General features: G+C 47.2%; 3 protein-coding genes across 3 annotated transcripts in view; all 3 read left to right on the top strand.

The window, feature by feature from the left end:
- The window catches only part of VWA3A (von Willebrand factor A domain containing 3A), a gene marked incomplete at both ends in the record, with an annotated part of 49,320 nt that extends 7,015 nt beyond the window's left edge, over positions 1-42,305 (top strand). Inside the window, 28 exons of the mRNA XM_080913005.1 lie at positions 1,470-1,524; positions 5,711-5,809; positions 6,624-6,730; positions 10,533-10,658; positions 11,012-11,120; positions 11,306-11,371; positions 14,538-14,663; positions 15,127-15,262; positions 15,354-15,457; positions 17,518-17,598; positions 18,291-18,385; positions 19,570-19,689; positions 21,686-21,760; positions 21,966-22,110; positions 23,388-23,583; positions 25,784-25,854; positions 29,081-29,230; positions 30,729-30,798; positions 31,422-31,529; positions 32,426-32,523; positions 32,977-33,114; positions 34,425-34,533; positions 37,251-37,395; positions 37,720-37,864; positions 38,494-38,645; positions 39,951-40,074; positions 41,903-42,000; positions 42,254-42,305. Coding sequence (XP_080769131.1) covers positions 1,470-1,524; positions 5,711-5,809; positions 6,624-6,730; positions 10,533-10,658; positions 11,012-11,120; positions 11,306-11,371; positions 14,538-14,663; positions 15,127-15,262; positions 15,354-15,457; positions 17,518-17,598; positions 18,291-18,385; positions 19,570-19,689; positions 21,686-21,760; positions 21,966-22,110; positions 23,388-23,583; positions 25,784-25,854; positions 29,081-29,230; positions 30,729-30,798; positions 31,422-31,529; positions 32,426-32,523; positions 32,977-33,114; positions 34,425-34,533; positions 37,251-37,395; positions 37,720-37,864; positions 38,494-38,645; positions 39,951-40,074; positions 41,903-42,000; positions 42,254-42,305 — 3,100 coding nt within the window. The remainder of the gene's footprint in view (positions 1-1,469; positions 1,525-5,710; positions 5,810-6,623; positions 6,731-10,532; positions 10,659-11,011; positions 11,121-11,305; positions 11,372-14,537; positions 14,664-15,126; positions 15,263-15,353; positions 15,458-17,517; positions 17,599-18,290; positions 18,386-19,569; positions 19,690-21,685; positions 21,761-21,965; positions 22,111-23,387; positions 23,584-25,783; positions 25,855-29,080; positions 29,231-30,728; positions 30,799-31,421; positions 31,530-32,425; positions 32,524-32,976; positions 33,115-34,424; positions 34,534-37,250; positions 37,396-37,719; positions 37,865-38,493; positions 38,646-39,950; positions 40,075-41,902; positions 42,001-42,253) is intronic.
- A 7,770-nt stretch (positions 42,306-50,075) lies between these two features.
- Positions 50,076-68,665, top strand: SDR42E2 (short chain dehydrogenase/reductase family 42E, member 2; the record flags this gene model as incomplete). Its single annotated transcript, XM_080911131.1, has 11 exons — positions 50,076-50,867; positions 52,232-52,327; positions 53,592-53,649; positions 54,272-54,390; positions 54,934-55,009; positions 57,484-57,566; positions 59,070-59,207; positions 60,242-60,307; positions 62,935-62,998; positions 64,444-64,517; positions 68,411-68,665. The coding sequence occupies 11 exons, from the start codon at positions 50,076-50,078 to the stop codon at positions 68,663-68,665; spliced, it is 1,821 nt and encodes a 606-aa protein (XP_080767257.1).
- A 10,876-nt stretch (positions 68,666-79,541) lies between these two features.
- Positions 79,542-139,350, top strand: EEF2K (eukaryotic elongation factor 2 kinase). Its single transcript, XM_080912678.1, has 18 exons — positions 79,542-79,764; positions 96,565-96,883; positions 112,675-112,775; positions 115,661-115,721; positions 118,737-118,774; positions 119,143-119,314; positions 123,776-123,925; positions 124,580-124,712; positions 124,946-125,073; positions 125,707-125,908; positions 126,970-127,037; positions 128,253-128,330; positions 128,633-128,695; positions 130,504-130,638; positions 130,772-130,960; positions 133,687-133,811; positions 135,663-135,841; positions 139,128-139,350. The coding sequence occupies exons 2-18, from the start codon at positions 96,641-96,643 to the stop codon at positions 139,235-139,237; spliced, it is 2,175 nt and encodes a 724-aa protein (XP_080768804.1). The 5' UTR covers positions 79,542-79,764; positions 96,565-96,640; the 3' UTR covers positions 139,238-139,350.
- The last annotated feature ends 3,418 nt before the right edge of the window (positions 139,351-142,768 follow it).

Below are 142,768 nucleotides of genomic sequence, written 5' to 3'. Positions count from 1 at the left end.
CAAACTCCCACCTCCACCATGAATCTATCTGATGCTCTCGCCTCATGAATTTCTATTCACCAACCTCTGGCTTCCACACTCTTCTCCCATGGCTGCTCTCAGTGAGGCAACTCGGTAAAGATTCAAGTGACTGAGAATGTCCCGTGAGCACCTGTCACCTTCTGGTGCCCATCCCATCACAGGAGTGTTTGCTTTGCTCCAGTGGTCAATACATTTTTCTTGACTGCTTTTAGAAACTTTTCAGTCATCAGTCCAAGAATAGCTGCTGTGGTCCCCAGGCAACTAGGGATCAGCGAGAACAAGGGAGTCCCCCCACCTTCCTCATAAGAACACTACCTGCACCCCAGCAGCACATGCAGAGTCATCAGCATTCTGTCTTGCTTCACAGAAGAACTGCAGCCAAGCCCCAGTTCCCACACAGCTCCTGCCTCGTGGCCTGGTGTCCTGGCAAACACATACCTTAGCTCAGTCTTTGTTACATTTGCCTTATATTCTCCATAAGGCCTTAAAACTTAAAAGCTCAACCGACCAGGTAGCTCCTGCCTCTAATTCCAGAATAGGGAAGCTGAGGCAAAAAGATGAGAGTCTGGGGCTGGGCTGGTAAGATGGCCCCGTGAGTAAAGGCTGACACACAGGCTTGAGGACCTGGGTTGAATTTCTGAACTCCAGAAGGTGGTGAAAAACTGGCTCCTCCTCCTAACACATTTGTACCTGAACACATGCATACACATACATTCGAATACATGCATGGACATATGTGCACACACATGCACACACACACTTTCTTCCACCTCCTCCTTTTCTCCTCCACCCTCCCCATAACACATATAAACACATAAAATAATGATTTTTATAAGTTAAAAAAAAACAATAAAAGAGAGTCTGAGACCATCCTCAATTACAAAGTGAGATCCTCCCTCAGAAGATGTAGAAAAGGCCACACCTTTAAAACCCAGCAACAGGAGGTACAGGAAGGGAGAACCCTGTGACTTTGAGATCAGCCTGATTTACATGGAAAGTTATAGGCCAGTTAGAGCTATCCAGTGAAACTCTGTCTTAAAAAAATAAAAACAAGAAACAAAAGTAAAAGAGAAAGTTTTAAATTAAAATTTTAGATAACTGAAACTCGTAAAATCCCACCACCTTTCTGTGTGGAAGTGACAGTACTCGGTGACAAGCCTTCCCTCTGTGTAATGACATCAGTGATGAGCCTTCCTCTGTGTAATGACATCAGTGATGAGCCTTCCTCTGTGTAATGACATCAGTGATGAGCCTTCCTCTATGTAATGACATCAGTGATGAGCCTTCCTCTGTGTAATGACATCAGTGATGAGCCTTCCTCTGTGTGATGACATCAGTGATGAGCCTTCCTCTGTGTGATGACATCAGTGATGAGCCTTCCTCTGTGTGTGGCAGCACTCAGTAATGACGATGTATGATGGTGACCAGTCTTTCTGGTGTCCCAACAGCACTATTGAACTCTATCAGAAGAGGATGCAGTGGCTCACGGAGAACAGCAAGAAGGTAATGGCCACGTGTGTCTTTTCCCACCTTCATCTTGGCTGCTTGACTCAAGCCCTTTCCGAAGCAGATGATGGTATACCAACTCAAGATGGCATCCACTAAAACACAAACTTTTTATTTTTTTTAAACATATTTATTTATTTTATGTGTGAGTACACTGTAGCTGTCTTCAGACACATCAGAAGAGGGCACTGGATCCCATTACAGATGGTTGTGAGCCACCATGTGGTTGCTGGGAATTGAACTCATGACCTCTGGAAGAACAGTCAGTGCTCTTAACCTCTGAGCTACCTCTCCGACCCAAACACAAACTTCTTAACCCACAAACATGAAGCCCACAGACATAGTTGTGCTCTTGTCCCAGCCAGGCATGGCGGTGCAAACTTGCAATCCTAACACTTGGGTCCCACATGAAGAACAAACTCCATACTCGTTACAAATGTGTAGGGGGCCTAGGTCCAGCCCTTGCATACTCCCTGGTTGGTGGCCCAGTCTCTGTGAACAAATGCTACAATTTTGATGATTTTGATGGTGTATTTTTAAACTTTAATGGTAGTACTTGTATATGTGTACACACACACACACACACACACAGTAGATACCCTGAAAGAACAGTGTGTATTGGCTTTTCTGGAGCAGAGGTTATAAGTAATTATGAGCTGTTCTACCTGATGTGGGTGCTGGGAGTTTAACACCAGTCCCCTGTAAAAGCAGAAAGCACCCTTAGCCACTGAGCCATTCCCTCTTCTTATGCTTTATTTTTCACAGATTTATTTTCTTTATATGGATGTTTTGTCTGTAAGCATATCTGTGTACCATATATGTGCCTGGTATCAACAGAGACCAGAAAAGGGCACCAGTTTCCCTGAAGTAGGGATTACAGACAGTTCTATAAGCCACCATGTGGGTACTAGAAATGAAACCCAGGTCCTCTAGAAGAGCAGCCGGAGCTCTTAACTGCAGAGCCTCCACCCTTCCCAATCCATTCCCTTTATGTTTTAAAGGGAAGAGAGGAGCTCTCACTTTTCATTTCTGATACTCTGCAAAGGACAGTCAGGGGAACGACTCAGAAGAAGGGACATTGGAACAGATGACAGTGAGACAAAAAGTGGAGACTTTCTTTGTCCCAAGACCTGTGGCATGCTCCAGAAGCAACAAGCAGGGCAGTTGTCAGGATAGAAGAAGCAATATGAAAATGGGTCTGAGGCTGGACAGAAAGGCTCACATCAGCTCACATCAGGGAAGGCTTTTAAACAGCATTGATGGGTCTAACACACTTCAAAGGGCCAGCACGGCTGCTGTCTAGGTGAGCTGGGTACACAAGGAGGGAACACAAGCCAGGCCGGTGAGAACCTTGGTGACTTAGACGTAAGTACTGTTGTAGACGGGATGAAATAGGTTCAGGAATAGCTGAGCAGGCAGGATTTGTAGATGGTTTGGACAGGCTGGAGTCACGGTGCCCGGGCCAGGGTGAAAGCCATTTACTGAAATGTGAAAGGCTCAGGGAGGAACAGGTTTGGGGGGAACCAGGAAGCCTTGTCTATGATGTAAAAAGTAAGAGTCTCACCAGACATCAGATGGGTAAAGAACAGTGGTCAGTGGCACAGGTCTAGGTAGCTACAGGCATTCAGATGAGAAACATGAGTTCAGGGGTTGGGGACTTAGCTTAGTGGTGGAGTATTCGCCTTGCAAGCATGGTGTCCTGGGCTCAACCCTCAGCTTTATAATAAATAAATAAATTCCTTATGGAATGAGTGTGGAACAATGGTTTCCAACTGCTGTGTATTTAATGGTGACTTCCCTGTCACAGGGGCCATTTGGGAAGGCCCAAGGACATTCTTGGTTGTCACAGCCAGCAGATATAGAAGTACTATTGACACGCTGAAATGTTCAGTAGCTTCCCACAACAGAGAGCCGCCATCCTCAAACATCCACCATGCCAAAGCAGGAGAGCCCAGGTATATAGATCAAGCAGAGAGTGGATGGATGATAGGGCCCCTGTGCATTGCTGTGACTGAAACCTTCTACATCACAGTCCAGCATGGAAGAAAGTCAGGGCAGGAACTGGGAGGCAGGAGTTCATGCAGAGCCCATAAAGGAATGCTGCTTACTGGCTTGTCCCTCATGGATGCCCTGCCTGCTTATTTATAGCACCAAAGATCACATCCCAGGGGTGGCAGTACTCACAGTGAGCTGGACCCTTCCATATCAATCCCTTATTTTAAAAATGCTCTACAGACTTGCCTACATCCAGGTCTTTTGGAGGTATTTTTCCAGTTAAGATTTCATCACCCCGGGAGACTCTAGCTTGTGTCGAATTGACATAAAAGTCAGCCAGCACACCAACTTAAAAATCAGTGTTAGTATTTTATCACTGTGACAGAAACACTTGGGGGTGAGGAGTGGAAGATTGATTGTGGTCTAAGGGTTCAAAGGTCTCAGTCCATCATTAGCTTTTAAGCCGTGACGAGGCAGAACACCAGGGTGGAGAACATGTGAGTAAAGATCATGACAACTGAGAGGAGGGGAAAGGAGGAGAAAGAAGGGGGAAAGGGAGAGATGAAGGGGCACAGGACAAAATATAAACCCCAAGGACATACCCAGCAATCATGTTCCTTCAAATAAGTCTCCTGCAAAACTTCCCACCACCTCCCAACAATAACCCGACATTATAGGAGTGCTCAACTAGGAGATGGGCCAGGGGCAGGACCGAAGGCCCTTTTGACCAGAGAAGATCTAGTAACTTGAGTCACAGGTTGGCTTAAAGCATGACGCTGAAGCACTAGAAACAGAATTGGTAGATTCTGCACTGGAAGGTTTTGTTTTTATCACATAGCCATTGTACGAAATGATGGGTTTCACTCTGGTATTTTCATTCATATGTGTATCATTTAACTTTCCTGAGACCCCATGACCCTTATCACCCTTCCCCTCCCACTGGTTCCTTTCTTTAGGAACATATGCATGGTATATACTCATGTGCATGTATGTGTACAGATACAGGCACCCAGGCAAATATGCAAGAAGGCCAGTGGCTGACATAAGAATCTTTATCACGCTCCACCTTGGTTTCTGAGACAAGGTCTCACTGACCCTGGAGCTCACCATTTAGACTAGACTGGCTGTCCAGTGAGCCCCCAGCATCCACCTGCCTCTGGGGTTACAAGACATGTACCTTCTTACTCAGCCTCTGTGTGACCTGGGCTACGAACCCAGGCAGGTCCTCATGTTTGTGCAGTAAGCACCCCAACCCCAGGAAGTGGTTAGTTGTTCATTTGTCTGTTTTCTAGTTCTGCTCCATTTTATGAGTAAAACTGGAGGAGAAATCACTTGCTAAAGAAGTTCAGGAAAGGAATGTTGCAGGAATGACAAAAAATATCAAAGCTCCATCTTTGTCAGAACAATGACCTTAGCGGGGAATGAGGAATCCTGCCCCTGAAGTATTATGAGTTCCTGTAAATAAGAGTTCCAGTTCCCTTGGGCTGGGGAGATGGCTCAGAGGTTAAGAGCACTGACTGCTCTTTCAGAGGTCCTAAGTTCAAATCCCAGCAACCACATGGTGGCTCACAACCATCTGTAATGAGGTCTGATGCCTTCTTCTGGTGTGTCTGAATAATATGTACTTATATATAATAAATAAATCTTTTTTAAAAAAAGGAGTTTCAGTTCTGACCGATGCTCTCACTGCGGGATAAACACACACGTGGAATCTGTCAGCACTGATGTGGTGATGCCAATCCCTGTTAGAAGCTTAACTAGGAACTCATAGAAGTACCACAGTTGCTGGTGACCTTCACGTATCTTTCACAGAGAAGACAAAGCATATATAGGGACAGAAAGGGATCAGCATTATATTCATTATATTACATATGTGTCATTTATTATCTATTAATTATCAATTACATTAATGATATCATTAGACAGCGACCAAAGCATGCTTTTCTGTAACATTTCTGTAACTGTGTGTTAATGTATGAAGCTGGTTACTAGCTTTAGGAGGAACCACCACCCAGAGCAGACAGTGCTAGGAGGCAGGTAGGGCAAGGCCTCAGGGTCTTGCTTTCCTCTAGTAGAACAGGGCTCCCACCTTGCCTCTTTCTGTTGCAATGAGCTGGGGTTGTTCACACCTCTGCCTCAGAAATGGGGGGCTGGGCTGCTTGTTTGCACATTTTCTGTTTGGTTTTAGGCATTTGGCCTCATCAAGGGATCAAGAGTGGGCCTCCTCATAGATTCATCGCAGGCCAGCAGCGGCCCTCAGATGAAGGAATTCCAAAATGACCTCACAGTAAGTCCCAAGCTAGAGGAGTACCCCTCCAGCCTCCCACTTCTCCAGCTCCCGGCCTACAGAATAAACATTTATTTACAGCAAATGCAAAGCAGAGCCATTCACCAAGAACAGTTCTCACTCAATTAGCACCTTTCTGGGAAGGAAGATCTGTGTCAAATTCTGTAAAAGCTCACCACAGACTCATTTTCACTTGCAGTGTGAATTTCTAGTATTCTTCCCAGAGCAGAATCTCCCAGCCAGACACCCGCAACCCCTGCAAAAGCCCAGTTTTCCTCAAGACAGGATGCCGGCTGGAGTCTGTGGGGCTGACCTCAGCGTTGTACAGCACAGCCCTGGGCTCCTGGCCTTTTTCAGATGGGAAAGCTATTCTGGTTGCTTTGACATTTCCAAAACAGAAAAGTGGAGTCGACTCCCAGCTACCTTCACCCCTTCCAGGCGATGTGGCCCCTGGTACCTCCTCTGTAAAGCAAGGGGGACAATGTGGCCACCACACACAGCTGTCAGGATAAGAGGACTTTATGCAAAACTCCCTAGAGCCACCCACAGAGAGAGACCGGAGGCAATGTGGAAGACGCCTCTTCACGGAAATGCTTACTGTCTGGGATAGGCACCAACCACATTAGCAACAGCTTGTATTTTATGAAGGTCAAGGAGATTTGAGAGGCTCCATGGGGGGCAGCTGTGCCCACTGGGCACTTGTTACTGTTTAGCCCAGCTTAACTCTCAACAATGAGGGCAGCTTATACTAGAGGGTATAGCCAGGTTCTACAAGCCCTGGGTCTCTGCGCCATTCCTATTCTTTTATCCACAGAGTCTTATTGATGAACAGCTGAGCCTCAAGGAAAAGCTGTATGTCCTGTCCTTCGGTATCACCACCAACCCCCTCTGGCCGGACCCTGTGGAAGTCAGCACTTCAACGTGAGTAACTGCAGGGACTACAGTGTGTGTGTGTGTGTGTGTGTTTGAATTAGGGTCTAGTGTAGCCCAGGCTGGCCTCAAAGCTTGCTATGCAGTTGAGAATGGCCTTGATCTTCCTGGGACCACAGGTGTGCACCTGGTTTAGGAGATGCTAGGGATGAAAACCATGGCTTTACATGTGCTGGGCAAACACTGCGCATTGAGTTCTGTCTCTAACTCCTCACTGAATGTTAAGATGCAAATCCCCAAACCACAACAGATAGGAGGCCACACAGCGGGGTGGGTGTCACAACAGCAGAAACTTATTCAGGCAATAGCTGGAAAGACGGTCACCTCCACAAGCTCTTCCAAAATAAAGAACGAGACAGCTCGCTGACTTTTTATTCTATTTATTTATTTTCTATTTTTACTCTTGATGATCTGGAGTTGTAACAAGACCTTGAACCCCTGAGCAGCATCCCCAGCCCCAAACATCATATTTTATGTAGCAAGTTAGAAATGACTGCTGCTTCGCTACTGTGAGATTAATGCATGCATCTTTTAAATGAAGCAAACAATCTGAATGGATAAATAACAGTGAATGAACAGTGAATCTCCTTTATAATGCCACCTTGGCTTTAACTGCCTAGTGATATTTTATGCCTGTCTCCACAGATGGGACACACACACACACACATACACACACACATCCCATGTTCCATCTGGTTTAGGCAGAAGCAAGACGGCTGGGCCTGGTGGCGCCTCTGTCCCCAGCTGATCAAGATGCTGAGGCAGAAGGATCACATGTTTAAAGTCAGCCTGAGCTAGAGTTGCTAGCTTGGGCAACTTAGTTAGACCCTTGTCTCAAAATAGAAACTGAGAATAAATGGAGGGCAAAGGACACAGGCTTTGTTAGAGCACTGGCCAGGCTCTACCCTGCCACCGTAAGTGAGGCATGAGCAGGAGCTCATTCATGGCTCTGGTCTGCGCCCTGGCTTTCCCTCCAGTTTCACTAATGGTTCCTTTCACTTTACGCAGACTCACCTCACCAGTAGTAGCTACACACTATTCCACTGCATAGACGGCCTCTAGTAGGACAAGCTAGTGTGGGATTGGGGGGGGGGGCTGTTGGAAGGAGGTACACAGGAATGTCTGTGTTTGCCAGAAATTACAAATTTGTTTTCCATGATGACAGTGTCTTTAGTTGGTGGTGGGTATACCACGCTAGGCACTTTGTAAGTATGAACATATTTAAAATCCAAAGCAATAGAATTATAATATTTATTTTGTAAATGAGGAAATGTGGCCACAGGGACTTGGCTGGAATTTCAAAGCCCAGAGCAGAGTCAAGAAAAAAACTAACTTAACCAAGTTTAGGATAGAGGCACTTGCCAACAAGCCTGAGGGCCTGAGTTCAATTCCCCAGGGCTCATATGATCAGAAGGAAAGAACTGACTCCTGACCTCCACACACACAGCATAGCATGCTGAATCTATCTCCCACCAAATAAATAGATGCAACTTAAAAAGAAAAAAATAAACCCTAAGCTTCGATTCCCTTTGTTCAATATCATCCCTAAAGAGGACAGCCCTGACCTTAACTACAACTCTGCTTCTCTCTCCCTCCCTCTCTCCCGCCCTCCCCCTCCTTCCTTATCCTTTCCCCTTTCCTTCTTCCTCTCTCCCTCCTTCCCCCTCCCTTACTCTCTCCTCCTTCCCCCTACCCCCCTCCCTCTCTCCTCCTATCTCCCTCCCTCCCCCCCTCCCTCCCTCTCTCTCTCTCTCTCTCTCTCTCTCTCTCTCTCTCTCAGAGCAGAGCGAGTGATACCTGCTATTCACAGAGTTGTCCTGATGAAATGAGGCCCAGAAACCTGGCCTGTAACAGCTGCTCTGTGAGTGAGAGCCTTTTCACTGGTCTTTTCTCCAGCTAGAGCTGGAAGTCACTCTGAGATTATAGTCAAGGCTCCTCAGCTTCCATCATGCCTGGGTTTCCCTCCGGTCTCCCTCACGTCCCCGAGTCATTTCAAATACGGTACTAGTATTTGCTCTGTGCCACATGCCCCATTTTTTATTTTTTTATCACCTCAATTCTATTTATTATTGAGGGACAGTTAGTAAGATAACTGAGAAATCCGTATTATTTGCCATAATTAGGAAGTTGCTGTAAAAATAAACACAGCAAAAGAAAGACAGTGAGATTAATTGCACCTCGAACACATGATTGGTAGCAGAAAGTGCTTTGGCCTGACACTTGTTCTCTCTGCTCAGAAGGGAGACTCTGGCTCAGTGGTGAATTATTTGCAAGGAATGTACAAGGCTCTGGGCTGCAGCCCTGAAACTGTAGGAGCAGACAACAACGAACACAGCAAACTAGGGTTTTATTTCTGCGCTGGGGCTGAACCCAGAGCTCTACAGACTATGAGGCAAGCCCTTGCCAGGGCCGTTCCTTCTGCCAGGCTGAAAGAGGCGTGGGAAGAGCAGAACTGTTGCATGAGTTCAGCCACGTCGGCGCTTACTGAGACACGTGGACGAAGCCACAGATGTGTACCTTCCTGTTCTTAGAGCCTTTATGGAGTCCAGAGATCAACTCCATGCTTCACGCCAACATCTGGCTCCCAGAAGAGCTATGAGGAAAAGGCTCAGCTCTGGGTGCTCAAGTAGTAGAGCTGTTAAGAACTCAGGTTCCAGACCAGGGTTGGTATAAAACCCCAGTCTGACTAGCTGTCTGCGGTACATGCCGAGTTAGGCATGCTCTAACACCAAGCCTGAGTCTCCTCGTCCCTAAAATGTAAATAAACCACCTCGAGACTTAAATGAGCTAACATCTGTCTGGGCCTGAAACCTTGGTAAAAGTCCTAAAGAGTCAGTCACACGTCATGTCAGGACATTTTGGTAAAAAACAGATCTGATGTGGTCCCATAAAATTATAATGAAACTGGATGTGGTGCTGGCTTTTAATCTCAACATCTGAGAGGCAGGAGCAGGCAGATCTCTGTGAGGTTGAGGCCAGCCTGGTCTATAGAGTTCTAGGCTAACCAGGGGTGAAAAGAAGGAAGGAAGGACGGATTGGATGGGTTGGCAGATAGATAGATGGAGGTGGGGGAGTGGGGGGAGAGATGATAGATAGATGCCTAAAATAAAAAATAAGAACCAAAGACAACGGAGCTGAACATTTCCTGTCCTGTCAGAGCTGCTGTACTTGCAGCCAGATTATAGAAGCCGAACAATACAATGCTGGTACAGTGTGTGATACCTGATAATAACAGGAAATGGCCGTCTTCCTAGTTGGTATATCTACTGTAACCATGCTATTTCCCCCCTAATCCTAGGGATGTTACCCAGGACCTCATGCATGCTAGGTAACACCTCTCCTAACTAAGCTACAACCCCAGCCCCTCGCCTATGCTTCTCACTAAGGTTTTAGAGAGCTCCCTGTCCATTTATAACAAAGGCTTACTGTAGAACAGCGCGTGGTGTTACACCGCTGTCAGCCTTCATCTCCTTCATTTCCTTATTTTCCCCCATAGCTGCTTCAACCTTCTGCCATTTCATGCATCACAACACTAGAAGCAATAGGCTGTACCACAGATAGACCCCATAGCCCAGGTATATGGTAGGCTGAGCCTTCTAGGTTTGTACAAGTCACACAGTGGCAAAACCACCCACAGACATTTCTTAGCGCATGTCCTAGTCTACAGTTTGAGCATCCTGTGCAAGCACGGAGCCTCGTAGGCTATTGTCAAGTGTCAAGTCCAGGGGAGCCTTGGAGAACCGGGTCGTTAAGCTGCATGTGGCTACAGTTAGTTTGCTGTGTCTCCTTGCAGCCTCCAGGAACTCAAGCTCTGGGTAAAGACACTGCAGCCCGAGGGAAGCAGCAATCTACTACAAGCCTTGAAGAAAGTCCTTGCTCACAAGGATCTGAATTCTCTGGTGGCCATACTGAGAAGCTGGTAGGTCTCCTTTCCTACTAAGCAGGTAGCTGATGACTCAAGCAGTGTGTGAGGAAAAAAAAATTACCAAGCATGATGCTTCACACACTTGAGAGAATAATTGCATTCATAGGCCACTCATACACATTTGGGCAGGGGAGCCAGGGCTGGCTAGCACTGTTGTCCATCCGGCCCTGCATGTTACCAGGGTGACCAGGGACACAGTGTACAATCATGTACATGAACACATGCACATGTAAGTACACACACACAGAGTGACATAGATGTTCCCTGGAAATTACCATTTTGATCTGGGATGTCTACGGCACAGTTTCAGTAGGAATAGCCATGCCTTCTCTTCCGTCTGCTCCCAGTCCAGATCAGCCTTCTGAATTCCTGTCTGACTTCATCCAGCAGTCCACCCTGGGACGGAGCCTCTTCATTCATGTAACCACCTACAAATGTGATGATCATGTGCCCTCTGTGAGTGTCTGAACTGAACCCCTCCCTCCAAGCTATGGACTAGAACACACCTCTAGTAACTGCTCTCTCTTCTCCCATGGGCAAACGGGAAGTATGAGAGGGTGTGAAGGCTTAACCCAGGAAAAGCTTGTTAAAACATGGCTCTGGCCTTGTCATCATGGCTGACTCTGTCACCATTTTCCCAGGCTGTTCTAAAGAACCTCACAGATGCCCTTGGGGGTTACTACCACTGCCGCAGCCTGGAATCTGAGGTAAGTCTTCCAAAGACCGGCTGTACCCACTGCCTTCTCCAAGGCTGTTCCCTGGAGATCTGCCTTGTTTTCCCTAATCTAGCATCCTTGCCTTTCATGCTCAGTGACTTGCACAGGTAAAATCATATGACCCTCAAAGTGTGAAGAGAACAGAGATAAGCTGAAGTCATAAGCTCCATGGGTAGCTTGTCTGATGGTCACACCCTTGTGAATCTAGAGACATTTGGAAGGCGGTTCAGCTTCAGAATCCTCTGCTGCTGTCTAGGAATAAAAGATCAGCTCCAGCTTGTTTCAGTTCCTACCGGAGCCCCCAGACTTAAGCAGTGACTCCAAATTTCTTCCCTAAATAAGCCCCCACTATTGGGAGAGACTCACAGGAGGGCAGAAGCGGGGCTCTGGTCTGTGGCAACCCTCTCACTGGTGTCCCTTCCCTGTCCAGAGCTAAGCACCGCCTACACTGTGTGGTCAGAGGAGGTAAAGGTTGACATACAGCAGCTCTGTGTGGATGGTTCATACTCTTAAGACTGGTGTGCTGTTGTAGTTACAGGGAATCAAGATCTCAAGTTCTAGGCCAGGGAGACCATGTCTCAGAACAAAAGGAATGTAAGCATCACTCATCGACCATGCCTGCCAACCGCCATTCAAGGCACCCCATGAAGGAGTATTTGTCCCTCACAAGTCATCTCCCAGATCTTCCAACCTCATTAGGTGTCACAAAGTCTAGCTTTTTATGTTGAGAAATCAAGGATAGGCATCAGCCCATTTTGTTACCTCACTGTCCCAATCCTGATTGCAAATGTCACAGGCTATAGAAAAGGGCTAGAAAAAAGAAATGATTGAAAACAGTTGATTGAGAAAAATGTTATCTCAGGCATGGTGATGCACACCTTTAATCCCAGCACTCACTTGGAAGCAAAAGCAAAAGGATCTCTGTAAGTTTGAGGCCAGCCTGCTCCAGGACAGCCAGGACTATAGAGAAAGACCAAGGAGGAAAAGGAGGAGGAGGAGTGAGAGGAGGAAGAGGGAAAGAAGAAAGAAGAGAATGAGGAGGAAGGAGAGAAGGAAGAAGAAGAGGAAAGGGAAAGGGAAAGAAGAAAGAGGACCTATAAATCTCAACACTCAAGAAGCAGAGGCAAGCTCAAGGCCATCCTTGGCTACACTGAAAACTTGAGAACAGCCTAGGCTACATCAAACCTGGTCTTAAAGGGAAAAAAGAAAGATCAGCAAGATGGCTCATTGCTACTTTTCTAAGACACTTATCACCAAGCCTAATGACTTGAATTCCATCTCCCAGGACCTATACACTGGAAAGAACTGATTCCACAAGTTGTCCTCTGATCTCCATGCATAAGCTATGGTACTCTTGTATGTCTGTGAACAAACAAAAAAATTAGACAGACAGACAGACAATAGATGTAATTAAAGCAAGCACAGGAAGCCTGCACACATGAGCACCCCCTACTCACCTTCACCCACTCTCAGTCATCAGTCTGCTTCCTGTCTGGATTTACCTGTTGTGAGCATTTCACCTAAGTGGAAGCATACTCTTCTTGTACCAACTTCTCACACTTAGCATGAAACAGTAGCCTCTGCAGTTTCTCCATCCTCTTTAAGGATGGGAGACATTCTGTTGTCTGGAGGATCAATTTTGTTGATCCCTTCATCTGTTGAACCTTGGGTTTTCCACTTTTTGGCTATGGGAAACAGTACAGGACACAAGTCCCTGTGTTCAGCAATCTAGTGCAGAGCTAAAGTAGACCTGCTAGGTCCCATGGTAATTTCAGCTTTGATTTTTGTTGTCGATAATTCGGGGGAGGGTTATTTTGTTTGTTTTTGTTTTGTTGTTTGGTTGGTTGAAAATTTTGTTGTTTGTTTTTTAGACATGATCTGGAGCTAAAGTTGCAGCTCAGTGGTTAAGAGCACTGGGTGCTTTTCCAGAGGACTTGGTTTAATTCCCAGTAACTCCAGATCCAAAGGATCTAACGTCTATTCTGAACTCCAAAACCAGGCACACACATGGTACACAAACAAACATGCAGGCAAAATATACATAAAATAAAAATTTAAAAGACACAGACTCAGCTTTCTGTGGATTTTTAAAATTTTCTTTTATATATGTGAGTACACTGTAGCTGTCCTCAGACACACCAGAAGAGGGCATCAGATCCCATTATAGATGGTTGTGAGCCATCATTGAACTCAGGGCTGGGAATTGAACTCAGGACCTCTGGAAGAGCAGTCAGTGCTTTTAATCACTGAGCCATCTCTTCAGGTCTTCTCTGTGAATTTTTGAAGCATAGTATTACTATGTAGCCCAGGCTAGCCTTATTCTTAGCAATCTTCTTGCCTCTGCCTCCCAAGTGCTGAAAGTACAGGCAGTCACTAACACATGTGGAGTCTGTTTGGTTTTTTGAGAAGCCTATTGATTGTTACCAGAGCAGCTATACCATCCCACATTTTCATCAAGACTAGACAAGTGTTCTAACTACCCCAACCCCAGAAATACTCGTTAATTTAAAATTATTAGTGTGTATATGTGCACTCACATGTTGGGTGAGTCTCATATGCCAAGCATGCATGTGAAGGTCAAAAGACAACAGTCTCGAGTTAACTCTTTTCTTTCATGTTTGTATGGTTTTCAGGGATCACGTAGGTTTACCCAGCACATGCCTCTTCCCACTGAACCATCTTGCCATGTCTATTTTTAAAATTGCTATTGATGTCATTATTACCACCCAAAAGGATGTAAAATGTTCCCTTTGTGTGTTTGTGTGTGTGGGGGGGGTCTTTCTACATAAGCCCTGGATGTCCTAGAACTCACTATGTAGATCAGGCCGAGCTAGCCTTGACTTCATAGAGATCCCCTCCTGCTCCCTCCCAAAGGCTGGGATTAAAAGTGTGCACCACACCTGGCTCAAAATGTTCCTTTTTAAAGATAGAAAATCTTTCGGTTGTTTAGAATTCTGCAGCCCAATACTGTACACATGGGACGGAATGCATTGTTGATGGGCCCTGTTTGGAATATGGACCCTGGTTTATTATTACCCCAGTTTCAAATAGACGGCCTCTCAGCCTTGGGAACCGACTTGGCTGCTTGCCTTTTTTAACCTTGACAACTACGGAGATCCCCATGATCTGAGTAACTCACTGCCTTCACCATCCCCAGCTCTGTACCAGCAGGGACATGGATGAACTCCTGGCAGAAACCCACAAGGCTCAAGGCCTCCTCAGCCAGGTACAGGCCCTGTGCCATAGCAGCCCATGTGAAGAGCTGTCCTGCATGATCAAAGAAGTAGGTAGCACTCGATTATTGATGTCTGGGATTGCCTTTCTGTTGCTGACACATTAGCTACATGAATTAACCTCTTAGGGCTTCAGGATTTTTTTTTTTTTCACTTTAAAACTATACATAACAGGGGGCAGGTTAGGGCTCCTTCAGTGACTTGGGGGATTGGTCACTTAGGTTTCCAGAAGCTTTGTGATCTACGTCCATGGACAGACTTGTCATCTTGGGTCCTAGACATTGGGGAGAGGTGGACAAAGGGGAAAGGAACGGGTTTTTTTTTTTCTGTCCCCTGAAAATTTAGAAAATCCTCAGTGATGGGGGTATGGGTGCTGAGAGGGGACAGCAGAGTTGCCTTCAACCTGCCTGCTGATGCTTTAAGAAGCGCCACACGGGGGGTCCAGGTGAACGGGGAAGAACTTACCAGCTCTATAATGTGATTGTGTAATGGGAGTTTTTAAATCGCATGTAGATCTCTATGGAGATTGCCAAAGGGCCATTCAACAGTCTCTTGCCTAGACCACCAAAGCATGAAGCCCCTCTCACAATCAAGTTCCCAGACTTGGACAAGACTTCTGCAGAGTGGCTGAAGGTTAACGGTCTAAAAGGTATTTAATCCACAGAGTGGGCAGGACCTAGGTGGCTGGGACCTTCAAGGCTTTCCCAGGCAATGCCTCAAAGCTAACTTTGTTTTTTCAGCCAAGAAGTTAGGGCTTTATCAGGTTCTGGCACCCAACGCCTTCAATCCTGTGGAAGAATTTGTGCCTATTCTCCAGAAAACAGTAGCAGCTACTATCCACGAGGTAATTCAATGTCAAGTTTCTCTCCCGTTCTCTGCAGGGGCACACCCTGTGCGGCTTCCATCCTGTTGTGTCAGACAACAAAAGCCATAGGCATAGCCAAATGAGCATGAATGGGCAGGTTTGGGAGGGATTCGGGCTTCCTATCCAGGGTTCTAAAATGCTTATAAATTCTAGTGTGATGAGGCTGGAGATGCATCTCGGGATGGAGTGTGTTCAACATGCATGAGGCCCTGAGATCAGCAACTAGCACCAAAGTATAAAGAAACAAACCAAAAACATCTACCATGACTGCTGGTTTTCAGAGTTCTGAAAATGGGAGCTGAAAAGATAGCTCGTTTGTAGAATGTTTGCAAGCACGAAAACCTGAGTTTAATCTTCAGCCCCATGTTAAAAAAAAAATGCCATACATGATAGTACACACATACCTTTAATCCCAGGACAGGAAAGGTAGAGACAGGAGGCTCCCTGGGGCTCACTGGCAAATCAATCTATCCTTCTTGGTGAGCTCCAGGAGGTGAGTGGGGTTCTGAGGACAGTACCAAAGGTTATCTTTGATACCATGGTCATCTCCTCTATGAATGTTGTCCTCCACTGCATTCAAATAGGACAGACTTGCTTTCCTGTTGCCCTCACTGCTTTGTACACCTGTACAGTGGCTGCTAGAGCACATGCCTGTGTATAGAGCCCTATAAAGTATGAACCTTTAAGGGGCTCTCTTCTCTGACTCTGTGTCTTAAAGTCTAGTACAAGCAGCCAATGAATGCTCCCTAGATGGCTGAGTCATGGAAAATAAAAGCAAAGCTGGAAAGGAGGAAGAGAGTGGTGTGTATTTGGATGGATGGAAAGTTGGTGAAGATTCATTGAAAAGTTGATGGCTAGATGGATAAACATAAAAGACTGAATGATGGATGGGTGGGTGGATGTGTGGGTGGATGGATGGATGGATGGATGGATGGATGGATGGATGGATGGATGGATGGGTGGATGAATGGATGGATGGGTGGATGAATGGATGGATAGGTAGATGAATATATATTCATGCTATTGTGTAAATAGTAGAATGAACAGATAATTGGGTAGATGGGTGGGTGGGTGGATGGATGGATGGATGGATGGAAATGATGAATGAATAAGAGTGTAGGTGGGTGGATAGAAGGAAATTGGAGCAAGTGGAAGGCTGGAAGGGAAAAATGAGAAGATAGATTAATGGGAAAAATAAAGAAAATACAAAAGGATAAAAGAAAATTCAAGAAAGGATAGAAAAATGGCAAAGTAGAAGAATGGGATGGGATAACCAGAGTGATGATTAGGCAGTGATGAGAACGGTGATTAGAATGATAATCAGAATGATGATTAGAAAGATGAGAGGCTGGAAAGGAAGGAAAAGAGGGCTGTGGGAAGTGAACAACGCTGGTGATGCATAGATGACTAACCTAAATGAAGCCACAGGTAAAAGTGGATGGAGCATGACCAAACAGGAGAACACATAGGTATTGAGTATCTATAGAGCCTGTCTGCATTCCCAAATGTGTGTGTGTGTGTCTTTCTGTCTGTCTGTCTGTCTGTCTGTCTGTCTGTCTCTCTCTCTCTTTCTCTCTCTCTCTCTCTCTCTGTGTGTGTGTGTGTGTGTGTGTGTTTGAGACAGGGTCTTACTGTGTAGCCTGTCTAGTCATGAGCTTGATTTGCCTGCCTGCCTCTGCTTCCTGAGCGCTGGAATTTAAGGCATGTGTCACCACACCTAGCTGCCAGTATGTTTTATTATCTTTGATTCTTCTCCATATTCCACAACAACTGTGCCTTAGTGGCTCTGATTTTCAGAAGAGTCTCACCCTCACCCCTAGGAAGGTACCTGGCTTCAGGCATGGCTCACTCAGGAAATCCCAAAGGCTTCAGACAAGACCAAGTGGTGGTATATGTGTGGGTGGGTAAGGAAATCTAACTCCAGATGTGCTCAGGTCTGGTTTCTCTCATGCATGTGGGTTGGAGAGCCCAGTATTCACTGTATTTCCCACTCACGCCTCTGCTTACCTGTTCTCTGTTCTGCCCGCGCCTGAGTGCAGAAAGCAATGGTACAATTTGAATGGCATGATGGAACAATGAAGAATATCCATGTGGACCCACCCACCCTCTTCGAGTACCAGGTGAGTAATGGCTCCGATCCATTGGAATATGGGTAACAGGAAGGTCCTTTTGTGCTGTATAGACAAGTCATTGACCAGATTCCCTGTGTGTTCCTCCTGTGGGCACCTCCTTAGATAAGGACATGGATGCCACAAACAAGAATCTCTGGGCTCTTGGGGTGCTATCTGCCTTGTCCCACATTTGAAGGAAATACTTAGGCTCTTCCCTTCCTAGTCTTATGATGGACTTGCACCTTCCCTAACAAAATGTTTATATTGCCTGTTTGTACCATTTCCAGAAGCTGTCTGGAGTGTTTCTCCTCCTTACAGCCCCAGGCTTTCATTGGCACCCTTGGCACACTCACCCATGGCAGCCCACCCACTCATGGCAGCCCACCCACCCACTCATGGTGGCCCACCCACCCATGGCAGCCCACCCAACCACTCATGGAGGCCCACCCACTCACTCATGGCGGCCCACCCACCCACTCATGGCGGCCCACCCACTCATGGCGGCCCACCCACTCATGGCGGCCCACCCACTCACTCATGGCGGCCCACCCACTCACTCATGGCGGCCCACTCACTCATGGCGGCCCACCCACCCATGGCAGCCCACCCAACCACTCATGGAGGCCCACCCACTCACTCATGGCGGCCCACTCACTCATGTCGGCCCACCCACTCACTCATGGCGGCCCATGCTTTTACAGAAGCAGCTCGGGAAAGCTGTGCAGATATATGAGAAGCGGCTCCAGTGGCTCTCCCTGACCAGCAGAAGAATCTGGGGCACTGTCTGTCAAAGAAGGTACTGATGGTGCAAAGCACACTCTTGTTCCTTGAGGGGTCGGGTGTGTGACTCAAAGTTTATGAGGCTCATCAGCCCCATGGGCAGCCTTGAAGCCGGTATCATGCACACCAACCTTCATCGCTGCATCTCAAGACTCAGCTAGAAGCAACAGAGAGATGGATCTGGTGGGACACACCTGGTACCACAGCTCCTGGAAGGTTAGGGCAAGGGGGTTAAGAATTTGAGGCTAACCTGGGGTACATGGTTAAGACCTTGTTATACACATCACACCCCCAAAATGAGTATAGCTGAAGCTCAAAGTAAACAGAAAAGTCTGAGAAATGGAGATTGAACAGTCTAGACCACACTTAGCCGTGTGGCTGGATCCAGAGGGCCAGCCTCGTTAAGCGTCCCTCAGCTCTGCTTTCCTCTCTGTGGGCTCTGTTTCCAGATTGGGATTTCCCTGCAGGTGGCAACACAGCATGGATCCACTTTCTGCCAGCTTTGCATTTCCAGGGCTTGAGCATGTATGTGTCAGGCTGGCCAGGGAGGTGTGATATTCAGAATGCACAGGAACAATTGCTCACTCTTGAAGCATGGTGTGTGCTGGGCAGTGGTGACACACACCTGTAATCCTAACACTTGGGAGGCAGAGGCAGGTGGATATCTGAGCTTGAGGCCAGCCTGGTCTACAGAGTAAGTTCCAGAACAACAGAAAAACCCAGTCTTGATGTGGTGGGGGTAGTGGACACATAAATGGATACAGCGCTGTTTCCCAAGGAGAGATGAGGAAGCTCTTGGCGGAAGAAATGGGGAAGGCTGAGGGGGCAGGGGAGACATCCCAAAATGCCATGTTTGATGCTTATAACTGACTCTAAGGAGTCTTTTTTAAGTGTTGTTCTCTGTAGTTATACATCAGAGGGAAGACAGGCTTTTTGACTTGAAAATCACCACATGCAGTCCTTGACCCTTAAACCACCTCCACAACATGGTGCCATAGAAGAAAGACAGACAATCCCACAACACCCTTTCACGTCCGCTACAAACCTACTGCTGTCAGTCTCAAACTACAGAGCTCCTTGGCCGTCTCCGAGTCTGGCGAGTAGAAGCCCCCTGGAAAAATCTTTAAATAATAAACTGGAATGGAACAAACATTATCTGCAAGGTTCAGGTTGCCTCCTGAAGTTCGTGTTTCTCTTTAGGGTGGTTATACTGCTGGACGTCTCGGTGACCAGTTCCATGTACCTTATTCACATCCAGCACTCCCTGCGGCTGCTGCTGGAGGAGCAGCTGTCCAACAAAGACTACTTCAACATCATCGCGTGAGTCTCTGGAGTCCCCCACAGGGTTGCGGGAGAGCCTGGAAGTGGATGTCGCCACCATCACCGGGCTGGGGCTTCAGACAGACTGCAGGAGCACAGACAGTGATGTCAGGAGCATCCTAAGATACGCATCTGTTTATCTGATTCGGGTGATCTTGTTTGGGGTCTTGAATAATTGAATGGCTGCAGGTCTATCCCATTGGGGGAAAGGTGGTAAGTGGCCCCAAAACACAGGACTTGATCAGCCAGGGTAATGTAACGCAGCCCATTGCCCCAGTTGGCTTTCAAACCGGTAAACTCAGCAGAGAAAAGGGAGAGTCCCCGCTATGCCCATGTCTTACTCTTAGCCTGGCTCTAGCAAGAACTGCAAATACTTGGTATTCTGATTCTAAATTAAATTTTAATTTTAATCTATAGATAAGTAGTATTCAAAATCTGAAGCTATATACAGCTTCAGCTATAGTTTTAAAACTATATTTCAAAATTATAATAATATGTAGTTTCTAAAATACATATTCATTTAAAAATTATATATTTTATATTTCACATATTATATAGTAACTTTAAAAGTTTGTAAGTTACAAATATGATTTTAAATTGTATGTGCTATCATAGTAGCCTTTAATCCGAACACTAGGGAGGCAGATACAAGAGGATCTCTGTGAGTTCAAGGCTAACCTGGTCTATATGTTGAGTAAACAGAAGCAAGCAGGTTATAAGTCATACATGCAGAACAGCTCCATTTCTAGAAATATATTCACCTAAGCATTTTTAGAGAAAAATATAACGAAGAGTTAAAATTCTAGGGAAGGTGATAAAACAAAAATATTTTGCTTCTTTGTATATTGTTGGATTTCTAACCCAAGTGCCATCAAATGTTTGTGAGCTGATTCCTAGAGAAATGTCACCACAGGTGATGGGAGAAAAGCAAGAGAACCATCCTAGGCAGAAGCACAAAAGGATGGGTTGAAGCCAGAAGGGCAGATGGAGCAGTGGAGATGCTGGAGCAGTGGAGGTGCTGGGGCAGTGGAGGTGCTGGGGCAGTGGAGATGCTGAGGCAGTGGAGATGCTGGGGCAGTGGAGATGCTGGAGCAGTGGAGGTGCTGGGGCAGTGGAGATGCTGGAGCAGTGGAGGTGCTGGGGCAGTGGAGGTGCTGGGGCAGTGGAGATGCTGGAGCAGTGGAGATGCTGGAGCAGTGGAGATGCTGAGGCAGTGGAGGTGCTCGGGCAGTGGAGATGCTGGGGCAGTGGAGATGCTGGGGCAGTGGAGATGCTGGAGCAGTGGAGGTGTTGAGGCAGTGGAGGTGCTCGGGCAGTGGAGGTGTGGCTTCTCCAGGAAACGGGTCCATTGTGTCAAAAGGAAGAGAGAAGCTACTGGAAAGTGAAGTCACTTCCTGAAGTTCCTAAGAGTGGAGGGGTCAGTGCTGTATAGGGAGTGATCAGGAAGAGGGATACAAATGTGTCTACTAAGGAGTTTTATGTGATTCTCAGAAGAGACTGGCCACAGAGGAGGCCTAGGTTCAGTGAAAGGACAAAAAAGGATACCTTGTCATCCATAAAGAAATAAATTCTCCTCTTGGGAATCTTCAGTACTGTCTTTCAAAGAAAATGAGATCATGTGTATTTACAGAAAAGACCATAATTCCCCTGAGAGGGAAGTGCACTGTGAGAGAAACTTGGGCTCCAGGAGTCTCACAGGAACAGTGATCTGCTCCAAGGGACAGTGAAGTCCTGCAGAGAAAGGACCCTCAGAGTATTGGGAGGGCAGTGGCCAAGGCTGGCTCTGTCTCTGCTTGACAATCCTGGCACTGTCCCACAGAGTTGGCTTTAATGTGTTATGACCAGAAAATCTTGTGACCTACCCCAGATCAGCAACATTCCAACATTTTGGGGGCCTACTGTCAAAATATGAGTGCCTTCAGGCCTGTGGATCCCAGAGAAGGGAGACACAGAAAGGATGTATGTCCTAAATCCAAACTCCTTTGCTTCCTCGAAGGTTTGGAAGTACCATTGAGAGCTGGAGGCCCGAGATGGTTGCTGTGAGCCATGACAACTTACAAAGTGCCTGGAGGTGGGTGATGGAGGGCAGAGCCTTTCTCTGTAGCTGTGCTTTGCAGCTGCCCTGTGTCCTCATCTTCCCCATCCCCCTCACTGCCGCCCCGCCAACGTGCAGCCAAGGGCACACACCAGCAAACCCCTTTCTTCTCATTGTTCTTGGGACCCTAGGGCCTCAAAGGTGGTCCTCCCAACCAAGCCTTATGTCCCTGCCTCCCCAGGTGGGCCCTGGGCCTGCGGTGTCAAGGAAGCAGAAATGTCCTCGGAGCCCTCCGGAAGGCCATAGAGGTGGATTTCAAGGACAAAGCCAAACATGAGTCTCAAGGCATCTACCTCTTCACAGGGGGTGTCCCTGACCAAGATGTGGTAAGTAGTAATCATCCTAGACACCTAATGTCTTGTTTGTTGTTGAGATAGGGTCTCACTATGAAGTCCTAGTTGGCCTGGAACGGGCTTGTGTAAACCAGGCTAGGCTCAAACTTACAGAAGTAAATTCCATCTTCCTCTACCTCCCACAGGCTGGGTTTAAAAGCATGAGCCACCATGTTTATTTTCTTCTTGTCTTTTACTTTCTGTGGTGTTGAGTACGGACTTCAGGCCCTTGCTTTTGCTAGGCAAGCATTCTACTGCTGAGCCACAGCCTCAACCCAGCCTGCTTATCTGAGCTACCTCTTCTCAGATACAAGTACCTAGGGACACTGTCACAGCACAGCTCCTGCCTCACAGGTCTCAGGTGGGCCTGAGTCTTCATTATCGACAGCCCCCAGGATGTTCAATGTCCTGCATATGGACCACAGTAGGCAAGACGAGGCTTTCAGGCCCAAATCCCTGCCAGGCCCTGTTAAAACATGGGAAGAATATGTGTTCCAGGCTAATGTCTTTCTGCCTTTGCATACAGAACTGGACAGAGCACATAGTAGGGCATCAAGAAAGATAATCAAAGGGCCAGAAAGATGGCTGAGTAATTAAGAGCATCTACTACCTTTGTAGAAGACCCAAGTTCAATTCCCAGCACCCATATCACAACACTTATAACAGTTTGCAACTCCAGTGCCAAAGGATCTAACGCCCTCTTCTAGCCACAGTGGGAACTTGTACTTACCTATGTGTATACCCACCTCCCCACAACACACACACACACACACACACACACACACACACACACACTCATTTATTTATTTTTTATTTTTTTAATGATTTTCTTTTCTTTATAAGATTTATTTTTATTTTATGAAGGTGCCAGATCCCCTGGAACTGGAGTTACAGACAGTTGTGAGCTGTCACTGGGTACTGGGACTTGAACCCAAGTTCTCTGGAAGAGCAGCCAGTCCTCTTAATTACTGAGCCAACTCTCCAGCCGCCAAAAGTGTCTTTGTTTTTTTTAAAAGAAAAATGATCACCTGGGTGGTGGTGGCACACAATTTTAATACCAGCACTCAGGAGGCAGAGGCAGGCGTATCTCTAAGTTCAAGGCCAGCCTGGTCTACAGAGGGAGTTTCAGGATAACCAGGGCTTGAAAAAAACAAAAAGAAAAGGAAAGGAAAAGAAGAGAAGAGAAAGGAAAAGAGATGACCTGCTGAACTTTTAGAAGATCAGCAGTATCCAGGCCTCAGGTGAGGACTTCTGTCTTCTCTTCCCCTTAGCACGCACTCAGCGCCTATGTGGCAGAGGCCTGTGGGGGTTGCGACCTCCAGCTTAATGTCTGTCTCTTCTATGTGGGTGAGCCACAGATGGACACGACACCCCCTGCCTGCTACGCCAGCCGAACTGACACCGCTACTGCCTACAGAGAGATCACCCAGGCTGCCTCCGGTCGCTTCCACTGGTTTGGAGAGACAGGTACATGGGAGTTTCCTGGTCCTCTGTCTCTCTCTTTCCAGACAGTGTCTCAGCACTGGCATGGTTCCCCTTTGACATTAAAATCGTGTCAAGAAGCAACATGTAAAAGTCATATTTATTAAGTTAGGAGGGTTGGAGAGATGACTCAGCCGTTGAGAACACTGACTGTTCTTCTAGAGCACTCAGGTTTGATTCCCGGCACCCACAAGGTGATTCACAACAATCTGTAACTCCAGCTTCAGAGGACCCAATACTTTCTTCTGGCCTTTTCAGGGCATCTCTCACTAATGTGGTACACAATGCAGGCAAAACACACCCATACGTATAAAATAATAAAACAACTTTAAAAATTAAATTTCAGTGGGCAGAGACACAGTTTAATGGGTAAAGGGGCTTGGCACCAAGCCTGAGTTCAATCCCTAGATCACAAATGGAAGAAGAAGAAAACCTACTCCCACAAGTAGTTCTCTGACACTGACCCATATGTTACAGCATGAACATGTATATGAGCGTGTAAACACACATAAGTGACATAAATGTGGCCCAGTGCTCAAGGACACACTTAGCATTTATAGGCCCTAGAGCCCATCCCCAGCCCTCAAAAAAACAAAAACAAAACAAAAAAAAAGATGTTAAACTAATATTCTGGAATAATTACTAATGATGATGTGTGTAAATGACATTTATGTACTTAGTACCACTGACCTTTACAGTTAAAGTGACTATGAGCAGAGGGTGCAGCTCAGTGGTGGGATTAGTCCTTTGTATGTCTGGGTTCCAGTCCCCCCAAAAGTAAAATGGCAAAGTTTACACTGGGTATAATTTACTGCAATTTTTAACAGGTAAAGCCTTAAAGTCCTGCAGAAACGAAGACTGAGGTTGACCTCAGTGGTAGAGTGCTTGCCTAGCATGCATAAGGCCCTGTGATAGATCTCCACACTGATGTGTGTGTCTGCATATGTGTATGTGGGTGTGTTATATGTGTGTGTATAATAACACACACACACAAGCACACGATCTAGAACACGTAGTAAAGATCCCTTAGACTGACAGTTCCCAAAGTGTCTGGCATATTCACAAATGATTCATATGTTACATGGAGCTTTCTCGTTCTATGTGTCTGTCTGTCTCTCTGTGTGTAATAGCTACAACAATTACATGCTTATCTTATATTTTAGAAAACCACTGACCTCGTTGACCATACAAATTTTCTTCTTTAAAACTATAAGAAGTACCAGGTAGCGGTGGCACAGGTCTCCAATCCCAGCCCTTGGGAGTCAGAGGCAGACGGAGATCTGAGTTTGAGGTCAGTCTGGACTGCAGCTTGAGTTCCAGGACAGAGAGCTACAGAGAGAAACCTCGTTAAGGGGAGGGGTGGGGGAGAAGCAAATGAAATGCAAAACTATATTAAATAATCAATGACTTAGAGAATCTGCATATGCAAAGATCAGTGCAATAGCGTAGAGAGGTTGAGCCTGAGACACACTAACTCCTTCCGGCCTCTGTGACTCGCAGAGGAACTTCCAGAGGCAGGGCATGCCTGTCGTCACAGCGGGTGGCATCACTTGGGTGTGAGCTCTAGAGAACTTTCCAGATCTTTCTTTCGAGGATCTTGCTGGATGTGTTCAAATACATTCCCGGTGATGCTCACTCATAATGGCAAACACGGAACAGCTGTGAGCTGCCAGACACAGCTTAAGCATTTTACATGCGCTATAACTTGAACCTCACCATAACACCATGGTTATGAAGCAGATGATTATTTGGCCTGTTTAGCAAATGAGTAGCTGAGGCACAGCCTGAAGGACAGAAGCTGAACCCAGGCAGGACAGCATCAATGAGTAATGTCCTTGCCAAATACCAGAGTCCCACTGAAGAGTAACAGTGACAGGTTCACTGCAGATATCAGCTACCATAAATAAGTACCGTGTGAGTCTTCCCATCCCATACAGTAGCAAGAACCTTTGCGTGGAACTTCCCCTTCCCATGAGTGCTAGGACACAGTCCTGTGGCTAGGTACACTCTTGGTGACAATAGAGCACTGGATGATATAAGGTTGTGGCTGGCCAGTTCAGTCCACTGCGGTCCCATCTTGCCTCTTGGGCTTGTCACTTCCACGTGGCCTGCACACACAAAAGGTATTGACACTGGTCCAGATGCACATCCTCCCGCTAATGCTCCAGATGCGCTTTGTTTCCAGGTATCTATGAGAGTGATGATATCAACGCCATCATGTCTGAGATAGAAAAAGCCCTCAACTACTCCCAAAAGGTATGCCTCAGCTTGGGCTTAAACACGTACAGTTCTTGCCATGGCTGTTGCAACAAAATGCTGTAGGCAGAGTACTCTGAATCAGAAAGACATTTACACTTCTGTCCTCGCAGAGCCATGTTCCTTCTGGAGACTATGGATAAAACCTTCACTGTTACAGCCCTTTAGACTTGGTGACAAGCAAAACTCTGTTAGATGCTTTTTATAAATGGCACCAAAGATTTCTAAGACTACTGCCGTAGGAGAAAGAGTTCAAACACAGACCACGGAAATAGCTAGGAATTTGTACCCAGTAAGCAGCCAATGGGTGGAAAATAAAAGGAAGTTGATTGGGTGGCAAGGGTGCAGAGGCTCTTGTTAAAGGCAGACCAAGGACCTAGAACTCAAGGGGGAGCAATTCTGAATGGATATCAAGGGGAGAGTGACTTTTGCTGAACTTACTTAGCACAAGTCTTTGCTAAAACTTGGTTGAGATAGTCAAAGCGGAGGCCTTCTCAAGAAGCTGACTCTAAAGTTTGGTCCATGACCATCCATGGGTGTTCCTTAGCATGAGCATGGTCTAACCCATACCTCCATCTGTACAAAGCTGTCTGCCATCTATGTGCTGGTCTTTTCTTTCTCACAGGAACACTAGCTGTATTAAATCGAAAGGCCTACCCCTCCTCAAGTATGACCTCATCCTGACCTCCATTTCAATTTCAGCTACAAAAATGTTATTTTTAAGTAAGGTGACATTTGCAGTCACCAGGAGGTCACTCTGCAACAGATCTTAGGAAACACAAATCAGCCCATACCAGCTTTTTTCTCTGTGTCTAGATCTATTAACAACCAAGGCTTCAGATGGAACATGGGGATTGCCTGTCTTTCAGTGGATTTTGACCTATATGCTGTAGATTCTGGCCTCTGTTGAGTTCTTTTAACACATGAGTTCTTCTTAGTCACAGTCTTTGCACCTGCTGTGTTCTCTGCCTCTAGCTATTCCTTCCTAGGTCATCCATGGCTTGCTCTTGGTTACTCAAAATTCATTTTAAAAGTCTGGTAGTAGTTGCCCACAACTTTAATCCTAATACTCTGGAAGCAGAGGCAGGCAGATCTCTGAATTCGAGGCCAGCCTGGTTCTCATGGCAAGTTCCAGGTTACACAGAGAAACCCTGTCTTGAAAAGCTAAAACCAAGCTGGGGAGATGGCTCAGTATTTAAGAACACTGACTGCTCTTCCAGAGGTCCTGAGTTCAAATCTCAGTAACTACATGGTGGTTCACAACCATCTGTAATGAGATCTGATGCCCTCTTCTGGTGTGTCTGAAGACAGCTACGAGGTATTTACATAATAAATAACTAAATCTTAAAAAAAATAAAAGAAAGAAAGAAAAATCAATATCAACCAAACAACAACCAAAAGAAACAAAGAAAATAATTTTTTAAAAAATACTTTTCCAAAGGAGATTTTGAGTAGTCAAGGTGAAGTTAGAAAGATGAGAAGGAGCCGGAACAATGAGAATGAGAATCCAGGGAACGCACAGGTGAACATTTAAAGATGAGTTAAGGATTTGTACCTGTTGGAGCATACAGGGTGAGGGACAGGAAGCAACAGAAAGAAGTCCCCAAGGTCTTTTCTGGGACAACTGGTAGACAATAGTGTCGTGACAACTGAAAGAGGATGTGAGTCGGAAGTCTGTGGTGGTGCAGAGGGTGAGGCTGAGAGAAGGTGAGCTTGCCTGTGAAGATTGAAAAGGGAGGGTGTCCTGAAGGCAGATGGGAGATGGTAAGGAGTAGAGATAGAGATTTGGAGAAGTTCAACTCCAGGTTAGACAAGGAGGTTATAGGGCCTGTGGTGAAGCCAAGGCAAGGATCTGAGAAGGTCTCATCCTGCCTCACACGTTAGTCCCTATTTTATAGACTGACTCATATCCACAGAGGACCATAGCCACACAAGACAGCAGAACCATGAGTGTGTTCGTTTCCCCTATAGCTGCTGGGTCAGTGGACTGGTGGCTCCCCAAACATGCCTTAGATCATCTGGTGTCTGTAAATCTCTGGCTCTTAAATGCAAACCATCCTATTCTCATTCCCAACACACTTACAAGGTTTTAGTGAACAGTAACACCCTAACCCCACCACCTTTGGATGTGTGCTTATGTTCAAAAAGTGTTCTCTGATGTTCTGAGTGTGAACTAGTAGAACAGCTTTTGGAAGCTGAGAAACTTTCAGACAAAAAGAATCAGCATCTGCTGTAATTCTGCCAGTGTCTGTGTTGGTGCTGGAATATTATCTGCTGACTGTGTGGCTGAACATGGGTTTCACATGTTGGCTTGCCCAGGCTCCTGAAGTTGACTTAATGAGTAGTATGACCTTGAGTTCACAGAGCTATGCTTTCCCTGTCAGTCAAGCAGTATTTTGGCTTCTTCATCAGTGTAACAAATATTTGAGAAAAACCAAGTTAAGGGAAGAAGGAATTATTTTAGCTGCCAGCTTCAGAGATTTTAGCCCATAGCTGATTCCTTGGCTACTACTGACCTGAGCATCATGGTGGGATGTAGGTGAGGCTGAGCATCATGGTGAGGATGTAGGTGAGGCTGAGCATCATGGTGGAATGAAGGTGAGGCTGAGCATCATGGTGGGATGTAGGTGAGGCTGAGCATCATGGTGGAATGAAGGTGAGGCTGAGCATCATGGTGGGATGTAGGTGAGGCTGAGCATCATGGTGGGATGTAGGTGAGGCTTAGCATCATGGTGGGATGTAGGTGAGGCTGAGCATCATGGTGGTAGATGTATTTGGGACAGGAAACTTATATTGTGGCAGACAGGAAGCAGAGAGGAGAAGACAGAGAACCAGTTCCCAAGGATCTGCCTCCTCCTTCCAGCAAGGCCCCTTTTTCTATAGTTTGTAGAACCTCTTATAGTGGTACAGAGGACCATGCATAAGCTAAAGGGGAACATTCCATATGCAAACTGGGTATAAAGTGGTATCATTTTCATGTCTTGTTGGCCTGAGGGCTTGAAACTCCAAACATTACTTTTCCCAGTTTCCAGTACAATAAAGAAGTCCTTTTTTTTTTTTTTTTTTTTAAGAAGTCCTTTTTCTCTATAAGATTAACCCACAGAGCTCTTAGCCCCAAACTGTATTCTCTGGGCAGAAAGAAGTATCAAAAGGCTGTCCTGCTGCACGTGAGTATCTCTCTGCCCATAGCTGTCAGTGTGCTCTAACCACGCATTTCCCATTGCAGTGTGCCTTCCTTGTGGCCTCCCTGAAGAACCATTCAGGAAAAGAACTGCAGAGTGCAGCCCTCCCGAAAGACAAGCCAAGGACTCTGCAGCAAAGTCAGCCCAAGAAACTCTATCCTCCCAAGCCCACAGCCCCCTCGGTGGCCAGAATGGTTTGACACCCTTCCCTAATAACACACAGAGGATTTTCTTTCCAGTTTGTCTCCTTGTCTTTCCTAGATCTCAAAAGGACCGGGCCAGGCCCCAGGACTAGCACTGGGAGGGACAGAAATTCAGGAAGGGACATTCCATGGGGACCACTGAGAAGAGCCTCTTAGTTTAGAGGAGGGTATCTATGGTCCCCCACCCCCCTGTGCTTTTGGTTATACCTGTCTCAGCTTCTTTCCCTAGCCTAGTTCTAGGATCTCCATGGAAATGCACTCACCTCCTCTGTATGTGGTAGCTTAACCTGAAGGATGTGTAGGGAAAGAGTAAGGTCACTGATAGGATTTGTTCCTGGAGACCAAGCTTAGCAGGGGCAATGATGGACTCTCGGATTCAACCTAAGCCTGCTGGGGAGTATCTTCAGTCACAGCCATCAAACATGTCCTGCATAAAATACTCATCCCTTACCTAAGTGGTCAGGGGGCCTTTTACAGGGAAGACCAATACTGTGAGCAGAAGTCGGTGAAACCCACAGGCTGGTCAGCAGATTGCTGACTCAGCTGCTAGTGAACATAACACATTCCAGAATGTGGAAGTCTATCCCAGGACGTAGAGCTTACTCATGGGGCTGCATTTCCAAGGCATTTCCTGGATTCACTCAAGGAAGCCAAATAGCCTAGACTCATCTCTACCCCTCTTAACATCCCCACACTGGAAGAACCTCAGAATCTCAGGACCTTCCTTGGGGACCTTCAGTGGTTCACAAGCTGACTCAATATGAGGTGGGCTAAGCTGCAGCATGGCTTCCATTGGGTCCTCCTGACAGGCTAGGCACCCCCTGGAGTGATAACATCAAGGCCCTTTCCACCATGGGTCACAAAAGGATCCTTTTGTTGGCCTGATGCCTTGGGTGATTTTATTAAACTATTGCTACATTCTATTTGTGCCCAGTAAGGAAAAAATTCCTTACTGAGGGGCCCAAGAGGACATAGAAATACCAGGCAGAGTAGCACATGCCTTTAATCCCAGCACTTGGGAGGCAGAGGCAGGTGGATCTCTATGAGTTCAAAGCCAGACTAGTCAATACAGCAAGGTCCAGGCCAGCCAAAGCTACATAGTAAGACTCTGTCTTAAAACAAAAACAAAAATAGAGCATAGAAGTTACCCAAATGGTTGTTTGTCATAATGGAGATCCAGAAATTCTTGGCTAGTAGGAAGAGAAGCGGGAAACTAGCAAAGAATATTCTAGCAAATACCGGTGGCTCCTCCAGTGTGCTTTTGTAGTATCTACATGCATGAATGCACACATTCATATACCTTTTCACTCCCAAATCTACAGTCCCCTGTGAAATCTGCTGCAGAAGGTAGGCCCAACATGCCTGAAGTGTTAACTCCCTTAGGTCCTCCCTATAAATGTTCTTGATTGGCAGGTTGAGGTCAGGGGTGACTGGGGAACTACCTTCCCAGGCATCAGGCCTCTGATGGGCAAGATGGCCTGTTTTCTAGAAAGCTAAAGACAACCTGGATGGAGAAACAAACTCCCAGCTGAAAGCTCTGAAGTGTTACCCCCTCGATGGTGAAACAAGGGTCTCTCCAGGTAAGGTGTGGCAGTGGGCAAGTGGGGGTGGAGACACAGCTGAGGCATGAGTTAATATTGAAAGTGATCACCTACGTGATGGCGAGGTTGACTGGGTGCCCACCCACCAGCCAAGATGCTTCTCACAGAGGCTGTGGCTATCCACCCTCTACAGTCAGGTCCTTATTTGCTGATGCTACTAAGTTCAGGCCCAGACGGGTTCATCAAAAGAAGCCATAGATATTTTTTTTAATGAAAGTACTCACTCACTCTATAAACCTGGGGCTATGTGTCTTCATTTTGAAGAAAAGGATTTATAGACTGTGGTTCGTGCCAGTGAGCCCAGGAATCTTATTTGCCTGCCTGTAAGCCGGGCGGACCATGAGGAGACAGCACAAGGCTCACCAAGCACTTAACACTGTGTCCAGAAATCATCAGGACTTGATGACAAATGGTAGCCCCAGCTGTCACTGGTCCAGACAAGGCCAAGGAACCTGAGATGGAAGCGAGGAGCCTGAGATTCCCATGTCTAGGGCAGATCTTAGCTGAAATTGAGGTAGCCAAGCAGCGTAGCTTTATCAGTGGGACCTACAGAGCTGCCCATCAACCCAAATGTCTTCCAGCTGCAGCCCAACCTGGGAAAGAAAGGATGGTCGAACAGAGGACGAAGGCTAACCCTAGAGCAAAAGCAAAGTTCTTTCTGTTCTACACAGAGTCTGGGAATAGTGTGGGTAAGCTAAAGCCAAGGTGTGTCTGAACAGCGCCTGGCCCTGGGGAACCGGGTGAGGATAGTAGCCCTCTCCGGCTACCTCAGGCCTTAGCCTCTGGAACAGGTCCATCCTTAAACAACTCCGTTCTCCCAGCCAGAGAAATGACCTCGCAGTTTCTTGCCATTGGCACAGAGTGAGAAAAACCTGGGGGCTCAACTATCCTTAGGCGCACTGGTGCCTCCTGAAAGAGGCAGTTTCCTGAGCCCTCAGGACAATTAGGACAGGAATAAAGATTCCCTTCCCTAGGCCTGCCATTGGGTCCCTGTGAAGTGGTACTTATGTTACTTACTTCTTCATGTAACAAATACAAGCAAAAGCAACTAAAGAAAGGCTTTATTTGGGCTCTCAATTTGATGAGATATAGTTCATCCTGATGGGAAAGCCATCAGATGTGGCAGCAGAGACATCAGACAGCCGGCCTCACTGGGCCTGCAGTCAGGAAGCAGAGAGAAAGGAAGGTTGGCACTTCTCCCCCTTTCTTTTATGTCCTCCAGAACTTCAGCCCATGCAGTGGTGTCAGCCCATTCAGAGTGGGTCTTCCCTCCTCAAATCTCTCTGGAAGTTCCCTCAAAAATACACACAGAGGCGCATCTTCTAGGTGGTTATAAATCCATCAATTTGACAATGAAGATTAGCCATCACAGTACCAGTCTCAGCTGGACTCTGCTAAATAGAGAAAGAGGACCCTGAGCAGCCCACCCCTATCCTCAGCCCACCCCTGTCCTCAGCCCACCTCTATCCTCATAATGTACCTTCTACATCTTCAGTAAACTATGCCTAAACAATCTGCAATGAATTGACATGAGAAAGGAAAGAGGGGAGACATATTCATGGTGACACTGCTGTGTTTCTCCTAGGTTCTGTGTACAAGAAGTACACTCAAAAAAAACCTATTAGAAGGGCTAATTCTTCCATTGAGCTGCCCAAGAAGGACACTGTTTGCTCTAGTCAAGAGGTATTCCGTTGTGCATATCAGCACGAGACCCTTTTATTTCTTCTACCAAGCATATCCTCCAGGAGGGTGGGCATCCTTGGAAGAGAGGGCAGATGTGTTAAGAATGCCTGCTTACTGTGACATATGGGGTAATAATATTAAGTTCAGAAGCGAGTCTGCTTACCTCCTAACTGGCTGGCCTTGGGAAGCCACATAACTACATTCAGTCTCACTGTGTAAAATGAAAACAAGCTGAGCCCAGAGACAGAGGCAAGTGGATCTCTGTGAGTTCAAAGCCAGCCTGGTTTACATAGCAAGTTTCATGACAACCAGGGTAACATAGACCCTATCTGTCTTAAGAAGAAAAAAAGAAAAAGAAAAAGAAAAAAAGAAAGAAAAGAAAAGAAAAGGCACAAAATAAATAAAATGAAGACAAATCACTCATTTAGGCCTGACAGTATTTTTGTTCTACAGTGGACAGCCACTTGCAGGCTGAAGAGACTGAAACTGGAGCTCTCCAAATGCCTTGGTCCCAACTGTAGACATCAAAAGTCAGTCCGGGGCTCGGCACTGGCCAAACACTGCACTCTCTTCCCCAGTATAGAGATCAATGTAAGTCACAATGTGATATTCTTCATTCCCCCATTCCTTCTTTACCTTCCTTTTGTCAGCTGCTAGTGGCAGAGAAAAGATCAGGGGACACTGATTTCCATTCCTGCTGTATAAATCACTCGCTAAAGTAGGATTTCCCTTGGTTGATGGAAAATAAAGAGTCTGATAGAACAAAAAGCCAAGTCCCCAGGGTCAGAGACCACACTCTGAAGTAGAGGGTAAGGCCTAGACACAGGTGTTGAGCACTCAACCATGGCTGAAGTAGTCATTCCAAAGTATTGGTACCTGTATTTTCCATCAGTGTGATAAGAAACTATGACCAAGGCATCTTTTAGGGAAAAGGGTCTATTTTGGACTTACAGTTTCAGAGGGCTGGAGTCCATGACCTTTGTAGTGGGAAGCATGACAGCAGGCAGGCAGGCAGTAGAACAATAGCTGAGAGTTTACATCTTGATCTGCAGGCATGAGGCAGAGAGAAGTAATTAGGAATGGCATGGGCTTTTGAACCCTTAAAGTCCACTTCACTGATAGACCAACAAGGTCACACCTTCTAATCCTCAGAGCCCATGGGGTGGGGCATTCTCATTCAAACCACCAGAGTAGCTGACACCAGCCATGGCCGTTAGGAGGGCAGGAGGAAACAGTTCCCTCTCTGTGCTTTCTAGTCACGTGGTTTTCTCAGTGTTCTGAGGATGCAGTAACTTTCAGTACAAGGTAAAAATTGGCTTCTTTTCCTCTTTGCCCTTTGATACCATGTTACCAACATCAGAGGAAACTAAAAGTAGCCTGAAAATTATCCACTAAGAGAACTTGGGGTCATTTTCATATGCTGACCCCTCTCTATCAGAGATCATCTTTCTGTTTGAAACAAATGGACCTTCCAGCCTTTCATTAAGGATCTCATAGTTTTAAATGTATGGATGGTAAAAAAAAAAAAAAAAATGTATGGATGGTGTGGCTTTTACTATTCTGGTGACTCCTTTGTCCTGGCACCATTATCCCCCTCCTTCGCAGAACCATCAAATCTAGTAGTAAATTAAAAGAAAAATAGCTTTTCAATAAACAAAACTGGTCCAAGCATGATGCTCTCTACCTAAAATCCCAAGACTCAGGAGTTGGAAGAAGACAGTGAATTCAAGGCAAACTGAGCCACATAGTGAGACCCTGTTTCAAAATTAGACATGAGAACCAAGACACATATATACAGAAAAATATGTTGAGGATTGCTTATTATAATGGCATCGACTATTTTATGGGTGCTGACTATGAACCAAAACACTGATAAATTAGCCTCTGCTTGCCTTCCTCAGGGAGTGGTGAGACACGTCCAGTGGACGCTGTGGGAAATGGAGGCGTACATCACATGCATGGAGAAGGTGATGAGGTCTTATGTGCAGAGGCTGCACTGGCTGCTGTCTGGTAAGTGTGACAACAGCCCAGAGAGGTGGGAGGGGCCAGAGAGGAAGTGCTAAAGTTAATCCCAGGGACTGTCAGGCCAGTGGGCTTAGCCAACTGATTCTCCTTATACTGAATGAGCTCTGGGTCCAGAGGTCAGACAAGGTGACAGAAGAGTGGACAGAAACTAGAGAGAGCTTCTGCCTATCCTCTCATCCCTGTTCATGACTGATGACACACCAGCTCTGACCACGGCTGTTAGAATGGTAGGAAACATGGGTTAGGGGAGAAGCAAGACCTGGGCATTAATGGGGCCCACTTGAACCCCTTTGTAAAGGTAGAAACGAAAGAGGTTCCAATCCACAAGACACCTCCTCTATATTCCCCCTGGGGTACCAAGATACCTCAAAGAAAGGTACATGGAAGGGGCAGGCTGTGGAGGCTCAGAGTCACATCCAGAGGAGGGCAAACTATAATTATAGGTGTGGTGGTCCTTACCTTGCAATCCCAGAACTTGTGAGGAAGAGGCCGGAAGGCTAGGGGTCCAGGACAAGGCTTGGTTGAGCCTCAAAGCCAAGAGGTCAGGCTGACATCTTAAAGTAGACAGGAAATGAAGTAGACAGGAAACACTTCAGCTTTGTGGTCAAAGAGAGCCTATGCCCCCTCCTGGCAGGCTGTGTTGCCATGCGGGGTCCTGTGTGATATCACGAAGTCAAGTTTTCTGCAGGAAAGCCTAATGTAACTGGTCTGTGGCCATGGCTTGAAGCCATGACTGCTGCTTTGCACAGCCTCTCTCCTAAGCTCCAGGGTGATTGACAGGTCATAGGCCAGACCAGGGCAAAGGGGAACTAGAGGGGAACACCTTATCCCGTTCTCAGCTCACACCAGTCACTCAGAATAGCCGATGGCTGTGTGCCTTCATTTGTAGCAAGGAGCTCACACCTCACACACAGGTCCACACCCACACACCTGGATTTGAAACTCACCTGAGAGCCAGAGCTATAGCTTAGTGGCAGAGTGCTTGCCTAGCATGTACAAAGCCACACATTCAGTCCCTAGGACTCACACACCCAAACTCATCTGGGGGTACTTCATTCATTTATTCACTCACTCACTCACTCACTCACTCACTCATTTCTTCTTTCATTCAACCGTTCAGCGAAGAAGTGTTGAACTCCTGACAGGTGTGTATGAGAGGAAGACAAATCCCAACAGGGCCCCTGGGCTCATGGGTCATGTTGTCTAGGAGAGAGCTGTTAACCAAAGAGTCACAAACAGGTCTGATGTGACAGCCAGCAGTGATAAGTTTGGGGAAAGGAGGAATGTTATATTGTGAGGGACCATCGGCTAGCGTGGAAAAGTGTCATCTCAGTGTCCTCTCAGAGAAAGTGTCCCTGGAGTGATGTTTAAAGGTTGTTTAGGTGATTACAAGACAAAGAAGAAAAGCGGGCTGGGGCAGAGGCCTTGAGGGGAAGGGACAACTCTGAGTCCGATGAGAAGGAGACTGTATGATAAGTAGGAGCCAAGAAGAGAGCATTCAGATAGAGAGCATCCAAGTAGAGAGCATCAAAAACTTAACTTAATGAACTTACAACACGCCGTATGGCAACACAGGCTGCCAGGAGGAGCCATAAGGCTCTCTTTGAATTGCTTCCTATTTCATTTCCTGTCTACCTCAAGATGTCAGCCTGGCCTCTTTGGCCTTGATGCTTAGCCAGTAGCCCTGTAACCCTGTTGAGATTTACCTTCCCTCTCTTACACGCCTGTCAAAAGAGCACTTATGTTACCAAGAGCAATGGGAAGCCTAACAAATTTTCCATTGTTTTTACAATGATCCTCTGATCGCTTCGTGGATGATAAACTATTGGGGAATAGGGTGGGACAAGGGTTTCCTGGTCTGACCCATTTGGATAAGAGACCTGGCCAGTTAGAGGGGCATGTGGCAAGATGAGTTGGGCAGAGATTTCGGAGGTGAAAATGGCCAGGGCATGGTGACTCACGTGTTCCCACCCATTAGGTACTAAATGTTTGTTGTTGAGGTCTTTGGAAGGCTGACCAGCTGGCTGGCTAGTTTCACAGAGCATCCTTCCAGCTTCAGGTTGGCTTTCCTCTTATTATCCCTAAGACAGAATTGCTTTGGGACACCCAGGTGAATGCTGCGAGAACCTGGGCAACAAGGCCCAACAAACTTGGTCCACTTATTGTGGTAAGCACCAGGTTGATATTCCAGCTACTTCTCAGTTTTCTTCTGCTGTCCCAGTGAGCACCAGTGTTCATGACACTGGTCACACCAGATACTCAGTGAGCTTCCCCAGTGTACTTTCTGCTTAGCCTTGTATAACCAGAAGACCAAGGTTAAAGGTGCCTGACTAAAGTGTGGATTAGGGGACCAAGACAAAACCTAGGCTCTAAGCTCTGGGATTCTGGGCAAGTTGCTAGTCCTCTGGAACCCTGCTTGAGCCTTGAACAACTTTTTTTAATGGGTAACACATCCCCTATGGGTATGTCCCTCCAGTCTCCCAGCCTGGCTGCCTCTCCAGCCCCCAGAGCTGAAATCTTCATCTCTCAAACCTCATAAGGCTAGCTAGCTCCCAACACCACCAAAGGGACATCTCCCAGTGGACAATTTGTGACCAACTATCAGAGAGGCAATAAGTATTACAGGAGTTTGCATTTTGTAGCTACTATGAAGAAAACTAATGTCCCATCCCTCCCCTGCCTCTGCCACCCTCTCGGAGCAGGGAGCCGCAGGCTGTTTGGCACCATCTTGGAAAGCAATGTGTGCATTCTACTGGACACCTCAGGGTCCATGGGCCCCCATTTGCAGTGGATGAAGACAGAGCTCGTTCTACTGATTTGGGAGCAGCTGAGGAAACACTGTGACCGGTAGGAACAAGGCTGGGATATGTAGGGTCTGGAAGATCAAAAGGCGGGTCCCTAGTTTCCCAGGCTGAGCACAGTTCCAAGAAACAGAGGTTTCAGAAGCAAGAACTGCTCTTTTGAGGAGCGAACAATGTATTTTCTGCATCAGTCCACTTACATTTGCATCTAGCATTTTCAAAGTGTTGTCCTCTACCTCCTCAGTGTCTGGACACACCGTAGAGGCCTCAAGAGAACAGTTCTCACAGAGGTAACATCCACAGTTTCAGCATAAACTGGCCTGTTCTAACCAATCCTTCCTTTTCTTCTTGTCTCTTCCTTCCTCCCCAGTTTTAACCTGCTCAGCTTTGCAGAGGGCCTGCAGCCATGGCAGAACACTCTGGTGGAAAGCACAGATTCTGCGTGTCATGAGGCTATGCAGTGGGTGGCCCACCTGCAAGCCCAGGGGAGCACCTCAGTCTTAGAAGCTTTAACGGCAAGTGCTGCCGCAGAACCCTACCATGCAGCGTGACAGAGACAGTGCTACCCTATGCCAGTAGCCCATGATGCTTTAGGACTTACAGCATGTCACTTTATCTCATCTTCCTGCTAGCCCAGTGACATGGGGCTCTCTCAATTTCAGATGGAGACAGAGAGGGTTAGGGAGGTTGAGTGGCCTATCTGGGGCTAACCAGATAGGAAGTGGGCCTTTTTCCCCATCCTGATGCCCCAGCTCCCTTGGTCTATCTTAGGCTAAAAAGGCATCTCAATCTTTACTTACATTTTTTTTCAGTGTGTGTGCATGCAAGTGTGCCTGTGTGTGTGTGTGTGTGTTGTATGAACTGTATGGAGCACACATGTCATGGCACATGTGTAGAAGACAGACAAATTTTTGGAGCTGGTTCTCTCCTTACAGCCTTACATGGTTCCAGAAATCAAATTCAGGTCAGCAGGCTAGCATATTCATCTTGGGCAGCTCAGAATCTCAATTCTAATGGGCAATTTTATAGAATGCTTTCAGACACATTTTCCTTAGGGACAGAGTCTTCTCTATTAGGTAATCATTTCTGCCCTTCCCAATTAATCTCCATTCCCAGACACGAGTCCCTTTCTGTGTTCTCTTAGAAAGCCTTCAGCTTTCAGGATGTGCAAGGACTGTATCTCCTGACTGATGGGAAGCCAGATACAAGCTGCAGCCTCATACTCGACACGGTCCAAAAGTTCCAGCAGGAGAGAGGCGTGAAGGTGCATACGATCTCTCTGACCAGCACAGACAGGTGAGCAACAGCAGTAAACTGAGCTCGGTTCTCTAGTGTGGCCTTCCACTAACCCACAGCATCCCTCAGACATGGGAATCAAGAGATGTATTGTCTTATTTGTGGCCCCAATACCACAAACAGAAGCCTTTTTTTTTTAACCACAGACTGACCACACAACAAGCTGCTCTTACATCACTCTGTAGCCTTGAACTGATGTATCCCAGCTCATGAATCCTGCTAGTCTTCTGTCCTTCTGGAAACTAGAGAAGAAAACATTGACGTAGCACAGCTCTTAATACTATTTATTCTTTGGAAATTTCATCCATGTATTCATGGATAACTATGCCTACTCCCATTCCCACCTCCAACTTCCCTGAGGCCTCTACAATATCTCCCTCATGATTTCTTGGGTCTTTTTTTTTTTCTTTCTTTTTAAAAAATTGTTTTTTTTTTTTTTTTTTTTTTTTTTTTTTTTTTTTTTTTTTTTTTTGCTTTATATATATGAATAGTTCGCCTACATGTAGATACGTGTACCACATGAGTGCCTGGCCCCTTCAGAAATTAGGAGTTCAGATCCCTGGAACTGGAATCATAGACAGTTGTGAGCCACCATGGATCTCAGGACTCAACTCAGGTCCTCTACAAGAGCAACAAGAGCTCCTAACCACTGAACCATCTCTCCAGCCCCATCTCTCTCTTCTTATTAATGTAACACACTGAGTCCAGTTTCTTCCACCTGTATGTACATGGACATGAGGCTGTCTACCGGGACCTGTGCAACATACTAATGGCTACATACCCCCCAAAAAGCAACCCCCCAGACTAGCCAACTGTCAATAGTTCCTCAGCCAGGAGAAGGACTTCTGGACCCCCTCCCCCACCGTGCTGGCATTAACTGGCTTGATCTTGATAGGACAATTATTTTGTCACGTAGAAGAACACATGCCACACAAGATGCAGCCTCTTCAAAGGAGGACTAGAGCATGTCTCAGTTGCGGAGTAATGCTTAGATGCATGAGTTTAACCTCCAGTAAAAAATAAACTTTGTTAATAAAGTTGATTTTCTGGGCACATAGTTTTTCTCTCTGACTGAACTATAAACTCTGTAAGGGCCGTATTTGTGTTCCTTTAGTCCTAACACACAGCAGACACTGGTGGTGCATAGGCCGGCTGAGAGTGTACATGGAAGTGCTTAATGGTGGTCTCAGTGGTGTAAGCTGAGGCCCCGTAGCCAGGCCAGAAGGCTTAAGTTCTACTGTGGTCCTGGGGGTCTGTTTGTCCCTCCTAACCCCTGTGTATCCCTGAACCTTTGTCTCCCCCCAGAGCAGCAATTGAGTTCCTGAGGAATCTGGCTTCCCTCAGTGGGGGCCGTTACCACTGCCCTGTTAGTGACGAGGACCTCAGCGGGATTGAAGGCTTGCTCACCAGAGGCTTCATCGAGGAAAGGGTAGGTGACCAGTCATACTGTAGGTCTGCAGAAGAGGCTTCAAGACGCCTCCACAAGTGCTGGCTTCCTTCTACCTGAGATCTCTGCTTCTCGTTTGATATGTCACACTGATCAAGAAGGACATGTTTCCCAACGGCTGTCCCCTTAAGCCTGTGGTTCTCTGCCTTCCTAATGCTGCAACCCTTTAAGACAGTTTCTCGTGTTCTGGTGACCTCCAACCATAAATTTATTTCATTGCTCCCTCATAACTGTCATTTTGCTACTGTTATATATCATAACTAGCAGTATATAAATATCTGATATGCGACCCCTGTGAAAGGGTCATTTGACTCCCAAAGGGGTGGCAGCCCACAGGTTGAGAACTGCTGCTCTAAGCCAGATCCCCTTGAAGGTGAAATTGCTTTATTTGGATGGCCACTTTGGATCGGCCATACTTACATTCCCATCCTTACAGCTCAAGAAGTTGAGGTTTGTGCCCAAAGTCAGACGAAGGGTGGAGCCCAGACCCTGAGATGGGGTTCGGAACCACTGGGCTTTAGTTCCTGGGGACCCCTATCTTCAGTGTTCATTCTCTTAAACAGACATTTAGCTCATCTGTTAAGTAATGACGTCAACAGTGAGCTAATATATAACAATAGCGGAGGCGACTCAAAGGTCCCAGGGAGCCCCTCCCATTTAGCAGGAGAATATATACATATTTAACTTTTGTGTTTATTTATATTATGTATGATAATTACATTTGGTATGATAGCTCTGTTGTATGTACAACTGCATGCCAGAAGAGGGCATCAGATTCCATCATAGATGGTCCGGAACCACCGTGTGGGTGCTGGGAATTGGACTCAGAACCTCTGGAAGAGCAACCAGTGCTCTTAACCACTGAGCCAATTCTCCAGCCTTACCTACTTGTAGCTTTTTTTTTTCTTTCTTTTTTTTTTTTTTTTTGTGAGACAGTATTTCGGTATGTAGCCCAGACTATCTTTGAATTCTCAAGTCTCCAGCCACCATTTCCCCGGTACAGGGATTACAGGTGACACCATGCCTGGCTTAACGTTTGCTGCTGTTGTTCAGAAGTCCTGGAAGTTGAACCCAGAGCCTGGCTAAGCACTCTTCCATGGAACTACAATTCCAGATCCCTAGGCCTTGGTTATTTGAGAAAGGGTCTCATGTAGCCTAGGCTGGCCTCAGATTCACTATGTAATTGAGGCCAGCCTTGAACTCCTGATCCTCCTTCCCACTTCCTTCTCTCTAGTGCTGGAATGAGATATGAACCACTACCCTTATTCAAAGGATTCTTCAGTGGGAGCAGCCACTGCCACACTGCTGGTGTGACACACTGGTGGCAGCTTCCTCTCTGTCTCAAAGCTCTGGTTACTTGGGAGTCAGTGTTTAGAATTAGGCTCTGGAGTTTCAGTAGTTAATGCTTTGGAAACATTCCTATAAAGTTCTATTTAACCATAAGAAATGAAGAAAGGGTTGAAGATATTCTACTGACTCACTAACAGTTTAGGTAAGGCACATACCACGTTTACCACATGGGCCCAGGAAAGAGCCAGACTCGCTGAGATTTAGACACCACCTTGGTCCCTCCCCACCTCCATCCCCACCCCCACACTCTGCCTCTCAAGCATCCAATTTCAAACTATCCCAGATGTAGAGTGGCTTCCTGTATACATGGAGATTCACAAGCTGAGGCCCACGAAAACTTCCTGCCTCTGCTGAGAGGTGACATCTAATTTGCTCTAACCATCTTTTGAGAGTTTAGATTTTCAGGTCTCAGCCAATTAATTCCATAAAATGAATTTTACATTCTTTTTCCCTTCCCCAGGATCCCATGCTGCCTCTGTTTGAAGGTGATGACTTAAAGATACTGGCCCAGGAGTTTACCAAGGCTAGAAACCTCCTCAAGCAAGCCCAGGTCTTCAGGTATGCTTGCTGGGCTGCCCCTCCCACCTGTTTAACCACCCAAATGGACATACCTTTAATCCTAGCACTCAGGAGACAAAGGCAGGTGAATTCAAGGCTAACCTTGCCTTCGTAGTTTCTGGGTAACATAGAGAGACCTTGTCTCAAAGAAAATTTACATATGAGAAAAAACATACAGCATTTGTCTTTCCCTAGCCTACCACCTCATTACCCACTCCCAGGAGACCATTTTTCTTGGATTTCTGCCTTCTAGATCCCAGCTCCTGAAGAAAAACAGCATGCAATCAAAGGTTACTTCTTGCTAGAGATATTCTCAGGTAAGAGCAGTGGATGCTATCCCTGCCTGGTATTCACCAAGGACCAGGCACATGTGTAACTGTGGGAAGGATCAGATGTTGTAATTTCTCACCCACTGAGCACCCCTGTCAGAGAAAGCTGTGCCCCCAGATTACATGCAGGAAATAAACTGTTTATCATGAGGACATTCTGAAGACTGAGGGCAGGAAGGCTCTTTTTATTGGTGTATGGGGCCTTCTGGGCCACCACATTCTCTTACCCTGCCTGTCCCTCAGCACATCATGTACTGTAAGCACTAGACTACGATCACTAAGAAGTTTCTCTTGCCGCCCTCTGCCTAGTGACTCCTGGTTATCTAGATGTCAAGGTGCATCTCAGATCAGCTCAGATAGCATCCCTCCACCCTGAACATGTCCCTGAGACCCATCCAGGACCTCCAGGAAGATCCGATGCGTCTGGCTTTCCTCTTCTTCTGGCTGTCCTGACCACCATGCCTCTCACGGCATTCACTGCAGGCCACCATGCCTGCCCAATGTCCTAAGCCTTCTTGGCCATGGTTCCTCCAAGAAACTGCTGTCTTAACCATCCATGGATCCCCAGACCCTGTCGTATGGCACTCAAGGGGCAAGCAGTGAGCACCCACCTGAATGTGACAACCCAGCTCTGGATTCTCCTGTACTTCTTACCACCCTATCCACAGCCCAAGGCAGGTACCAGCAACCTAGCTTGGGAAAAGACACAGCCAAGAGCCAAGTCCACTACCACCCCTATTACCTGCTAACTGGAGGCTGCTATGGACCCAGTCTAGAGTAAATGCTCCGCTACAGCCTCTGAAAATCAGACTTCATCCCTTGAGCCCAGCTATGTACAAATGAGTGGCAGCATCATGTGTTAGATCAGCTGGAGTCATTTCCTAAAATGTGAAAATTGCTTTTGCTAATAGAGTCAAAATGAGTTTAAATGCTCGAGTACTGGTAATGATGTGTGAGTGTGTGTGTGTGTGTGTGTGTGTGTGTATGTATGTGTGTATGTGTATGTGTGTGTGTAAATTCTGATAGAGATTAAACTCTTAAAATCCTCATTTCAATTATATAGAGGATTTAAACTCATTGTGGAAAAGATAATGTACTTATTTTTAAAGATGAACAACTCAGACAAACACAAATGGGAAATAAATATGCAAAAATGCTTACCCTCTTAGAGTTGTGACTCATTTGCCAGTATGCTCAAGGTTCTAGGTTCAATCCTCAGTAACACACACACACACACACACACACACACACACACACACACACGCACAGAGACTTGAACCAGGCATCACACTACTGCACACATCTGTAACTTCAGCACTTAAGAATTAGAGGCAGGGGAATTCGTCATTCCAGGCCAGGCTGGGTAAAACCCAACCACCCGTTACCGTGAAGGTCAACAAAGAGGAACTCAACAGCCCTACTCATCTTGGAAATGAAAACTAAACCTCAGTGAAACATATCGGCACACGCCATTCACTGGCTTGACGGACAGAACAAGATTCTGATATCTGGGACGGGGGTCAGGGGAAGAAAATGTACATTTCTACCACTTTGAAACTTTGTCAGTTTCTACTAAAGCAAAGCACATCTGTCATGTGGCCGAACAATTCCACCCTAAGGGAAATGAGTGTGTGGCTGTGAGAATGTGCACAGTAGCTTGAATCAGAAACCACAATGCCCAACCGTGGTACAATGTGCAAACACATATAGGGTATTTGTATAGTGGCAAACTATGATTCAGCGGAAAGAGCATCAACTATGGCTATGACATCCAACAATAAGATGTATCAAACTCATCCAGAAGGTGAACAAACCCAAAATAACTGTGGCTCCATTGGTAGAAAGCTTGCCTAGCAAGCACAGGGTCCTGGGTTCTTGATAGCCCACCCTGCATAAAAAGGTATGGAGTCGGGAGGATCGAGAAATCAAGGTTATCCTTGCCCACAGCAAGTTCAAGACCCATCTGTGCTACATAACAACTTCTCTCAAGGGGCTGGAGAGATGGCTCAGTGGTTAAGAGCACTAACTATTCTTCCAGAGGTTCTGCATTCAGTTCCCAGCAACCACATGGTGGCTCACAACCATCTGTAATGGGATCCGATGCCCTCTTCTGGTGTGTCTGAAGATAGTGACAGTGTACTCACATACATAAATAAATCTTTTTTAAAAATACTCTCAAAAAAGAAAAGAAAGGAAAAATGAAGAGACAAGAAAAAAAAAGAGGTATCAGACATAAAAGCATGCGCTCACAATTCTATATGAAATTCAGGAACAGGTATACTCATTACTGAAACAAATCACAGCGATAGCTTCCGTGGGGAGTACAGAGTGATCACTAGGGTGCTGGGAGCTGAGGAAACTACATCTCTAGCTGAGTGGTTCCATTAGGATGCTCAGAGATGGGGCTGGGGCAGGGAGTGGTCACTAGGGTTAGTCAAGGTCTAAGATTGTTTCTACCAAGACTGAATCCTGGTGGCTTTATAGGAAGACTGAGAGAGATCAAAAGAGACGCATATATACATGCCCTGGCTCTTCCACAAGATGTCCTGTCACTCAGAACTCTGCCAGCAAGGAGGCTTTCACCAGGCACAACAACCTGACCTTGCCCTGAGAACTTTGATCTAGGGCTGGAGATAAAGCTGCCCAGCTAGCACTTTGCTGCTGTTCCAGAGAACCCAGGTTTGGTTCCCAGCACCCATGGGGCAGCTCACAACCATGGCTAACTCCAGTTCTAGGGGATCTGGAGCCTTCTATTTGTCTCATAGGGCCACCAAGCACACACTGCACACTGCATGTATACATACATAAAAGCAAAACATACATATGAAATTAAAATATTTTTTCAAAACTTTAAGCCAAATCAAATGTTGTGTGTGTGTGTGTGTGTGTGTGTGTGTGTGTGTGTGTGTGTGTGTGTGTGTATTACCCAATTTCAGAGGCAAGAGAACTGCTATCACCTTAAGCCAACCTGGCCTACACAGGGAGTTCAAGACCAGCCTGAACTTTTGGTGAATAAACACCAAAGCTCTGTCTTGGCAAATTATCATTAAATTATTTGAAAGTTTTAAAAAAATTATTTATTTTATGTATTTGAGTACACTGTAGTTATCAGCCACACCAGAAGAGAAAGAACATCAGATCCCATTACAGATGGTTGTGAGCCACCATGTGGTTGCTGGGATTTGAACTCAGGACCTCTGGAAGAGCAATGAGTGCTCTTAACTGCTGGGCCATCTCCCCAGCTCCTATTTAAAGGTATTTTAAGGTTTATTTTTATTTTATCATTTGAGTATTTTGTGTATGTATGTATGTATGTGCACCATATGCAAGTTCAATACCCAAGGAGGTCATTGAATCTCCTAGAGATGGAGTTATGGATGTATGATTATAAGCCACCATATGTGTGCTGAGAAAACCAAACCTAGGTGTTTGCAAGAGCAACAAGTGTTCTTAACTTTCTGTGTTCTGAGCCATCTCTCCAGCCCCCAGTGTAAATTTATTACCTCCCAGTTTGGGAGCCTGGAGATCCAGGATGCAGGTTTTAGCAGAGCTGAGCAGCAGGGAGCCAGTGAGAAGAATCTGGTCCAGGTTTCTTGCTTCCCATATCTCCTGTGATTCAGTAGTATAACCCCATCCTCCACCTAATTGTCCCCCATGGGCACGTCTGTGCTCAGATTACCTCCTTATTATTTACATCGGTTGTTCTGGGATGAGAGCTGACCTCCAGGTGAACTAATCCCATGTTCAGTTACTCACTTTTGGAAGTGCTAGGGGCTGGGGCTTCAGCGTATCATGTGCGACACAGTCTGTGACAGCTGTGGGTGGTGGTGGTCTTTGCAAGCCAGCCAACAATAGCAACTAAGCAGGGTATGTGAGTTCTGCGGTCCAGCAGTTCTTAGGGAGGAGGGTCAGGAAAGACAGCAAGGCCTGTGAGGTGGTCCTGCCGTTTGAACCCAGCCCTCACACATAATGATAATGGGCACTGTTAATTGATCACCAGCTGAACAGCTCCATGTTCTAAGGTCTGCACATATTCTATCACATCAGCCATAAGCTGAGAGTATAAACTGCACGCTGTTCCCAGCGTGTAGATAAGGAAGCTAAACCTTGCCACCGCCCAAAGACACACATCGAGAAAGTGGCAACAGGCCAGCAAGATAGTTCAGCAGTTAGAGTCCAGCCTTGTCACCAAGGCTGATGACCTAAATTCAATCCTGCAAGTCATCTTCTGACTTCCACACGAGCACAATGGCACACACATGTGCTCACGTACACATAAGTGTAACAGAAGAGAGGCAAAGCCCGTTAAGGACCCCAAGGCCTGTACCTTCCACTCCCTAAGCCTCCGTTCTGAACCTGTTTTTCTGCCTCTAAAACGAGGCTCAAACAGAATCACGGACATTGAACAGGACACTCCACCATCTGGCGCATGGCAGAAGCAGGGGAAATTCTGTGATTCACATCCTTTGTTTACACAGGTAGGGAGTCTTTGGTGGCCCTTCTCAGTGAGCAGCCTGTTCCCTACTCCAGCGGGGCTGCTCCATTTTAGCAGATGTGTAGGGACTTGACACGTGTCACCCCTTCTGCTACTGTCTCTCAAATATGAGTTCTCCAGTGATGGGAAAGTCATTCTAGTCCTAGCATGGAGCAAAGGCCACCAGTAAAGAAGCATCCAGTAAAATAGAACAGTGGAGCCAAGCCTGGGGGCGTAGGCTTAATTCCTGCTCTAGGAGAGACTGAGACAGGAGAATCACAAGTTCAATACCTGCTTGGGCTGCAGAGGAAGTAAGTAAAAAGCAAGGCGGTGAGGGGCAGAGGATGTAGCTGCCAGGTAGGACACACTTCTAGCATGTGTGAGACCCTTGGTTCAACCTTCGGTACCATAGAAAAGAAAAGGGGGTAAAAGAATGTAAAGATGGTAGGTGGGGGGGGGGGGGATGGAAGTTCAGTGGAAGTTCAGCTGGACAGAAGGCAAGATGGACAGATGGAAAATTGGATGGATAAGTGAAAGGTAAGAGGTGGGCTGAAGAAAAGATGGATTGATGGAAGTTTGACAGGCAGATGTGGAGAAGATGAACACACACACACACACACACACACACACACACACACACACGTCTAAAGAGATGGATGAGGGAACAGATGAAATGAGGAGAAAGGGACACAGGACGGTGTGGAAGAACGGTGACTGGTGTGTAGAGCAGACAGGACAGGTCGCAGCTCCTCTGCCTCTTTCCTCCACCAGAAACACAGCCCTGTCACTGCTGGCTCATTCTCAGGTGAGTGGGGCGCCGAGGCTCCGGGCTGGAGAGCGCAGAGCCCCAGGGCGGGACGGCTAGGGCGGAGGCAGCGGGGCGGGGCAGTCCCCGGGCCAGCCCAGCGGCTGCCACACCGGAGGTGCCCGCCTTGGCGCGGGAGACCCAAGAGGCGCTGGATGCACGCAGCGCTGCAAGAGCCCGAGCCAGGTGAGTGCCGAGCAGAATGTAGTGGCTGGGAACTGAGGGCGAAAAGGATGAGGGGGATGGTGATCTGCTACCCTACCCCATCCTCGTTCAGCCGCCAAGAGATCGGGGCTTCCCCCTGGGTCTCTGCCATTAATTACCATGGCCTTTCATCAAACCCAGGTTCCATGTCTCCTTGGACCTGGATTAAGGACTCCTTTAACTTTTTATTTTTTGTTGGGTTTTGTTATTTTTATTTTATTTGTTACTATTACTGTGGTGTGTGTGTGAGAGAGAGACAGAGAGACAAAGACAGACAGAGACAGAGAGACAGAGAGAAAGAGAGAGAGCTGCCACAGCACATGTCTAAAGGTCAGAGCACAATTTTTCTGAAATCAACTCTTTCTACTCTCCTCATGAATCCAACTATCCATGTAGCCCAGGCTTGCAGAGATGAGTCATCTGGTTGGCTGTGTCACTTAGCACTTTTGAGACTATGCATCTCCGGCTGGCCTGGAACTCACTATGTAGCCCAGGCTGGCCCCAGACTGTTGGTAGTCCTACCTGAGCTTTGAAGGTCTGACATTGCAGGTGTGCGTCAGCACAGCCAAACTCGTATTGTAATTTTGTCACAATCCCTGATATTTTCTGGGCCTCAGTTTCCACTTCTGAGTAATGGTTTAGTCCTGGCTTAGTCATAATGCTCCCCTGAGGAACAGGTCCCTGTTTAGTCCCCAGGTACTTAGCCAGGCTCTGTTCAAGGCTTCAGCAGCCTACATTGGTGTGATTTGCAAAGGCTTTGGTGTCTGCTCTCTGGGGACCACTGTGTAAGGAAGATAGAACAGTCAAGATGACTTGGACCCGTTTCACAGCTGTGATACTGAGTGATACGGTGACATTTTAAGGGCAACCCAGCCTTTGCCAACACAAGCATTCATAGACCCTTTCCCAGAAGAGTCATCTGGGGCTTGGAAGAGGAGGCCCCACTCTGAAACTACATCCTGTCTCCTGGATGAAGGGTAGGCTGGGGAATTACATCCTCGGTACTAACTCTAATTTGGGATCCCCTTCTTACCACCTATGTGGAACATAGCTGCATTCCTGTCCCAAAACAAACAGGATAATGACAAAAGAGACACAGCTGTAGTTCTAATAACCACGATGGCCTCTGTCCTGTAACCACCACAAGTAACAGCTCATTAGTCATTCAGGTACTCAACAAATACCTGCTCTTTTATGCAGTCATTATGTTCCATGCAAGGCATAGCTTTAGTACACAGAAGACCTACGGTGCTGTCATCGTTTTTTATGTTAGTGACCTGGCCCCTGGTCCAACCTGATGCTCAGGGAGATGAGGGTAGGAAAGACTGTGGCTTAGGCAGGTCACAAGGTATCAGCCAGCTGCTGCTGGGGCACCTGGTATTGGCTGCAGACATGGGAGTCACAAGTTTCCAGGGACTTAGCCCTTTAAGTTCCATGTAGTCCTTCTCCCTCTTCCTCTTCTTTTCCCTCTTCCTCTCCTTCCTCATTCTCCTGCTTCTCTTCTCCCTTCTTCCCATCCCCTTCATTATCTTCCTCTTCTCCCTCCTCTTCCTGCTCTTCCTCCTTTCTCCTCTCCCTTCCCTTTTCCCTCCTCTTCCTCTTCTCCCTCTTCCTCCTCTTTCTCCTCTCCCTTCTCCCTCCTTCTTCCTCTTCTCCCTCCTCTTTCTCCTCTCCCTTCTCTTTTCCCTCCTCTTTCTTCTCTCCATCCTATTTCCCCCATTTCTCCTCTTCTCTCTGCCTCTCCTTTTCTTCATTTTCTTCCTCCTCTCCCCCATTCCTCTCGTCTTCTTCTCTCCCTCCTCGCCTCTCCTTCCCTTCCCCCTTTTTCTTTTCCTCCCGCTTTCCTCCCCCATCCTTGTCTTCCTGATGCTTAGTTCAGAGCATCACACCCATTGTGTGAGGCCCCATAGATATCACTGACTCTGCCTTCCTCTGGTGCTATGTGGGGTCTGTGGGGGAAATCAGGGGGTCTTAGTGTACATCTGAGTCAGACACCATGACTTTCAGCCTCAGATTACCCAGCTCCAAAGTCAAAGGACCGGCTGCCTTCTCTGACTCCCTAAGGAGCCAGAAGCCACAAGCCATGTGGAGGTTCTTGGGACTCTGAAAGAGTCTGCAGCCCCAAGAGATCTATGAGAGCCAGGTTTTCCTGAAGTTCCCCTCAGTCCTACGAACCTGGTAACATGTGTTGGGATGAGCCGAGAACATTCTTCTGGTTTTCTTCACAGGTGAACAGCCTCTAGGCTGCATGGCTTCATAGAGAATGAAGACCAACCCTGCAGGCTCCCCACTAGAAACCTGTCAAACTGCAGGCCAGGGTGAGAAGGGATACCCTGTATGCCAGGCCTGTGGAGGGGCCTCAACCCTGGGGTCTGCTTCAGAGTTGGGGTCAGGCCTTAGGCTAGGGCCTGGAGTGCTTCCGGACTCAGGACTGGGGCCTGGAGCTATTCCAGGACCTGGGCCTGGACCTAGTGCTGTTCCAGGGTCTGGGCTGCAGCCCAGTGCTGTTTCTGTGACTGGGCTGCATACTACTTCAGGGCCTAATGCTACTCTGGGACCTGGGCTAGGAACAGGATCATTACCTGGACCAGGAACTAGGTCTGGACTAAGGCCAGGATCTGAGTCAATACCTGCACCAGTACCTCAGTCAGGGACTGGGCCAGTACCTAAGCCAGGAGCTGGGTCAGTACCTCAACCAGGAGCTGGGCCAGTATCTCATCCAGGAGCTGGGTCAGTACCTCAGCCAGTAAGTGAGTCAGTAACTAGTCCAGGATCTGCACCATTACCTGGGCTGGGGGTAGGGCCCGGGACCAGACGAGGTTCTGGGACTGGCTCTGACCCCGGTGAATCAGTGAGAACCCCAGTACCAGCGCTACATCAGAAGACTCAAGCCAAACACACACAGGCCCCCAAACAGAAGGTTCTGGTGACCGGAGGAGGAGGTTACCTGGGCTTCAGCCTGGGTTCCAGCCTGGCCAAGAGAGGCACCTCTGTCATCCTGCTTGACCTCCGCAGACCCCAGTGGCCACTACCCTCAGGAACTGAGTTTATCCAGGTACAGAGATGGGGATCGTGGTGGGTGGGGGCTCCTAGAGGTGATGGTGCTGGGGAGCAGAGCTCAGAGGCGTAGATGCGAACCAGCAGTGGAGTTCAAGATTCAGGCTCTGGAGCCAAATTTACCTCCAATTTATTTTTAGATATTGTTATCATTGTGTATGGGTATGGGGGGGCTGTGATGTAAGTGTATGAGGGATATGTGTGTGGTGTGATGTGTTTGTGATATGTGTGTGTAATGTTTGTGTGTGTGTGTGATGTTTATGATATGTGTGTAATGTTCATGTATGTTTGATGTGTTTATGATATGTGTGTGATGTATGTGATATATGTGTGATGTCCATGTGTGTGTGAAGGATATGTGTGTATGTATGTGATGTGCATGCATGCAATTAGTGTGCGTGTAACAGGTGTAGTGTCTGTGTGTGTAGCAGGTGTAGTGTCTGTGTGTGATGTATTTGTGTGTTATATATGTGCATGTGTGTGATGTGTAACAGGTATAGTGTGTATGTGTGTGATGTGTAACAGATGTAGTGTATATGTATGTGATGTTTCTTTTTAATAAACATTTTTTAAAGATTTGTTTATTTTATATATGTGAGTACACTGTAGCTATCTTCAGACACACCAGAAGCCTCCATTACAGATGGTTGTGAGCCACCATGAGGTTGCTGGGATTTGAACTCAGAACCTCTGGAAGAGCAGCCAGTGCTCTCAATCGCTGAGGCATCTCTCTAACCCTGTGTGTGATGTTTTCGTGTGTGATATATGTGTATGTGTGAGTGATGTGTGTGAGAGTGCAGTTCCACTTCTGTCAGAGGACATCTTTCCAGAGTGTCACAATGGGCCAGTTCTTTCCCCCCACATGCGTGAGGCTAGCTGCTCCTTTCTGCTGCCATGCTTCGCACTGCAGTCTGGCTAGCCTAAAGGCTTCTAGGTAACTACTTGTCTCAACCTCCCCTTCCCTCCACCTCCCATCTCACCACGGGCTTGCTGGGAGCACAGCCATCCCCATCCAGCTTTGTGTGAGTTCCAGGAGTCGGCTCTTCCGACTTGCTTGGAAAACACAGTCACCCTCTAAGCCATGTTGCTGTCCTTAGCCGCATTTGTCATGCTTCCCAGCTGTAGTTGCACCTTCCTGAGCCTCAGTTGCTATCCACAGAAAGAGACAGTAATCACATCCATTTTACAAGGGGTTCAGAGGGAATCCGTAAGACAGTACATATAAAACAGCCAGGCCATCCTGGGTCCAAGCAGAATGAATGGGATGGCAGCAGCCTGTGGAGCTAGTACATCCTGGCCCACCAGATGCTTAGCCTGGGCTGGATCACTGCCTTGGATTTGAACCTCTTACTTCTGTTTTAGGCTGATGTCCGAGATGAAGAAGCCCTGTACCAAGCCTTCCAGGGGGTGGACTGCGTCTTTCACGTGGCCTCCTATGGCATGTCTGGGGCAGAGAAGGTGAGACCCGGATATACACACCCAGAGCTGGGATGAGTGGTGTCCAAGTCCTGTTCACCCACCATACTCTGGCACCTGAGTATTGCTTCTTGCTCTTCCTCCATCCATGCCATCTAATACCAATTCCAGAACATTCCACCTGTGTGACCAAGGGCAGCTTAACCTCTCTGAGCTGCTCTTTCTTCGTCTGGATAGGGAGGACACCTCTACGAATTATATCACAAATGCTAGAGAAAACTATAGCAGTGTCTACCAAAATGTCCTCCATTTGACTCAAATTATTCTTAGTTATATATTCATAACATTGTTTGTAATAACAAGATACCAGAAATAGCACCATGGCCCTTTAGTTATCAAAGATGTAGCAGGTGTAATCATGAGATTGTACACAGCCATTCAAAAGGATGAAAAGACTCAAAAGTGTTGATACCCAAACAATCTCCAAAGTTTAAGGTAATGTTTGTTTCTCCTGCTTACCTTAAAAAGGAAAAGCAAAGCTAAGAGCCAACAAGATAACTCAACCAACCACCTTTAAGCACAGCAATTCTGGAGGCAGAGGCAGGAATATATCTGAGTTGGAGGCCAGCCTGGCCTACAAGTGAGTTCTGGGACAGCCAGGAATAAATAGAGAGACTATCTCAATAACAACAACTATTTAAATTATTTTTAACATTGTAGCTGCCTCTCCATTAAACAACAATCACCACAATACAAATAGAAATTGTTTTGACTGGAGATGCAGCTCAGTGGGAAAATACCTGCTTAACAAATATACCCCCCTAGGTTAGATCCCACCACCACAGGGATGGTGGCACACACCTATAATCCTAGCACTTGGGAGGTGCAGACAGGAGGATCAGAAGTTCAAGGTTATCCTTATCTGTATAGCTTGTTTGAGGTCAGCCTGAGCAACATGAGACACACTGTCAAAAAGACAGATAGATTAATTAATGCATTAATTAACACAGCATGTCACCTTTCCCAGTGGTGTTAAATGAGGTCTTGATTGTAGTGTTTGCTTTCTTTGTTTACACTCCCGTGTCCTCTCTAGGACATGGCCACACCACATTTGCCTCAGATAGGGGAGACTTGAAGAGGCAGAAAATGATCCAACAAGTTTGAAGTCACTTATCTCTGTGCCAACCCCTGTGCCCTATACCAAGTATCCCTCAGTGAGAGTCCTGCTGACCCTAAGCCCAGCCTCAGGCCCCAGCCACAAGGTGGAAGGCAGCACGTGACTTCCTATCTCCCTCTTGTCTTTTAGCTACAAAAACAGGAGATTGAGTCGATAAATGTCGGAGGCACCAAACTAGTGATTAATGGTAGGCCCTCAGAGTGGAGTGTGGTCTGCTGTGTGATCCTTCCTCTTCTGTCTCCTGCCACTGGCCTGGCTCTGGGGTGGGAGGTGAGGATGGGACCACAGAGGCAGGACTCCCTGCCTACCTAGTTGGTACCAACTGAGGCCAGTGGGAGGTAGATTGTTTTTCTTGTGTACAGACCTCTGCTTGAACACCAGCAGCGTTAGCATGTCTAGGGACTCAGGGTTGAAGAGGAAACAGAGGAAAGTCACTGAGACATCAGATGTCTCAGATAGAAGATCCATGGTGAGCCCTCTGGATACATCCAACCCTGACCTGCACTTTTTTCAGTTCTAGAACATCTTTTTTATCTGTCCCACCAAGTGAGCCATCTCTTCTTAGCTGCTCCTGACAGGGTGACCCTGGGGGACAAAGCCACACCAGCAGGAGGAATAAGAAGCCCTGGCCCCCAAATCTCAAGTGGAGGGAAAAGGCTTTTTTTGTCCCAGGCAGCTCTGGATTATGGGAGATCCCTGATGGTATAGAGTGGGAGATGAAGACTGTAGAGAAATGGATGGATTTGCCTCCTTAGCAAGCTCCTTGCTCACAATCTGACTGTGTGTGTGTGTGTGTTTATCTCCTACAGTCTGTGTCCGTCGGCGGGTTCCAAGGCTTGTGTACACCAGCACAGTCAACGTGACATTTGGCGGGAAGCCCATAGAGCAGGGCAATGAGGACTCCATCCCGTATTTCCCCCTGGACAAGGTACCAACTTCTAGGAGAGAGGGGGCAGGGCGGTAGGCAGGGAAGTGACTGCCCAAAGGACAGGCATGGGTAGAGCCAGGTCCATCTCATCGCCCGGGTGTGTCCCAGCAGGCTGGGTTCCCAGACTGAGTGGTCCAAGCTTTTTCCCGTCTCAGCTTGTCTTGCCCGTGAACGCTTCAAAACCAGATAGACCCGGCCTTGAGCCCCACACAGCCTGACACCTTTCACCTCTGTGACAGGGTGTATCACGCCCTTGGAACCTCAGTTTCTTCATCTGAGCCTGAGAACACCGTGGAGGTGGTTTATAGCGAGCAGCCAACGAGGTGGTGTGCAAAAATGCCACAGGAACACCAAAGAATGACACATGACTCAATCACCCAACCTATATCCAGTATCAGTGTCACAGGCAGACATTGCAGACTGGCAGGTGCCTCCCTGAGCCAGGACAATGCAGCCACAGGGTAGGCCACACCCAGCTGGGTCAGCATTGCCAACAAGGTCACCGAGCCCATCTGGTGGCTTGTTCTCCTTGTCCCCTGGCAGCATATGGACCACTACTCTCGAACCAAAGCCATTGCTGACCAGTTGACTCTCATGGCCAATGGGACACCTCTCTTAGGTAAGTACCATAGGGACATGCTTATAACACATATGCCTGCCCACTGCAGCCTCTCTGAAATGCATGTCTGAGGCCCTATATCCTTCTACGTGACATCTCCCTAGGATCTATCTGGGTCTTTGTCCTCCAGTGTGTTCTGAGCACCTGCATGAGCCTCTTCAACCAGGACACAGTCTGGGCTGTAAGGTCCTGTGCTTGCAGTCTGGTAAGGAAGACTTTGACAGCCTGGTACTTGCTCTTTGCTGTCTTATGGGAGTGGATTTCGTTTTAGATGTCTTCTTTAGCATTATAAATATGCAAGGAACTGTAGCTCTTTGGAAGGGACCATGCAAGTGAGAGGCTCTTGCACGTCACCTTCAGTAATGTTCCAGAAAACATCTGCCTCAGCTGTCTCCCTTCATTCCCTCCTCTGGCTGCAGAGCAATAATAGAACAAGAACAGCCCACGATTATGTGCATTTCTCATGTCAGGTCCTATTTTGCATACTAATTTCATATGCAAAGGGTTCCTTGACTCCATATCATCCCGAGGACAGGATGGAATTTAGGCGTCCCTGGCCTTCTGCACAGGAGCCAAATCCATTCAGACAATTTGCCTGCCGTAAATCATTGTTACCGCCTTTCTAAAATTCAAAGTTAAAGCAACCAGACAACAAGGCGTCATCTACCTGGGCCTAACGGCAAAGTCCTGTCACCCCAGCTACTCAGGAGGTTGAGGCAGGAAGATCACAAGTTCAAGGCTTGCCAGAGCTGTACAATTCCTCATGTTGTGATGACCCCCAACCATAAAATTACTACTTCGTAGCTCTATTTTTGCTACCGTTATATATCGTAATGTGGATGTCTGAGATGCAGACTATCCGATATGCAATCCTTTCGGGTTGCAATAGCCCCACTTCTCTAGTACAAAAATTAAAGACAAACTCGGGAACCAGTTGGATCTGGAGAACAAGAGAGAATTGAAACACTAACCTCCAGTCTACATATCAGGAAGCAGAGACTGGTTAGCTGACTTCACTCAAAGGCGCACAGCGTTGGGTGGTAGACTTGGACGTTTAAACCCAGGAGCATCTTAGCACCAGGAACCAGGCCTGACCCACTGTGCTATTCGAGAAGCAGCAAACCAGGCCTCTGCACGTGGACTCTCTTCCCTACAATAGTCCTGCTTTCACTACGCAGCCTGTCAGTGTCTGACCTCCGATCCTGGCGTGCATATACAGTGTTGCCCCAGGATCTGATGCAGCTGAATTCCCTCCCCTGCCAGGGCACAGCCCTTTTCACCTACTGCCAGGCCAGACACCTAATCTTCTGGCTGGGAATTATTTATATGCACACCCCTAGCTTTCAATGCTCAGGAGAGCAATGGATACCCTCGGCCTGCCCCTCCATGACGTAACTACCCAGTGTCCCTCTGGCCACCACTGGCTGCAACCTGACCTCCCTCCACCATGCCCCAAGGGACCCAGAGTTTAAACTTAGCTATAGGCCACAGAAGAGCTCAGCTGACACCTGCCTTCCAGGAGGACAGCCATGGTCACCAGAGGTGATTACCGTGGTCTGTAATCCAGGCTAGTCCTGAGATGGCCCTCGCTTGACTGGCTGCCAGAATGCTAAGAAGTAGGTCACAGTGCCTTGTCAGTGTGTTGTTTCCTTTTGCACCTCCTTGAGTCGGTGTCCCACAACTCCTGAGGTGGCTTAGAGCATTCTCTTACCATCAGAGAGCTGGAGCCTGGGTTTTGGTGTTAGCTAGCAGAGAGGGCCAACCTCCTTTTGAAGGCTCTGAAGAAGAGGCCCTCTTTGTCTCTTACAGCTTCAGATGGCCCCTGAATACCTTGATGTGGTCTCCATTTCCTCTGTTGGTCTCTTTCAAGACTCCTGTAATTGGATTAGGCCCAGCTGAAAATCTACAATGATTGCAACTCACCAATAGCCTTAATTGCAACCTTGAAGGCCCTTTTCCAAACACAGCCATATTGGCAGGTTCTAGAAAGCAAACATCTCTTTTGGGGACCAATCTACCATCCACAACACTGGGCTTCGTTGTAAAGGGAAGGGTGTTTGGTAAAGATGGAAGGCTCTGGCCCTGGCTTATTCATGGGGAAAGGGAACACACAACGGAAGTGCCTGGAAAACAGATTTGCAGGAAAAACAAAAACCAAACAGCCACCCGGTTTAGAAAGGACGGACCATGAGTAGCTCAAGGGCTGGTAGGAGCTGAGGGCCAATGCCCTCGGGATTGTGGTCCTGACACCGATCGTGCTGATACTTCCAGGTGAGAGCATCCTAAGAACAGCATTCATGGGGCCTCTGTGGGCAGGGCAGTCCCAAGGTCGGCTTTCAGCACGAGATATACTGGGCCTTCCATACAGCCTCGGGAGATGTAGATGACTTTGTTCTCCCATCCTCATTGGCTGTGACCCCCTACCTCCATGTGCCACTGCTGCAAGTCCCTGACCACCCTCTCTTCTGTCCCAGGAGGAGGCACCCTTCGCACCTGTGTGCTCCGTCCCCCAGGGATCTATGGTCCTGAAGAACAGAGACACCTGCCCAGAGTGGCGGTAGGTCCTCCCAGCTTCCTGTGAGCAGAGGCAGGAGTCATGACGTGATGTGCATGCTGATTGGACTTTTGCAGCTCCTTGTCACTGCCTCTGTCTAGCCAGAGGCTGTGCTGGGAGGTCACCCTGATGCTCACCAGCCCATAGTCCCTCAGCCCTACCAGGCACAAAGCTTTCAGTGTGCCATCCAGGTCCCGTTTCAAGCTGGGGAGACCCCAGAAAGACTCTCATGTGGGTGCCCCAAGGGCTGGGCAATTTATCTCAGTCTGCCAGTGTGAAGATTCTTTATGCCAGAAAACTCTAGAAAGATCTGGGTACTGAGAATATGGCCGAAGGGGGCTCTGGGCTTCATGTCCTCACAGCCTGGTCAAGGAGACAGACTGCACAGTCATAACTTCAGCATAGTGAGGGCTGAGTAGAGAAACACTTGAGAAAATGAGCCTGGCAGGAGAGATCCAGGAGAACTTCCTGGAGGAAGGGATGCCTTGGTGTTTGGAAGGAGGAAAAGGGATTTTCTCCCCTCCCCCCCCCCAGAGGAGCTGAAGTAAATAGAGGAAGGGAATGTCAAGTAAAAGAACAGCTTGAGCATGGACCTAAGTGCGAGGAAGGTTAATGTAATCAGCAAGAGGTCCCTGTGGCTGGAACTAACCAAGAGTGCAAGGCGGTGGGGAAATCATTACTTACTGAGCTACTACTATGTGCTCAGTTCTCTTCTAGTACAGGGACAGAGCAGCAAATAGAACAGAACACTCCTGCCAGCCCTCGTATGGCTTCTGTTTTCACATCGGGAGATAGATTACAATAAATACACATGTTATAAAGAGTGTTGAAAGGTGCCAAACTCAAAGGGAGAAAAGAAAAGGTGGATGGACGGAGGGGATTGGGCTTCCGGGTAAGTTGGACAAGTCCATCGGAGGAAGCGAAGTTCTAAACCTCCCTGGGAGGAGGGAGTCCAGCAGGTCAAACAGACTTTTGGAGAAGAGCCTCCAGACAGGGGGCAACTCCCCAAAAACTCTAAGATTGTCCAGGAAGAGACAGACAGCCCTGGGGTTCATGGCAGCAGGAGCAGCAGAGGGGGTCCCTAGAGGGGGTTGTAGAGGAGCTGGGCCAGGTCTAGAAGGGCTTCTGGGCACCGTCTGTTTATCAGCACAGCCCACGTGGCTCTGCGTTCATTAGATCAGGATCAGGTATGGAAGCACAGAATGGACAACCGTTACTCATTCAGAATCCCCGCAGAAGCTGCGGTAGCCCCAGGGTGTGAGATAAAGGTGGTATTCAAGGAGAGAGGCGGTTGTGTTCCGCACAACCGTAATAGTGGCGGCAGCTGGGTTTACGGTCGGTTTGAATGTGACTCGTGAGAGGCAGCCCAAGGTCATCTGTGAGACCAGCAAGCAGAGATGTCCAGATGACTTGGGACGTGGGAGTTGCGAGTCTAGCGTGTGAGCACGGATATAGAGCGCAGAGCCACCCAGATGAGCCTGTACTGTCGCCTCTCCCCGAGTCCAGAGCCACATCAAGAAGAGACTGTTCATGTTCCGGTTCGGGGACCGCAGGACGCGCATGAATTGGGTCCATGTGCAGAATCTGGTGCAGGCACACACGCTGGCAGCTGAGGGCCTCACCATGGCTAAAGGCTACGTGGCTGTGAGTGTCTTGTGACATCCCTTCCCTTCCATCCTCCGGGTTGCAGGAGGAGGAGCATGCCCACAGGAGGCCCAGGGTCACTGGGTTGGGTAGAAACGTCAGAGAGCATAATCACCTCTTCATGGTGACCCTGTGACATCACAGCTTCCAACTGAAGCGTGTCGCAGCCTTCACAATCCTCGTCTTGCTGAGGAAACTGAAGTACAGTGAGGTTGAGTGAGTCCGTCGGAACCACACAGCTTGTCAGTGTGGTCTCCCTGTTACCAAATCCGGGGCCACAGTCTGTACCCCAAGAAGCCAAAGTCAGTCCTTTGAAAGCCAATTAAAAGACTCAAATTAGCCCAGCACTCAGGAGGCAGAGGCATGTGAATCTTTACAAGTTCGAGGCCAGCCTGATCTACAGAGCAAGTTCCAGGACAGTCAGGGCTACACAGAGAAATCCAATCCTGTCTTGGAAAAAAAAAAAAAAGACGGGGTGGGATGGTCAAAAGAACCCAGCGATTCCCTCCAGTCTGTCTTGGAGACCTGAAGTGAGATTAAAATGTAAATAAATAGAGTCCCTAGAATATACACATCTGCACAGTTCTGCTTGAGGTCGCTGAAGGGGCGTGGTCCTCAACTGTTTGAAAAGTTGTTACAATTGAACGAAAGGAGATAAATTCCCCTCTGGCTGGGGTCCTTTCATTTTCCCAACATGAGATCTCTAAAGGAATTCCTTTGGTGGGGGTGGGGAGGTTAAGGTGTGGGGGTGCATTGTTTGAATAGTCTGATAGTCAGATTGATGGATACCTGGCCCACAATGCCAACGTCTCTTTAGAATGCCATCATTTCTGCCAGTCACAGCCTCTCATAGAGAGGCACCCTGTCTTTAGCTCTATCAGACCATACACTGTTTTACTGAGGTGTGGCCCAGGTCTCCTCCCAAACTGTTCAGGGGTACAAGAGGGCTGACGCAGCCTCCGGGATCCACGAAAAGAGCGGATCAGGCTGTGGGCAGACATCTGACTGTATTTCTTCCCTCCTGTCCCCCTCAGAGCGGGCAGGCGTACTACATCAATGACGGGGAGAGCGTCAACCTCTTTGAGTGGATGGCCCCACTAGTAAGTGTTCTCCTCACCACCGCCACCCCCAGCCCAGAGTAAGACTCTCAACCCCACCCTCTTATCCTAGCATCCTTTCCTTCCACCAAACCCGAGAATTTACCTTAGAAAGCCCACCCTGTTGGCGCGTGCAGGGGTGGCTCTGGGTACAGCTGAAACTGGGCTGTGACTGCCCCCTAGTGGTGCCATGCGTTCCTGCTTTTGTCAGAGACCTTTGTAAACTTGGCGTCCTGATGACGTGAGTTTTGTGCAGTGGAACCCAGGGCCCCTGTGCTGAAACAAGGCGGGGTTGCTTGTGATTCCTAGGAGGGTATGAATGTCACCAGATCGTGGAGGGAGGAGTTTGGTCCCTGGGTTTAAGACCCATCACCACATGGCAACTAGCAGCTATCTATAACTCCAGTTCCAGAGGATCCAGTGTTCCCTTCTAGCCTCCACAAGCACCAGCCATACATACAAGCAAAACACCTCTCTATGGGGGCTGGAGAGATGGGTTCAATTCCCAGCACCCACATGGCTACTCACATCTCCCTGTAACTCCCAATTCAACACTGTCACACGAGCAATTAAAACACCAATGAACATAAAATAAATATGATAAATGAAAAGACAAATACTCATGTATGTAGAGGTCCTTTTTGGTTTTTTTTTTTTTTTTTTTAAGTTAAAAAAGCACTTTTACTGGAAAGGGGAAAGGGGATGGGATTGTGGGAAAGGGATAAATATCTGAAATGTGTATGCAGAAAATATCCAATTTTTTAAAAAAAGTTGATGTGCTGGAGAAATGGCTCAGTGGCTAAGAGCACTGACTGCTCTTCCAGAGGTCCTGAGTTCAAATCCCAGCAACCACATGGTGGCTCACAACCATCAGTAATGAGATCTGATGCCCTCTTCTGGTGTGTCTGAAGACAGCTACAGTGTACTTCTATATAGTAAATAAATAGATCTTTTTTTTTTTAAGTTGAAAAAAAAAAACACTTTTATTCAGCTGTAACTTACAAGCTATGCAATTCACCTACAGAAAAGATTTTTAAAATCATATTGAGTTGTACAACCATTACCATAATTAACTTTAAAGTAGGTCTTTATCTTCAGAAAAGCAGAACAGGCTGTTGGCACACAGCCCTGATTTACCCTCATGTCTAGCCCACCACAGGCAATGTGAGCCGTCCTCTCTATTGCCCCGCCTATGCTGTCATCAGAGGGGTGGCCTTCTGTCTGGCTTCTTCCCCCTTAGTTTTCAAGTTGATCCATGTTGTGACATGTATCAGGTAGAGACCTCATTCCTTTCCTTTTACTTTAATGTGTGCATGCCTGCACCTGGGTACAGATGTGTACATGTATGTAAGCACACATGCCTGGGAGGGTCAGAGGACAACCTCTGGTGCTGTTCCTTAGGTGCACACATACACTCTCTTGTGAACGCACACTCTCGCGAGCGCGCGCACACACACACACACACACACACACACACACACACACACACACACACGCCATGCTGGGATTACATTCCTGTGTGCTTGGGTGGAGTTTCTGGGCTAACCAGTTACTCCAGACTTAGCTTCCTACTGAGGAACTGGCAGAGTGTTTTCCAGAGACTGCAGGTCTCCTGTCTCTCCAGCAGTGGGGGAGGGGAGTGATCCCTTTCCTTCTGGCCTGCCAGCCTTTATTAGTTTAGCTTTGACTTGAAGAGGTTTTATCCAGGCAGACAGTTCCATTGACTCCCTGCCCATCTGTTTCTTCCAGAGCCACCTCTTGCCTTCCACGAACTTGCTAAGTTTTATCTATTTTTCTTTAATAGTGTAGTCAATTCTGGAAGGGAAAAAAAATCAGATTCTATTCTGGGAACAAGTTCATGTGTGGATGGCCAGAGTAAAAACCTAAATGATGTGAAAGATTCTAAGTTTAAAAACCTGCCCTATGCCCAGCAGTGGTGGCATACATCCCTTAATCTCAGAACTCAGGAGGCAGAGGCAGGTGGATCTCTTGAGTTCGAGGCTAGCTTGGTCTATAGAGAGTGATTTCCAGACCAGCCAGGGCTACATAGAAAAACCTATGTCCTGAAAAGACAAAATAAATAAATAAGATATGGCTTAGCAGATAAAGAGTCCCAGAGTTGCCTAGCCTGGTCCCTAGGACCTATGTTGTGGAAAAAGAGAACTGATTCCAACAAGTTGTCTTTTGATCTCTCTCTCTCTCTCTCTCTCTCTCTCTCTCTCTCTCTCTCTCTCTCTCTCTCTCTCTTTCTGACCAAGGAGTAGATTCCATTTCAAGATTGCTGTGCACAATGATGACGGTGATGATGATGATGTCAGGCATGGTGTAAATACCCTTTATTCCAGCACTCAAGAGGTAGAGACAGGCAGATTTCTGTAATTTGAGGTCAAACTGGTCCATATAGAGAGACCCTGTCTCCAAACAAAAAAAAAAAAAAAAAAAACAAAACAAAACAAAAACAAAAAACCAAAACAAAACTTGGTATGAAGCTGGGAGGTGGGGGGTAGGGACCACATCTCTCTCTGGGCCAGTGGGGTCCTCTGCCAGCAGGATATGGAACGCAGGTGGTCTTTCCTCACCAGCCAGTCCCTAAATAACTCATTCTCATGTCAGACCATATTCCCTTGCAGTTTGAGAAGCTGGGGTACAGTCAGCCTTGGATCCAGGTACCGACCTCCTGTGTTTATCTGACAGGTAAGGGACCATGTGAGTCTGAAAGCCCCGTGTCAAGAATGCAAACAACATGTGTGTTTTCCACTATTGGAAACCCAGGGCGTGACTAGGATGACGGGATTTAAATAGGTTGTGCAGGGACACCCAGCCAGACCCAGCACTCAGAGGGGGAAATGTCTCCATACACCACAGCTGCTCTGATCGTGTAGGCCCACCCCGGTGACACCTGAGCCTCTAACAAGGCTGGAGTAGTGACTGTAACTCCGGTAAAAGAAGAGACTGGGGGGTCTGAGACCTGCCTGAAGTGGTAAAGTGACTGGAGAGAGGCAGCTTTGACTCTTAGACTTAGCTGGAAGGCAGAGGAAGCCAGAGGCTTCTCCTCCTCCAAGGTCACCCGATGCTAGGGCTTCTTTGAGGGGTGTGGAGACTTTGACCTTGGATTCTCCCCTTCCCGGTGCAGGTCAGTATCTGCTCCCACTCCCTGGTCATGCCCCACCAAAACAGTATGTCCTGCTACCGCCCTCTGCTGGCTTGTAGTAAGAATGCAAGCAGGCATGGGGCCCTGGAGTCACCAGGGGGCTGGCTGTGTTCCTGCCGCATCAGAGGCTGGACCTACTCTTTGTAAACGCACTGGAGGATATCATTGAAACCAAGGACTTGTAAACCTGTTACCCTGGTCGGGGACTTCTGTGTAACACTGCCACAATGATTGACGTGCATGACCTGGAGCCCAGGTGGTGACAGCTTGGGAGAACTGTGTAGAAACACACAGTTCTCTGCACACTAGCTGCATCTTGGCGCATCTTCAGATTGGTTGAAGCAGTGGTGTCAGGATGGAAGGAGTGACAGGAAGCGCTTCCCTCTCCTACCCGAGTCAGCAAATCAAAATAGGAGAGAGAGAGCCAGGTGTGCTGGCACACCTGGGACCCCAGCACTTGGGAAGATCATGAGTTCAAGACCAGCTTGAGCTACCTAGAGAGTCTGAAGCCAGTCTGGTCTTACGCTGTAAGGTCCTGCCTCATAAGAGAGAACTTAGAAGACCAGCAAGAGGGTTCAATGGGTAAAGGTTCTACCACCAAGCCTGACCCTGAGTTCAATCCCTGAGACCCACATGGTAGAAGAGAAGAACTGACTTCCCAGGGTTGTCCTGCACGGTCCACACATGTGCCATGCCACATACGCACCCACACACACAAACACATACATGAAATGAGTGAGTGAGATGTCATTTAAGGGAGGCTGAGAAAACAGAAATACCTTGAGCCTTCTCAGATCCGCTTGGGCTCTTCAGACTGTCACTATTCCTTGGTGCCATCTTACGGTGACATATCTCCTAGCTAACAGGCCTCCAGCAAATACTGCCGACTTAAAGGAATCCAGTGACCTCTGTAAGGGGACCCCTAGCAAAGCAAACCATGCTCCCAGTGGCCTTGTCCTGAGCCCCTCTTACCGGCCCTCTCCCACAGCTGCAGCGATGGAGTACCTGCACCTGGCACTGAGACCCATCTGCACCATCCCCCCACTGCTCACCCGCAGTGAGGTAAGTGGGGTGCCGAGGGGTGGGGGACTCCCAGCCCTGCACCGTCCTCCTCCCCTCCTCATCTTCACCATCGCTGAACACCTCTGTCACGAGATTCTTCTCCGTGGTCTCAGAACCTTCCATGTAGACCTGAAACGACAACCTGTTCCTTTCTAATGCTCCCTACCAACTAAGTTTTTGCTCAGACTGTATTACAAACTGAAAATTGGACCACTCCAAACTCCTGCCCCATAGCTGTCTAAGTTCCAGCTGCAAGTGGCTTATCTTCTAACCAGACCTGAGCTCCCAAAAGCAGGTTCCATAGCAGGTGTGTGTGTGTGTGTGTGTGTGTGTGTGTGTGTGTGTGTATGTGTGTATGTGTGTGTATGTGTGTGTGTATGTGTGTGTATGTGTATGTATGTGTGTGTATATGTGTGTATATGTGTGTATGTGTGTATGTGTGTGTGTATGTGTGTGTATGTGTGTGTATATGTGTGTATATGTGTGTATGTGTGTGTATGTGTGTGTATGTGTGTGTGTATGTGTGTGTATGTGTGTGTATGTGTGTATGTGTGTGTATGTGTGTGTATGTGTGTGTATGTGTGTATGTGTGTGTATGTGTGTGTATGTGTGTGTATGTGTGTATGTGTGTATGTGTGTGTATGTGTGTGTGTATGTGTGTATGTGTGTGTGTATGTGTGTGTGTATGTGTGTATGTGTGTGTATGTGTGTGTGTGTATGTGTGTGTGTATGTGTGTGTATGTGTGTGTGTGTATGTGTGTGTGTATGTGTGTGTATGTGTGTGTGTGTATATGTGTGTGTATGTGTGTGTGTATGTGTGTGTATGTGTGTGTATGTGTGTGTGTGTATGTGTGTATGTGTGTGTGTATGTGTGGGTATGTGTGTATATGTGTGTGTATGTGTGTGTGTGTGTGTGTGTGTGTGTGCCCCAGTGGCCCTAGGCTCATCATTCATGTTTATTTACATGCTCAGTATGTACTAAATGCCTTCTTTGTACAGAATATCAATACCATTCTCATAGTTATGGTGTGTAGTTTGGAGGGGTCGTCTTGTTTTTTGAGACAAGTCTCACTATGTAGCTCTGGATATCCTGGAACTCCTATGTAGAGCAAGCTGGCCTCAGACTCCCAGAGATCCCCCTGCCTCTTCCTCCTGCATTCTGGGATAAAATATATGCACCACCACAACAGCTAACGTTATATAGTTTTATTTTTGCTTAGCATGTACCATCCAAAAGGATATCTTGGTGCTAGAGAGAAGACTCATCCGTTTAGAGCCCTCACTGCTCAAACGACCCAAGTCTTGTTCCCAGCACCCACATGGTGGCTCACAATCATTCACAGCTCCCAAGGGATCTGACACCCTCTTCTGGCATGCACTTGGTGCACATACATGTACTCAGGCAAGGCCAAAAACCTTGTGCTTTTCAGTCCATGATGAGCAACTGGACACTAAAGAAACTGGTAGCTTGTCCAAGTGCACACAACATCGGAATTGGTTTCACTGCCTCCTCCCTTGCCAGACTGATGGGGGATAGTGACAGCCCTTTAACGTCACTTGATATGCACCACTGCTGGAAACTTTTACCCTGTCCATGTTCAGAGGAGGAGGTCAGAGACTTAGTGAAGCAGCCTACACAGCATCACTCACTTACAAGGTACTGGTGGGATTTGAACCCAGACCTAAAGCTGCACCGCTAGCTTGTAAAACACCAGAAACCAACAAGGCAAGACAGCCGGCCGGAGTGCTGAGGAACAAGTCAGGCAAGAGCTTGGTTACCCTAAAGTGCGGGTTTGGGGGTTAACTCGTTGGCTCCAGGGCAAAGGATCTGGGGCAGTTTGGGGGCTATGGGTCAGTTGTCATCTGCTGACCAGTCTGTGAGACACCAATCAGCTCTTTAGCATCTAAAAAAAAAACCTTTCATTACTTAAGCACCTACTGTGTGCCAGGCACTGCACTGAGCACTGGAGGTAAGATAGACTTGGTCCTTGCACCCCAGGAAGTTCACAGTCCCAAGAGGAAAATGTTCTAGAAACCAGGCAACTCAACATGGTGATAAGAGCTATCCTGAGATGTGAGGAGGAATTTTCCAGCACGCAGGAGAGGCACCTACGCCCTGAGGTCACAGTTAAACCCGAGCTCAGAGAACAGTGTGCTAAGACCTGCTTGCCTAGCTCACAGCTATGTGTCCCTGCCTGGTTGGCTTTATGATGTTTACTAACCTGCATTCCTCTAAGCCCTAAACTTACTATCTGGGGCAAAATGGGCAAGATTTAGTCTATTCCCCTCATTGGGGTTCCCAGACCAGGGCTTGGCCCCAGGGCCTATCTATGTCATGTGAGAGCCACAGAGCCAATGTCCAGCTAGAATAGATCAGGCCAGGTGGGAGAGCATCTCCAGACCCCAACACGATGAAGGAAATGGCCACTTTCTAAAGTGGATCTCCTATGTGACCCTAGGCAAGTCACTTACCCTCTGTTCTTCAACTTCCAATTATGCTAAGAGGAAATAGTGCCATTGCAAAGGACAAATCTCTCTCTCTCTCTCTCTCTTATTAGATACTCTGTATTTATATTTGAGATGTTTTCCCTTTACCCCACTCCACTCCATCCCCCCTCCCACTCCATTTGCCTTCACAAAGGTGCACTCCCTTCTGATCCCCCTCTCCACCCCATTGCCTTGGCATTCCTCTACATTGGGAAAACATGCCCTCCCTGGACCAAAAGCCTCTTCTCACATTGATGCCAGACACTTCAGCTATATATGCATCTGGATCAATAGCTCTCTCAAAGTGTGCACAAAGGTTGGTGTTTTAGTCCATGGGAGTTTTGGAGGGTTTGGTTGGTTGATAATGTTGTTCTTCCCATGAGGTTTCAACCCCTTTCAGCTCCTAAGGTCCTTTCTTTAGCAGCCTCATTGAGGTCCCCGAGTTCAGACTGATGGTTAGCTGCAAGCATGCTCAGCTGTATCTATATGATTCTAGCATAGTCCCTGAGGAGACATCTCTATCTGGTTCCGGCCAGTAAATACTTCTTGGGATCAGCTATAGTGCTTGGATTTGGTGACTGCATATGTGGTGGATCCCAAGGTGAGGCGGCTTCTGAGTGATCTTTTCTTCAATCCCTGTTCTTCTATTTGACCTTACATTGCCTCCCATGAGAATTTTGTTCTCCCTTCTAAGAAGGACTGAGGCATCCCCATTTTGGCCCGCCCCCCCCCCCTTTTTTTTTAGCTTCATAATGGAGGACAAAAATGTATAAAGGGCCCACCCCAAGTTTGGTGGGAGTTCTAGCAACGATGGTTGTCATTTATTACCCTGGAAGAAGGCAGGCCTCTGGCCAACTGGCAGCAGAGGAAATGCAGCCCAGACTTAAAAGAGGAATCACTTGTTCCTAATTGAATTCCTCTCTAGGGTCACTTAGTTAACCAGCTGAGTGGACAGGAAGGCTGTTCTGGAGTCCCCGCCCACTACAATTGGTCTTGAACTGGCAACAGGAAGCCAACATCCTCCTTTGGGGATGTTCTTTTTCTGGAGAACCGTACCCCACTACAGGCAGGAAGCCTTCAGCCTGCTCTGGTAGTCAAGAATGCATCTAAGTGTCTCCAGGGGTCCAGAACGACGCTAGACTGGGAAGAGTAGAGAAGAGGAATGAAACAGAGTGAGAATTTACCAGAGCCTGAGGGTGAGATACAGAAAGGGCATCGAGGAGGCGGTCGCCCCCAAGAAAAAGATCTCAGAAAGGAAGCCTCCCCTCCCCCCTCCTCAGGAAGGTATCGCAGAACCAGACGCACAGCCAGTTCTTTAAACCGGTGTGAGGAAAAGGCCGTTGGCCAACAAGGCACAGGATGCTCTCCCAATAGCCCAGCCCTCTGCTGCTCCGCCTCTCCCTTAGGTGCTCAGCGTGGCCGTGACGCACACCTTCCAGATTGCCAAGGCCCGCGCACAGCTTGGTTACGCGCCGGACAAGTTCAGCTTCGCCGACGCAGTGGAGCGATATGTGCAGGCCACGACCCCGCAGCCCCGCTGTTGCACGGTGCTGACGCTCCTGCGGCTGCTGCTCGTGCTGCTGCTACTGCTCGGCCTGCTCGGCCTGGCCCTGTACTTCCTAGAGCTGCGGCCTTTGCAGGCGGTGGTGGAGAGGCTCTGATCCCTACCCCAAACCCCCGACCACGCCCACGTATGGCTCTCTGGCTTTGACCTCCGGTTTAGGCCCGCCCCTGCTTCTTGGTCCCGCCCCGATTCCTGGCCACGCCTCTGCCTCTTTTCTTTTCTCTTCTCTCCTCTTCTCTTCTCTTCTCTTCTCTTCTCTCTTCTCTCTCTCTCTCTCTCTCTCTCTCTCTCTCTCTCTCTCTCTCTCTCTCTCTCTCTCTCTCTCTCTCTCTCTCTCTCTCTCTCTCTCTCTCTCTCTCTCTCTCTCTCTCTCTCTCTCCCCCTCTCTCCCTCTCTCTCTCCCCCTCCCCCCTCTCTCTGCCTGTCTCTCTCTCTGTCTCTGTCTCTGTCTCTCCCCCCAGCCCCTCTCTAGGCAGTTGCTCAGGTCCCAGCCCCTCTTAGCCTACTTCTCTTTCCCAGCCATTTCCAATCCTACCCAGTCTACCCCTCTCCTTCCTACTCTTCCCAATCCTTCCTTTCTGCCTCCATCTGTACGCTGAAACCCCAGCGAGGTGGAGGTGGCTTCTGTAGTGACAAGCCTTCGCGGCTGGTTGGGGGACTCCGTGGAATTGAACCTGTCTTCTGCCTCCTTCTGGGGCATCCTCCCTGCCACAGCTTCTTTGAGTTTATCCTGATCCTGACACCGATCTCTGTTGATGAGCTGGGGAAGGATACCCAAACCCAACTTGGTAGCTTTTGATTCTCAGTTAATGAAAAATACTCAGCACAGTAAAAAGGTTTCAGTAGCAGAGGAGGCAATGAGGGGGAACGTTTGTAAAAGAAATTGAATGTCTCATAAAAAGTACCAATATAACAGACAAAATAAGAACGTGGCTGATCGTATTTTATGGTGTAGTTTGTGTGTACCAGAGGATGTCATCTCTGAAGCTGTCTTACCTTATTTTTCCAGACTGGTTTGGAGTTTGGAATTTGGAATGGGTAGGCTAGGCAAGAAGCCTGTGTCTCTGGCTTCCCAGCTCTGGAATTACAAGCATATTGCCACCACACCCAGCATTTTATGTGGGTGCTGGAAATGAAATTTAGGTCCTCACCCTTGTGCCACGTGCACTTCACCTACTAAGCCACTTCCCCAACCTTCATATCTTAGTGTCATCTGTATCTTTTAATGAGAAGTGGTCCTCACCATCATCTTTAAGAGGTTAAGGCCACAGAGATTGTACCTTCCTGCCACCGTGATGTGAACTTCGGATCCCAAGATAACAGTGTGTAAGCAGACCCACAAATATCCATCATCTGGTGCACACATGGTATTAACTGAATAAACACCGTGAACCCTAGCAGAGAGAAAAGTAGCCACTAGGCTGCAGTGGAGGAACGAGAAGGTACTAGTCAACCTTCATAGGTGGTGTTCCTCATAGCACATGTCCCTGTCTGGCAAATAAGGAAAGCTGTGTAGAGATTTTAAAATACAGCAGGCAGAATTTTATGTGTGCGTGTCTACTTTTATTTTTAAAAATCTATTGATTTATTTCATGTATATGAGTACACCGTCACTGTCTTCAGATACACCAGAGAAGGGCATTGAACCCCCAGATGGTTGTGAGCCCCCATGTGATTGCTGGGAGTTGACCACTGAGCCATCTCTCCAATGTCTACTTTGTTGTTTGTTTTTGTTTTAAAGATCAGTAGTAATTATTTCTATCTGTAGTGCACAACACCCGCAGAAACTTGCATTTGTATGGCCTTATTCCATTATTAGAGCCACTCTTACAGTAGGGGTTGTTACCAATTTAAAGATGGTGGCCATCACTAACTTGAAATATCAGAGGGTGAGGGCTACTGTTCTGTAGCTAAGATCATTTGGAATAACTTCCCAAGGCCCCATGGGAAATGTAATACATGGTTTATGTTCATTGCAGCCTAACTCCAGGGTTTGGGGTTGAACTCTGGGGTCTACCTCTTTCTCTCAGACCTACAAATCTCAGGCTGTCTGAGGTTGGCCATGTACTTACTTTTCCTGTTGCTATGATAAAATACTTGGGCAAGCTGGGTGGTGGTGGCTCATGCCTTTAATTCTAGCACTTGGAGGCAAAGGTAGGCAGATCCCTGAGTTTGAGAAAGGCCTGGTCTACAGAGTGAGTTGCAGGACAGAGAACTACACAAAGGCTACACAGAGAAACCCTGTTTTGGAAAAACAAACAAAACCCTGATAATAGCAACTTAAGGAAGGGTTTCTTTTGCCTCATAGTTCGTATGTCCATTGTATGAGCAAAGTTAGTGTCAGGAATGTGAAATAGCTGGTCATATTGTGTCTGTAGTCAGAAAGAAAAGAGACTGTTGCATTCACCCAAGCCCAGGGATGGTACCACCCACTTTTAGAGTGGGTCTTCCCACCTCAACCTCACTGAGAGGATCCATCACATAAACCATCATAGGCATGCATAGAGACTAACCTAACCTGACCCCTGACAGGTGTGCCTGCCAGTGCTTCTAGATCCTTCCAAATTGACCATCAACCCTAATCACCGCAACTGGCAGTTGGACTTCCTTCTCTGATAAATTTGTATCATCTAAATGTACCCCCTTTTCTCTAAACACCCCCCCTTTCAACATCCCCTTTCCAAGAAATCTGTTTTCACGGCAGGAGAAACAGACTCCCATGTTCGCATTATTGTCTAACCATGAATCAATTTACTTGTTTTCTGGGTTTCTCCATCTCTTTCCCCTCAAAGCAACAGGACAAAAGACCCGAACATGGAGCAACATAGATCTTTATCCCAAGAATTCTTCTGTCTTCTCTTTATCATGTAGGAAAGGACATGGCACCCCCACCTAACAAAGGAATCCCTGAAGGATTTCCATGCTACCCCAATTAACCAGGAAGGGCTGGCTTATTTAAAGGAACTAAAGGAGAAGGCATTGGTGCAGAAGGAAGACCACTGTAGACCAAGTGGTGACGTTTATCAGAATGGCGCAGTCAGTGAGACTGGTTTATAAGCGTTGTATTAAAAGCCATCCCCAATTGTGGACCAATGCTAGCCAGCTAAGAGACTCTCAAGCTCAGCTTTATACATCTTTCCAAGCTGAGGACATGGCTCAGTGGGTAAAGGTGCTTGCCACCAAACCTGATTGATGTCCTGTATTCAATTCCTGGGATCTACAATCCCACATTGTAAAAGGAGAGACCAAACTCCTGCAAATTGTTCTCTGACCTCCACACAGACACAGGTTGGAGGTGGGGTGTATCTTCTCTAAGGGTAAGGGTGTGGCTCAGCGGAGGAGTGCTATCCTAGGATGTGTAAGACCCTGGGTTCTAACTTCAGCACTGCAGAAAGAGAGATTGAGAGAAAGAGAGATCTTCCACTATCATTTCCCCCTTGACTTGCCCCTCTTCTTTCCAGCCTATTTCAACATGGATTTATAAAAACAAACAAACAAAAAACAAAAACAAGCGGTTAAAAGCACTGATTGTTCTTCCATAGGTTCTGAGTTCAATTTCCAGTCACCACGTGGTGGCTTATTACCATCTATAATGGGATCCAACACCCTCTTCTGGTGTGTCTGAAAACAGCTACAGTATATTCATATAAATAAAATAAATATATCTTAAAAAAAAAAGAGAGAGGGTTTTCCTATGTAGATCTGGCTGTCCCAGAGTCAAGTGTAATGGATATAATAAAAATAGGGTTTTATTGCTGTGAACAGACACCATGACCAAGGCATGTCCTATAACATTTAATTGGGGCTGACTTAAACATCCTCAGGCAGCTAGGAGGAGTGTCTCCAAGCCCAGTCCCAGAGTGACACACTTCCTCCAATAGGGTCACACCTTGTAATAGTGCTACTCCCTGGACCAAGCATATGCAAACCATCACAACAACAACAACAACAACAATGCAACAACAATAATAATATCTCTGAATCCAACGAGCTCAGTATACCTGTCTTGCTCACTCCTGAAACCTCTCCATAAACAGAGTTCTCTTCTAGCCCAAAGTAAGGCTTTCATAAATAGTTCTGGATAAGTAAGCGTTGGGGGGCACTAAATCAAGCCTACAGACCATGTGAACGAAGCTGAGACTTCAAGAGTGGCTCCTTCTTGAGACTCCACCCAGCAGCCCCAGCCCTCCGCATCACTTGCAGAGATTGATGGGTGTCAGCCGGAACCAGGAAGGGACCCTCTCTAACTCATAACCTTTGTCATTGGCAAAGACCCTGGAACTAAGACCCAGACCGCCTGTTGGGAATTAGCAAGGTGTCCGGGACCCATTGACCTGAAAGAGGGATGGGGTTTTTGTTTTGTTTTTTAGGGAAGAAAATTTGTGGTCATGACACGTTTGTGTACCAGGATAGAGAAAGAGACCAGTTTCGGGTTTTTTTTTGGGTTTTTTTTGTTTGTTTGTTTTTGTTTTTTTAGTGAGCCTCAGAAGGATTGGGGGTTAAAACAGCCAAAAGCGTTTTAAAAAAAAAAAATGAGAAAAATTTTTTAAAAGTTCAGGGATATGGCAGCGGTGGGATTCGAACCCACGCCATCGAAATGACTGGAGCCTAAATCCAGCGCCTTAGACCACTCGGCCACGCTACCTCCCACTTGCAAGGATAGCCATTCACAGTATATTAGTGTGATGACGCAGTGCGTTGCATTTTACGAGCCCCGCCCCAGACGTTTCCGCATGCTCAATATAAACCTAGCCTTTCAGTATGTAGTGACATCCGCATCCGCCTCTGGTTTCCCAGCGTCCTGGTTTCCGCCACGACCATCAAGCAGGAACGCACCACTAAAAAGGAAAGGGCAGGACAGGTCCCTGCGTGTCAACCACGAACGCTTGATTGTAAAGTGGGAAAATTTGAGTTTTGCATTTTCGGTGGGCGTGGTGCTGCCTGCAGCCACCTGGGGGCAGTGCTGCGCCGCCGTGTCCTCCCGGCCAGCTCGGCTGGGCGGGGCAATCTCCCGGGAACCCGGTTCGCGCTGAACTAACACATCCTGCGAACCCTCGCACTTCCACTTCAGCCTGTAACCTCCTGCCCAGGGTGTCGTGGAGTGTTGTCACGGATCTTTTGTTATTGTGGACTCCTTCGCTTTTATTATCACATTTTACAGAGTGAGAAAAAGACCTGCCAGCGTGTGTCAGGTACCTCCCCCCAGGCTAGCTTTCTCCCTCCCGTCAAGCCCAACTCCGATGCAGACTATTTTGTTTTCAAGAAAATACAATTAAATTGAGAGTACCTCCCAGCAAACCTTGCGTTTCTGCCATTCAGAATTTTGAAGATCGACTTGAAACTCTTAAAACAAACTTGTAGGTTAAAAGTTTCTCCTTTTTTGATATCTCCGAATTTGATACCTTTTTAAAAGCCGTTTTAAATCCTCCCAGTTTCCTTTTTGCAGGTTTTACACTTAAATAGGGTCATCCATTTTCTTGCAATGTTCAGGGAAGATAGCAAATAAAACTACAATAAAGGCGAGTGGTAACTAATGCCTCCCGCACCACTAATCCAAGAAGGGTGTTCCCACCCAAATCCCCAGCTGGCTCATAATGTCTTTTCTTAATATAGCAGCTATGAATGGATGAATGGTTAACAGAGCTTCTCGAGCAGAGAGTAGATTCAGGTGATGTCATATAAACCTGGAATCCCCTTCCTACACCCCCAATCCCCCCCCCCACACACACACACACACAGGTCTTGGATGGAGGAGGCTGGAGGATCAGGAGTTCAAGGGCAGTCAGCCTTGGGAATAACTCTAATGAGAGGCTACATGACCTGTGAGAGAAGCTGTCTCAAAAACTTAAGGATGGGGAGACTAGCCTAGATTTTCCAAAGAAGGTGTTCCTGAGAAGAGGAGAGAAACCACAGGAGCTAGGAAGATGCAAATATGAAGAGACTGAGAGGTGAAGATGTAGATCAAGGAATACAGGTAACCTTTTCTAAGCTTTGTTTATTTACTGGGGTGGTGACTGCACACCAGTGTTCATGTAGAGATCAGACAACTTGGAGGAACTGCTGCTTCCTTCCACCTTGTGGGTTCCCTTTGAGATCAACCTCAGGTTGCCAGGCTTAGCAGCAAGTCCCTTCACCCTCTAAGCCCTCTCCCCAGCCCCTGACAACTGATTCTGCCCTGGAACCTCCAAAGAGAAATAGGAGCCTGACTCCTTGGTTTTAGGAATTCTGTCCTCCGGAATGATTTGAGCTGCTCAATTTGTAGTAATTTGTTAAACCAGTACAGTTTGGGAACCCCGTGGGCTTGGGAGCCACGGGCTCACTAGCTTTGTGACCTAAGAAATTTGCTGCAATGGAGCCGCAACAGTGGCAGCCACCCCACATGTCACTCTACCCACAATCTCATTGACCCGTGTGTGTGTGTGTGTGTGTGTGTGTGTGTGTGTGTGTGTGTGTGTGTGTGTTCCTCTATCACTCTCCAGTTGAGACAAAGCCTCCCTGTCCCCAAACCGGGAAGAAGTTTTTCTTGTATTTGTTGGTTTGTTTAAGATAAAGTTCCCGGTGTGGCCCTAGTTTTCTTGGAACTTGCTCTGTAGAGTAGGCTGGCCTTGAACTCAGAGATCTGCCTCGTAAATGCTGGGATTAAAGGTGTATGCTCCCACTACACACGTAATTGTTTTTAATTATATGTGTTGGTGGGTCTCTGTGATTTTCTGTGTGTGTAAATGAAGGTGTCTGCAGAGTCCAGAAGTAGGTATTGGATTTCCCTATAGCTGGAGTCATAGGCAGTGTGGGCCATCTGATGTGGAACTGAACTATGGTTTTCTTCCTTCCTTTCTTTTTCTAAAGATGTATTTATTTATTTATTATTTATACAGTGTTCTGCCTGCTTGTATCCCTGTGGATCAGAAGAGGGCATCAGATCTCATTACAGATGGTTGTGAGCCACCATGTGATTGCTGGGAATTGAACTCAGGACCTCTGGAAGAGCAGTCAGTGCTCTTAACCGCTGAGTCTTTTTTTTTTTCTCCCAGCCTCCTTGAAGAAGTTTTTAAAGATCAAACGTGGCAATCCACGGCAAACCCTGAGAGGAATGCTCATTCCAGGGATTTGAACAATCCTTTGCTACCTCAAACTCCTCATTATAATTCTATGGGATTCTGTGAATACCTTCTCTACCCTTGCCCTTGACGGGTCTTGGTTGGCCTCTACCAGAAGGAAACTAGGTCATGGCAGAATGTCAACTCCAAGAGAACAGATGATAGTTTCTTAATTACCCAATGCCATGTCTTCAGGACTGAGGACAATATTGGCCAAAAGAATATTGATTGAATAAAAAATTGTTTTGCTTCTTTTAAATGAGTATGTGTGTGCACGTATGCTTAAGTGCTAGGGATCAACCCCAGGGTCTCCTACAAATTAAACACAGTTTGCCTATAGTATAAACTACAAAACCCTGCCTACTCCCTGCTTTTTTATTCTTGGTGAAGGCCACTCAATCTGAGCGCCATTGCAGTTTGAACTCAAAGACAGAGGCAAACACTTCTGCCCATCCTAAGAGCTAACAGAATTCTTGTCTGGACATGGGCAGGGCCTGGCCTGCCCTCCTTGAAGAACATGTTTTCCTGTAGTGCAGGAAGGACACAGAGTTCTTTTTATATATGCTATCTCCCCAAAATAACTCTCAATATATTTACACACATATACACACACGTAATTTAGTATAAATCAGAGTTTATTCCATACCTACTAGGCCTGACCATACAGAAACAGGTTTTGTAGTTTATACTATAGGCATAACTGTTTCTCATGGTGTTCAGGACCTGTTTGCCTCCAGCTCCAACCCCAGAGAGGTGAAGATTTCTGTTTGGTGCCCAGCCTCTCTACAGCAGCCTTGCCTGTTGGCTGGCCTCCCCCACGCCCGCTGACCATGCTTCTCTGGTGATTTATGCCCATGTGACACAGCAAGGGCAGATCAAATGCAAACCCAGCCAATGCCAGGAAAGGGTGGGGAGGCCACAGAAGTCAGAGCAACCAAGCTGTGTTTAGTTTTGGGTTTTCTGTTTCTAAGTGACATTTCATTAAAACTGTTATAAAAGTGATCAGTGTTCCCTAGTGAAACTGGAGCAAAGCAAGAAAAGTGCCAAAGATAAAGCCATTGTTCATGTCCCTACCTCATGAATCTGCCTCCACTTTCCATGTAAAGGAAGCTGGGCTCTGTCTTAAGTTTAAATTGTACCAGAAGCATGCTCATACATTTTTAAATGCCCAATCTTATGTGTAAAGTTAAAAGCAAGGCCCACCACATTAAAACAAACAAACAAAAAACCCCAAAACAAACAAAAACTGGTCTGGATTTTTCCAGATCTTTTCCTATTCAAATCTACAGGCAAACAAAGCTAGAAGCATCTCTCTCAGAACAGCCTAAGACAGGAGAGGGATAATTTCATGGACTTTGCAAGTCTTTATAGAAACTGTCCCCGGGGGTAGAGAATTGGCTCAGCTGTTGAGAACACTTGAAGCTCTTGAAGAGGATCCAGCCTCAGTTCTCAGGACCCATGTGGTGGTTCATAACTGGAAAACTCCAGCTCCAGGAGACCAAACAACCTCTTCCGACCTCCACAGGCAACATGTATGTGTATGGTACATGCAGACAAAACACTCATGAAGTAAATTAAAACAAACAACAAAAACTGTTCTAGCCTTGAAGCCCAGACTGGTCTCGAACTTGCAATCCTGCTTCAGCCTTTTCTTTTAAACTTATTTAAGTTTGTATATTTTGGACATTTTCTACATAGTGAGCCAGCCAGTTTTAAACTTCGGTTTTAAGCATTTCTTTAAACTTATTATGTGTGTTTTGTCTGGATGTATGCCTGTGTACCGCAGTGTACGCTTGGCCAGAAGGAACGTCTGAACCACTGAAACTGGAGAAAGAGTTGTCAGCTACCATGCGGGTGCTGGTCTTGTGGAGGACCTGCCAGTATTCTCAAAGGCTGAGCTGTCTCTTCAGCCCTCTGCCTCAGCTTGAGTTCTAAAATTACAGGCATATGCCACCCCATCCAGCTCCATAAATCGTTGGTTTGTTGTATTTTAAATGTGGGCATCTATTCTAACTTCTTTTTTAAGTTACAGTAATTTATTTTGTGTATGCATGTATGTAGGTAGGTACATACATACTACAGTGCGTATGTAGAGGCCAGAGGATATCCTGCAGGAATTAGTTATCTTCTATCACGTGAGTCCCAGAGATGGACTCAGGCTTCTGTACCAAGCTTGGCAAATGCCTTTACCTCCTGAACCAGCATAGTCTCTTTACCCCAGTCATATAACCGAGAGTGGGATTGGTAGGATCTGTAGTAACATGAGTATCTGAGGGATACCGGAAAACATACTCGGTGTCATAATCTATTTGGAAAGTGGACATCAAAAATGTGGATCTAGCTGGGAGTGGTGGGGCTGGTCTTCCAGAAGGGCAGGCCAGAAGGGGCACAAGTCCTTTAAGCTGTCACATTGGGCAGCTCCAGGAAGAAGCACTTGTCTTTCTGAGTTCACGTGGCAACATGGGATCTTAATCAAGAAAATCAAACCTCTCTGGTGTTATGGAGTATGCATTTAGTCCTAGCACTCAGGAGGCAGAGGCACTGGTCTACACAGTGAATTTCCACAACAGTCAGAGCTGTGTAGAAAGACCCCAGCTCAAGAGAGAAAGGGAGAGGAGTCAACCTTTTTGCAGGGAATGTTCAAGCTGACAATAGTGTTCAGGTGTGAAGCCCCGACTTCCCCTAGGAGAACAGGTTTACTGCACTCAAACACCAAAGGGCTTATAGGACACAAGGAATCTGTGTAGACCCAGATCTGGGCCTAACAGTGGCTCTGCAACTTCCTGTGTAGGTGTGGAAAAATCACTTTCCTAGCCTGAGTTCTGAGTGCTAAGAGGAGGAGTTGAGAGGGTGTGTGAGGTTGAGGTGTGTGCTCTGTGTGCTAAGTGAACAGTTGAGGTGTGTGCTCTGTGTGCTAAGTGAACAGTTGAGGTGTGTGCTCTGTGTGCTAAGTGCAGGAGTTGAGAAGGTTTAGAACTGAGTTATGAGGAACAACAGTGCTCGATTCGTTACCAGTAACAACGCTACGGACTGTCAGTTGCTGTGATAAACACCATGATTAAAGCAACCTGGGGAGAAAAGGGTTTATTTCAGCCTACAGCTTCCAGTCCACCAGGAAGGGAAGTCAGGGCAGACACCTGGGGGCAGGAACTGAAGCAGAGGACCCAGAGGGTCACTGCTTACGGGCTTGCCCAGTAAGAAGTACCTGCCCAGGGTGCCACTGCCCACAGTGACCTGGACCCTTCCAAATCAATCATCAGTTAAGAGAGTGGTCCACAGCCCAATCTCTTGGAGGCATTTTCTCAGCTGAGGTTTTCTCTTTCCGGATGACCTGGGTTTGTGTCAAATGAGTGCTGGGGTGTGCCACCATTGCCTGGCCCTGATGAAGGTATCAATTAAAAATCACAGGAAAAGTATTAGTATATAAATATTAAATTTAAACCAAGTATGTTTACATATAAATATTAAATATTATTATTAATATTTAATATTAATAATATTAATATTAAATACACATATGCTTACCATGAATTTGGATTCTTTATGAGTTTTCAACACAGTTTTGTTATTTTGCCCCTCCTGCTCCTTCATTCCCTCCCCCTTGGAAAGTGTCTTAAGCTTCTTCAAAACAGAAGTCAAGAAATCCTAAAGATTTTCTGACAAAAGCTTTTTAGGTTATTGCTTGGAAAAGAGACTCACAGCACAAGTAACCGGCTTTAGACCCAGACACTCAGGAAACGTTCAACAGGCGGGGGAGCCAGAAGACAACGCGGCGGCTGCAGGGAGGTGATGGCCACCGGGGGCGGCCACGTGAGCCCGGGCGTGCGCCCTGTGCGTCAGTCCCGCCCCAGCTCTGGTCCCAGCCTCCGACTCCAACCCCAGCGGCAGCAGCCCCAGCTCCAGCCCGCGCTCTGCTCTTGCGCTCGGACATCTCCAGGCGCCCCTCTGCGACTTCGGGACTGGCTCTCTGTCGCCTGCGCTCGTGCCCCCGGGATTCTCCCGCCTTGCACCCTGGAGCCCCCGGCCGCCAACCTCTGCCAGCTCCTTAGGATCCTTGCGGCCGTGGGCAGCGGCTGTCGCGCCTGTCCCACTTTGGGAGGTAGGTGACCGGGCTGGATGGGAAGCCCGCGCGTTCCGCTGCAGTGCCCCCCCCCCCCCAAAGGTGACTGGGGAGCTTCTCTGGTTGCAGAGCTCCCCCGGGGCTCAATGTTTGCGCCTTTAAAGGAAGGAATGAAAGACCGTGGCAAGCGATGAGCACCGTCTGGTTGCACACGGCAGCGCACGCGGGCCTCCGCCAGGGTCTCCTCTGTGTCTCGTGGAGCCTGTCCCTCTGAAGCGCCCAAGTAACATTCCCCTCATGGGGTTCCTTCCCCACACCAGAGGCCTGTGCGGGCCTCAGTCCCCGGGACCTCCAGGTCTGTGCGGCATACGCCCTTGCAGCATTGTTGGTTGAGGGAGTTGGGGTGTTGGCAGGCGTAGGAGACTTGTGCGCCAAGAGGCTGAGCATTCATGTGCAGTTGGTGGCGCGGGGGCGGGGACCTCCCGGGTAAGCCCCAGGCCAAAACTAGCTTGTGTCGGCTAAGGGAATTGCGGGAAACCTTCCCAGCTGCGCCCTGTGTGCGACTGATCGCTCCTATTTCGGAGGAGTGAGATCTGACTTGGGGATTCTCCTTGGGGGCGTATTTCTGCTTCCTCCGTTAGGAGGTGCTCCCTGTCTTGGGACCACTGAACAAATTTTACGGAGGAGAAAGCCGAGGTCCAAAGAGCCCCCCACCCCAGCCCAGACCCACAGAGACTAGGTAGGGAATATAGAGTAAGTAAACAAGGACTCTGAGCGTCGGGGTTAAGAGTGAAGTTTTGGGAAGACTTCAGGATAAGGTGCTTTGAGCAGTGAGGATGAAACCAATGGAAGGAAAGGGCAGTGTTCAAACCACGACCTTAGACAGCTTTTCATCTTTCTCATCTTTCCTTTCTTCAGAAAGGGCAGGCAGGAGCTAGACGGGGGAGGGGGTGGGGGGCTGGGGTGGGGTGGGGACTCTTTGTTCCACATTCTTGTGTTCCTTTGAGCGTCTCAAGAGTGTGTGAGCAGTGATTTTTTCAGAATGACTCTTGCCACACTGTTTCACAAAGATAGTATTTTCAAACCTTTTATCCTGCACTGGTCAGACTCAAGAGGTCTTGTCATCCACAGAGCTGTTGGGGGAACTGCATGTGGGAACCTAGGGGTGCATAGCAGGATCGGAGTTGTTCAGGCCCCTTCTCTACCTTCATTTCTATTGTGAAGGAGAAAAACCTCAGGATCGGGCACAGCAACCAAGTAGTGACAGCTTTGGGAAGGCTTCAGGTTGGGAGAGAGGAAGTGCCTTGTTGAAGCACCTGCAGGAATCAGTTACTCAGGATCCCATGGTGCCAGTGTTAATCAGGGATGACCCTGGGTTTGAACCTTAGAAGTTTGTTGGATGAGGGCCTGTGTGGGGTAGGGGAGCATGGCCGGCTCGGGGGTTGAGAGCACTTGCCCCAGAAGTGAAAGGGGAAAGAGCTGCAAGATCGTGGGGTCTCAGTTGCCCTGGCCTTGTATCTGATGAACACACCCATGCCACACCATCTCCTGGGGATCCCTCGTCCTCTTCTGACACACACAAATTAAATAAAGAATATCTGACTAAACTCTTGCAACCAGGGTCTATAGACTGCAAGGCTTTGGAGGAAGAGAAGGGTTGAGTCACTTGGAGAAACATTCACAGGCTTAAGAGTCAGAGGTGAGTGTAGTCTGGGCACGGCAGCTGCCCCCTGGGTTTCGGAGGCAGCTGTGGAGGAGGGGCTGCGTCCACGTCCACATCCACAGATGTGATGGAGGAGATCACTTGGCAGGGGACAAGCTGGTAATAGGTTGGAGAATAGCTTGAGGCAGGTGACTGGAGAAAGGCAGTGAGGGGCTTGTCAGGTGATGAAGCCTGTGTCCTCCTTGAAGCTCCGAGAAGGTACACGCAGGTGCTCTGTGGTGATGTGCAAAGGTCGTCAGCCCGCTCTGGCCAGGGTGTGGAAAGGGAGCCCCAGAGTGGGCCTGGCAGTGGTACATAGTTATTTGGGCCACATTTCGTATGCCTAAATGCAACCACATGGTCTCACTAAGGTGCAGGAGATGCTGAGAGACACGGTCTCTGGCTGGGCCAATGCCCCCCAGTTTTTCTATGATGTCTTGAGCACTGGACTCATTTCTCAGTTTCTTTAGGATGAACAAAACAGGACTGGGGATCCAAACAGGCACAAAGCCCTGGGCTTCACCTCACACCTCACAGATCATGCCTGTTATGCCAGAACCAGGGAGGAAAGAAGTAAGACAGTCAGAAGTTCAAGGTCACTGTCCTTGACTTAGGGAGCTAGAGGCCAGCCTGGCTACAAAAGACCCTGTCTCAAAAGAAAAACAAAAACCACAGACAAACCCATAATTGAAAGCAATGGTGGCGCACGCCTCTATTCCTAGCACTCGGGAGGCAGAGGCAGGCAGATCCATGAGTTGGGGCCAGCCTCATCTACAGAGCCAGCTCTAGGATAGCCAGGACTACACAGAGAAACCCTGTCTTAAATTAGGCTGGGCTTTATGTCCCTTGGCCAGGGCTTTGAAGCAGGTTCTGCTGTTAGGAATGGACCTTGTCCTAAAGAACAGACTTAATGGAGCAGATTGTGCTGGAGCCCTAGGGTACCAATATTGTGTAGTACCTGGTTGATGCGACTCAAACACTTTTCTGCTTTGTCCTATGTATTTCTGAGTGGGGGAGGGGCAGCATCAGGAATCAGGAAATGAAGCATCAAGTGAGAATCTCATTAATATCTAGGGTCTCAGCATATACCAAGGGCTCACACATAAACTGCCAGCAATTAAGAGAAATAATACTTTATGCCAAAGTAAAAGAACCAAGCTATCCATGTTGGCTTCCTCCATCAGACTCCCATTTTCCCAAGCCTAGAATCTGTCACCATTTACATGAGCTTGCCTGATCTCCCCACCCTCACATCCACAGGTCCCACTGCTTAGAGTGCCTTAGAGTAGTCACAGGAGCCATACCTGTCTTGTCTCCTTCAGGATCAAGCTCAGCATTTACCTCCCCCAGAAGGCCTTCTCTGGCTCATTTCCTTTCCGGCAAATCAGCAGACAGCAAACAGTAGCTACCCAGGGAGACCAGCCCCTCAGTCCTACCACACCTGGCATAGAATTGGTGCTGGAAAATACCAGCTGCTGTTCCATCCTGACCACCGTACTCTCCTCTATCACCCCCACCTCCACCCCAGCACCCCTGCCTAGGCTTTGCATAACAATTTCTGTTATATATACCAAGGCCCAACAGTAATAACCCCACGAAAGATGTCCATATCCCAACCCTGGGAATCTGTGTGTGGCCTTATACAGCTAAACAGATTTCTTAGAGGTAAGCAATGGGGACATTGTCCTGGATTATCTTATTCCACTACAGGGTCCTTATAAAAAAGAGGTAGAAGTCAGGCATGGTGGCACCTTCACACCCTTCCTTAGTCTTAGCATTCCAGAGGCAAAGACACATAGATCCCTGAGTTCAAGGCCTGCGTGGTCTGCACATCAAATTCCAAGAAAGCCAGGCCTACAGAAAAACTGTCTTGAAAAATTCATCCACTCATCCATCCATCCATCCATCCATCCATCCATCCATCCATCAATAGGAGGTAGAAGGGTAGAGAAAAGATGTGACCAAGGAAGCAGGAACTCTGGACAGAAATATTTAGAGTTAAGGGTTAGCTCATAAGAGGGCTTTTGTAGTATGTACCAGGCTCTGGATTTGGCCCTCAGCACTGGAAATGAAGGAGGAAGACACTGGTTGGGGGGGGGGGGAGAGGGGAGGAAAGAAGGATGGGAAGAAGGAAAGTAGACTTGAGGATTCAGGAGGAGCCCATAGACCTTCTGTCTCTAGAATTTCGAGTCAAGAAAGACCTTGAGTCATTGCATCAGTAGCAACCTGGATGGAGTTCACAGGACTGAACAGACTCCAGCCCCGGGCCATTGGGCTCCATCCTGCCTCATGGCCACATCTGGAGAGTCAGTTTTAATTGTTCTGATTCTGGTGCATCTGACAGCTCGTAAATGGAGATCACCAAGGCTGCTAAATGTTTGACATCCAGGTTAGTAAGAATTGAATCGGCTCTGCCGGGCACGGTGGTACATGCCTTTAATCCTAGCACTCTGAAGGCAAGTGGATCTCTGTGACTTCAAGGACAGCCTGGTCCATAGATGGAGTTCTAGGACAGCCAGGACTACGAGAAAAAACCCTGGTCTCAAAACAAAACAGACAAAACCAAAAACAACAACAGCAACAACAAAAAAAATCAAGGGGGGAAAAGGATTGGACCAGCTCATTGTCAGTAGCACAGAGGCAGAGAAACCATGCTCGGTGGGGAAGAGAGCTTGCCAGTGAACATGAGGACCCTAGTTCAGATCCCAGCACGCACAGGAAAAGCTGGGCATGGCAGGCGTGACAAAGAGATTCTCGCGGCTTGCTAGCTGCCAGCCCTGCTTCAGATTCAGTGAGAGCACATCTCACACACACCACAAGCCTTTCCTGACCCTCCTCTCTTTGGAAACAGTCTCCATATATTCTGCTTGGAAGGACAGGAGCTAAACCATTCATTTTGACTGAAATTCGTGTGCTACAACCTGGACTCTGTCCATACAAATACATCATTATGCAAGAGTTCTTTGTTTTAAAACCAGCCAATGACACTCTAGCGTATAAAGCAGAAAAGAGTGTCATTCTAGCTTCAGTGAGTAACATGCACCAGGGGGCTTTGGATTTTGATGTTTAATCATCTAGGCTTTTGTGTCTCCAGGCTGGTCACACAGGGATACAGTGTGCCTTGCTTAGCAGGATGCACGTTGTGTTTGCACAGGCGTGTGAATATTCACACGGAGGAATGGTGTATCTCTCCCCCAGCTGCTGCTCAGAGTGCCAAGCCTGACACAAACCAACTGGTTACAGGAGTTAACTACAGAGAACCTGGCTATCTCCAGCTAGCATATGGGACACTGAGCTGTCACGAATGGACACTGAGGGTTCGGTGGCCCAGTGGCACAGTTGAGACCTCAAGAGGGAAAACCAAATCATGAAAAAATTTAAAAAGACTGTAATCTGTCCAAACTTGGAAACACACAGACCTCGGTTCAAGTCCTAACTTTGCCATAGCAGGTTGAGCAGTGTTGGGTCAGCCACTTAAATCATATTCTCAGTCTCTGTGTGAAATTAGTCACCTGAGAGGGAAGCAGAGCAGAATAGAAAGGAGTGGCAGAGAAAGATGGCTAGGAAAAACCCCTGTGGCTCAGAGGCTCCTGTCATTGTCACCCATGTGCCAAACTGCTTAGTTCAGCACCTGGCATGCAGCCAGACCTTTGAAAGTCTGATTCCTCTCATTTCTGTGAGGATCCTGTCAGGTGGAGGACATCGGAGGCCAGGTCTCTGCTTCTTTCTCATCTCTCTGCAGCATCAAAGCCCCATTTTTCCCCTCTGTCGATTCCTGACAGGATCGAATGCTGCCAACTCTGCTGGGCAGAAAGCTCCTGCCTGGCACCTCAAGGATCAACCAGAGCCACCTGTGGGAGTAGAGGAAGCAGAGAGAAATGGGAGTGGGGAGGGGGTAGGGAGGAGCCAAACCTTGCTTATCACACCAGGAAATCCACCGTGAAAGATCATAGATCACAGAAGGAAGGTGTGATGGTGAACCCAGCCTGTGAGCCCAGCACTGAGGACCCTGATTTTGACTTGTGATACCCACCAAGAGCATCCCTCGGAAGAGCTGGAACATTACAGTTGCATCTAGATATGGGAGGCTTTGCTGCCTGTGCACCGAGGCAAAGGTTGTTCTCGAGTTGGGCATTATGTGATCTGAGTGGCATGAAAAGTGGTCCTGATAGGAGGGATGCTGTTTTTAGCCATGTGCATTAGGAAAAGTCTATTTTTCCAGTGCTGGGGATGGAGCTCAGAGCCTTGCATATACTGAGCAAGAGCTCTGTCCCTGAGCCACAACCCCAACACTCAGCAGAGTTCTCTTTCTCTTTCTTTCTTCCTTTCTTCCTTCCTTTCTTTCTTTCTTTCTTTCTTTCTTTCTTTCTTTCTTTCTTTCTTTCTTTCTTTCTTCTTCCTTTCTCCTCTTCCCTTCTCCTCTGGTCTCAAGCCCTGCTACAAGGAAAACTTGTATTGAGAAAGGGAGACCAGCCGAGCTTATTGGGTTCATTTATATACAATAGGTGAATACTATATCCCCAGCTGCCTTGTTTATTTACGGTTTGGGGGGGTTGTTTGTTTGTTTGTTTTTAGTATTTTATGTGTATCAGTGCTTTGCCTGCATGTGAGTGGTCCCCCTGGACGTAAGATCCCTTGGAATTGGATGGAGTTATGGATGGCTATGAGCCACCGTGTGGTCTTGGGAATTGACTCTGCAAGAGCAACAAGTGTTCTTAATCACTGAGACAATTCTCCAGCCCAGTTTTGGTTTTATTAAATTTATTGTGTGATTCTGAAGATGAAACCCAGGACCATGTAAAGGCTAGACAATACTTACCTACCGCCTAGCTGTACTCCAAGCTCTCTAGTATTTTTAAATCATATGTAAACAGGGGCTGAGGAGATAGTTCAGTTGATGAGGTTCTTGCTGTGCAAGCGTGAGGCCATGGTTCAAATCCTCACCACCCATATAAAAGCTGGGAGTAGGGGTTTGATCAGAGCACTTGCTACTTTTCTCAGCACCACATGGCCCACTCACGACCATCTGTAACTCCAGTTGCAGAGGATTCAATACCCTCTTCTGGCTTTTATAGGCACAAAGCACACACGGCACATAAATATTCATGCAGGCAAATACATGCATAAGATTTTAATTAAAAAAAAAAAACTGGATGCAGCCATCTTGGCCTATGGTTGGAGCAGCAAGGATGCTGGGGAAACACAGGGAGGACCCCTGGGTTCACTGCCCCACCAGCCTAGCCAGTGAGCTCCAGGCTCACTGAGAACCCTGTCCCAAGAAGGGACAGAGAGCAACTGAGAAAGACACTGTCTGGTGCCCTCAGGTCTCCATCTACACGTGGGCACACAAATCATAAAAATCATATCTGTAGCACTGAGTTCTGGAGCAGTTATGGAGTGCAGCAGACAGAAAGCCTCACGGTGTGTAGCATGCCCATGTCCCCAACCTGTGTCACCACCACCACCACCACCACCATGGCTCAAGACAGTCTTGATTGGGCTAATTTTCTCTGCCAGTTAAAGAATCAAAAGCTAGAAGAAACCTCCAACACCACAGACAGAAGCAGCAGTTGATGGTACTTTTGTGGGATCAGGAGATTCACAAAGAGCAGACACAGAGAAGACCCTCTGGGAAGCAAGTGGGTCCTTGGAAACCCGAAGAATCCAGTGTCTTGAGTGGAGGGTTTAGCGCCTCCTGAATTTAGGTTGGTTAGTTTGAGGAAAGGTAAGATGGCCTGCAACTGTTGTACATCCTGGGCTGGCCTTGAACTTGCTGAGCTGGTGTATCTGCAGGGGTCCTGCTGCTGGGAGACAGCCAACTCAGCCTGTGTTTGCAGCTGCCAGGCTTTTGTTTCAAGTCAGGAGGGTGAGGCAGAAGTGGGCTATCTTGGGCGTTCACCACCTTTATTAGCTATGGTCTGAAGTTCTTCCCAGCTATCTGCCTGCCAAGGAGTCTGTCTAGTCTCTCAACACACACACACACACACACACACACACACACACACACACACACAGAGAGAGAGAGAGAGATTCCAGAGAATAGCTGTTCCCTGAGGACCCCTAAAAGTCTTGGCTTTGCCGCTATCCGGACATCCAGGTCTCCCTCTGGAGAGATACTGGCTTCTAGAGAATAGCTGTTCCCTGAGGACCCCTGAAGAATCTTGGCTTCGCAGATACTCCGACATCCAGGTCCCCTCTGGCTAGTATTCAGGGCTCACCCTCAAAATTCACAAAAATGAAAATGAATCCTGTGCCGGTGTCTTGGCCTATGCTAGGGAGCTAACTGACAGTTATGATTCCACAACCCAGGTTGATGGTATGGCAGTAAGAGAGAAAGGATGTAGAACTCTCCAGAGAAACTTCTCAGGTGTGTCTGGCTGGAAGGAGGGAAGTTGTGGGTACCTAAGTGAGTAACTTCTGGAAATTTCTCCTTTCCTGTGAACTAGTGTCTCTCTCCTTCCTTGGGTTTGGGAACCCATCATAGGTTGTTTGCTAGGAGGCTGGGGTCAGAACTGGAGTCTGGAGCTGAGGTAAAGCCCCAGGTACCTGTCTCGTGTGCAGAGCGAGATCAGCCACCAAGCACCAACTCTGCATTGAGGCTAGTTTTCCTAACGTGTCCCTGGCAGGGCATCTTGTCATAAGGAATATGACCTTTTATGCTATAAGAGAGAAAACATTGCTGGAGACAATATAATTAGCAACTTGAAGTGAGGGAGGGGGGAACATAATAAATTATCACCTTATGTTTTGATACATCAAAGTATGGTTGTTTGTGAGTCCATGACCAAGATGCCACCCCATGATATGAGACCTATATGTTATGCCCTTGCCAACCTCAGGGTCTGGCTTGTACCTTATGGCCTAACATAGCTGCCTAAACTCCAGCAACCACATCTACATTCTAGCCAGAAGAAAGGAAACAGTGGACAGATTCTATCCCTTTAAAAATCCCTACTGGGGCCAAGGAGAAGGCACCTGCCATTAAGCCTAATGACCTGTGTTCGCTCAGTCCCTGGAATCCACATGGTAGGAGACTCCCACTTATGTGTCACCACCCCCCATTCCATGTGCTCTTTGTAGAGAACCCCTGACCCAAATTAGTGAATGCTAACACACCACCAACAAACCAACCCATCCCCAAAGTTGTACACAGCCTTTCTGCGTCTGTTTCGTCAAGCTCAACTTGGGTGTGTAGCGTTATGAAACCATTTCCACAGAACTGATAAACCTCCCCTCTGAAGAGAGCAGCTCAGAAAGCTACGAGATGAACTGGGCTCCTCCCGAGCTTACAGACAGTGAGAGTTGCTGGGGAACAGACACTACAGCCAACAAGTAGCCCACAAGGTAGGCCAGGAGCTCAGGGCTGCAGCTTCCCTGGGTCCTCAAGCGTGCTGGGGCTGGCTTTAGACTACGCAGCTGCTGCTCCTGTAAGTAACCCCATTGGCTCACCATGCTGAACTGGGGGTAGGGGAGGGGTTGTTTCTTTGGTCTGTCACCATAGCTGTAAAGTAGTTTGGGAAGTGGAGCCCTTTATTTGAGAGACTGTGTGTGTACTTAGCTCTGTAGGAGCCAACAGTTTTGAGAGTTGACAGGCACGCCTCAGGCTTCCTGAAGAGCCGATTCATGACAATATGAAACTCACAAGACTGGGTTCACTCGGTTCTGTACCAGGTGCCTGCTGGGTACAAGGCATAGTGCCAGGCAGTCACAGCTGGTGTCAGCAGCAGCTCCTGGTTTCCGGGGTCAGGAGGGTTTTTTATCTGTGGTTCCGACTCGTGGTTCCGTCTTATGGTTCCGTCTTACGGCTTCTGTGAGCTAGCTGTGGAACCACAGTGAGGCCACTTCCCTACTCACCACTGCTGCTACTGAGCAGTGGGGGAGGGGTGGTCAGATAAGGGTTGGGAGATGAGTATGGCCAGATCACAGCAACAGAGCTTTGATCTGCCAGAAAGGGCCCCAAGTTCTGCATCTCAGCCTAGAGGCACACTTCCTGCAGTCACCATCTTGCCCCCTGAAGCCATCAAATGGATGAGTCTACTGGCAGTTAGAGGCACCACCTGCTCTGTAAGGCTGAACAGGACAGAGCTGGCACTGGAACTAGGAGCTGCAAGCAAGCTCTAAAGAGGATCAGGTGGCTCTGGCGTCTGTCCCAAGCTGGTGACTGTCCTGCCCTGAGGGTAAAAAGCAAACTTGGCAGCTGGCTTGGGCTTTCAAACAGAGTGGGGAAATCAATGTGTGGCTAGCACATTAAGGAAAGGCTAAAGAGAAACAGAACCAACAGGCCCGAGGAAAGTACTGGGTTTCGAGATTTTAATTTCTATTTTAGGAGCATGTTCTGAGTTAGAATGTAAAAGTATGCCCTGTTTCAGTAGCTGTTAAGAAAGTGTCAGAGCCTCAGAGGAAAGAGATGGCTGAGACAAAAACTAAACATGAGGCCTGCAGGGGCAGTTGAGGCCAGCTGGGTCTGCAGAGTGAGTTCCAGGACAGCCAGGTCTGCATACATAAAGAGACTGTGTCAGAGCAGGCTGCAGAGATGGTGAATGGGGCAAGGCATTTAACCACACAAACTTGGCAAGTGAGTTCAGTCATGGGAATTTATATAGTGGGAAAAGAGAATCAACTCCTGACAGGTATCTGTTGACCTCTTCACACAAACTGTGACCAGTATGTTCCTTCAGAGAGAGAGAGAGAAAGAGAGAGAACTTCTCTGTTCCCTAGGCTGGGCTGACTCCTGGCTCCAATTTATCATTCTGGTTCAGCCTCTTAGCTGCTGGGACTACAGGCATGTGCCATTTGGCCTCAGTGGAAACTTTTAATGCACACAGACACATTCTTCCCATTGTCATTTGACAAACACGATTATCCTAATAACCTGGTCATCTATACCTTTCGGATTTAAGCAGTTTTTCTGGGCTATCTTTTTCTTCCGTAATAGTTTTCCCTGAAATGTATAATTTGCACATCTCATAATCCTCTCATTTCGAGTGGGCAGTTCCCACTGTAGTGACAGAATACAACATCCCACAATCTGCTTAGAACCTTCCTTTGGTATGTCATTCCTCACTTCCCCTTCCACCCTTCCCCCTCACAGCCTCAGGCAAGCTCCGGTCAGGTCAGGCCATAGAAGGCTTCCACTTACATATAGCTTCATTCAGTATTGTTTTTAATGCCGAGTCACTTTCCTTTATATGAATATGGGTATATGTGTGTACATACATATATATATATATATATGTATGTATATACCATATATGCATATAATACACACACACACACACATATATATTGTTTCTGTGTATAGCAGCCCTGGCTGTCCTGTAACTCATCCTGCACTCTACTGCCTGGTGTGACTATGGCTTCTTTTTTTAATCTCATCATTTGATGGATACTCATTAAGAATATGCTGCTGGGCATAGTGACACACGCCTTCAATCCTGGCACTCAGAGGCAGAGGCAGGCAGATCTGTGTGAGTTCAAAGCCAGCCTGGTCTACATAGCAAGTCTTAAGCAGCCAGAGCTAAAATAAAAGGAAGGAAGAAACAAAGGAGGGAGGGAGGGAGGGAGGGAGGGAGGAAGGGAGGGAGGGAGAACAAGAACAGTACTACAGTACTGCTCAGGCAGTGGTGCACACCTTTAATTTTAGCACTTGGGTGGCAGAGGCAGGTGAATCTCTGTGTTCAAGGCCAGCCTGGTCTACAGAGTTCCAGGGCAACCAAAGCCACACAGAGAGACCCTGTCCTGGAAAGAACAGAAGGATGGTGCTATGAACATTTGTATAAAAATTGTAAAATTTGACTTTTTAAACTGTGCGCATGCATACGTGATGTGTATGTGGGAACACCCATGCTGTGGTGAGTTTGTGGAGGTCAGAGGACTATGGGAGGAGTCATTTCTAATGATTGAATTCTCATTGCCAGGCTTGTGCAGGAAGCGTATTTACTTACTGAACCATCTTGCTAACCCACTCTACCTGCCATCCCCGGGTGTGTGTGTGTGTGTGTGTGTGTGTGTGTGTGTATGTGTGTGTGTGTGTGTGTGTGTGTGTGTGTCTTACTGGGTAGCTTAGGTGGGCCTGTCTGGACTTCACCCTGGAATCCTCTTGCTCAGCCTTCAGAGTGCTGGGATTTCAGGTGTGATCAACCACAACAGCTTGTTTATGAGGGAGTATAAGGACATTTCATTTCATTTGACTGCATCCTAGGAGCAGAATTGTTGGACCCCATGGAACCCCATGTTTAAGTTTTTCAGGATTGTCAGGTTGTTTCTGTAGCAGGTGCACCATTTATCAGTTCCACTGGCAAGTGTGGGAACAATTCCTGGACATCCTTGCCGGCGTTTATTACTGCTCAGCTTTAATCTTCTACCCATTCTGCTGGGGTGTGACTTTCAAGTCTACCTCCTGTGTGTGTGTGTGTGTGTGTGTGTGTGTGTGTGTGTGTGCACCTATACACACTGAGTGCAAATGTCTGCATGTGCCTATGGAGGCCAGATGAGGGTGTCAGATCTCTGAAGCAGGAGTTAGATGATTGTGAGCCAAAAATGGGTGCTGGCTAGAAACTGAACTTTGGTCCTAGAGATATTGTTGCTTGCTTTGTGTTGTTACTTTGTTTCTTTTGAGACAGTGTCTCACTCTCTAAGCCCAGCTAGTCTTTAGTCTGTGTCTTCTTGCCTCCATTTCTAGAAGACAGATATTTCTAGAGGAATGCACTACCAGGGCTGGCTCCAGACAAATGATTGTTCAAATCCTTTGGCCATTTTTATTGTGTTTATTACTGAGTTTGTAAGAGTCCTTTATTGAGTTGTAATTTGAAAACTTCTTTCCCATTTCTTGGGTTGCATTCACTTTCCTTCCTTCCTTCCTTCCTTCCTTCCTTCCTTCCTCCTTCCCTCCCTTCCTCCTCCTTTCTTTCTCTTCCTTCCTTCCTTCCTTCCTTCCTTCCTTCCTCCCTCCCTCCCTTCCTCCTCCTTTCTTTCTCTTCCTTCCTTCCTCCCTCCCTCCCTCCCTTCCTCCTGTCCTCCTTTCTTTCTCTTTCTCCCTCCCTCCCTCCCTCCCTCTCCCTCTCTCTCTCTCTTTCTGTGTCTTTCTGTGTTTGTGCCTGCCATGTGCACCTAACAGAAGCCAGAGAAGGACATCAACTACTCTGTACACGTACTTACAGTACTTTCTCTTTCTCTCCTTTTATTTTATGTGCCTGAGTATTATGTCTGCCTGTGTTTATGTGCACTCCCATGTGTGTCTGGTCCGAAGAGGGTATCAGGTGTCACGCGCCCACGCTTCCCACCGCTAGGAACAGGCGTGCAACAAAATGAACAGCTTCTTCTGCGGATAACCTTTATTGAACAGCACTTTGAGCAGGGGCTTCATGAGCAGGAAACTTGTCTCTGAGTCGGGGACTCCCTACCGAGTTCTACTGTCTAGACGGCCTCTCACGCGCAGTCCCCCACGAACGATCTCTCTGTCCAGTCTCTGTCCACGAGGGACCTCCCGCAATCTCTTTTACCGAGTCTCTCTCCACGTGGTGCCTCTCCGCCATCCCTCCACGTGGGGTCTCCCGCAATCCCTCCACTGTCTTCCTCTCCTTCTCCCATGGGGAAGAAAATGCACTGCTATATATGCCTCAGAGACTTGTGTTGCTACCTGATTGGTGCATCCTCCTGTAGCTCAATCACGTGCCCCGGGGGTGGGCTGTAACTATGTGGTGCATGCGCATTAAGTCTCTTGGCTGGGCAACAGCTCTGTTTGCTGAGTTCTCGGCGGGAAGCTGGTGCCATGTTTGGGTGCGGCACATGGCTCCCTACAATCAGGTCCCCTGGAACTATAATTATGGATGGTTGTGAGCTACCATGTGGGTGTTAAGAACTGAACCCCAGTTCTCTGCAGGACGCTCTAAACCACTGAGCCATCTCTCCAATTCCTCCTCTTCTTATATGATTGGTGTCCCTTAACATGCACAAGTTTTTCTTATTTTAATTACTTATTCTTTTGTTTTTGGTCTTTGGCTGTCCTGTTAAAGAAATCTTGTTTGTGGTGTCAAATTGCCTATAATTTAAACACCTGGGAGGTGGCAGTAGCAATGAGATTGTGAGTTCAAGGCCAGCTCAGGTAGACAGCAAGTTAAAGGACAATCTGTGCTATATATAGTAAAACTTATGTCAAAGATAGGCCAAGGCTAGGCTGTAGCTCAGTGCTGGAGCACTTTCGAGCATGTGCAAGGTCTTAGGTTCTGTCCCTGGCCCCACCCCTACTGCTGCTCCCAAGTCTTTGCTTAGCTCAAGATTATGAGGATGTCTTCTATTTCCTAAGTTCAGGATTGGATTCAGAGGCTCTCAGCCCTATTTGTTAAAGATGATTCTTTGCAAATTCAGTCATCTTGGCATCTGGCTGAAAGTCTGTTGATCCTGTGAGTGTGAGACTTCCGTCTTACAGGTTTGCTGCACTGTCTTCTGACCACCTTGGTGTGTCCCTGGGTTCTAGACTTCCCAGTTTCTAGCTATCACACAGTACCTCATTGTGTAGAAAGAAATAGTGTAATTTATATGACAAGCCTTCACTGACGGACAGACAGTTGAGGACATTAGCAATTCTCCCTGTTGCTGATGAAATTTTCAGAGGACAGTTGTGAGGTTGTTCATTTTCGGAGGATTAACATATCAAACATTTCGTGCTTGCCAGGCACTTTCTAAACCAGTCAGTGGGTTTGTGGATAATAGAAGGAATATGGCCTGCAAGATGGCTCAATGGGTAAAGTCACCTGCCACTCAGCATGTGGCCTGTTCCATCCTGGGCCACCTGCACGGTGTTCTCTGACCCCTATTCCTGTCTGTGGCCATCAAACACCTGTACACGTACACACATAACACCTAAGTATAAAGCTCACTCCAAGAGATGGAACCCATACCCAGCACTGCTTAGATGAGGAAGAACCTGAGATGAGATAGCTTAGGGACCTAGGGTAAATCCAAATACTACTGTTCTAAGGGGGGAATAAAGTAGCAACACAATGACCCCTAATGATATTCCTAGACTCAGAGATCAGTGTCTTGCTCAGCCGTTGTCGGAGAAGCTTCCTGTATAGATGAGAACAAATACAGAGACCCACATATAAACATGCAGAGAAGAAAGGCCTTGGGGCACTCAGCTCTATGCGGGGTATCTCTGTTGTATCCTCTCCTCTCAGTGTGCAAGGACCCCAGGAGGGTAGGAGCCAGAGAGGATGGAGAACACGGAGAAACCAGGCCCTCTAACTCCACATGATGGAAGCGCACATGAACTCACTGAGACAGGAGCAGCGTGCACACCGGTGCACAGGTCTGCAGTAGGTATCATGGCCCCAGAGTAGTGTCTTTATGGGATTCCTCAGTGTTGCAATGAGTGAGTTTCTAATTCTTGTGCCTTCTCTTGGGCTCTTTTCTTTCTGTTTGTCTTGTCCAACTCTAACATGATAGTTCTGAGGTTTTTTTTTTTTTTCCTTATATTTTATTGTTATATTTTTATTATTATGCCTTAGAAGCCTGCTTTTTCTAATGAGAGACAGAAAGGGAATTAGATCCAGGGGAGGGGAGGTGGGAGGGAATGGGAGGAGTAGAGGGAGTGGAGACCATAGTCAGGATATATTATTGAGATAAGAATCTATCTTTTTGTTGTTATTTTCTCAAACATCTTTTAATAATCAGATTTATTTTTTCTCTTTACAACCCAACATCAGTGCTTCCTGTCCTCCCAGAACCCCCTCACTCAGGTTCTTCCTCTATTTCCCCTTCTCTTTTGAGAAAGGGCAGCCCCCCCTCTGGTGTCAACCCCACCTCCATCCTAACCCTACCCCCTACTCCCCATCTTCCCCCCTACCCCCCAACTTGACACATAATGTCACTGACTAGGCGCATCCTCTCCCACTGAGACAGTCCATTAAGGGGCTCTGGATCTATAAGCAGGCAACAGGTGCAGGGACAGCCCTTGTTCCAGTTGTTTGGGAACAGCATGAAGACTGAGCTGTACATCTGCCACATATGTGAGGAGGCCTGGGTCCAGCCCATGCTTGCTTTTTGGTTGGTGGTTCAGTCTCTGGGAGCCACCAAGGGTCCAAGTTAGTTGACTCTGCTTGTCTTCCTGTGGAATCTCTGTCCTCTTCAGGTTTCCCAGTCTTTATCCCAGACTCCTCAAGCTCTAGCTAATGTTTGGGTTTGTCCCTTTCCATGGGCTGCTGGGTGGGGCCTCTCAGGGGACAGTTATACTAGGCTCCTGTCTGCAAGCATAACAGAAAATCATTAATAGTGTCAGGGACTGGTTCTTCCCATGGGATGGGTCTTACTTTGGGGCAGTCATTGGTTGGCCGTTCCCTCAGTCTCTGCTCCATCTTTGTCCCTGGTTGCTTTTAATTTGTTTTCTGAGAAAGGGTTTTTCTGTGTAGTCTTGGCAGTCCTGAAATTCCCTCTATAGACCACGCTGGTCTCGAACTCACTCAAAGCCTCTGCCCCACTGACTGGTGATTAAAGGTGGTCTCTTCCCTTACCTGGCAAGAATCTCTTTTCAATAAAAGGGGAAAAAAATAAATGTAAGAGAAGAAACTACACAGGACAATTTCAACTCAGGAAGATCACTGAGAAGAAAATTAAAAAAAGATCCTTGATTTGAAAATTTAGAGATATCTCTGAAGTGGCATCCTTTGGGTTACCACGGTAAGAAGGCTGTTCCAGGCACAGACAAAGGCAGCACAAAGGCCTTGACATGAGAATGCACTTGATGTGCTCACTGAATGGAAAGAAAACAGTGTTCCCTGGAAGAGCAGCTAAGGCCTGCGTTCTGTGGCAGTGGTCCAGGGCCCTAACTGGTATTGCCTCAGTAAAGCATGCATTATAGTCCTGAAATGAGGGGTTTCTATAGCTTGTCAAGCCAAGGAGTGATTCGATACAGTGTATCACCTTAAAAGATACCTTGTTTGCAAGGTACTTCTGGTTTCCCAGCGATGAGGAAGATAGGCTTGGACAATTGAAATGGTCCCACATATTACAAGCTTGTTTCCAGCAACCTCCCCAAAAGATAGGGTTTTTATTCTGACTCGTGGTCATCACCTCAGTCATGTAGACAACCCTCACATCCAGAGGCCGAGACCCACCCTCTTACTCTACTTCCTTTGCAGGACCATCCTTGTTGCACGTGCGCAGTAACTCTGGCTGCACAGCGGAGCCCTGGGCTAACACGGGTGCCCCCGCAACATGGCAGACGAAGACCTCATCTTCCGCCTAGAAGGTGTTGACAATGGAGGACCCTCTGGAACTGGCCACAATGGGGACTCTGACACAGACAGCGATGACGATGAGGGCTACTTCATCTGCCCCATCACTGATGACCACATGTCCAACCAGAATGTCGGCTCCAAGGTCCAAAGCTACTATGGCAACCTACTGAAAAGGGAGTGTGGCTCCGCAGGGTCACCAGCCAGCTCATTCCACTTCAAGGTGAGTGGCCACCTGCTGTGCATTTGTGTCCAGCCCACATGTTACAAGGGATGGGGAGCTGGGGCTTCTGATTGATGTCTCAGTTGTCCCCAAACCTTGGTCATGCATTCTGCATGGGAGGGTATTTCCATTAACCTAGGAAGTAAGTGACTGTTATTTTAAGATTTTTTTTTTTTTTTTTTTTTTTTTTTTGCCACAGAGCAGTGCTTTTTAAATAACCCTGTGGGGCTGCAGATGACTCTGAAGGTAAAGGGACTTACTGGTAAACCTAGAAACTCAAGTTGGATTCTAGAGCCCACATAGGTTCCTGTAGGTTGCTTTCTAACGTCCACAATTACTGCTCTTGGTTTGTTATTGTTGAGACAAGGTCTCGTTAAGTAGTCAAGCTGATCATGAGCTCATGATCCTCCTGCCTCAGCCTTGGGAGTGCTGGGATTACCTGTGGGCTCAAGATTATTTATTTATTTATTTTTAAAGATTTATTTATTATATATAAGTACACTGTAGCTGTTTTCAGACACACCGGAAGAGGGCATCATATCTCATTACAGATGGTTGTGAACCACCATGTGGTTGCTGGGAATTGAACTCAGGACCTCTGGAAGAGCAGTTGGTGCTCTTAATTGCTGAGCCATCTTTCCAGCCCTATTTATTTTTGAGACAGGTTTTGTGTGTGTGTGTGTGTGTGTGTGTGTAGCCTTGGCTGTTCTAGGACTAGCCTCAGCTCTGTAGACTGAGCTGGCCTTGGATTCACAGAGATCTGCTTGCCTCTTTTAATACCTGAGTGCTGGTATTAAAAGTGTGCACCACCACTGCCTGTTTTTGGTTTTTGGTTGGTTGGTTTTGGTTTTGGTTTGTTTGTTTGTTTGTTTGGCTTTTGAGACAGAGTCTTATGAAGTCTCAGAATCACTGTGTTGCCAAGATGACTTTGAACTCTTGATCCTCCTGCTTCTGCTGAGGTGTGGACCCCGGTCTTGGATAATCCATCCTTACCCATGAGCAGTGCATTCTGAGAGTGCTGGGGATGTGTGAGGCATGAGTGGCACCTAACCCTCTGCCCTCTATACACTCATACCCATGATAAAGGCTTAAGTCATAAACTACACATTAAGAGATTAACAGTCACTAATAATAAAATAGAACAGTTCTAACAAATAGTATAATAGCAGCTACATGCTGGGGGTGTAGCTCATTGGTAAACACTTGCTGCCCATAGACAAGGCCCTGGGTACCATCTCCAGCACTGCAAAGAACCAAACAAGAACAAACAAACTATGAAGTTGTGGATGTGCCGTCTCTCTCTGGACACCGGATTGTACTGTGTACACTTCTGTGCCATCTCACTGACCACAAGTAACTGAAACCAGAGAGTGGGAATCCACAGATAAAGAGGACTCCTGTTTGCAACCTTCATACATGCAATGACATTTCGACTATTGTGTTTGCTGATGGGCTTCCTGAAAAGCGCTCATTAGTTTTTCAGTAAGTGTGTGTTTAGGTCTGGAGATGCCGCTCAGTCGGTAGAGTGCTCACCCAGCACACATTAAGCCCTGGGTTCCATCCCTCGTGTCATGTAAGGATCCCAGCATTTGAGAGGTGGTGGGAGCAGAATGGTCAGAAGTTCAAGGTCACTGTCTGCTCTGTCTCAGGTTTGAGACCAGCCTAGGACATGAGACCTTATCTTTGAAAATGACAGAATGGGCTGGGAAATGGCTCATCTGCTGAGAAAGCAGTGCTTTCTTGCAAACAACCCACGTTTGAAGCTCGCACCCTCAGCTTGCTCATTGCTGCCTAACTCCATCTCTAAGGGGTCTAATGCTTCCTTCTGACCCTTGTACACACCTGCCACAGACATGCACATGTGCACATACATAAAACTTCTACAGATGAATCTTTAAAGATTTTTAAAAATTATCTTATTAGATATTCTCTGTATAAGATTTTTTTAAAAAGACAAGACAAAAATATGTGTTAGGCCTCATGCTTTTATTGAAAGCTATTTAATGGGCATGCGCTTAGGCACTGCTTTAATTCAGTTTCACATATTTATGGCCTATAATGTTTTTGATATTAGCTGAACACTGAGTTCAGGGAGATAAACAGTTGTCTGCCATCCTCTTGTGGCCTTAGCAGTGGCAGGGTGAATTCTTGTTAACCATTGCTTTTGAAATGGCACCTTAGATTGTGTGCATACTGTAGGGGTTTAATATCTAACACTTCCCTGTCTGATTCTATATTTCAGTATATGGAATATACAAATTCACTTTGAAAGTTCTCTGCCTTGGATATTGTCAGTGTTTGAGGAAACGAACACAGGAAGCAACTTTCTCCTCTGTCACCCCGAGTCTGAGGAATTCCCTAGACCCTTAAAGACCTTATCTCCCGATTCATGGCTTCAACGTAGAGAAGGATTTCAGGATTAGCCAGTTTATGAAGCAGGATTGGTTTTGGTCTTTGCTTTTAGAGAGGGTCTCACCGTGTCGCTCTGACGGCTCTGCAATTTACTGTATAGACAGGAAGGCCTCAAACTCAGAGATCAGTCAGCCTCTGTCTTCCCGGTGTTGGGATTAAAGGTGTGCACCACCACCATACCCGGCAGGGTTGGAGCTTTAAAAAAGGTTTGAGGTTTTGGGGGGTTTTTTTTGTCTGCATATATGTATGCAGCATATGTGTTCATATGTGTATGATTGTATGATTAGGTGTGTGTGTGTGTGTGTGTGTGTGTGTGTGTGTGTGTGTGTGTGTGTGTGTGTGTATAAGCCAGGAGTTGACATTGGATGTCTTTTTCCATCACTATCCATTTTGTTTATAGAGGCTGGGTCTCTGAAGTCTACTGATTCTGATCTGGCCAGCTAGGTTGTCTGAGGATCCCCCTAGTTCTGGGATTACAGGCAGCTGCTGTGCCTTCGTGGCTTTTGACATGGATGCTGAGAACTCACTTTCCCCAGCCCCAATAAAGATGATTTACTATAAGCTTCAGCATCAAAGTGGAGAGAGAGGGGCTCAGAAGGAAAGACAAGACACCTCAGAGCATGAGTGTGGGTGGGCTTCTCACTGTGTACAGACAGATGGAGGTGGGTGCCCTGCCTTAGGCACCTGCTGTGAGAGATGAGGGCTGGGGAAAGTGAGTTCTCAGCAACCCTGCTGTAGGTTTTTGTTTTGTTGTTTTTCTTGCAGTCGTGTGTGAGGTTTGAAGGGTCGCTTAGAAATGTAAATGAGATCACTGGGTGTTTCCTGAGGGTCACCTGCAGGATTGTAGTTGATAAATAAAAGTCTGGCTCACTAGGGTAAAGAAGGCACCTTCATTGTAATCAAAGCTCTCTGTTGGAGATCTGTTGGAGATGGTTGGGGGGAAGGAATAGAAGCTCTACCCAAGATCCAGTGCATTCAGGCCTATCCCCGGGACATTGTTACTTAGTATAAAATATCTCTGTGGAAGGAAAATTAACTCTATGTGAGCAGCTTGTACAGGAAATGTTCATTGTTGGGGGAGGTTCCTGGTTTTATTTTAACAACTCCTGGGTGAGCGTTCCTTTCCCTTCCCACATCCCATTAGTTGTTCTTTCTATCCTGCCTCAAAATCTGTATAATAAATAAAAAAGTTAAACATAATGCTGTTACCCTTGTCTAATTTGTTCATTGTAGACAGTGAATTAACATTATTACATTGAGATTTGCAATTAAAACCATCCTATGACTTAAGAATTTATTATCGTTTTCAGAATTTGCCTTTTGTTTTTGTTTTAAAGATAATTTGTAATTTTAGTTCTTACAAATGTTGGGTAGTTTTTTTGTTGTGCCTTTTTTGTTTTTCCTTTTTCAGGGCTAGAGTTCTAGTTTAACTCACACTCCAGCACATAGCTCAGAAATAACTTAGTCTCCTCTGGGTTTGTGGGGCCCCTGAAGGGCAGGGTCCAGTTTATCTGCTTCCCACCCCAAGGCAGCTTTGCAGCACACTCCCAGTGGCCAGCACTCTGCCTCAAGCTCCCCCTTTTCTCAGCTTCCATCTCCAGAGACAGCTGGAAGGGCTCAGTATGCAAACAGTTCTACAGCCCAGGCAGAGGGGCCTCTTTAAATGACACATCATGGTTCTTACAGAGAGTGACATTAAAGTGAGTGACATTATTATGCAACTGTCTTAAAAAAAAAAAAACATTATCTGAATATTTCAGGTCCTAGGGATGTGGCTCACCAGGGCCTTCCTAGCATGGCATGGTTCTGGTTTTCATCCCCAACACTCCGCCCCCTAAACTCAACAAGTTAGGCTAAGCTACCACCCATCCTTAAAACAGCAATTAAAGAGAGAGAATCATTTGGTGCAGTCACACTGTGCAGAGAAACAGATAGGAAGTTCTGTGACACCCCCCCCCCAAGTCTATCTCTGGGGCTCTGACACATGAGGTTTAGGTTTAAATGGAAGGTTAGAGGTAGTCATAACTTAACACCCATGCCAGAGGTCAGAGGTCAGAGGTCACTGACCTGCTGTGTCTTGGCTCTGGTGTGCAAGCTGGTCTGTGGTCAGAACTGTGTGAAATCTCTTCCTGGGAAGAGACCCCTGCTCTGGCTGGCACCCAGGATTTAGCCTTTCCCCCTTTCCCAGCATGGGATTCCTGGGGAGATTTTAATTCTTTGGAGTTAATTGTTTTGATAGCACAATAGGACAGTGTCTCTCTTTAAATGGTCTTCTCTCCTTCCAGGACAGAGCCTCAAGCTTTGCGTAGGTGCCACACTACCACTGAGATGTGCTCCCAGTCCCCAAAAAGTTTAGGAATAACTAGTGCAGTATCACCAGGTCACATTCCCTCCCTTCAGAAACAGATTCCCTGAAAGCCGATCCTTCGAACTTCTCAGCTCTATCTGGGAGCGGCATCTGGACTCAGTTCAGCCTACCACATACTAGAATAGGCTTCCCTTTGCATGCCTCTGCCTGTAGGCTGCAACCACGTATGGGAATGCTGCATCAGGTATCCAGTATGTCAGATCTTCACATCACGGTGCCTAACAGTAGCAAAATCACAGTTATGAATTAGCAATGAAAATGGTTTTATGGTTGGGAGTCACCACAACATGAGGAACTGTACTAATGGGTCACAGCATTAGGAAGGTTGAGAAGCAGTGACCTAAAATTTCTAATTGAGGCCTTGGTCAGTGGAACCTCCAGGCTTAAATTCTGCAGAATTCCCTCTGTGTTCCCGTAGGCTCAGAAGACTCTTCAAGCATCTGTCAACTCCCTGAGTCTGTTCCTAATTGCAGGCTGGGGGCTATTGATGTTGGTAAATAGGAAGCACGTGGTAGTATTTTGAACCAGGCACAGGGCAGATTAAAAGTCTTCCTGGCTCACGGACTGTTGCCAGGGGAGTGGGTCCAGGGAAAGCTTAGTTTCTAACCTCATTTCTCTTGGCACTTAATATGTATTTTTTTTGTTAATTTATTTACCATTAACATGGTAACCTGAGCTATTTAATCAAAATAGCCATCTGGCCTGATTTCAAAATACAGGCCCTAGTCCAGTATTAAGGTGTATGTTCAATAAATGACTCTTGATTAACTGGAAAAAAAAAAAACATAAAACAGGCCCTAGCAGGTACTGAGTATGTATTGTGAAATGTCAGATTTTGTCAGTACCCCGTTGTTCCCAAGGGATGGGGCAGAATCACTCAGAAGGCCTCTCAGGAGATACCAGTCTTCCCTCAGAGGTTTATCCCACATGAGACAAGGCCTCAGCCCCAGGATTCGGTTATGTAAAGTGTTCAGAGAGAAGAGGGGAGAGGGAGAGAATTTAAGATTGATTGATTAAGGGAGAATATCCACAGGGATTGCTATAGGACAGGATCAGATGGGTGACTTTTCTTCTATACGCCTTGGACAGAGTCTGCATTTTCTGGTTTGGTTGGTTGGTTTAAGTTCAGACATTTTAAAATACTAAGTGTTTATTCTTTGAGAACTTTTTGCATATCAAGAATTTTGATTTTATTTACTTCTGCTCCTCCTGCTGTCTCTCAGATCCACCCCTAACATCCCCACCATGATTTAGGCCTTTCTTTCTTTCTTTCTTTCTTTCTTTCTTTCTTTCTTTCTTTCTTCCTTCCTTCCTTCCTTCCTTCCTTCCTTCCTTCCTTTCTTTCTTTCTTTTTTTTCTTTTCTTTTCTTTTTAGGAGGGGGTCTAGATAGGGTTTCTCGATGTGTCCCAGGCTGTCCAGAAACTTGCTCTGTAGAGCAGTCTGGCCTTGAACTCAGAAACTGACCTTGTCTCTGCCTCTCAAGTGCTGGGAGTAAAGACTTGAGCCTTAGGCATTGTAAGAGAGGGTCTCATGTAGCTCAGGGTGGCCTCAAACTCTCTCAAAACGGCCTGGAGCTCCTGATCTGAGCACCTCCCTTGTGCTTGGACTATAAGTGTGTGCTACCACACTGCCCCCATTACAAATTATTTGTGTGTGTGTGTGTGTGTGTGTGTATTTATTTATTTATTCTTATTACTTATTATTCTTATACTTATTATTATTATACTTATTATATATATAATATATACTTATTTATTCTATTACTCTGTGTATATGCACATGTGTGTGTGCCCTGGCACTTGTGTGGAGATCAGAGGACAACTTTTTACAGTGAGTCTCTTCTTCCACCTTCAAGACCCAGGAATCCAGTGGTGTGACTATGCTTGCCCGACCGTTTAGCTGTCTCACCAGCACCAATTCAGTCCTTTCGAAAGGACTTTTTTTCTTGAAGTGCCTGGGACTGAAGCTTAGAGATGGTTACATTCTAGGCCAGTGTACTATCAACCCCAGCCCTTTGAGAAAAATACCAGTGAACTTGTTCCTCCTTGCAAATAGCATAATAATCAATACACACTCTAAATATTTGCAGATATATCCACAAACTCTTTGTATGTATACAAGTGTTTGCAAATGTATTCTATGTATTGCACATTCACACATGTAAACTTCTAAATCTCTTTTTAATTTCACGTGTATGCATTACCTGTATGTATGCGTGTGTATCACTTTTGTGCCTTGGAGGCTAAAAGGCGGTGTGGGATCCCAGAGAATTGGAGTTAGTTTTGAGCTGACATGTATATGCTGGGAATCAAACAAGATTGCAAGAGCAGCCAGTGCTCTTGATGGCTGAGCTGTCTCTGTAGCCCTTATACATGCAAACTTAAGAATAAGGTCTGTGAGGGTGTGTTCTCACCCCGCTCCTTCCTTTTGTCCTCATGGAGAATTATCTACGGGTTTCTACCCTGGTGGCCATCCTCCCATGTCCCCAGGAGAGCAGACAAGAACTGTAACTTCCGTAGCCGGCTGTGGTCTGGGCAGACTCTGCAGTCTGTGCTTTACTCAGTGCAATGTACACAATGATCCCTATAGCCAGACAGCTGCTGGCAGTTTACCAGATGGTAAATGGAAATGGAGTCACATGCCTGGGAGGTGACAGACCGTGTTACCTCCCTGGAGATCCTGCCTCAGAGTCCTGCTGTTAATAACTGCAATTTGTATCTCACTATACCTTGTGGCTTGTTTTGTTTTTCATTGTTTGGGATCTAGCCCAGGGCTTTTATTTATTTGTTTGTTGTCTTTAATGGCTGAATTTCATTTTCCTGGAGCACAGTGTTTTTTTGTACATATGGCTTTGCCTATGAAGGGACACACTTGCCAGAGAATATACTTACTAGCTTTAGAGTGGCTTGGGCAGAATTTTAACTTTAAAATTGTGTGCAGAGGGCTGGTTGCACCAGAGAACTGCTCCACCCCACTGTGGGCACACCTGCTTTCTACACTTTCCCATCTTCAATTGTAAAAGTGTCGTTAGCACTGAGGGTGGATCTAGCAGCTTGGGGAAAAAAGAAAGAAAAAAGGCTAGAGTCTGTCCAGAATGAGACTGGTGAGCCAGAGTGTGCTGACTCACTGGGCAGAGTTATCTCTACCCAAAGCCTGGGAGGCTCCACCCGGGCAGCCTCAGGCCTCAGACCATGACCATAGAAAGTAAGCCAGGCTCTTGTGCTTTGGGAATGCAGTCAGAAAACAAAGCGTAAGGAAATGGTCTGTGGCTAGATAGCGGTGTGCTCTCCTAGTAAGCCAAGGCCCTGGGTTCAGTCTCTTGTATCTTAAAATACTAAAGAGGCCAAAACAGCTTTGCTCTCCTGCAAGATGAAAGCCTGCTGGCCGGCTGAAAAAGAGTTCAGCTGGTATAGGAAGGGACCCTGGGGAGCTGGGATCTGGCCTGAAGGAGGAGTTTAAGAAGTCGCAACCCTGCCGCAGGGGCTCATATTTATCAAGGAGTGTGCTGAAAGACCTCACTGTGCACAGCTGTTTACCAACAAGGGCGCTCCTCCGTTCTCTTATTTCCATTCTTTTCTAAAAACTTTGTGAAAATATAACCCACACGCTGTTCAACTCACCCCTTTAAATGTACAACCCAGTGGCTTTCGGGATAGCCATAAAATCACATGTCCATCTCTATAACTAACTCTGTGGAAGGCTGTTCCTCTCAGGTATCACCTACATCTCTAGTCTAATCAGCCCCTAGTCCTCATGTCAAATAATCTATGTTCTGTCTCTATGAGTTTGCCTTTCTAGACTTAAAAAGCATTACAACTATTTTTTATTATTATTTATGTACTATGCTGCGCATATAGAAGTCAGAGGACAACTTGCAGGAATTGGTAGAAGGGAGATCCTAAGATCATACTATGGTCATCAAGGTTGATGACAAATGGCCTCTCCCACTGACTCATCTTGTTGGCCTGTAGACATAGACCACTCCAAGGAGTGGCATGCTAAGGTTGCATAGTAACTGTATGGGCAAAGCTTCCTTCTGTCTTGAGTCTCACACTTCCAAACTTCCCTTGTCTCTGAACCTGAACCCACCCAGCTCTCCATCCTCACAAATTGCCAAGAGAAGCCGGTAGAATGCTTTCTGAGTGGCAAAGTGGATGGATCCCAAGAGACCATGCTGTTACGTCACCCTAGTAACTAGTGAATGCTGTTGCTTTGATTTTTATCATTTCCATCCTTACCTTTTCTCAACCAGGGTTCTGAACCCCATAAGTTAGGGAAAACAGTTGCAAGTACTCTTTGCAAACAGCAATTTCTTTTGGATTTTTGATTCTGTATATCAATTGATTTGTCTTGAGGAAAGACCTCTAATGTAGCGTTGGCTGACCATAAACTTTCCATATAGACCAAGCTGGCCTTGAACTTATAGCCTTCTGAGTGCTGGGATTAAAGACATCTGCTGCTATGCTTATTTTACTTGTTAAAAATTTACTTGTTAAAATTATTTATTTATACACGGTGTATGAGAGCACACATTCTGTGGCACATGTATGAGGTCAAAGAATAACTTGGACTCAGTTCTTTTCCTTTCACCACATGGGTCCTGAGACTCACACTCCTGTTGGCAGACTTGGCTGAGCACACACAAACCCAGAGAAGGCTGGGGATATAGCTCAGTGGCTGAGTGCCTCCCTGGCAAATGGAGGGTGCATGTGCTTCCCTCCCATCCGAGCTTGCCTGTGATCCTTTACTCCTTCCTGCTTTTTGTGTTTTCCTGTGGAGTCCAGTTCTTTTTTCTCCAGGAGGGAGAGGGCTGACTTAGCGTGTTTCTTGGGCTCAGTCAGTCTCTGGATGCTTCATAAATGACTGTAATGGCTGTGACCATGGAAATAACATAACAGTGTTAAAACAAGGGTTGTTGCTGTAGCTCAGAAGGCAGAGGGCTTGGCTAGATTGCATGGAGTCCTGGGTTCAAGTCCAGCATAAAACCGGAGTGATGCTGCATGCCTGTAACCCCAGCACTTGCCAAGGTGGAGGCAGGATGATCAGAAGTTGAAGGTCATCCTGGGCTACATCAAGTTTGAGGCTAGCCTGGAATACACGAGACTATGTCTCGAAACCCAAACCAAAACAAGAATGAAAGGCCCAGTCCCGTTGTCACTGGTGCCAAGAGCTGAGAAGACACTTAACATGTTCTAGCATCAGGCCAGATCTTCCAGGAAATGTGTTCATGTTGTTGAGGTTCCGTTTATTTACTTTTGTATTCTTAGAAGAAACAAAATTTTCTATTCCCCTTTTAACTTCCTCGTGTGGGAGCTTGGGTGTGCTCTGTATAAGTGTGTGTAGAAGTCTTGGATGTGCTGTATATATGTGTGGGGGCTTGGGTGTGTTCTGTTTGGGGGGCTTGGGTGTGTTCTGTTTGGGGGGCTTGGGTGTGCTCTGTATGGGGGGCTTGGGTGTGCTCTGTATGGGGGGCTTGGGTGTGCTCCGTATGGGGGGCTTGGGTGTGCTCTGTGTGGGGGGCTTGGGTGTGCTCTGTGTGGGGGGCTTGGGTGTGCTCTGTGTGGGGGGCTTGGGTGTGCTCTGTGTGGGGGGCTTGGGTGTGCTCTGTGTGGGGGGCTTGGGTGTGCTCTGTGTGGGGGGCTTGGGTGTGTTCTGTGAGGGGGCTTGGGTGTGCTCTGTATGGGGGGCTTGGGTGTGCTCTGTGTGGAGGGTGATTCTGCTCTCTGTCTGGGGAGGATTGGGTGTACTCTGTCATCTCGAATATGTGGAAGTCAGAGGGTAACATGTGGGAATCTGTTTCCCCTCTACAATATGGATCCCACAGTTTGAGCTCACAGTGTTAAATATCTTCACCCACTGAGCTGTCTCACCTCTGCCGTCTATTCTCGCCTCCTTTTTAAAAAAAAGATTTATTTACATGTATGAGTGTTTTGCCTGTTATATATCTGTGTGTCCTGTGGTCAAAAGAGAACATTGGATCCCTTTAGAATTCAAGTTATAGATGTTTGTGAGCTACCATATGTATGCTGACACTCGAACCCAGAACCTTGGGAAGAGCAGTCAATGCTTTAACCACTGGGCCAGTCTTGCTTTTCTGATACAAGGTCTTGCCACTAGCTAACTTCACACTCAGGAGCACCCTACTGAGGGGCTCCAGTTCATTTCTACGCTGCTCTCCGGGCCCCTTCCAAATGGTCAGCACCTGTAAAATTAACTGGTCTACTCAGCAGGTGAGGTTTCAAATCGTTTGAACTGGAGAATCTTGAGCTGGTGGCGACTTAAGCTCATCTAATTGCTGGGAGTGTCACTCAGTGGTAAAGCATGTGGCAGCGTGTGAGGCTCTGGGTTCATTCCCCGAAGCATCAACAGAGACTCATTTGCGTCAGTGATTTTTGTTTGTTCCCTTTGGTTTACAGTGGCTGGGCTGACAATATAGTTCAGTGGTAAAAGGCTTGCCCGGCATGCATGAGGTCAGAGGTTCAATTCCCAGTAAAACATATGAGTGAATGTGCATACACAAGTTCACTCACTCTCATACACACACACACATACATGTTCTCTCTCTCACACATACACTCACTCTCATACACACACACACACACACATGTTCTCTCTCTCACACATACACTCACTCTCATACACACACTCACACACACACATTCTCTCTCTCACACATACATTCACTTTCTCACACACACACATACACACATACATACACACACATTCTCTTTCTCACACATATACTAATTCTCACACATATACTAATTCTCACACAAACACACGTTCATTCTCACATATACAACATACTCTCACACAGACAGTGAGAGAGACAGAGACACTGAGACTACGTATGCAATCCTGGATTATGTTCTCATTGTACAGAAAGTTTTCCTTGCCTGATGGTAAATATATCACACCAGTGACAGTGAGCTCAGTCACTCCTGGTGATTGCCACCTCAGAGTGACACTTTCTGGTAGGAGTATCTTTTCTGGATGCAGGGGCCACAAAAAACGTTGGACACCAGTACCTGAATCTTCATCCTTACTATCAACAGAAGTGCAGAGGTTCCGTGGAGCCAGCTATGATGGAACCAGGATCGAGGGACCCAGATGGTAGTGACAGACTTTTTTAGTTAGCTAGCTAGCTAGCTAGTTACTTAGTTAGTTAGCTAGCTAGTTAGTTAGTTAGTTAGTTAGGTTTTTTGAGACAGGGTTTTTTTTTTTTTTTTTTTTTTTTTTTTTTACTCTTTTTTATTTGGTTTTGTTTGTTTTGTTTTGAGACAGAGTTTCTCTGTGTAGCCCTGGCTGGCTTGGGACTCACTCTGCAGGCCAGGCTGGTGGAGAACTTTTACCTGCCTCTGCCTCCTAAGTGCTGAGAGTGAAGGGGTTTAGCCCTTTTAAACTTTGTAAAAGAGCCTTGCAGACTTTTAAAAAAACAAATTTTCATTTATTTATTTTATGCATGTCTGTGAGTATGTGTGCACAAGCGCCCAGCATATATGTGATAGTGAGACAGTTTATCAGCATGAGAAGCTGTTTTGTTTTGTTTTGTTTTTTACTATGTTCATCCAGGGATCAAACTTGGGTGTCAGAATTGGCAGTAGGTGTCTTTGCCTACTGAGTTATCATTGTACTAGACTTCTTATACTGAGTTTTAAAAGAAAAGTCTAATTCAGCTAGGTATGGTGGTAGACACCTATAGTCCCAACACTTGGGAGGCTGAGGCAGGAGGATGGAGAACTTGGGACCAGCTTTCTGTAGTAAGACCCTGTCTTAGCAAAGTCAGTTACATTAAAGCCATCTGTGGCTGATGAGGTTTGGAATAATGCCTGTGTTTGGGAAAAAAGCTGATTTTTGTCCTCAAGTGCCACCTATAAAGTACTTTCTCTCTTGTTTGTTGTTTGGTTTTGTTTTTAGCAGTTTTTGGAATGAGACTTGAGGCCTCATGTGTGCTGAGCAAGCACTGTACTGATTAGCCACAGCCTCAACTCCTTAACTGTTGCTTTGGTTGGAGCTACAGAATCTAGCCAGGTGACTTCTGTTGATAGCCCATCCTCCCGGCATGGGACAGCCCTTGTTGCTGATGGTGGAGCCATCACTGAAGCTAGACACAGCCAGAGAACCATGTCTCCACAAGTTAGCCATGCTCAGATTGGCAGGCAGCCCCATGTCCCCAGACAGACACCATTCCCAACAACTGGACTGTAAGAGAGGGCAGTGGTGTACCTTTTAAAGTACCGGGAGTGGAATTCAGAAACTGGTTTGGATGTTAGCAAAGCTGCTGGGAGTCATTCATTAGAGGGAAAAATGTGAATGCAAGCTTAATGTCTAACCATGGAGACCAGGTGAGGAGCCATTTCTATAGCAACAAACTCACATAGTGCATTATCTACACTGTTGCAAATGTGCAGATTTTACACTTCCTTGACATAGTCTCCCATTAAAATTTAAGTGACATATTTATTGTTCCTTGGAATGTAAGTTACAAAAACTTTGGGGGGGGGGGCAGGTGCAATTTCTATTTTCTTATTTGCTTCACTGCTGAGGACTGAGCCCAGGGCCAAGCACTCTACTACACTGATCTGTTTCCCAGGCTCCCAGACTTTAAATCTGATCCAGCAATTACACTGAAAGAAGAAAATATATATATCCTACTGAGACTGCACAGGCACGCAGAGTTGTAGAGACTGAAATGTCTGAGTCAGCACTGTTTATACTGGGACATACTGGGAGACATCCAAGTCTGATTGCCTAGAGACGAATGTGTAGGGTACACCTATACAGTTCTGTATCCCACAGTCCTGGGAAGGGTGCTATGTCGGCTGGCAGTCTGTACACTTGAGCTGGGAGAGCCATCTAAGACTTAGTGTTATGTGCAGAAAGTAGGATTCCTAACAAAGCAAGGTTTGCCACCCTTGACGCACATCTTAACAAAGGCAGAGAGGAAACTTGCTGAGTGTCCACGGCAAGTGTCGGCCCAGCAAGAGCTATCAGAGGACTTCCACTTTCTAATTCAGAATTCTGTGGTGCTTGTGGTTTTTTTTTTTTTTTTTTTTTTTTTTTTTATGAGGAGCAGATGATCCTTTTGGGGTGGGGCCAGTTAGGACCACTAAATAAAATATGAAGACCCGGGAAGGGGGTTTCTGCTTACACCCGCAAAAGGATGTAATTTGTATTTGCTGTTATTCCAATCTTATTTCTAAAAATGCATCGATGAAAACTCACTGAAGGTACAGACAGTGGCTACTGGGGTGGAGGGACTATGGTGGACTGGACAGTTCTTTTCTGTATTTGCCAAGTAGTTTTCATTAATCCTAAATTAGCTTCCAGACTGGAAGAAGAAAAAAATATGGGCTTTGCAGAGTTTGGAAAGCCTCTTGTGGCTGTGTGTATGTGAAGTCTCAGCTCCTTTCCCTGGCTTATTCTATTTTTAACATGGTCCCCGTGAGGGCTCTATGCTAGGAGGGTGGGCAGTGTACCCTACCGAGGCCTGGGAAGCTGGACTTCTTCCAAGGATGGCCATGGCACTGAGCAACACTGGTGGTGACAAAAGCACTCTGAAATTGCTGTCCCCTGACTGCCCCTTCCATATCTCAGCACCCCTGGCCTGTCTTGCCCAGATGCTGCTCAGTCTTCTACCCATTTTCCTCCCCATGAGGGAGGATCCACTGGCCTGGAAGGAAATTTGGGTCTTGATGATTCTGGGGAGGCCACTGAGCAAAGATTTAAGTTTCTTTGGAGCAAAGATTTGAGTTTCTTAGGAAGAGAATACTACGGACTAAGGGTGTTGGTTCAGAAAGGAGCAGGGAAGATTCTACTTTGGTTTCAGTAAACGAACTGAAGAAGGTTAAAATGGGAGGATGCTGGGTCTGTTTTCTCATTGCTGTAACAAGACAACAGAGAAGGGATCGTTTATAAAGAGCAGCTGCTGGCTGGGTATCTTGGCACACACTTTTAATCCCACCACTTGGGAGGCAGTAGGCAGGCAGATCTTTTTGACTCTGAAGCCAGCCTGGCCTACATAGAGAGTTCTGGGATAGCCAGGGCTATACTATGAACCCTGTCTCAGAAAGGAAAAAGTGGAGGAGGAGACAATTAATTACAATTTTTCTTTTTAAATAGAAGTATATTTCGTTTATAAGATTGGATCCCGGGGAGTCAGGGAGCACTATCCCCTATCCCGGCATCTTCCATGCATCTGGCAAGAGCCTTGTCCTGCTGAGCCATAATATGGCAGAGGGCATCATGTGACAAGATGCAGCAGCTACATTATTAACCTCAGTCTTTTCCTTATTCCTTAAGGAATAAGGGTCCTGTTGCTGTTTTCCCCTAGTATAGCTCTTTACAAAAAGTCTTTGCATGGTGCTGTAGCAGGAAATCAGTGCCTTGGCAGATTCTCACTACAGATGCATAAGCTCGTTCAGCTTAAGAAAGGAGCATTTTCTCAGAGTGCCTTTGTGTATACTAGGCAAGTACTTTATCACTGAACTATACTCCTGGCCCAATTTGAGTCAGGGTCTCAGTGTGTACGTCTAGCTATCCTGGCACTATGATGATCAGGCTAGCCTCAAACTCACAGAAATACACACACACACACACACACACACACACACACACACCGGTTTAGGTGCCTAAAGAACCTAGAAGACAGCAGATACTCTGGAGCTGAAGTTATACAGGCAGTTGTGAGCTCTGTGATGTGGCTGCTGGGACCCACACTCAGGTCCTCTGCAAGAACAGCGCATGTCCTTAACCACTGAGCCATCTCTCCAGGCCTTACTTCCAACTTTTTGGCAGCAAGGGAAGAATTGTGTAATTAACATGTCAGCGGCTTCTGTCCATAGGCTGAGCCTGTGAGAACACACTGGGCCCCTCTGGGACTGTTTTTGATAGGACAAAGGATGGGAATCCTTTCTTTTGGATGCTGTGGCCCTCCCCAGGGGACATAACTGGGGAAGAGGCAGCTGGCTGCCCTTGGCCTGGGCCTAACGCTCCCTTTGCCTTTTGCAGGAAGCCTGGAAGCATGCGATTGAGAAGGCCAAACACATGCCTGACCCCTGGGCTGAATTCCATCTCGAGGACATCGCCACAGAACATGCTACTCGGCACAGGTCAGCAGTTTGTCCCAGGGGCTTTGAGGAGTTCTTGGGGGTAGGGGGTGCTGGGTGGGGATTTTAGGTTCTGCTTCTAGTCAAAGAGAAGGAACTAATACAGCACCCCAATTTCAGATTCTTACAGCACATGGGATTGTTAGAATTAGAGAGGTCCAACCAGTTAAGTCTATGTAAACATTCAAAATTGGAAGCAATCTGAAATGTGAAAACCTTTCGATCCTAAATGTTTTAGATGGGGAGGGGGTTAGGCAGCAAAGGTGCTTCTGTTCTATTTGCAGTTGATTGAGAGTTGGGCAGTTCCTCAGGGCAGCTTAGAGATCCAGGTTCCTTCTGACCTGTGACAGCATCATCCCAACACTTATCCTTGCAAACACCTTGCCAAAAAAAAAAAAAAAAAAAAAAAAGTAAAGACAGACAGTATCAAGCAGGTTTGATGCCTGGTCCTGACACCACTTTTCCTTGACCGGCACTCTGTCCTCTCCACCATTCCTGCTCCCATTCTTCAAGGAGATGGCTGCAGAGCCTCCCATGAGCCTCCTCTCCTATTTCAGTGTCCGGCAGGATAGGTCAGCACGGTAGGAACCCCAGCATGTGAGGAGTAAGTAAGTGGGTTCTACCTGCAACAGCACTGGGGTAGCAAGCTGCCCAGACCCTGGGGAATCACCAAAGAAAGAGGGTCTCTACATTGGCTTGGCTCTGTGTCTTGAACCCCAGCAGGTACCTGAGATCAGGTTGAACTTGTCTACTTCCTAAATAAGTGGCTGAGTTTCTTATACTACCCAGACTTCCAGTGAGAGGATGCCAACATGGCTGGCTTTCTAGAACATTCGGATCACTTGATTCCAGACACGGCTGTCTGGAACATTCTGAAAACGGAAGCTTCCTTCTTTGGCTATAGCTTTTTTAAGATTGAAAGTCTTGGTACAAGCTGGCCCTTTGTTTAGGACAGGTTTTCTTGTCTCTGTGAAGGGTGGGTGAAAGTTAGATTCTGCTTTAAGCATACCTGGGTTTGAATCCTGACACTCGGGCAGGAGACCTCACCTCTGAGCCAGTTTCTATAAAACAGGCACAAAAATTGTCACCATCTAGGGTCTCTGCAGAGATTAAATGAGACAATCTGTTTAAGAACCCAGCATATGGTGAATGTTCCATTAACTTTAGGCACAGTAGGCATTTATTAATTCATTTATTCATTCACTTACTGTGCTACTGGGGATGTGTGTGTGTGTGTGTGTGTGTGTGTGTGTGTGTGTGTGTGTGTACACGTACACACATACTGGGGGCTTCCTTATATACCAGACAAGAGTTCTCTCTACCTGTGAGCTATATTCCCAACCTTCGTCTCATTTTTATTTTGAGACAGGGTATTCCTAAGTTGCCTAGGCTGACTTTGAACTTACTATACAGCTCGGACAGACCTCAAACATGGCTATTCTTTTGCCTCGTCTTTGAAAATAACTGTGGCTACAGGTCAGTTTCAGCAGTCCTGGCTGACTCTCTTGCCTTTGTTAGTGCTTGTGAGCAGCAAGCAAGATCCTTTCAGCGTTGCACACTGACCTACTTCCCCAGGCTCTGGGTGGGTCTCTGCGTAGAGGTGAGGGTGTGGTGCATCTGTGGCCTCCACGTGTGTATTTAGTCCTGTGTAGAAGACAGTGCTTGTCTCCCTCTGGCTGCCAGTGGATTGACAGCCTAGCAGAGCCATCCGTCTCCTCTGAGCCTGAGGGAACCTGCCAGGCTTCTGTTCCTCCCTGCATAGGTTCCAGCTCTGAAAACCTGTTCTCCCAGCTCTGGGTGTTCTGGGCCAGGAAGCTGCTGCTGGCCAGAGATAAGGGTTGGATCCTGCTGAGGTGACTCATCGAGGAGATAAGGAGCCCTGTCTGGCAAGCCTGTTTAAGGCCCACCCGGCTTGGGGATGCCAGATGTGCTGTGGGAAAGTGGATTTCTGGGAGCAGGAAGATGGGAATGTTCTGGAGCCACCTCTCTCTCCTTTTATCTCTCTTCTTTTTTTGTTCCTTCGTCATCGTCTTTCCATTTCTCTCTCAAGTCCCTCTCTTACGCCACCTGTTTCCCTGCCCCTCTCTTTTCCTCTCTGTCTCTCCACCTCACCACCTGTCTCAAACACTGTCTCTCAATCAGCCCCTCCCTCTCCCAATCTCTTTCCCATCTCCACCTCCACCACATCCCCTTGTCTTACCCACACTCTTTTACAGTGTTTCTCATCTTGCCTCAGAGGCAGGTCCTTCCCCGTCCCCTCCCTACACGGTGGCAGTCCTTACCTCTGCAGAGATAGATCTACCTGGGCTGTGCCTGGCTCAGGCGCCTAGTGTAGTTGAGAGACTGCTGCCTACCTTCCCTCTCTGGGACCTGCTGTTTGTGACTGCTGGGTCTCAGGCAGTCCCTATATCCAGAGCTCCTTCTCCAGCCCAGCGTGAGCTCAGTTCTGAGTATGTGGACTAGGCTCTTGGGTTACCTGAGACCTAGCAGTTACTTAGAGCAGTTATAAGGATACATCTCTAGTCATCCATCCTGCCTGTGTTTATTAAGCATCTATACACAAGGCCCTGTGGTGAGCAAGACAGACATAGGCCTTGTTTTGTGGAGTTGCACCCTCATGAAAGAGCAGCCAAGCCAAACAGGAGCCCAGCAGCGAGTGCTGGTCTTGGTAAAAGGGCAACCTCACTCGGAAGGAATAAATGTGTCTAAGGAAAGGCAAGTCCCCTTAAAGGAGGGAGGGGAGGGTCCACAGCTCACCCCAAGGGTCAGCAAGCCTGATGGCCCAGGTGCAGAGCAGGCTGGGTCCCGAGGCCCGTAGAAAGCCCAGGAGAGTTTGAGCAAGAGAGGGGCAGGACCAAGATGCTCTAGGTGGGCTCTGATCTCTGTAGGTACAATGCTGTCACCGGGGAATGGCTGAAAGACGAGGTTCTGATCAAGATGGCATCTCAGGTAAGCAGAAGCCAGAGTGGTGAGGGCACAGGCCCGATAGGGACTTTCCTTTCACTCCTGCTTTACTTAATTCTGCCGTTTACAGTTCTTTATTTTTATTTACTTATTTATTGTGTGTATGTGTGTGTGTGTGTGTGTGTACATGTGGGTGTGTGTGAGAGAGACAGAAATAGAAAGAGACAGGGATAGGGACAGGGACATGTCTGCCTTTGCACTAGTATCACACTCACGATGTAGTGTAGACTGGCCTCAAATGCACAATCCTCCTGTCTCCACCTCCTGCTTGCATGCTATGAACTCACTTCAATTTTTTATTTTTGGGATTTTTCTGTTATTGCTTACATGTTATGTTTTTTAATTGTATTTTTATTTATTTGTGTGTGTGTTTATATTTGTACCTCAGAATGTTTGTGGAGGTCAGAGGACAACTTGTTTCACTCTTTTCTCTGTGTGGATGCCAGGAATCAAATTCACGTTGTCACATTAGGTGGCAAGCACTTACATGAGCCGTCCACTGGCTCATTGTGTTGTTGTTATTATTGTTACATTAATTTGTGTGTGAGTGCATGCAGTAGTGCACATGTGAAGTCAAAGGACAACCTGTGACCATTGGTTCTCCCCCCCCAAGTGTATGTGTTTGTTGTGTGTGTGTGTGTTGTCTGTGTGTGTGTGGTGTGTGTGTCTGTGTGTGTTGTGTGTATGTTGTGTGTATGTGTCTGTGTGTGTCTGTGCGTATTGAGAGAAGGTGGTTTCTCTGTGTAGCCCTAGCTGGGACTCGATCTGTAGACCAGGCTGGTCTTGAACTGAGACATTTTCCTGCTTCTGCCTTCCAAATACTGGTATTGAAGGCATGTGCAGCCACACCTGACTTTTTTTTCTTCTCAGTCAGGCTTGGCTGCAAGCAAGTTTACTGACAGCCATTTCACCAGCCCACATCTCGAATCCTTATATACTAGTTCATTAACATGTATCTCACATACAATTTGCCCACAGGTTTGGGATGCAAGTTATTTGGGTAGCAGTCTTGCCTAACATGTACAAGGTCTCGGTATCTATCCCCAGCACTGCAGAGAGGAAGGGGCAGAGGGACGGAGGGTGGGAGGGAAAGGAAGGAAGGAAGGAAGGAAGGAAGGAAGGAAGGAAGGAAGGAAAGTATGCAATTCAGTGGCTTTTAGTTGCTCAACAGTCACCACTCAATTACAGAATCTTCCCCCTGTTTTAAAATTTATTTATTGTTTAGAATTTCAAAGATGCACATATTGCGTTCTAATCAAACCTACCCCGCCATTCTCCCATGTCCTCACCGCCCCCACACACACCCACACAGCCCCATATACTTGTTAAACCCATAGTCCACAAGTATATCCATAGACACACACACAAAAGTGAATCACGTGTCGTATCCCTGAGACACACTGACACTCGTAACCTACAGAACACCAAGCTTTTCTCTCTGTCATTGCCATTGGACTGACTTACATGGTGTCACCTGTTTTTGCTTTGTGTTTTTTGTTTGTTTGGTTTGGGTTTGGATTTGGTGTTTTGTTTTTTAATCTACTAAGTACATTCAGTGGCTGCAGCCAGCTTTCTGCAAAGAAAGAAAGCGGGACTGGAAAAAAGCTCATCCTGCAGAGTTGGGGGGGCCTCTTACAGTGTGAAGCACACATTCAGGCCACAGCTGTTCAGCATTGCTGTGTAAGTCCTCGGCATGTGGGGGGCTCTGGGTCCCATCCCTGCTCTAAGAAGCAAACAAAGCATATATTGTGATGAGTGTTTACAAGAGCACCCCAGCACAGCACCCTGAGGAGCAGAACTAGTCAGTGTCCCCACACAGGCTCCTTTTAGTCACTGCTAATCCAAGATTCAACACTATCCCAAACCCTCTCTCACCCTGGCTGGTCCTTCCTGTCCCAAGACTTCCTTCATCTGTCACTGCATTTTTTTGAGTATGGCTTCTTTTCCTTGACATTTTCCATTTCTTACTTTGCTGTGTAATGCTTCTCTGAAAGAATAAACCTAGTTGGTTTGCGTGGCAGATTACTGATGGAGTTAGGTTGCCTGCCTCTCTCCTCTCTTCCTTCTGTTTTGACTGTTTCCCTTATTTTTTGAGAGAGTGAGTGTGTGTGTGAGTGTGTGCACGTGCACGTGTGGGCCAATAAATACAGTGCCCTCAGAAGCCAGAAGAGGACCCTAAACTGATGTTACAAGTGGTTGTGAGCTGCTGATATGTGTGCTAGGGACTGAACTCAGGTGTGCTGCAAGACAGAACATGTTCTTAACTGCTCAGCCATTTTTCCAGCCTCCCTCCTTCTGCTTTGAGAATTATTCACTTTTCATACATGTGACACAATTGCCCACACAATTTTTTTTTTTTTTTTTTTTTTTTTTTGTTTGTTTGCTTTGGTTTTTGTTGGTGGTGGTGGTATTTTTGGTTTTGGTCTTTGGTTTTGTTTTTGAGACAGAGTCTCTAACTAGTTCTGGTTATCCTGGAACTAGCTGTGTAGACCAGGCTCCTCCTCTCTGTCTGCCTCCTGAGTGCTGGGATTAAAGGTGTGCCTCACCACACGTGGTTTACATAATCATTTTAAAGGGAAAAGGTTGATTTTGGCTTGTGATTTCAGTACTTTCAGTTCGTGGTCGGTTGACTTTGTTGCTTTGGACCTATGTGATCACAGTGTATCCTGGCTGGTGCACATGGCAGAGGAGGCCTGGTCACCTGATGGTGTCCAGGAAACAAAGAGAGGAAAAGCAAAAGCTGTGAAGACGCCCTTTGCAGTGCACTGCCCCTCCCCCAGCATCTGGGCCCAACGCTCTGTTCTTCCACTGGGTTGAGATGATTTATCGGGAGTCTTTATCCCCAAAGTCTCCAGGCTGAAAGGCCTCTCTGGTTTTGGTACTGAGGCCCAGGAGGGGCAGCCTAGGGTTATTGGGATTGAGGTAAAGTACAGGACTGGGCGGTCAGTGACAAGGGGATCACGGGATGTGGGCACTGATGTCTCTGTCCTGTCTTTTCAGCCCTTCGGCCGTGGAGCAATGAGGGAATGCTTCAGGACGTAAGTGACTTGGCTTGGGCTTCTGCCAAGACTTCTAGGACTTTGGGGTATTCCCAAAGTCTGGGACAAGTGGCTTAAGACTCTGTGTAGCCCATGTTCTTCTCTATCTAGTGTCTGTTGGACTCCACACTAGGCCAGCTACAGGGCTCTGGAAGGGCACGGAGTTGGGTGGGAGGCCACGGATACTGGTCCTTTCCCCTCTGGCTCTGTTGGAGGAGTGGGGATGCTACCTTTCCTACACTTCCTGTACTCTCTTCCTTCCTCCACCCAGCTGTATCTCACAGGGTCTGGTTGTTCTGAAATCCCAAAGGTGTGTCCTCAGCGAGCCCCTGAGGTCTAGACAGGCTCCCCCTTGTCTTGCTTCTCAGGAAGAAACTCTCCAACTTCTTGCATGCCCAGCAATGGAAGGGGGCCTCCAACTACGTGGCAAAACGCTACATCGAGCCAGTGGACAGGAGTGTATATTTTGAGGATGTGCAGCTCCAGATGGAAGCGAAGCTCTGGGGTGAGGAGTACAACCGGCACAAGCCCCCCAAGCAGGTGTGTGAGCCCCACCTGTCTCCCTCCTACACCAGTGGCTGGTCATGAGGATGAAACATGGGGTCCTGTCTTTGCCTCTGCGGCTCGGGGGATTTAAGTCTGAGCTTTGCCTGTGTTAGGCAAGGGCTGGACTGTGGAGTCACATCCCAAGCCCCTGATGTTTTGAGACAGGGCCTTGTTCTGGCATTAAACTTAGGATCTCTCTCCCTCAGGCTCTGGAATTTTAGGATTAAAAGCATACACCACTGTCCTAGTTAGGGTTTTACTGCTGTGAACAGACGCCTGACCGAGGCAAGTCTTATAAAGGACAACATTTAATTGGGGCTGGCTCACAGGTTCAGAGGTTCAGTCCGTTATCATCAAGGGAGCATGGCAGCGTCCAGGCAGCATCCAGGCAGGCATGGTGCATGAGGAGCTAAGAGCTCTATATCTTCATCTGAAGGCTGCTAGTTAGCAGAATACTAGCTTCCAGGCAGCTAGCTTAAACCCAACACCCACAGTGACAGGCCTGCTCCAACAAGGCCACACTTTCTAATTGTGCCATTCCCTGGGCCAAGCACATGCAAACCATAACAACCACTAGGCCTAGTCCTTTGTCCTTCCTACCAGTTATCAGAATCACCATTTGGGGGTGGGGAGGGTAGGCATGGTAAGCCTTGTACCTCATATGCAAAGGATCATTTATTCCTAAAAAAACAGAGCTGTGTGGTTGGAACATTTTCATCTCTGTAAAAGATCTGTTCCTTATGATCTTTATAAAATAAGTCGATTTTTAAAAAATCTCTTTGTGGTGTGGCTGGCACACACATGCCACAGGGCACACATATATGGAGGTCAGAGGACAACCCTCTAGAGTTTGTGTTCCCCTTTTGCCAGGTGGGCCCAGGACTGAACTTGGGTCATCGGCTTGGTGGCAAGTTCCTTTACCTGCTGAGACATTTCATGGTCCCTTTCATGAGTTTTGTTTGAAACTAGATCAAGCTCTTGGCATGGCTGGTACCAACCATGCTGAGATTATTAGGAATCCTGGTCTGGGCATCTGGGTTGGCATCACTCTTTCATGTGTCCTATTGATCCTGGCAGCTATAGGCTCATTTCTCACCAACCTTGTTGGGACACCAATACCTCCTTTCCAAGAAGTTCCAGTGAAAACTCAGCTGAGCATCATTTGCTCTGGTTATCAGGCACATATGTCTGAACCAGTTAAAGTATTGAGGGGGAGGGGTTATGTAGATGGGACAGCCTGAGCTCCTGCTGACCTTTGTAGTCACTAAGATCTTCAGCCCAGGCTATATGGGCTGATACTAAGGCAGTGATGGCTTCTAAGCAGTAGGTATAGCAATGGGTATAGGCTTCCTGAGGAACTGGCCTCAGTGAGACTAACCAACCTGACCACCCAGGAAGGGATAGAGCCCCGTGCTCCAGTCCCTTCCTGTCCTCTGCCAGATTGCCTCCTTCCCTTGGCCCCAAGGTATAACATGACTTGGTGCTAACTGAACCTTCTTGCTGTCTGTGGGCAAAGGCGATCACAAGCTTGACTGTTTCTCTGAAGACCCCACAGTCTAAAGGCCTCCCAGTTTTGCTGCATGCAGGGCAACAGGCAAGGGACCCTCCCAAACAACCGCAGCAGCTGGGAACCCCAGGGGACTCAGCGGACCCAGGACCCATCAGCCACTCCCCTGCCCCGAATTCCACTCCCCTTCTGGCCTGTGCCTTCTGCAGGGGCAGCTCACCAGCTTGTTCACTCCTTCTTATAAGACCTCTGATTAAGTACACCTGGGGTAAACTCACGAGACCACAGTCATAAAATAGATATAGATATGGATGTAAAGTGAATACATTGTTAATAATGATGATGATGATGATAGAGACCACAGTCTGCTGAATGTAGTGGCGCATGCCTTTAATACCAGCACTCGGGTGGTAGAGGCAGGAGGATTTCTGTAAGTTCAATACCAATATGGTTTACAGAGCAATTTCTAGACCAAGCCAGTGTTACGTTGAGACCCTGCCTCAAAAACAAACAAACACTGATAACAAAAGAAGCCACGGTCCCCACTCTCAGGCTATGACCTCATCAGTTTGCTTGGCTCTGCACTGGCCTCCTTCCGGGTACTTCCTGCCCCAGGACCTTTGTTCCAGTTGTGCCTTCAAACCTGCATCAATTTTCTTATCTTTGTGTGGTGAGCTTCTTCTCACAGGCCAGGGCTCAGCTTACACACCACCTGTCACCCCAGAGGAAGGCCATCAGCCCGTTGTAAATAAGATCTCCCTTCTAACACCTTCGTCGTATTATTCTGTTTTGGTCTATTTTTCCTTTCTTTGAAGCATTGTGATCTAAAAGGTACCTATTCATTTAGTTGATATTTTAGTACTCCCTCACCCCCATGCCCTTGGGATTTCTTGTCTTGTTTCTGCCCCCTGGTGCCTGGGTAGCAATCGAGTAATAGCAAAGCTGAATTAGATGAATGTGGTTATCAGATCAGGTGTTTGCTTTGCCACTTACCAAGCAAATCCTCTAGCTAGCGCTGTCCCACCATCCTGGTATGGAGTAAGCCAGAGAGATAGGGTCCTTCCTGGAACTGTTTGCCCTTCCCCTCAGATTGGTTCTCAGAACTGCAGCTGTCTTTGCTAAAGGTCTCAGCTATCACCTCTGGGCTCCAGTTGCTTCTTCAGCTGTTGCTTGCCTGCCTGGTGACCCCCCTCCCTAGAGGGTTGTTGCTTTTGAAGCCTAAACCTGGTTCTCTGTGTTATGGGCACTGAGAGCCATAGGAGCTATGCAGAGTCCTCCGTAATTAGAAGCCACAGGTCAGGGCTGGAGAGACAGCTCAGGAGTACTGGCTACTCTTCCAAAGGATCCAGGTTTTCAATTCCTAGCACCCATACGGCAGCACACAATGGTCTGTAACTTGAGTTCCAGGGATCTAACACCCTCACACAGATACATATGTAGGCAAACACCAATGTACAAGAAGTAAAAATGAGCAGATTAGAAGCTACAGGTTTAGCACCCACATGACAAAACCTATGTAACTTCAGTTTCAGGGGATCCAACACTCTCACGTGGACACATGTGTAGGCAAAACGCCAAGGCACATAAAATAAAAATAAATAAATTAGAAGCCACAGGTCTCTTTTACTCCACTTTACAACCCATACATAATCTATACATTAGCCAAGTGTGTATAACATTCCACGCATACTTTATAAAAATTCAGCCAGGCATACTGGTACATGCCTTTAATCCCAGCACTTGGGAGGCAGAGGCAGGCAGATCTCTGTGAGTTCGAGGCCAACCCGGTCTACATAGTGAGTTACAGAACAGCCAGAGCTACGTCCTGAGACCCTATCTTGAAATATCCCACCACCAAAATAAATCAATTAAAAAATCAAAAATTCAAAAATGTTGGCATTTCTTATAATTTCTTATTGCAGAGGAAAAAAAAAGAACCCTACTTTTCTTGTTAAGACCAAATGTGTCACAAGGAACAAGGTAAGAAAAAGGGTTAATTTTTGCTCAGAATTGGTACAAAAGGCATCAGGAACATGAGGCCAGTGGTTAAGCAGACAGGAAGTGGGGCTGGGCTATAAAGCCCCAAGGGCTGCCCAGTGACCCACTTCCCTTGGTGAAACTTCACTTCCTGAAGGTGCCATAGCACCACCAGTTTGGGACACCATGAATTTAGTCTTTGTGCCAAGTCTGACTTCCCTGTATCTGCACACAAGAAAACTAAAACACAGCTGGGTGGTGACGGTGGCACACACCTTTAGTCCCAGCACTCAGGAGGCAGCAGCAGGCAGAGTTTGAAGCCAGCCTGGTCTACAGAGTGAGTTCCAGGACAGCCAGGGCTACACAGAGAAACCCTGCCTCAAAAATTGGAGGAAGAAGAGAGGGAAGAGGAAGACAATGACACAGAATTATTTGCCAAAATTTGCAATATTACTGCCAGGCTCAGTCTGAGTTGCTAGCAAACAGATCCATAAATTTGTACAGACACAAAATGGTTTCTTTCTAATTTGTGTAAAAGTGGCTCTGGCTGGGCTGAAACCTTGTGTCTTTGAAGTCATCCAGAGAACCTGGCACCTTCTGTTCTGTTGTTACTCTATCACCTCCTGGAACTACACTGACCATGGTTCCAGTTGTGGTTCCCAAGCAGGATGCATTTTGGGTGTTCTTTATTTCTGGTACTCATTTCCTATTGGCTAGGTGTGATCACATGGCCACACCTAGCTGCAAGAGAAGCTACTCAGTGATTCCCTTTGTGATTCTGACTGTTCCTCTTGCTAAAATCTGGAGAGGGTAATCTTCATACTTAAAGGAAAGGGAAAGAGTAGAGTCTGGGTACAGTTAGCAGCTCTTACAAGAGAGCTAGTGAGTGGTGAGACCAGATCTGTGCCCAGTGGGGAGTGTGCTTCCAGCTCAGCCCTTCCACTTGACCCTGCTCCCTGTTCTTCTACCAGGTGGATATCATGCAGATGTGCATCATTGAGCTAAAGGACAGACAAGGACAGCCTCTCTTCCACCTGGAGCACTACATTGAGGGCAAGTACATCAAGTACAATTCCAACTCAGGCTTTGTCCGTGATGACAACATCAGACTAACACCACAGGTGAGGTTCTGGGTTTGCTCTACCTGCACTTTCACCCTTCAACCCTTTGGGAATGCTCAGCCTTAGAGAAGGAGAGCCCTGTGGGCAGAGCTTTACACCCTCAAAGGTTCCTCATGTTCATTAGAACATACATGACATCAGGCTTGCAACTTACTTGGTACCTGTCCTACAACAGAATAGTGTGCCCAGCTCCTAAACAAGACTCCCTTGTTCTTTTCCATTTCCCTGTGTATGTCTACAGTATGCATGTGTGCATTCATATCTACATGTGTGTGCATATGTGCATGTGTGGTTGAGCCTACATAATTCTGAGAATCATCCTTAATCATTCTTCCACCTTATTCTTCTTCGAGTCAGGGTCCCTCAGACACACCCAGAACTCACTGATACGGCTAGTCTTTCCAGCCAGCTTGTTCCAATGATTCCACCCCCGCCTTCCAAGGCTGAGTCCCTGAGGTATTTGCAGAGTTGATTTGATTAGACAAACTCAGACATCCTTCTTATGTCTTTTACTCTATAAAACTCTTCTTGCAGAGTGTGCCCTCAACAGGTCTGACCTCAGTGTTATAGCCTCTGGCACAGCAGCTGGCCAGCCTCTTCCCAGCCCCCAATTTGGTCTGTTTACAACTGTCTTTTCTTCCTTCCGGGACATAGGCCTTCAGCCATTTCACATTTGAGCGTTCTGGTCATCAGCTGATTGTAGTGGACATCCAGGGTGTGGGTGACCTTTATACCGACCCACAGATCCACACTGAGAAAGGCACTGACTTTGGAGATGGCAACCTTGGTAAGTGGGGAGAGCCAGCTATGTCCTTGGGGACCATGTTCCCTAAATGCTGTTAGTTCTTTCTATATCCAAGGGAACATACTGAGACATCCAGGGCCTTTTGCAAGATTAGACGGGTGGGGACTTGGCTTGTTGATCCCTGATCCCTTCCATTTAGCATTGTTTCCCACCTCTCCTGCCCCACTGTCCTTTGTCTCGGTGTAAAAGACTCCATCACCCCGTTCCACCTGCAGGTGTCCGGGGAATGGCTCTCTTCTTCTACTCTCATGCCTGCAACCGTATCTGCCAGAGCATGGGCTTGGCACCCTTTGACCTGTCCCCACGGGAGCAGGATGCTGTGAATCAGAGCACCAAGCTATTGGTGAGTACTTGGTGGTGATTTGCTCAACTGGCCGGTCCTGCCACCGAGAGGGCAGGCCCTGTTTCTTGTGGGCTGGTATTAGCTTGGTTTTGGCCTGTTTATGACCAGAGTGGGGAAAACAGGCAGAGACAGGAGTGACAGGGAACATGCCATGTGTGTGTGTTTTCATGCACTCGCCAATATGCACCTGTGCACACATGTGTACTCGGGTACCTGTGTACACATATGTGTGTGTATATGAGTGTGTGTGTGCATTAATAAGTGAGTGACTAGATCTGGCCCTCTGGGCCTGTACTTTGGGACCACCCGGCTTACTCTTTTTACAAGAACCAATTTAGGAGACAACTAGCAAAAACCAGTGTTGGCCTCTGGGTGTGCACTGGGTTATACTTCCAGCTCAGGTCTATAGAGCACAGCCGGTGCTTTAGGAAACACAGGCTAGTAGCCCCTTTGAGATCTATCCATTTGCCCCTTCTCGAATACCTTCTCGATTCCTGAACTGAATTTGTTTTTTTTTTTAAAGATTCCCTAGGCATGAATAAAAGCCAAGGATAAAAAGGTTTCCTTGTTTCAGGAGCCCTCCATTCCCTATAGCATGCTTGCATGACATGAATTCTCCATTAATGTCCCCAGCAATCAGCCAAGACCATCTTGAGGGGGACAGAGGAGAAGTGTGGGAGTCCCCGCATAAGGACACTCTCTGGCAGCCGGCCCCCCTTGCTCCTTCGCCTGTCAGAGAACTCTGGGGATGAGAACATGAGTGATGTGACCTTTGACTCTCTGCCTTCCTCCCCATCTTCAGCCACACCACACAGCCAGAAATTGGACCACCTCCGTAAGTCACGGTTTGCTCCTTTGGATATTGTGATCATAGCGGGCAGGCACAAGGTAGAACATGCTAAGGAATGAAACAGTTGAACTCAGGTGGCTTAAAAAAAATTAAAAATAAAGTACCAACAAATAAAGACTACTAGCCCATTATGGTTGAATCATAATCATCTGCATTAGGAAATCTGTTAACATATTCATAAGCTGAAAGGGCAAACCTGAGGATGACAAGATGACCCAGTGGAAAGAAGCGCTCTTTGAACATTTAAGCATTAAAAAAAATATTTAGAAATGTAAAAGCCATCTCTATGGATTATGTATGCATGGGTATATGCTAACACAAGCCTCATTCTTGTTTTTGCTTATTCTATACCATTGAGCTCTCCAGCCTGCAGATGTAATAAATCTGGTCAGCCTCCTGAGTGTGGTGGCCATGTGTTTATACCAGCACTTGGGAAACTGAGGCAGGTGGATCTCTGTGAGTTTAAGACCAGCTTGGTCTACATAGTGAGTTCCACAACAACCAGAGGTAAATAGTGAGATCCTGATTCAAGAAAACAGACAGTAACAACAGCAGTAGGTCAGCCAGACATGTAGGTTGCAGCTTGCTTAGAACAGGAGACAGAAAATGGTGACAACCAGAAGAAAGTTGGCTTGACAGCCATGTGGTACCCATACTTTGGGTCCCACATAGACAGGTGGCTTCTCCTTTGTATCTGCGCTTTCCTCAGAGCCGATGTGCTGGTCATGTATATGTTACATGTACAGCTCTGTGCACGCAGAGGCACAGATCCAGTGACTGTCGAGTGGCAGACTTAGAAAGGATTGAGAAAGAACTGTAGTTCTTCAGTGGTGCCACGATCCTTTCCCCATGTTGTGCTTCTCTTTAAAAAGCAAAAGCAAAATGCTGGGCATAGTGGTGCACACTGGTAACCCCAACACCTGGTCAGCTGAGACAGGAGGATGGCCGGGAGTTGGGCTACATATTGAGGTTGGGTCAGGTGCTCAAGGCAGGTCATGTGCAGCTCTTGGGCATGGCCTACATCACCTTTGCTTGTCCCTGCTCAGATTGGCCAGTGTTTGGTGACCTCGATAACATGGGCCCTAGAGACCATGACCGCATGGACAATCACCGGGTGAGTGGGGAGGAGGGAGGCTGCCGGCTGCCTTTTGTTCGGAATCATCACCTTGGTCAGATGGTATTTTAAAGAACTTTTAAAGATTTATTTATTTTATGTATATAAGCACACTGTAGCTCTCTTCTGACACCAGAAGAGGTCATCAGATCCCATTACAGATGGTTGTGAGACACCATGTGGGTGCTGGGAGTTGAACTCATGACCTCTGGAAGAGCAGTCAGTGCTCTTAACTGCTGAGCCATCATCTCTCCAACCCTTGATTAGTTACTTAACTCTCAGAATGAATGAGATAGATTTTTCTTATTTCCTTTACAAATAGATTTTATTCTAGAATTAGATGGGGGCTGGGGATGTTCTCAGTTGCTAGAGAGAGTGCTGTCCTAGCATGCATGAAGTTCTGAGTTCAGTCCCCAGTACCACAGAAACTGGGCATATTGGTGCACACCTGGAATTCTAGCACTGTAGAGGCCAGAGGCTCACAAGTTCAAGGTCATCCTTAGTGACATAGTAAGTTTGAGGCCACCCTGACCTATATGAGCCCTTGTCTCAAAACAAAGACAGAGACTATCTAAGTAAATGAGGAAAGACTGATTTCGCTCACTGTTTCCTAGGTTTCCGCCTCGCATTGTGTGGCTTCTTTTATGCTGTGTGATGAGACAGAGCCCAGTGGCAGAAGTTGCTCACTTTCATGGTGGCCAGGAAATGGGTAGGGGACAGACAGCAAAGAGGCCACAAGGATCTGGGGATAAAAATCATTTGATGGTGTGCTTCAATAGTCTGCTTCCTCCAACCAGGCTCCACATAGTAATAACCCATTCAGCTGTAGAATCTTTGATGAACGCCATTGATGAGGTTAGCACTCTCAGGATCCGTTGACCTCTCAACTAGCCAGGGACCTTTACGGGGACATTTTCTACCAAACCATAGTGGCCCTTCAGTGAAGGTGTTAGAATGAATCCCCACAGCCAAGGAAATTGAAGCTCAGGAAGTTGAGCAGTTGCCCAGATCTTGGCTGCTGTGTGGCAGACCCAGGAATTGGGTTCCAGGGTCTAAGTTCTTCACCACTACTTTCCGAACTCCTGACCAGGAAGACTGTTAAATGAGGTAATGAAAGAAAGGAGAGGAAGCAGGTGACTAGGCCATCTCTGTATCCTTACCACCAGGTACTCGAATGCTAGTAGAGAGAGCCCTAAGATTGTCTTCTCTCTGCAGGACTCTGAGAACAGCGGGGACAGCGGCTATCCAAGTGAGAAGCGAAGCAACCTGGAGGATCCTGAGCCCCAAGAACACGTAAGCCAGCCAACCGGATCTCAGACAGAGACAAATGCAGGGAAGGAGGAGAAATGCAGAGACTTGGCCAGAGGAAAACCTACCCACCATTTCCCCAGTGACTTTACCAACACTGGGACCCTGGGGTCGGTCATTCGTTTCACAGAGACAGGAAGACTGTGAACTCAACAGCTCTGCATGAAGGTTCCAGCTTCCCTGCGGAGCAGAGGACTAGTGTTCCTAGAGGAGGGATCCTGGGAGGGCTGGTCCTGCTCCCCAGGAATTGGCTCCCCCCATAGCACTCAGTCTCTGCTCCCTTGCAGGGCCACTCCAACGGCAACCGAAGGCCTGAATCGGATGAGGACAGCCTGGGCAGCTCAGGACGGGTATGCACACACAGGAACAGGCCTGCCTCTTCTGGCTCTTCTGCCCCGCTCTCCTCCTGACACACTGCCTGCCCCTTCACCCTGCGCGTGTCCATTTTACAAAGGGCAGGTTGGAGGCCATGTCCTGGGCAGAGTGCCAAGACCCCCGGGAAGGGGGAAAGATGGTGGTCTTGGAAGGAAGTAACAGCTCAGGAGTTAGAGAGCCTGACAGGAAGGCCTCTGCATTTGCTGCTCTCTCTCTCTCCTGCCACCACCCGGTGAGATCTTTGCCGAGTTGTACATCACATGGTTTATATAAGAAAACTGGAGTCCTGGGCAACTTTTCTCAGGTTACCCTGCCACTCCAGGATGTGTTCCTTATCTGAAATGCCCGAGCTCAGAGATGTCTTGGGTTTCGGATTAGTTTTCCATGTTTCATGTGTGTGTGTGTGTGTGTGTGTGTGTGTACATGTGTATATATGTGTGTTATGCAGGTTTTCGCATGTGTGTGGGTATACATATGGAACCCAAGGTTGATACTGGAAATCATTCTTTATTACTCTTATGCCTTATTCTTCAAGGGAGGGTCTCTCAGTCAAACCCAGAGCTCACTGATCTGGTTAGTCTTACTAGTCATCCTGCTCCGGGGATCAGCCTCTAGCATTTCAAGTCACCTACCAGGCTTCTGAGAGAAGATCACTTCTCATACTTGTACAACAAATACTTTAGCTGCTGAGCCATCTTCCCAACCTCAGATTTTAGACTAAAAAATAAAAGGACAGGGCCTGTGGGGGGGGGGGGGGTAGAGAGGATTCTTGCATATACACAGTTAGACAACCTGAGGTGGGGCCCAAAGCCTGACCATGAGCTTTATTGTGCATGTTTCGTGCATATTTAAAACATGAAGGCTGAGGGTGATTTTACATACTACTTTTAGTACGATTGTCTTTGAGCCACTGTGCGTATGACAAGGGTCTCAGGTACGTCCAGGAAAGGCCAGCCCTACAGCTCTTGTTATTCTGATTCTCAAACATGTTGTGAACCTCACACCTCTCCATGTTTGCTAAGTTGGGTCCCTCCTGCCTTCAGAGTCCTTCCTCTCCTGATGCCTGAATTCCGTGGGCACCTTGTAAGGCTGATCATCTGGACTCTTTGTCGTCGCCCATGGTCACATGAAACCTTGTCCTGGAGTAGGACAAAGCTGCTGTTGGCATTGTGGGCTGGGTCCTTCTTGCCTGGCGACTTCAGGGCATTTAGCTGTCTGTGTTCGGTGATGTGTGTCATCGATGTTGTGAGTTTCATCTTGATTAAATTTGCAGAGAGAGAGAGAGAGAGAGCAAGTGAGCTTGTGAGTGTCACTTTCCAGGTGCCTGGTGTGAGGAGGAGCTTAGGAGAAGGTTAGCATTAAACCTCAGCTGCAGCTCCAGGCTGATCAGTGAAGGGGGAGGGTTTCTCAGGGCCACTGTAGTCTGTCCTACTGGTCATTGTGTCCTGTTGCTGCCCTCTACCCATGAGCTGGTGGTGGCAATGGAATAACTGGGAGCCCTGTACTGTGTGGGGTGCTTACTTGTAATCCCAGCACTTGAGAGACTAAGAAAGGAAGATTCTGTGCACAAGGATACCTAGTGAGTTCAAGGTCCATCCCAACTGAGTAGCAGGATTCTTGTTTGAATTGTCAGAAACAAACTGAGGGAGTTAGAGCCATGCTTGTCCAATAAAGCCTGATGTCATCAGGGTTCCTACCCCCCCCCCCCCCCCCCCGGCAGCCAGCTGCTTCTGTGACAGCAAATCCAGTCCCAACCCATCACTTCTCTGGTCTCTCCCATCAGGTCTGTGTGGAGACGTGGAACCTGCTCAATCCCTCTCGCCTGCACCTGCCGAGGCCCTCGGCTGTGGCCCTCGAAGTGCAAAGGCTAAATGCACTTGACCTTGGAAGGAAAATCGGGAAGTCTGTTTTGGGGAAGGTATGGGTAATGCCCGTTCCTGAGCCCGGGGCTCTCTCTTCTCTACTAATCACTTCTCACAGGTCGACTGGGCTGCTCTTGGGCATGGCTTTGGCCTCTCAGTCAGCCAGACCAACATGGAAGTCTTTGGCAGGTCCATCTGGCCATGGTGCGGTACCACGAGGGCGGGCGCTTCTGCGAGAAGGATGAGGAATGGGATCGAGAGTCAGCCATCTTCCACTTGGAGCACGCAGCTGACCTGGGAGAACTGGAGGCCATTGTGGGCCTAGGCCTCATGTACTCTCAGCTGCCCCACCACATCCTGGCGGACGTTTCTCTGAAGGTGAGAGGATGTGTGGACCCAACGTAAAGTAAAGGGCTCGGCCAGTCCATCACTTACTGTCCACATCCTGGTGGTTACCTACTGGACGATTTGTTTTGTTTGTTTGAGACAGGGCCTGACAGTGCAGCTCTAGCTGCCCTGGAACTCGCTATGTAGACCAGGTAGGCCTTGAACTCACAGAAGTCTGCCTGCCTCAGCCTCCTGAGTGCTGGGATTATAGTCACATGCCACTCTGCAGACAGGCATGGTGGCTCACACTTGTAATCACAGCATGTTGGAGGCTGAGGCAGGAAGAGCAGGAGTTTGAGGCCAGCCTGGGCTGTGTGTATGACAAGTGTCACAGTGATGGTTGACACCTGTCACGTATAGGAAAGGCCAACTCCACAGTACCCATTAATATCTGACTCTAAAAGAATTCTCATGTTAAGTTTTGGGTTAATTCTACTTCAGAGGTAGAATTGATCTGTATCTTTGGCCAGTAAGTGGGAGGTAACAAGTCCCAGGTCTATGTAATAAATGACAGGATATGCTAGGAGAAACAGACGTCCTGGAAATGAATGAGGAAGAGCCACGCATGGGTCTTTGACGTGTCTGTTTATCTCTTGCCCATGCTTCAGCCACATGGCTATAGCTAGGGCAGAGCTGGGCACTCAGCAGCTTCTCATTCATTCAGGGATGGGTGGAAAAGGTCATGTGAGACAGACAGACAGGCCGGGTGGGATTGAGCTAGGCAGAGTGTGGGAAACAGAAGGGTGACAGAGGTCGGTAGCACTGGAGTGTGGGATGAGGTGGGGTAGGGGTTGGGGCGGAAGCACCAGCCAGGTGGGAGCTGAGGCTTCAGGATGGTAATGTACCAGAGATGATGTACGGTTCGTCCCCCACTCCCCTTCATGGTCCTTGGGTACAGGAAGAAAGAGTTGAATGGACAGGGCCTGAAAAAGCTTTCTGTGAGGAATTGAGAGTCCAGTGGGTGGTGTCTGTTCTTATCTGTCCCCGTCTGTCCTGTTGTGTTGGTGGAGGCTGCACAGGAATAGGAGGCTGGACAAAGCCAGATTCAACACAGGCTTGGGGCATAGCCCTTTTCAGAGCTGACTGTGGCCAGCGGCTGGGCGAGTCTCAGGCTAGCAGAGGGTGGAGAAGAATGTGCTGGGACCTTCGTTTCACTTTTGAACAAGTAACACATTATTGTGTAAACACTCGCGTGTGTGTGTGTGTGTGTGTGTGTGTGTGTGTGTGTGTGTGTGTGTGTATCCCAAACCATGTATGTGGAGATTAGAGGCCATCTTGTAGGAATGGGTTCTCTACCTCCCTGTGGATGCCAGGGATCAACTTAGGTTGTCAGGATTGATGGCAGCCGCCTATACCTGCGGACATCTTGTCGACTCCTAATAATTTTAATATTAAAAATGTTTACATCAGAAAGTCTCTTCTGCCTTTTCCTTCTTTATTCACTACCTGCTGCCTTTCACCCCTGCCTTCTCCATTCTCTTACTCTCTCCTTCCATTCTCTGTCTCCATTCCTGGAGATGAAATCCAGGGCTTTGCTCATGCTGGATAAGCTCTTCGCCGCTGAGCCTCACCTCCACAGCCATTTTCCCACTTTCTAAAATAGCAAGTCAACTATTTGACTGGCTACACGGGTCTAGTTTCATGAATGAACCAGTTTCCTGAGACCCTCACAGAAAGCCTGAGAGTACAGTAGCAGAAACATTCTGGGTACCAGGAACAGCTGTGCTTCCACTGGAGGCTCCGGGGAGAATCCTTGTCTCTTATCATCTCCCCAGGAAAACATCTAAAGCCTGGCATGGTGATGTCCCTGTCATGCCAGGACTCAGGAGGCTGTGACAGAGGATTGTGAGTTCTAAGTCAGCTAGCAGGTTCAGCCCTGTCTGAAACAACCAGCTGTGTATCCACATGAATGCACACAAATATTGTCACAACATTGCTTTCTCCCATCAGTGGATGAGTGGATAAGGACAATGGGATGGAATAGCATCCCATTGATCAGGAGAAAGAATGAAATACAGTCAGGCTGCAACTTGTGTGCCAGAAGCCAACACAAAAGGCCATGTATTATGTCATTTAGTCCATTCCATGTATACAACGCATCCAGAGTCCACGGAGACAGAAAGTGAACCAATCATTGCCTCTGACTGGGATAGGATGGAAAGAAGGGTGTAGGGAGAGCTTGTGAGTTGTGGTGTATGGTATTTCTTTTTGAACTGGTTAAAGTATTCTGAAATCGGGCCAGCATGATGGCTCAGTGGGTAAAGGCACTTGCCATAAACCCTGACAACTTGAGTTCAATCCCTGGTCCCACATAGTGGAAAGAGAACCAACAAAGTTGTCTTTTGACCTTCATTCATGCACTCACACACAGTAAATAAATAGAAAACATAATAAAAATTCAGGGTTTTGTTTTGTCTTGATTTGTTTAAGACACGGTGTCTCTGTACAGCCCCAACTGTCCTGGTACTCTCTCTTGTATACCAGACTGATCTCAAACTCAGAGATCTCCTGCCTCTGCCTCTCTAGTACTGGAATTCAATGACAGGCACCACTACCACCTGGCTAAAGAAACTGGAGATTGACAAGGGAGCCCTTTACACATACACACACACACACACACACACACAGAGAGAGAGAGAGAGAGAGAGAGAGAGAGAGAGAGAGAGAGAAACAGACACACTCACTCACTTGCTGTTTGTTCCCTTGCTTTTTGGCAGGAGACAGAAGAGAACAAGATAAAAGGCTTTGATTACTTACTGAAGGCAGCAGAAGCTGGGGACAGACAGTCCATGATTTTAGTGGCCCGAGCTTTTGACACCGGCCTGAACCTCGGCCCAGACAGGTACTGTGACCGTATCCTGAGGATGTTGGGGTAATCTGGACCACTTGAGATGCTTCTCCTCTCATTCAGGATAGACATGGGTTCTAGCTCTGTCTGCCACCAGCCCAGTGACCTTCAACAGGTTACTGTGCCACTATCACCTGGCCTCGGTTTTTTCCTTTGGTGGAATAGAAATTACGATAGCATCTATTGTGAGATGATCCTGCCCTGTAGTGCTTGATACAGAAAGCGTGCAGTAGACGGCAGCTATGTTGCCAGGTTCTGTAAAGATCTGATTTGGAGAAAAAAAATTAGAAATACCAAGCAGTTCAGTATAATTGTCAGTAGAGAATAGAGTTTGGGGTGATTTTTGACTGCCTTTTCTGCTCTTGTTTATAAAAGTTTGGGGCTTTCTACACCCACCCTTGCTCTAAAATAATGACCTGGAGACCTAGTATATTTATTAATAAGCTTCTTGCACTATAGCTGGGCAGGGTTCACATCTAATCTAACCCTACTATGCTGTCTACTACCCAGCCAAGTGTCCCCATTACCTGACATTGCCCTGGCTGCTCCTGCTTCATCCACGTTGTCATGGCAATTCTCCTGGCAACCTTATGGCAAATTGCCCCACCCCCTCTGATCCCCACTGGAGACCCTCTCCCTGGAATCAGAAGTCCTGCCTGTTCCTCTCCTGCCCAGCTATTGACTGTTTAACTCTTTATTAACCAATCAGAAGTGATGGAGAACAATCCTTGCACAACTTTGAGCCAGGAGATGCTTGACAGTGCCGATATCTGTACTGCAACCAGATCTCTGGGAATGGCAATCAGCATCTGAATACACAGTGCACAAAGCCATCTCTCAACACTTGCTTTGATTGTATTCTTATGATGCAGCAATAGAGATTAAATCTAGGGCCTCAGGCACGGCAGTACTCTGGCACTGAGCTCTATCACAGTCTTCTTTGTATTTCCCGTCTAAGAGGAGTGAGACAGAAGGAGGAGCTCCAGGTAACTTTCCCTAGTGGTTCCGAGGCTCTTGAAGGCATCAGCAAAACAACTCAGTATTCCTCATGCAACCTTCAGGCTGAAATGCTGGGGCCAAGGACAGCATAGCAAGGACTCGGGCCCTGCAATGCCTGGGCCACGGAATACTTAGTCCTAGATACATGTCACCCTTTACCAGGGTATCCTTCTTCCATTGGTGAAAGAGCCGTGATGCTCTACCAGCTTTGTTAAGGGAAGATCCCTTAAAAAATATAGAAACTGAGGCCAGGTGGTGGTGGCTCTTAGGAGGTAGAAGCAGGCAGATTTCTCTATTTAATGCCAGCCTGGTCTATGGAACAAGTTCCAGGACTGCCAGAGCTATACAGTTAAACCCTGTCTCAAAAAACCCAAAAGGGAGGGAGGGAAGAAGGGAGGGACGGTAGGAAAGAAAGAAGGGAAAGAAAGAAAAAGAAAAGATAAGAAAAGAAAGAAGCTGGGGTTGTAGGGTTCACTCGGAGGTTAAGAGCACTTGCTGTTCTTCCTAGAGGACCCGAATTTGGTTCCCAGCACACAACAGGATAGTCACAACCATATGTTACTCCAGCTCCACGGGATCTGGTCGGTCCTTCTTTTGGCCTCTGTGTACACCTATGTACACACTCAGGGACACATAAATCCAATTAAAAATAATAATAAAACATAAACATAAAAAGTCTACAATATGAAGGCGTCCCTTAGATGTGGTGGCCTTTGGTACTGTAGTTTGTAGCTCAGACGTAGTGGTCCCACTGGGATCCCAGGCTTGCCCCTCCAGTGCAGGGTTCCTCTGCCTTCCCACCCCAGTGCCATGGTAATTAAAGATCTCTCTGTGTCTCCGGGCAAGGTGTCGAGACTGGTCGGAAGCCTTACACTGGTACAGCACGGCTCTGGAGACCACCGACTGCGATGAGGGCGGAGAGTATGACGGGGTACAGGACGAGCCCCAGTATGCGCTACTGGCCAGGGAGGCGGAGATGCTGCTCACCGGTGGATTTGGACTGGACAAAAACCCCCAAAGATCAGGTGAGGCCCACAGACCTTCCCTGGGGCAGGACAGGGCTGGTGAAGGTCTATAATTCACATCCCACTGGAATTAGGACGAGTCACCCGATAAGTCACTTTGACCTGGTATGTAGATGAACATTTTAATTTTACTTTATCATATTTTATACGTGTGAGTGTTAACCTACGTATATGTGCCTGGTACCCTCCAAGGCCAGAAGAGAGTTGGATCTCCTGGAACTGGACTTAACCGGCGGCTAGAGCTGCCACATGGATGGGTGCTGGGAACCAACCCGGCTTCTCTGCAAGAGCAGCAGATGCTCTAACCGCTGAGCCATCTCTCCAGCTCAGATATATTTTCCTTGAGTCAGTGACTATACAGCTGTAGCTGGCCTGGAGTTCACTGGAGAAATCAGGCTGGCCAGAGATCCATCTGCCTCCTGAGTGCACATTTGAGGTGTGGAAACTGCCTGGCAAGATTCACTTTACTGTTTTTGGCTTGTGGCGGTGAGCTGGAGGGGGCAGATAGAGCAACTGTCTGATCCTGTGGAGCTGGAGTCTTAGGCGGCTGGGAGCTACCTAACATGAGTGCTAGGAACTCGACTTGGCCCTTTGCTATTGACTCCTGAACCATTTTCCCAGTCCCATGCCTTTTTAAAATTTACATTCATTCATTCATTTATGCACGTATACATTCATTTATTCGTTCATTCGTTCATTCATTTATGCATGTATACATTCATTTATTCGTTCATTCATTCAATCATTTAGAGATGGAGTCTCATGTAGGCCAGTGGACCTCAAACTCTCTGTGTAGCTGAGAATGACTTTGGACTTCTGATCCTTTTGACTGCCCCTCCCAGGCGCTAACGTCACAGGTGTGAGCTCAAGCCTGAGGACCTGTATTTGGATAACAAAACCCATGTAAAACACAGGATGTGGGCCAGGCTTTGTAGCCGCCTTTAATCCTAGCACAGGAGGTGGGCAGGCAAGTCTCTTGAGCTTGAGGCCAACCTGGTCTGCAAAGAGAATTCTAGGACAGCCAAAGCTTCACAAAGAAGCCCTGTCTTGTGGGTTGGGGGAGGGGGGAACCAGGATGTGGTGTTTATATCAAAGACCAAGTGGATCCTGGGGCTCGTTGTCCAGTGTAGCTGAAATAGCCAGTTCCAGGTTCAATGGGAGAGAGACCCTGCCTCAAAAAAATAAGGAGACAACAAGTGGGGGGGGGCTCTGAGGTCATGCTGGCAACTTAAGTCTGATCATCAGAACCCATGTAATGGTGGGAGGGGAGAAGTGGCTCCACAGAATCATCCTCTGTCCTCACACCTACATCATAGCACATAGATTCCCCCCAATACTTAAAAAAAAATAAGGGGGGGAGGGAGACAAAGGCATCTCACATTGAAATATATGTATATAAATTAACTAAGAATACAGTCAGTCTTCCCAGTGACAGGTTTTGCATCCAGAGACAAAGAGACTTACTATCTTTCCTTATTTTGTGTGTTTCTGTTTCCATGTACATCCCACAGCACATGCGTGAGAACTAGAGGGTAGCGTGTGGGAATCAGTTCTTTCTCTCAACCACGTTTGGTCCCAGTGATCAACATGACGTCATCAGCTCGGCAGCAAGTGCTGCCAGAAGGGATTTTGGCTTACAGTCCATCTTGGCGGGAAGCTTGGCATCAAGAGCCAGAGACTGTCCTAGCAGCTGGGAGGCAAGATGTTCCGTTGTCATCCACACAAGCAGCAGAGAGGGAAAACAGGAAGTGGGGCAGGCTATAAAACCTGAAGCAGATGTGCTTCCTCCCCTTCCTCCTAACCACTCTACGCTTCCCAGAGAGCATCACCATCTAAGGGCTGATGTTCAAGCCGTGAGCCTATGGGGGACATTCCGTTCAAGCCACAACATTCCCCAGACAGCACAGCACACCTCCATTCCATTCCTGCACCTGCATTGCGTTCGACTGTCAGAGTAAAGGAGAGATGATTAGAGCAAAGAAGCCGCATAGGCCATATGTAAATAGGACACTCTCTCTGACGCAGATTATTTTTTCTATGCTTGGTGGATCCTGGAAACACCCTCTCCCCATGAAGGGCAATTATATATTAGAATTTATGGGCAGGTTTTTCGGTTTTAAAAGTGAGGCTGAAACTTTGATAATGTTTCATCTCCTGTCACTATTATCAAACTTTACACAATCTCACAGCCTAAAGGAAGTCCTGAACTAGTTAGCAGCCACTTCCAGTCCCCCACTCAGGAATCACTAGTCTGCCTGTTCGAGACTCACTTCACAACTGGAATCATGCGATATGTGGCCTTTCGTGTCTGGCTTCCTTTACTGAGGGTCTCGAATCCTCACTCTGTTTTGAGACAAGGTTTTGTGTAATCTGGCTGGTTGCAAACACAGCTTGTACTGTGATCTCAGGTGTGCACTACCTCTTTTGGCTCGTTTCTTCTATATTTTTATCATCTGTGTCTGTGTGCACGTTGGAGATCACAGGACAGCCTGGGGGGATTCGCTCTCCCCTGCCACCATGTCTGTCCTAGGGACTGAACTCGGGGCATCAAGCTGACAGCAGTTGTCTTTGCACACCGATTTCTTTTCTGTCGTTACTCTTGTATTTTATTCTATTCTAACTATTCTATCTTTTATTGCTATTTATTCTTATATTACTAAATAATATGCCACTCGGTGAGTATACCACGTTTTATCTACTGTCATCTGATGGACATGTTAGATTTTTATTTTTTTTAACTTTAAGTTTTTTATTATTTTTATGTAAGGGTTCGTGTGAATTATGCCAAGTGTGTATACATACCCGTGGAGTCCAGAAGAAGGTGTTGGATCCCTCTTCTGTAACTGGAGTTACAGGCACTTGTGAGCTGCCCTGTGAGGATGCTGGGAACTGAGCTTGGGTCCTCTTAAAGGCATGCACACACTCTTAACTGCTGAGCCATCTCTCTAGTTCCCAACATTAGACACTTCTTTTCAGTTTTGAGCTGTCATTTAGCCTGGTTGCCTTGGACAACACATTTCTTTTTCGGGGTAAGGGGTGTGGCTCAATGGTAGAGCTCTTCTTGCCTGGCAGGTAAGCTCTTGAGTTCCACAGCAACACCGGAGAATAGAAGAGTGCTCTGGCCGGCCAGCTTTCTTCATATGCTACCCTCGGAGACTTGGATTATTATACCAGACAGCTTGGGTTGCTATAGTAACCTCAGATGCTCTTTTGGGTGGGATGAAATTTACTGGCTTGATGAAGAAAAGTGGCTCACTCCTTTGTCCCCCACTTTGCTCTCTTTCAGGAGACTTGTACACCCAGGCAGCTGAGGCAGCAATGGAAGCCATGAAGGGCCGGCTAGCCAACCAGTACTATGAGAAGGCAGAAGAGGCCTGGGCCCAGATGGAGGAGTAACTGTCCCACAGGACACTGCCAAGGAGAAGGGCTGGGGAGGATGGGACGGGACTCATTTCTTTTCGGAGGGGAGAAGTAGTTTTACTATGGTATAAATTGATTTTTGTATTCCACTTTTTTTTGACTCTTGACAGTTTTTTCAGCCGGCAGAGACATTCTAACTGCCCTTTTAGGGATGGTATTTTTGGGGAGGCAGGGATTAAAGATGCAGCCTAATGAATTTTTTGTTTTGTTTTGTTTTGTTTTTCTTTTTTTTTGTCCTGAAGTGTAAGCAAGTATCTTTCTGTCTGAATGAGCAGACAGTATCAGGGCTTCTTGCCAGCCTTTGCAGGCAGGACTCACATCTCAGGGTCTCCAGGCCATGTGCAGGGATTTCAGGTGGAGAACAGAGTCCCTTCCATTAACTTTCCACTATGGGTCTTTCTTTAAGTTTTAAGAGTGTGTGTGTGGTATCTTTTTTTCCTCCAGTGGATGCGAGATGGTTCAATACCCAGGCGCCTTCATGCTGGGAGAGATAGTTGTATAAATCATTCACCAATATCCTTCCACTGAGCACATGATTTCTTGGCATCCATCCAAATTCCTTTTTTTTTTTAAGACCCTCAATCTACTATAGATTTTACAGAACAGGTTTGGCCTTTATACATGCATATTTACTACCTCCGAGTCCTGTATTAGTGGATGTGGAAGCCAGAGGTACCTCAGAGCTTTTACCATAAGACCATGACTTAGGAGCTGGGTGACTGTCCTCCAGACAGAAGTACCCTCTGCACCCCATGGCCACATCCACTATGGGACTGAAGCATCCTTGTGCAGAATTCCATGGCCGTTTCTTATTGTGATGTTTCATGGACTTTCTCCTCAGCCTGCTGTCCTTGGCATTCTCTGCTGGAAATGAGGTTTTACTTGACACTAGGTCAGCTGCAGCCCCTTGGGATTTGTTGAAGCTGTTTGAGAATGAGGAGCAAGAGTGTAAGCACTGCCTGGCATTTCCCCTGGGCCAGGCTGGGATTTCAATGAGCTTTCTCTTTAAATGGAGTTGAGATTTAATGGAAGTGTGATTTTAGCCACAGGGATATGACTCGCTTTAATCTACCACTGATATTAGATCTACCACCCCTATCTTTGTTTAAAAAAACACAACAGCAGAGTGGAGCATGCAAACCTTACCTATTGGCTAAAACAGGCCTTTTAAGCATTTCGCTGGTGAGTCTGCCCATTCAAAACCTTGTAGAACCATTAGATTGTAAAGTCTAGAGTGTTCATCCTTTGAGGAAAAATCAGAGTCAATTTTAATTTAACCTTGGACTTGGAGACACATGTACACTTGAAATCCCAGCATACAGATGATAGAGACAGAAGGGTCAAAGTTTGAGGCCAACCTGGACTATATAATGAGACCCTGTCCCCAAAACAAACAACAAAAAGAGCCGGACACACGGCTCAGTGGATGAAGTTCTTGCCAACCCTCATCTGACAATCTTCCATTTCCAGAACCCACATGTGGAAGGAGGGGATCAACTCCTGCAAGTTGTCTTCTGATCTTCAGCTGTGTGGTGTGTCACAAGGGAGCTCACACACACACACACACACACACTCATAACTCTAAGAGAAACGGAATAGCAAAAACTACCCCTGAAAACTCCTTTCATCTACCTGCAAATTACAGAATCCTGGGTTTGCTTTTGAAGCCCTAACACCTGGTTCTCTATGGCAGGTTGGCCCTTGTTCTGTTTTCATCAGTACCAGAACAGTAGCTGGCTTGCGTTGTCCTGCAGGTGTTTTAATGTAGTGCATGTGTTAAACGTAAGAAGCAATTTATTGTGACATAATCTTTCAGAGTAACTGTCATATAAGTCATGGTGTGTGTGTGTGTGTTTACACGTATGTGCTGGTCATCAGACAACCTCAATTTTGTTTCTTGGGAGTTGACCGCCTTTTTTCATTGAGCCTTTCACTGGCCTAGAACTTGCCAAATACACTATGCTGGCTTACCAGTAAACGCCAGAGATCTGCCTGTCTTATCCTTCCGAATTCTGGAATTACAAACACACATTCTTTACCCACTGATCAGTCCTTGTCTGGATCACTTAAAGCCTGAGACCTGAAGTTCCCCCACCCACATGGCTGTAATGTGAGCAAGTGGTCTCATTCTCCAGGGGGATAGCCTAGTGCACAGCTAAGCAAATGCTTCTTCAAGGACCCTTCCAAAGCAAAGGGAGCTCTGAGAGCCTGCTATGTAATTAGCACTTGGAGGCGGAGGCTGATTGTGAGTTTAAAGCCAGCCTGAACTATTTACTAAGACTGTATCTAAAAAAGAAAAAACTCTGGAGGCTGGAGAGATGCCTCAGTGGTTCAGATCACTGGCTGCTCTCCATAAGAACCAGGTTCAATTCCCAGCACTCACGTGGCAGCTCACAACCATCTGTAACTCCAGTTACAGGACCCGATGCTCTCACACAAACATGAAAGCAACCCGCCCATGAACATAAAAGTAAACCATAAAAGAAATGTAGTTCAAACTAATCTCAGCACAGCACTTGGAAAGCTGAGGTGGAAAGGTCACTGTGAGTTTTATGGCAACCTGGGCTACGTGACTTCTGGTTAAGCCTGGGGTATTGAGACTTTCCTGCAGAAATGGCGGTTTCTCCTTCCAAACCTAGTCTTATACCTTCAAAAGCTGGTCAGGGCGTCAACTCTCTCCATACATGCTGGGCATTACAAGAAGAAGCCAGTGGGATTCATCTCCTCAGCAGGGAGACAACAGTGCCTGGCATTTGTGGTCATTTCTGTCTTCCAGTGCAGAAGCAGGTGGCAGCCTGTGTTAGCTTCCATCTCAAAGACAGAAACCGGCGTTAAGTGGTGCTGTTCCACAGCAGGAAACAGCTAAGCCAGACAGCATTTAACTGTAATGTGATGGCTCATTCCATTCTGCAACAGGTGGTAGAGAAATGTAAGTGAGAGAGGACTGAAGTGAGTGTGTGCCTAGCATGCAGTCAGGGTCCTAGGTTTGGGCCTCACCTCTGCAAATAATACATACAAGTTTTATGGGTGTAAAAAAGAGAAACGCTCTCGGACTCACTACTTAATAATCCTGCTCCCTGCACGATGGACTAGCCAGGAAAGTGAGCTGCCTTGGCTAGTTAGTGATTCCCCCGTCTGTCCACTGTCCATCATCATCTTTGTATCAGTGAGTGTGGTTTGCAGATTCTCAAACGTTTGCACAGGCACGTGCAGCCTGAAACAGATGCGAATGGGGAGATGGGGGGTGGGGTGAAAATGTGCCTGTTCCTTGCTTGGATGTGTGCCTCTACCTTACAGTTTGCCTCTGACCTCCTCAAGGCAACGGGCTGAAGTGCAGGTGAAGTTGTGTGTGTGTATCAGATTCTAGCTTATCTTCTGAACTGTCTCAAATACGAACATCTCCCTCCCTGTGAAAACATACAAAAGAAATGAGGGGAGTCAGTGTGTACATGGAGGCTGAAGTGAGCTACGGGGCACACGGATCGAAGAGCAAGCATGCTCACCTTC

The sequence above is a fragment of the Micromys minutus genome, assembly GCF_963924665.1.
Source record: "Micromys minutus genome assembly, chromosome: 2".
Classification (NCBI taxonomy): Eukaryota; Metazoa; Chordata; class Mammalia; order Rodentia; family Muridae; genus Micromys; species Micromys minutus.
The sequence above is the reverse complement of the archived record's forward strand: the minus strand, read 5'-3'. Positions and strand labels throughout refer to the sequence as shown.

What these genes read in the sequence shown, in the direction of transcription:
- EEF2K (XM_080912678.1), top strand. Translation starts at nt 96,641, where the DNA reads ATGGCAGACGAAGACCTCATCTTCCGCCTAGAAGGTGTTGACAATGGA. An exon ending in GAACATGCTACTCGGCACAG is followed by an intron (nt 112,776 to 115,660) that starts GTCAGCAGTTTG and finishes TGATCTCTGTAG; the next exon opens with GTACAATGCTGTCACCGGGG. An exon ending in ATGAGGGAATGCTTCAGGAC is followed by an intron (nt 118,775 to 119,142) that starts GTAAGTGACTTG and finishes CTTGCTTCTCAG; the next exon opens with GAAGAAACTCTCCAACTTCT.